Source organism: Felis catus, chromosome C2, assembly GCF_018350175.1.
Source record: "Felis catus isolate Fca126 chromosome C2, F.catus_Fca126_mat1.0, whole genome shotgun sequence".
In the NCBI taxonomy this organism is placed as follows: domain Eukaryota; kingdom Metazoa; phylum Chordata; class Mammalia; order Carnivora; family Felidae; genus Felis; species Felis catus.
In genome coordinates, this window is record NC_058376.1 from 95,769,464 (window position 1) to 95,911,479 (window position 142,016).

The window sequence follows — 142,016 nt, forward strand, 5'->3', positions numbered from 1 at the left end:
GTTTGCCTTGAAGCTTAGCGAGGTTGGCTTTGACTTGGGCTCTCCCGAAAGTAGGCCCTGAGACAAGGATTTGAGTGCATGTAGTTTATTGGGCAGTGATCTCAGCAAACATCAACTGGGGAATAAGAAAGTGAAATAATGAGGTGTTATGGGCTGAACTGTTTTCCCTCAAAATTTATGTTGAATTCCTAACACCCAGCACCTCAAAATGTGACTTTATTTGGGAATAGGATATTACATATATAATTAGTTAAGTTAGGATGAGGTCATACAGACCCCTGGATTATGGGACGGGCCCTAATCCAATATTAAAAGGGGAAATTTGAACACAAACACACAGAGAGGTAGAAAACCACATGAATATGAAGGCAGAGATCAGAGCAATACTTCTGTAACCCAAGAAACATCAAAGATTGCAAACAATTAGAAACTAGTTTAAAAGAATGTAACAGATTTTTTCTCTGTTTGGATGAAACTAAGATGCCCAGCACCTTGATCTGGATTTCCAGCCTCCAGAACTGTGAGACAATAAATTTCTGTTGTCGAATCTCCCCAGTTCTGTAAAACTTTGTTCTGGCAGTCCCAGCAAACTAATACAGAAGAAAAGGCACCAATAAATGATGTGCTATCAGGCAAGTTACCATTGTGCTCTAATGGGTCTTAGTCTCAAATGGACAACTTTGCAGGCAATGTGGAATGTGCACCTCCAAATTGTCCTGCCAGACTCAGCAATAAAAAGGCAACCCAATTTAAAAATGGACAAGGATAGATATCTCTCCAAAGAAGATATGCAAATGACCAGTGAGTATGAGAAAAGATGTTTAACATTGTCTTTGTTTGAGCTGCTAAAACACAATACCATAGACTGGGTGGCTTATGCAACATTTATTTTCACAGTTCTAGAGGCTGGAAGTCCAACATGGGTGCCAACATGATCAAGTTCTTGGAGAAGGCCCTCTTCCTGGCTTGCAGATGTCTTCTCCTTGTATCCTCCTGTGGAGGAGAGAAGGCTAGCTCTCTGCCTCTTCTCATGAGGACACTAATCCCATCATGAAACTCCATCCTCATGACCTAATTACCTCCCAACATCCTACCTTCAAATACAATCATATAGGGCTTCAACATATGAATTTTGGGGAACACAAACATCCAGTCTATAGCAGCATCATAAATAATTAGGGAATAATGGTTAATAATTAAAAAGATGGATAATAACAAGTGTTAATGAGGATATAGAGAAGTGGGAACCCTTATTCTTACTGGTGAGATTTTGGTGCAGCTGCTTCAGCAAACGGTTTTCCAGTTCCTCAAAAAGTTAAACATGGAGTTATGATATGACCCAGCAATTCCACTCCAAGGTATGTAGCCAAGAGAATTGAAAATATATGTCCGTCCACACAAAGACTTGTACAATGAATGCTCATAGCAGCATTATTCATAATAGCTCAAAGTGGAGACAGTGCAAATGAATCACTTGATGAATGGATAAACAAAATGTGGTATATCCATAAAATGGAATATTATTCAGCAATAAAAAAGAATGAAATACTGATACATACTACAACATGAATAGATCTTGAAAACGTGTTAAGTGAAAGAAGCCAGTCACAAAAAGCCACATATGATATGATTCCACTTACATGAAATTCCTAGAAAGACAAATCAATAGAGACAAAAAGTGTTTTAGTGATTGCCAGGGCCTGGAGGGATGGTGGAGTGGGGAGTGACTACTAAGGGGTATAAGGGTGTCTTTTCAGTGTGATGAAAATGTTCTGGAACTAGAACATTGAATAGTGATGGTTGCACAGCTGTGTGAATATATAAAAACCACTAAATTGCACACTTTAAAGTGTGAGTTTTATGGTATGTAAATTTTTCCTCAATTAGAGAGAGAGTGGATCTTTAACAAAACTATCCTGCCTGCGGGATGAGGGAACTGGAATACTTATCAACCAGTCCCCAACAGTCATTAGTTGAAGGCTGCTTCTGGGATGTATTAATTCTCTGGAACTTATGGCCAGATTTATATGTGGAGTCCAGGATTCAGAGAGAGGTTTGCAAATGTTAGGACTTGGAAATTGGGGATAGATATTTTCAGGAACTCTCCATTTCAAAAATATGGAAAATTCCTCACAGCCTCATGGACAAATGATACTTGCCTCCCAGGGTTATACAGTATTGACTCCTTACTGCTCTGTGCTCATACAAGTCAGAGTAGTCCCTCAACTTGGAAGCTGAAGCATTACATAACGAGGGTTTTCCATGAACTGCTTATGACTTGACTTGTTTTGAGATGATCCACAGTTATTTTAGCTGTAAACAATGGAAATTGACCATGGCCAGGATGGCTGTCATAAAAAAGATGGACAGTAACAAGTGTGAGGGAGGATGTGGTAAATTGGAACCCTCATTTATTGCTATGAGAACAAAATGAATTTAGAGGCAAAGTCCAAGTGGCTCACTCCCTTTATCTATCTATCTATCTATCTATCTATCTATCTATCTATCTATCTATCTATTTTTAAGTAGGCTCCATACCTAACGTGGGGCTTGAACTTACAACCCTGAGATCAAGAGTTGTGTGCTCTACTGACTGAGCCAGCAAGGTGCTCCCCAATACAATACAAATGGTAGTATTATTAAATGCAGCCACAATCTGCAATCGTATTTGTGTCTCCAACAACCAATTTCTGAAGCTGCCAGGCAATTATATTTGCCAGGCACAACTGGTCCACGGTGAGCAGGTAAATGATTTACACCCCAGAGACAATCTCCTCAAAGCTTTTGCCCTTCCTTTACTTGGTACAAACCTCCAGCTTGGGTTTTCTGGGTTCTGTTCTATCTGCCTCTCATTTCTAAAGCCTTTCCTTCATCCTTTTTCTCACCACATGGCCCTATGTGTCACCAAACCCTTTTTTTCATCATCTTTGTCAAGGGCCTTTAAATGCTAAGCTGATCTGGAACAGCAGCTCTCACATTTTTTTGGTCTCGGGATTCCTTAAATAATCTTAAAAATGATTGAGGATGCTAAAAAAGCTTCTGTTTCTGTAGATTATTCACTGCATTGAAAAATTTAAAAGCAGAAATTGAAAAAAAAATTTATTCATTGATTTTAAAACAACAGTGAAAGAGATTACATGTTAATTTAAATCCCATAAATATGTTTTTCAAAAAAACATTTGTGGGAAGAGCGGTACTATTTTTAACAAATCTCTTGAATGTCTGGCTTAATAGAAGAAAGTTAAATTCTCATATCTGCCTGTGCATTTCTCCTCTTGCCATATCACACCAGAAAACTCCATGGTACACTTTGAGAAAATGAGCATGGGAAGGCAGGAACATATTAGCATTATTATGAAAATAATTAGAACCTGCAGACCTCCTGGAAGGGACAAGCAGCAGTCCCCAGACTGTGTGTTGAGAACTGTTGCTAGTTTTGGTACTCTTCACTCTTTGCGTGGATCCGTACTTCCATTGGGCGCCATTTTCCTCCAGTGTGAATAACTTCCTTTTAACATTTCTTGCAATGTAGGCCTGTTGATAGTAAATTCTTTCAACTTGCATGTTTGAAAAAAGTCTTCATTTTGTTTTGGCTTTTGAAAGATATTCTCACTGGAGTGGTAGAATTCTAGATTGGCAATGTTTTATTTCAGTATTTTAATGGTGTTGCTCCACTGTCTTTTCACTTAAGCTATTTCTTTTTTTTTAATTGGGATGTAATTATAATTAACATATAACATTAAAACAGTTTGAGGTGTGGAGTATAATGATTCAATATTTGTATGTATTGTGAAAGAATCACCACAATATGTCTAGCTAACATCCATCACCATGCATAGTAACTTTTCCTTGTGATAACTTTTAAGATCTACTCGCTTAGCAACTTTACAATATATACAATATAGGTTTATTAACTATAGTCATCATACTGTACATTACATCCCTATGCTTATTTGTTTAATAACTGGAAGTTTGTACCTTTTGACCATCTTCACCTATTTCAACCACACTCCACCATCTGTCTCCTGAAAACCACCAAATCTATTCTCTGTGTCTGAGTTCAGGTTTTTATTTCATTTTTTTTAGATTCCACATGTGAGATCATATAGTATTTGTCTTTCTCTGTCTAACTTATTTCATTTATCATAATGCCCTCAAAGTTCACCCATGTTTTCACAAACAGCAGGGTTTCCTTATTTTTTTTATGGCTGAATAAGTTTCCATTGTATTTCTATATACCATATCTTCTTTATACATCCACCCATTGATGGACACTTAGATTGCTTCCACGTCATGGCTATTGTAAATAATTCTGCAACGAAAGTGGGGGTGCAGATAGCTTTTCAAGTGAGTATGTTTATTTCCTTCAGGTAAATACCCAGAAGTGGGATTGCTGGATCATATGGTAGTTGTATTTTTAATTTCTTGAGGAAATGCCATACTGTTTTCCATAGTGGTAGTACCAATTTATATTCCCACCAACAGTGAACAAGGTTCACATTTCTGCACATCCTAGCCAACACTTGTTATTACTTGTTGTTTTGACCTTCTGACAGGTAAGGACTGATATCTTATTGCAGTTTTGATTTGCATTTATGTGATGATAGGTGATATGGAGCATATTTTCATGTACCTTCTGGCCATCCATTTGTCTTCTCTGGAAAAATGTCTGTTCAGATCCTCTGCCCATTTTTTAATAAGATTGTTTTTTTGCTATTGAGTTGTATGAGCTTTTTACAGGTTTTGGATATTAACCCTTTATCAGACATATAATTTGCAAATATTTTCTCCCATTGAAGATGTTGCCTTTTCATCTTGTTGATAATTTCTCTTGCTGCACAGCAGCTTTTTAGTTTGACATAGTCCCTCTTATTTTTTATTTTTTTATCATTTATTTATTTTTGAGAAAGAGAGCAAGCACAAGGGGAGGAGGGGCAGAGAGAGAGGGTGACAGAGGATCTGAAGCAGGCTCTGCACTGACAGCAGACAGCCTGATGTGGGGCTCAAACTCACAAGCAGTGAGATCATGACTTGAGCCGAAGTAGGACGCTTAACCAACTGAGCCACCCACGTGCCCCTGTTTTTGCTTTTGTTGCCTTCACTTGTGTGGCTTCTGATGAGAAATCCGCTGTCACCTCTATTTTGTTTTTCTGTATATAACGTGTTTTTTCCATTTCTGCACTTAAGATTTTCCGTTTATCCCTGGTTTTGAGCACTTTGATTATGCTGTACCCTGGTATAGTTTGTTTGTTTTCCCTCATGTGTCTTGTGCTTGGGGTTTGTTGGGATTTTTTTTGACCTGTAGGTTTAAAGTTTTCATCAAATTTGAAAAAAATTTGGTCATTATTTCTTCTGGTGTTCTTTCAGTTGCCTTCTCACATATTTCAGGGATTCCAATTACTCACATATTCAGCTACTTAAAGTTGTCCCACAGCTCACTAATGCTTGGCTCATTTTTTATAACTTATTTAAAAATAATTATAGTCTTACAGGAAGTTGCAAAAGCATACATAGAGTCCCTTGTACTCTTCTCTCAGTTTCTCGCAATGGTACAGCTGTAGTGTAGGAGCAAATCAAGAAAAATAACATAGGTACACGTCTGTTAACTAGGCTATATAGCTCATTTGGGTTGCATCATTTTTAATATACATTTGTAATTGTGTGTATAGTTCTGTGCAATTTTATCATACATGTAAATTCATGTAATACCACCACAATCAAGATATGATTGTTTTATCACCACCAAAGGTCTCCCTTGTGCTACCCTTTTATATTCAACCACTATCCCTGTCTATCGGCAACCACTAGTCCATTCTCCATTTCTATAGTTTTGCATTTTGAGAATATTATATAAATGGAATCATAAAGTGTGTAACATTTTTAAATTTATGAGTGAAACCATCTGAACCTGGAAATTTCTTTATGGGAAGGTTCTTAAATACAAATTTAGTATGTGCATGTATGTATGCATTTATTTATTTTTAAAGTTTATTTATTTATTTTGAGACAGACAGAGAGAGAGAGAGAGAGAGAGAGAGAGAGAGAGAGCAGGGGAAGGACAGAAAGAGAGAGGGTGACAGAATCCCAAGCTAACAGCGCAGAACCTGATACGGGGCCTGATCTCATGAACTGTGAGATCATGACTTGAGCAGAGATCAAGAGCCTGAAGCTTAACCCAATGAGCCACTCAAGCACCCCACAAATTTAATTTTTCAAATGGGATATAAGAATATTCAGGTTATCTACTTCCTTTTGAGTGGGCTTTGATCATTTGTATTTTTCAAGGAATTTTATTTTATCTAATTTATCAAATCTACTGCCACAAAATTGTTCACAATATTCCTTTACGATCTCTTTAATGTCTGTAGGCATCTGATATTTGTCATTTCTGTCTTCTTTCTTTTTTTCTTGATGAGTTTTGCTAGAAGTGTACCCATTTTAAACACTCTTAAATAACCAGCTTTTGTTTCCTTGATTTCACTCTACTGTTTTCATTGATATTCCTTTTTTTGCTTTATAATTCCCTTCTACTTGCTTTGGGCTTTTTTTTTTTTTTTCTAGTTTTTTAAGGTAGAAGCTTAGATCCTTGATTTGATAATTATCTCTTTCTCTCTTTTTTTATGGATCAATTATTTAATTATATTCCTTGTAAGTGATTTAGAATACCAATATGTGAGGATAAACTCCATTTGTGAGAGAAAACACAGAGCAGAGGTAGCCCTGAAGTGAGGAACGGTTTGATTTTTGGCAGAATTTGCAAGTCCACAGCTTTCTAATCAAGCTTGCACTGCTCTGTAATCTCATATTTGTCTTTCTCTCTGTCAAAGACCTCACCCTCCTGATGAATGGCTTTACGCAGCTTCTTCTTTGTGAAGAAAGTATCAGTGAGATGTTTTGGGATTTTCACACTGCTGATATCAATTTTGGTGGAGGTGGCAATGACATATTTCTGGTGTGTTCTACACAGAGGAACTCGATTGAGGGCCAGAGGGCCAGTCACAAGTAGCAAGCCACTGGGCAGCTTGGGTGGCTCTGTCGGTTAAGCGTCCCACTTTGGCTCACATCATGATCTCACAGTTCATGAGTTCAAGCCCCACGTCAGGCTCTGTGCTAACAGCTCAGAGCCTGGAGCCTGCTTCAGATTCTGTGTTTTCCTCTCTCTCTGCCCCTCCCCTGCTTGCAGTCTCTCTCTCTCTCTCTCAAAAATAAATAAACATAAAACAAACAAAAACAAGCAGGAAGCCCCTGCTCAGTTGCTTCAGGAAAACTACCCTCTTGCCTCTCTGGCGCCCAGTGAAGCTGATCAAAATGGCCCCAGGAGTGAGGCTAGCTCGGAGTTTTCTCACATGCTGACTGAAAGGTTTTGTTTTTTGTTTTTTGTTTTTGTTTTTGTTTTTGTTTTTGTTTTTTTGCCATGGTTCAACAGCTTTTGAGGTGCATCTTCAATAGGATAATCCCTAGGCATTTTGCAAAGTTTAACCACTTGGATACCACTTGTCGCCCCCAACTGGTTTTGTGACAGTAGTAAGAAACTTCTTTTTCTTTTCAACCTTGGATTTGGTTGCTGAATACTTCCTCTTATATAGCCTTTCTGGAATACACAGCCATTCGAATATCTGCTAGTTCCCCTGTCTGACAGGGTTTTAGTCACAGTGGGGCTTCTCCTTCTTTGCGTTTTAGGCTTGAGATTACCCTTCTTAACCTCGTCACTAGCATCAGCTTCTTGTCTTCAGATTTCTTCTCCTTAGTGTCTGGCTTCTCAGCTTTTTCACCTGCCATCTTGCAAAATGGGAAAGAGAAAAACCTTCCTATTTTTCTAATGTAAACATTTAAGTGCTATAAATTTCTCCCTAAGCACTGCTTTGGTTATATGCCCAAAATTCTGATATGTTTTGTCTTTATTTAATTTTTTTTCAAAATATTTTCTAATCATCCCTTTGACCTCCTTTTAGACTCATGGGTTATTTAGAAGTATGCTGCTTAATTTCCAAACATTTGGATGTACCAAATCTTTTCCATTTTAGATTTTATTTTAGATTTCTAATTTAGATTTTAGATTTCTATTTTAATTCTGTTGTAGACAGAAAGGTTAGTATGATTTCAATTCTTTTAAAAAAATGTTTATGGCCTAGAATATGATCTAACTTGGTGAATGTTCCATTGGCACTTGAATTTGTATTCTGATTGGGCAGAGTGTTCTATAAGTGGAAATTAAGTCAAAGAGGCTAATAGTATAATTCTCTTCTATATGCTTTCTGATTTTTCTGTCTACTTGTCCTGAGACAATAGTGTTGAAGTCTTTAACTCTATCTGTAGGAGTCTATTTGTCCTATCAATTCTAACAATTTTTGCTTCATGTATTTTGAAGCTTTGTTCTTAGGTGCATACATATTTAGGATTGTTATATTTTCTTGATGAATAATTCCTTTATCATCATGTAATGACCCTGTTTATTATTGTCCACTTTATTTGATATTAATAAATCTACTGAAGCTTTCTTTTGATTTGCGTTTGTGTTCTATCTTTTTCCTTTTAAGTTATCTAAGCATTAATTTTTATCTAAGCTGATCTCCTCTGCCTTTTAGTTTTATTTAAACCATTTATATTTAGTGTTGGCCTTAAAGATACCATCTCTGTAGTTTCCTTCTGTTTGTCTGTTCTTAATTCATTTTCCCAACCTGGGTGAGGGGCCAGACCCATGACCCAAGCTCAGCCAGAAGGATGCTCCCACCAAGAACCTTGACTCTTGAAAGAGTGACACAAAGAGAGCAGTCAGATCATTCAAGCAGAAGTGTGGTGGCAGGATTCAATGGCACTGAAGACCTGAGTAGCCTGTTCTGGTGGTTGGGTTTCTAGGCTGCCAGATATTTCCCGGTTCCTTCCTATTTTCTAAGCATACTTTTCCAGTCTTCCCTTCAATCTTGGGAGCCATTCACATCCTTCCCCCAAAATCCCATTTCCGTGTCCTCTAGCCAGAGTTGGTTTAATTCATTGTCACCAAGAGCTCTGAGAGATACAGAGATCTCAGCAGCAATGATTTCAGAAGAATGTTGGGTACAGAAACCAGCTTGCAATGGGTTAAACTGAAGTGGAGAATAAGAATTCTTAAAAAGTCAAGGAGTGAAAGGAGGGATAAAGATATTTGAGAGAGAAGTAAAGTGTAAAGAAATTGGTTGTTGGAAAAGGCGGAGGTCTGAGCACATTTGTAGGCTGAAGGGTAGAAACCAGTGGAAGAAGCCACTGGAATAAATTTCTTCTTTACCTTGACATTTAAGTTTTCCTGCAGGGGTGCCTGGCTGGCTTAGTTAGTCAAGCATGAGACTCTTGATCTCAGGGGTTATAAGTTCAAGCCCTATGTTGGGTGTAGAGATTGCTTAATTAAAATTATTTTCCTGTAGTATGATTCCCATCTTGTTTTCTAGACTCACTTCCCAATATTCCTTATAATTAAGGCAATCAGGACACTTAATATTTTCTATAAATGCCCCATAGTCTGTCTTTGTTTTTTTTTTTTAAGATTCTTTAAAAAAAATTTTTTTTAATGTTTATTTATTTTTGAAAGACAGAGACAGAGCACGAGCAGGGGAGGGGCAGAGAGAGAGGGAGACACAAAATCCCAAGCAGGCTCCAGGCTCTGAGCTGTAAGCACAGAGCCTGATTTGGGGTTGGAAATCATGAGCCTGAGCCAAAGTCAGGTGCTTAACTGGCTCAGCCACCACGGCGCCCCTGTCTTTTTTTATTTGCTTACTTGGTTTGTTGGTTTGTTTTTACTCAGGATATAGCCTTGGCCTGGAATATTTACACAGATTATTATAGTCTGGATGGCTCAGTTGGTTGAGTGTCCAACTCTTGATTTCAGCTCAGGTCATGATCCCAGGGTTGTAGGATCAAGTGCCACCCCCCACCCCCACCAGTGTTGGGCTCCACACCGAGCATGGAGCCTGCTTAAAATTCTCTCTCTCTCTTTCTCTCTCTCTCTCTGCCCTTCTCCCCCAATCTTGCACTCTCTCTCCCTAAAATAAAAACAAACAAACAAACAAACAAACAAAAAACCCAAATACACAGATCATTCTACTGATCCTATTAGTCCTCAAAGGCTCAGACACCATCCTAAAGGCTTCTTCAGATCCCTTGAATGAGTGTGATTTCCTCTGACATTAAAATTCCCAAAGCACCTTGTATGTCTTTTATCATTTCTAATCAGATTATGCCCTTGAAAGATACGTTGTGTACTTGTCTTATTACTCCTTTTCAGTGTGAGCTTCATGGCTGGGATTGTTGTCCTGCTGTACTCATCTAGCACAAGGATTTGTACATAGCAGATGCTCAGCAAATACTAGTTGAATTCACAGTGGAAGGAACAGAAAAATTCTTAATAGGGATTGAATTACAACGGTTGGGAAGTTCTCAGGAATTTATTATTCTAGCCAGGAATCCACTCTCAGTGGATAATGGCAGCTCTGTTCATCCAAAGTTAAACTGGGAGGTGAGGAAATGGACTTGTACTTGGAGTCCCAGTCTGAGAGAAACCTCACACTCTGTAGTTCTCCTCCCATCCAGGATGTGATTAATCATCTGTGCAGAGAAAATGAAGGTACTGCTGCTATATACAATATAGATCTCACAATGTTGAAAAGTTCAACACACAAAACTACGTATGATAATTTTATATACACGAAGTTAAAAGGAGGCGAAACTAGGGGTGCCTGGGTGGCTCAGTAGGTTGAGTGTCCAACTTCAGCTCAGGTGATGATCTCGTGTTTTGTGCTGCTGTCAGTGTAGAGCCTGCTTCAGATCCTCTGTCCCCCCCCCCCTTCTCTGTCCCCCTCCTGTTTGCGCTCTCTTAAAAATAAAACATTAAAAAAAAAAAAAGGCAAAACTAACCACATGGTGTCACAAGTGAGCGTGCTGGGGAAGGGAGGAGTCAGGTTCTTGGTAGGCATTAGGAGTTGTGGGTGCTTCTAGGTGCTGGTGTTCTACTGCTTGGTCTGACTGATGTCACATGGTTATGTTCCCTTTGTGATGCTTCACTGAACCATGCACTTACGATGTGTATGGCTTTCTCTAGGTATGTTACACTTTATTGTAAAAGTTTGTTTTAGGGGTGCCTATGTGGCTCAGTCAGCTAAGCCTCTGACTGTCAATTTCGGCTCAGACCACGATCTCATGCGTTTGGTGAGTTCTAGCCCTGCATTGAGCCCTGTGCTGATAATGCAGAGGCTGCTTGGGATTCTCTCTCTCTCCTTTCTCTGCCCCTCTCTCACTTGTGTGCTTTCTTTCTCAATAAATAAATAAATAAATAAATAAATAAATAAATAAATAAATAAATAAATAATAAAGGTTTCTTTTAAAATATTTCTTGTGCCTGTATATACATTTCTTTTTTTTTAACTTTTTTTTTTTTAACGTTTATTTTTGAGACAGAGAGAGACAGAGCATGAACGGGGGAGGAGCAGAGAGAGAGGGAGACACAGAATCGGAAGCAGGCTCCAGGCTCTGGGCCATCAGCCCAGAGCCCGATGCGGGGCTTAAACTCACGAACCGTGAGATAGTGACCTGAGCTGAAGTCGGACGCTTAACCGACTGAGCCACCCAGGCGCCCCATATACATTTCTAAATTATCCAGTTAGACTGTTCTAGCAGCAGAACATTAAAAGGCAACAGGAAGTTGATCACATACAACAATTAAAGCAAACCACCTTCTCTAAATGCACACTTCTTGGTTGCCTTCATCTGCAGGGGGTTCTTAATGTTCCTCTGGGAGGTATGAAGTTTTAAAGCACAAATCTATTTGGGGAAAAAACTCCCATAATTGCATGTTGTATTAAGAAAAAAAAAGCATCCAACAAGAAGGAAATGGAATTGTTTTCAGCAGCCTAGAACAATGTCTTGGGTTGCTTCCTCTTTGTAACATGGCAGGTGAGGGTAGAGTAAACAAAATGAGCATCCTTGTGGATTTTATTTTAGGTAGGTTTAACTTTAGCATAATAAGTGCAAGATACTTAGAGAGAAATGGAATACTTACTTGATATTGTCCAAATGTTAAGTCTTGGTGCTGGAAGCCTCTACCACAAAGAGGCCCAAAGTATTTTGTTCCTTTTTTCCTACCCAGACAGTAGGGGTTATTTCTCACTTGGATTTGTAAAGTCTTGGAGGCCAATATTCTCCATTTGGGAAAGCATCTGTTGATGGTAAAAAAAAAAAAAAAAAAAAAAAAAAAAAGACAGGGAATGAGTGATGGCAGCTGTAAAATTCTTGCTGGCTGGATAAATGCTATCTCATTGGTCTTCTCTTTTTGCCTCCCCAAGCTCACCTTCCTGCTCTCTCTCTCAAAGTCCCACAGCATTTATGTTCTTGTCTCTTTGGCACATAGGGTTTGACTTTGTAGCTGCCTTATCCCCCTCCAGGCTGGAAACTTTCCAGTGGCAGAAATTGTAGCTCATTGGGTAGAAATGGATCTCCTGCACCATATCTGTTCTTGCATGGCAGAAGCTGGTTGCTTGCCCCTTCTTCAGACTGGGAGCTGAAGGTTCCTCATGTTGTATTTCCATTGTTTGGTACACAGTAGGGGTTCAAGAAGTGCTGGTTAAATGAAGAAAAGAAGGGATGGTGGATCAGTTCTCCCAATTTCTAGATTCTTCAGAAGCTCTGCCTCCCGAGTGCTGCAGAAAACTGTGATGGCTCCCTGAAGAAGGGGTCTACGTGGCATTCCTTCTTTCCCTACTGATCACCACACTCTTTTCAACCTATAGAGGGCAGAATAAAGAATGTGGGGTGGCAATGGGGCTGAAAATTTGAGCTTATTTCCCAGGGGTTGGTTCCCCTGCTATAGGGAAATTATCTGTTTATAATTGTGGCTTGGCATTGATAGAACCTTTAAAACAAACATTGCATGCTCACTTAGTAAGTCACTTTGGAAGCACTAGACATCTTCAGAGTCCTTGCACATACATTTTAAAGAAATAAAATCTGCAACCAGTCCTGTTGGAAGAGACAAAATTGTGGGTAGGTTGGAAGGCGAGGTAGAAGAAAGTGCATAGGAATTTGAGCGGTGGAGAACTCTGGTGTTAAAGTTCAGGGAGAGGGGCGCCTGGGTGGCTCAGTTGGTTAAGCATGTGACTACAGCTTAGGTCATGGTCTCACGGCTGGTGAGTTTGAGCCCTGTGTTCGGCTATTTGCTGTCAGTGCGGATCCTGCTTTGATCTTCTGTCCCCCCCCCCCATCTACCCCTCCCCTGCTCATTCTTTCTCTCTCTCAATAATAAATAAACATTAAAGTTCAGTGAGAGAAGAAGTTACTAAGAATAAAAGTTTCAACTTTGTAAACCTTGCAGCCTCTATGCAGCTAAGAACTAGGGACAGAGATGCAGCCTGCTTACTTTGTGTGCCAAAGCTCTTTACAGTTGTGAAGTCTGACAGATACTGATTAGATTCTAAAAATGCAAACTCCTTTCTACATACTCACTGCTTTCCCTCAGTTTTAGACAAATTTGCTTGTTAGTGATTTTACTTTTTCTTTGCAGTGGAAAATACCATCACTGTAAGAGGTGAAGGTGTCTATTTGAAGATATGGGAAAGTTAATCATGAACTCTTCTGATTCCCTCTTACGTCGATCATCAAACACACTGCAATGTGGAAATCTGTGTCTGTGACATGCATTTGGCATACACTTAATCTAAGGTTAACATATGTTCACATTTCAAAGTCTGGATCTGATGAACAGGAATACAATTTAAAATCATAAATTGATCAATGAGTTGTTTCTGGAAAAAAATGTTCTTTTTCCAGATCATTGATTTTTGATATTTGAAGTGCAAGGTGCATACGGTACAATCTCATTTGCTTAATACCTTTTCCCACCTCTGTGAACCTGCAGACACATGTCACATATGTAAAGGTTTAGAAGGATGTATATGAGTTTTAACAGTGATTGTCCATGGAGGGTAGGTTTGGGGGTTTTCTGTTTCCTTATTTTTGCTCTTAAGTATTTCCTGAGTTTTCTGTAATAAGAAAAAACTTAACAACATTTTTTTTATTTATTTTTGAGAGAGAGAGAGAGAGAGAGAGAGAGAGCGTGCACGCGTGCAAGCAGGACAGAGGCAGAGAGAGAGGGAGACACAGAATCTAAAGCAGGCTCCAGGCTCTGAACTGTCAGCACAGAGACTGACACAGGGCTCGAACTCATGAACCGTGAGATCATGACCTGAGCCAAAGTCAGACACTCAACTGACTGAGCCACTCAGGCACCCCAAGAAAAAAAATTGTTATTTTGAAACAAGAGGGGAGTTGTGGGTAGAACATACAAATCTGAGAATAGTTAGAAACATTCAAAGAAAATGATGGTCACTCCAATAACCACATCGTTCTTTTTCCCTCTGGACATGCCCCTCATCAGCCCATTTCCAGTGGTCAGGGTCATCCACCATGCAAATTTGATGGTGTCACCTCCCTGCTTTGAGTCAATTCCCTCTAAACGGATGTCAGTGTCTCTGTTCGTCCTTACCATCCTATGTAAGTCAGTCACCTTTCAATTCCAAGTGACAGAAACCTCAAAGTAGCTTAAGCAAAAATGAGGAATTTCTTTGTTCATGTAACCAGAGTCTGAGGTTGGCTTTAGGCAGCGCTAGACTAGGAGTTCAAAGATGGCATTCATGCTTTATCTTTCCTAGTCCTGCTTTTCTCATGTTAGTTTTGTTTCTAGACAGGTTCTGTCCATGTGGAGGCAATATGCCGTCGGTAACTCCAGGCCCCCATGGTCCTTCAAACTCGGATCCTGAGGAAGGGAGAGGATTGGGGTTGGCTTGGGTTGGGTCATGGGCTCTTTCTTAGGGCAACTCCAGAAGAGAATGAGGAGTACAACAGAGGGAAATGGGTGTTTCCCAAAGGAAAGGATTCTAGGCAAACCATGACACCTTTATCTCTTCCCTCTCCAGACTCATCTGTCTCTCTCTCTCTCCTTCTCTCTCTCTCTTGGTTCTTCAAGGACCTTTACTGGTGGTTCCTTCCAGAGGAAGGACATACACATACCCACGTGGCTGTGGTCACACGTTGCTCCCAGCTCTTCTACCTCAGTGGAATGAACTTCAGGCACAACCCTGACTGCCCGTGGTCAGCAGGAGGCGGGAGGCTCTAGCACGGTTACTTCTCCAGGGATGCAGAATTGAGCAGCTCTCCATCAGTTCAGCGTGAGACAGTAGCGTGCAGCACTCAGGCCCAGTGAGTCCAGGGCCTCCCATCAGTGTCCGAGACCCGCAGCAACCCCAGCTAGGCCTCCTACTTGTTGCCCGCCATCTTGCCACAAGTGACGTAGCACATAGGTATAATCATGGCGGCAGCACGGCAGCAGACTGGTCCCACAGACTGCCTGACCAACAGTCACCACACTACGATTCTCTAGACTCATCTCTTTTCTAGCTGCACCCGAAGTATTTTTGGTTCCAGGAAAATGCCAGACATACTTCCTTGTCTTTTATTTTATGCATCTCATTGCATTGGCTGCAAATAGCCTTCCTCAATTTTTTACCTACTGCCAACTCATCCTTCAAGCTTTTCCTGATCCTCACTATCTGGGCTGGGTACTCAACTATGTGATCCCATAAGCATGTAATTGATACTCTTGACATCATACTACAGTCTGCTGCAAGTTCTTGTTTGCATAAATACTGTCCTTCCCTCACTAAACTAGCTCCTTGTGTTCAATGATTGCTTAATGAATGGCCCACAAGTGTTTATTGAATGATTGAAAGATAACCTCAGTATGGATAAGATCATACCCTGCTTCCTCCATTTATAAAGTTCTTACAAAAAATCTTGAACTTTTGTTTAGGAGTTAAGGTATAATCTATTATTTTTTTTAGAAGATTTTTTTAAAGTAATCTCTACACCCAATGTGGAGCTCGAACCCACAGCCCAAGAGCAAGAGTTGTTTACTACCCCGGACTTCAAGCTGTATTACAAAGCTGTAATCATCAAGACAGTATGGTACTGGCATAAGAACAGACACACAGATCAATGGAACAGAACAGAGAACCCAGAGATGGACCCACAAACGTATGGCCAGCTAATCTTTGACAAAGCAGGAAAGAATATCCAATGGAATAAAGACAGACTCTTCAGCAAGTGGTGCTGGGAAAACTGGACAGCGACATACAGAAGAATGAACCTGGATCACTTTCTTACACCATACACAAAAATAAACTCAAAATGGATGAAAGACCTAAATGTAAGACAGGAAGCCCTCAAAATCCTTGAGGAGAAAGCAGGCAACAACCTCTTTGCTCTTGGCTGCAGCAACTTCTTACTCAACACGTCTCCAGAGGTAAGGGAAACAAAAGCAAAAATGAACTACTGGGACCTCATCAAAATAAAAAGCTTCTGCACAGCGAAGGAAACAATCAGCAAAACTAAAAGGCAACTGACAGAATGGGAGAAGGTATTTGCAAACAAAATATCAGATTAGTATCCAAAATCTATAAAGAATTTAGGGTTAGGGTTAATATTAGGGCTAGTATCCAAAATCTATAAAGAAGTTATCAAACCCAATACCCAAAAAACAAATAATCCAGTGAAGAAACGGGCAAAAGACAATAACAGACATTTTTCCAAAGAAGACATCCAGGTGGCCAACCAATACATGAAAAAATGCTCAATATCACTCATCATCAGGGAAATACAAATCAAAACCACACTGAGATAACACCTCACACCTGTCAGAATGGCTAGCATTAACAACTCAGGCAATAACAGATGTTGGTGAGGATGCGGAGAAAAAGGATCTCTTTTGCATTGTTGGTGGGAATGCAAACTGGTGCAGCCACTCTAGAAAACAGTATGGAAGTTCCTCAAAAAATTAAAAACAGAACTACCCTATGACCCAGCAATTGTAGTACTAGGTATTTATCCAAGGGATACAGGCACCCCAGTGTTTATAGCAGCACTATCAACAATAGCCGAAGTATGGAAAGAGCCCAAATGTCCATCGATGGATGAATGGAAAAAGAAGATGTGGTATATACACACACACACACACACACACACACACACACACACACACACACACACACAATGGAGTATTACTAGGCAATCAAAAAGAATGAAATCTTGCCATTCGCAACTATGTGAATGGAACTAGAGGGTATTATGCCAAGCGAAATTAGAGAAAGACAAATATCGTATGACTTCACTCAGACGAGGACTTTAAGATGCAAAACAGATGAACATAAGGGAAGGGAAGCAAAAATAATAAAAAACAGGGAGGGGGACAAAAACATAAGAGACTCTTAAATATGGAGAAGAAACAGGGTTACTGGAGGGGTTGTGGGAGGGGGGATGGGCTAAATGGGTAAGGGGCATAAAGGAATCTACTCCTGAAATCATTGCTGCACTATATGCTAACTAACTTGGATGTAAATTAGAAAAATAAGTTAAATAAAAAATTTTAAAAAAAGACAACAGAAAGAAAAAAAAGAGTTGTACACTACCAGCTGAGCCTGCCAGATGCCCCAAGATATAATGTATTATAAATAAAACCTCACACAACACATGTAATTTGCTATATATGTGTTAATGAAGTAGACATGTGAATAATATGAAAATAAAATATCAAATCATGCTAAATAAAGTATCATTGGCCTTTGAAAACCATGTTATAGTTCTATTTGAAATATTGCCACCAATATCTGGTTAGCTAGGTCAGGGTTTCTTAACCCAGAGTCTGCAGACCTCTAAGAGATTTGAGGGTAGAATTCAGATGATACGTGAACTTGGATGCGAATAAAAATTATTTCCTCTAAACTTTAAGCGGAATTTAGTATTTCTTTTTATTATAAATGCAACAATCCAGAGCTGTATCAGGCAGTAGCTGTGAGTTTGTCAACAACAGAAATCAGGTATTTTCATACCACAACTGTTGTAGAGATATCATACTGTTTATGCTACTTTGATATCACAGCAGTTGTTAAACTTCCTGCTAGATGTGGTTAAGTGAACACATATATTACTGTATTATACATTTACATTATTTTGATAACATGTACTTCAATATAATTTTTTTACTTTAAAAAATTATTTATTTTTTAATTTTTTTTTTTTTTTTTTTTTTTTTTTTAGAGAGAGTACATGTGAGCAGGGGAAAGGGTAGAGAGAGAGAGAATCCCAAGCAAGCTCCATGCTCAGCTTGGAGCCTGACAACACGACTCTGGGATCATGACCCAAGCTGAAATCAAGAGTCAGAAGCTCAACCAACTGAGCCACCCAGGTGTGCCTAATTGGTTTTCTTTGTAATCCCATGCATTTCATTTTCTGCGCTTAAAAACATTATTCTGAAAAAGAATCCATGGCACAAAAATGTTGAATTGATGGTGGCATTCATTTGAAATACGACCAAAGTGTGGTTATCTAATTCCAGAGAAACTTAGCCCTCCTGCCCTTTGTACCACCAGGCAAAGGATAGAGATTAGAGGCCTTTTGGACAATCCTAAAAACTATAAATCTAAGAAAGGATGTCCTTTCTCAGCCTGAAAATTTATTTGAATGGAAAAGCCATGTGAGTTATTTAAGTTTCAGAGGATCTCTGGGGTAGGTTGGAAAAGTGGAGTAAATGCATTTGGATCTACTCATAAACTCACAGCTAAACGCTGCAGACTTTGGCTTAAGACTTGTCCAAGAAGACAAATTCATTTCTTTGTGTAGTATCTGCATAGATATCTACTAGAATAGGATTTTAGTTACTAAAACTGTTAGGACATGTTCTGCAAGGTTGTGAGATCCTTTCTAATAACTGGCGACAAGGACCTCTCAGAGGTTGTAAACTCATTGGAATATTTGTCCTCTAGGAATTTCTCTTTGGTTGATTTGTCTTGGTTCCAATGGGAAGCAGATGGTCCTTAAATTAAGATACTTTGAGGAGATACTGCACAAAGGTTTGGGAGCAGGGAACCACAACAGGAAGCACAGTAACTTGAGCAACTCCAGATTAGTGGCAGCAGAGCTGATATTACCTCTTGGGCAGAAGGAAAAGCACAGGGAGTGGCAAATCCAAGGAAATTAGTGAAGGGAAGCTTGGAAAAGATGGTGACAGAGCCAAAAGAATAGGTATTCTGACCATCAGTCTATCTCTGACCAGGGCACTCCTCGGCCAAACCCACCCAGAGGCCAGGAGGCAAAGGAGCTCATTGCTGTGGTCCATTCATCAGCTTCATGGGGAAGAGGGTGGAGTAGAGATGGAGGGGATAGAGATATCTAGCACATAGGACAAATCCCTACCATAGCACATATCACAGTATTTGATGGTCTAAGGGGGAGGGCTGTAATATTTCACTAATCTGTAATTTTTTTTAAGTTTATTTTGAGACACACACAAAGAGAGGAGAGAGAGAGCGAGAGAGAGCAAGCAGGGGGAGAGAGAGAGAGAGAGAGAGAGAGAGAGAGAGAGAGAGAGAGAGAGAGAGAATCCCAAACAGGCTCCATGCTGTCAGCACAGAGCTTGAATTGGGGCTTGATCTCACAAACTGTGAGACCATCGAAATCAAGACTTGGATGGTTAACCACTGAGCCAGCCAGGTGCCTATGTTTGTAATTTTTAATTCATGGCTGTGCCTAATAAAATTCTGGCACACAGTAAGTACTCAATGTTACTGAATGATTAAACAGAGAATTGCCATGCCACTGAAACAGAGTAAAAGCAAACTATCGACTACCAATAATTAGGAACTATTTACTTTCAGACAGTGGACATTTAAAATGTTATGGAGGGGTGCCTGGCTGACTAAGTCAGTGGAGCAGAGTTGATCTCAGGGTTGTGAGTTGGAGCCCCATGCTGGGTGTAGAGATTACTTAAAAATATTTTCTAAAATGTTATGGAAATATGGGAGCATGATGATCTATTCTGTAGATCAGGCAGATGGATGTCATAGCTTTATAACATAGTAAGTACAATTGAGCATCCTCATTCATGGATCCCGTGTTTGCCTACTCTTTAAAACTTCCCTGGTGCTCTCGGGGTCACCTCTAGAGTGAATATTTTTACTTGCTCAATGCATATGTTCCTACTTGGGGTTGAGCAAGGTGTTTCACCTCCCATACTGTAGATGAATATCCTTTGCTCCAGTTAGTGCCATTTTTTTTTTTTTTTTGCATTTTTGTGCTTTCATTGGTGATTTCCGTTTAAAATGCCCCCCAGATGTAGTGCTGAAGTGCTAATTTTTCCTAATAGGTGCAAGAAGGCTGTGATATGCCTCATGCAGAAAATAACATGTTAGGTGAGCTTCGGTGAAGCATGAAGTTACAGGGCTGTTGACCATGACTTCAATGTTAGTAAATCAACAAAACACAAAGACACCTGAAACAAGCTTCTGTATTGACTAGCTGATAAAAATGTGACCAGAGGCTTGCAGAACAATAGGCCTATATTTTCCCTAGGAGCAATGGTTCAGTATTCTGTATTAGTTCTATATTAGTGGTGACTATAGAATCTAACTGCCATGAAGAACAACAATCAACTGTACTTGCAGCTTTCCAGTTCCTAATAAAGATTCAAAAAAGAAAATTCAAGTCACAAAAGACATTTTTCTATAGTTGGCAGCTAATTGGTACTTACAATGTAAAACCAAAAAGGGGAGAAACATTAAAACCCATCACCACTGCATAATTTCGATGTGATACATTAAAATTTATTAGTTTCCGAATAGTATTTGACTAATTCCAAATTATTTCAATTAGAGTTGTCTAGGCCATATAGTCGGAAAACTGAAGAAATTAGTGGGAGGGAAAAGGGAAAACAATCTAATACATTGACTTTAAGAAGAATTACATATGCTTTATTCTTATTATCTGGACTCAGCTGGTTAATTCAGTCCTTAGGCCAATTTATACCTACTCCACAATAAATCATACATTATCCAAAAGCTTCATGCTTCTACTTACAGTAGCATAGCAAACTTGGAAGTTCCTTGTAAAAAAGAAATCACCATTCCATTGACTAATGTGGACAATTCCTCCATGCTCTGGCATAAGAATATTTAATATTAGCCAACAAGACAGCCAGCGATGCTTTTGAGGCACAGAATAGTGGCAGCCTTTTGATTTTTAGTTGCTTTAGGTATACAACCTCGAATAGTAGAGACACTGACCTGAAATTTCTAACCCACTTTCTATCGTTAAGGATGTTATTTCCCCCAGGGACCACCAGGTATTTATAAAAATTTGTACTAACATTCTGTAAGAATCCACAAACATCAATAAGAAGCTGACTTTCTTGTCATGCTCCAAATGTCTTTAAGACTAGACATACTACATATATTATAAAGAGCTTTAGGATAAATATTGAGTGCCTGGATCTTAACACAGTAGTACAAGTTAGGTCATTTTTTATTTCTGAAAAACACTTTTGGTACCATTATCATACCCCAAAATAGGGATTAGTGTTACTGGTGATTAAGAAGCTCGAAGCTGTAATTATGCATATCCTTCCTGTGAAAATAAGCAGTAGCAGCATTCTGAAAATGTGAGGGGAAAACACCCAGGCACTTAAATCAATGAACATTTGCCGGGAGGAAACTTATTAAAATGACTGTAGCCTTGACAGAGTTGCATTAACATCAACAGCTGTATTTCTGTCCACTTACAAGGAATACTATAAAGAAGCAGTCAAGCCATGTTTAATAAAATGTGTCAGTATGCAGAAAATGCCTTTTTTCACAATTAGAAAAATTTAACATCTTTAGTCAAACACTAGATGGGAAACAGCCTAAAGAAAAAAAACCTACCCACAACACCTATTTGAACTACAAAGCAAAATGCTCTGTGACTGAAGGAAAATAATTTAATATTCATCATCATTTTAGAAGTGTCTAAATCCAAGGAATGATATTATGCTCATAGGTAAACACCAGATTTTTCTGAAAGATTTGTAACTAAGGTAATGCAAGGCATAAAATCAAACTGCAAAACTAGTTCAAAGCACTTAAGAGTCCAATGGTTCTCTTATGTTTTCTTTTATGTTCTTTATTTCAAATGGATTATTTTAGAACAGTAAATTATCTTTCATAGAGGTGCCTCCTGGTCTGGTAATACAGTACCTCCTTTCTGAATGTATCGATTTAAGATAAATCAAAATGAACATTAAGGCATACAAACAGCTACTTTAAGTCTGCTCTTATTTATTAAGGATCTTTTTAACTCATATTCAAATACATGGAATGTTGGCACAAAACTGAAGCTGCTGTAGAAAGAGCACAGATGTTCTGTGGGTTATTGAAACTTCCATTTCTCTAAAAACATACCCTTACATGGTCTTAATTTTACAAATTTAAGTGTTGAGAAAAATGTCTAAATAATAAGTAACAATTAAAATAAAATGTTTATTTGTAAATTATGTACAGAATACATTTTACTTTACGACAAGGAAATGGGAAGAGCCATCACCTTCCAACCAGTGCTGTTTGCTTTCTCTGTTGGAGATGACTATCTTTCTCTGAGTCAGATGTACAAATCAGTTTGGATTTCCTAAGTTGGAAAAGGAGAATTTGTAGCTAAACTAAAAGTGTTACTGCACCATTACTAGTTGGCTTGTTTCCACAAAATGCTTTTGAACCCTGCTAACTCAGAATCCCAGAAATTCCCTGGTATACTTTTATAATCAACCAAAGCTTAACTATCAAGAACAAGGAGTTTAAGCATTTCATTTTAAAGAAACTGTGAAATGGCTACATAACTATGCGTAATCTGAAATGTTGGTGTTTCTCTTTTATCCCTTTTGGTTATTTTGATTAATCTAACAGTAAAAAGCCATACAACTATCAAAAATGCCATTAATCTAAATATCATTGTGGAAAATGCATCTTTGATAACTATCAAAACAAGTAAGACCTACTTATTGTAAAATTATCAAATAGATACAACTTATAAATGGCTTTAGACTGTACCAATAATAGTATTCTATGAAATGAAGGACTGAATATAATTGCTTGGATGTCAAATACATTTCAGCAAATGGATTTAAAGAATGCTACAAATGTCATGTGTACATTAGGACGATCAGCCAACATAGAAAATCCAACCTCTTGCACTTTAGTCCCAAATTAGTCAGATTATGATTTTTCATGGGAAGATTTAGTTGTTTCTCCATCATTGTCTTCTTCTTCCTCCTCTTCACAATCCCCATCATCTGTTTGCTGCTCCAGTTCCTCTTTTGTGATCATTTCAAAATCATTCCCATTTCCACTACTGTGCTGGGATCGGTCATCTTCCCTCCTGTCACTGTCTGTGTCCGAATGCCGTTCTCCACCCGAGCCTTCTGTTCCAGGATTCCCTGGTCCTACTTTTCCCTCTTCATCTTCCTTTTTCTCACTGTCTGACTTTTCCTCACTGTCGGACTTCTGCTGCTTTTTGGTTTCAGCTTTCTCATCTTTCTTTAAGTCTGCTTTTGGTCCTTTATATTCATGTGTGTACAGAGGCCTGAAGGAGTCAATGAAGCCCACGTCAGCAGTCAGATTTGGCAAGAACCAAAAGTGGTGCCTTCCTCCAGTTATGAGCCAGATGATGAGAAACAGAATGCAACGAGCTATAGGAGAAAAATGGCTCTAATTGAATAATTCAAGCATTGACTCGGATAGCAAGGAATATTAATAAAACACTGAAGAAACATTCAGTTTATTATTTGCACATTACATGTACCTTATATACAAACAATGAAATCCTAACTAATCTAGCAGCAACCACAGTATTCCAGGCACAGAACATTCTGCTCCGATGCTGAGGGCACACCTGACTACATCGTATATCAACAAGCACAGCCATGAGTTAGATCTTTCAGTATGCATGAGACTCTGATGTAAGAAAAAGGGAACAGAGTAATAAGGGATGAAGGATATCTTAAGAAGCCTTTAAAAGGGAAAAAGCAAGGCTGCACCCTGACTTTCCTAGCAGGCACTTTTGCCTTTGTGAGGCAATTACTCTGTAGAAAAATATTAAAAATTATACTCTTTATGACCATAGTAGTAGACATATAAAATAATCCTGCATAGGTTGTTATATACATGTGCATATATTACTACTGCTGATTTTAAAAGAAATAAAAATACATTTCCAAAGGGCCCTAAATATATCATGGATCCAAGACATGTGCATACTCTGCCTAAATGGTGAGTCTTCTAAGTAAAATTACACACTTCTGAACAATAAAAGAACATTTTTCTAGCTACAATTTTGTTAATTAACTATGTCACTTCTGCTTATTTAAGGATGATTCCTCTCCTAATATTAGGAAACAAAGCAAAGATTGCTTAAACAAATAGCACTTGAGGTTACTCTCAAAACTCAAACTGAAAACTGTGGTTAGATAATGGAAGAATTTGAGAATTTTAAAGTTTAGAGCAATAAGTTATCACAAACACAAACCCTAGTATTTCATATAGTTTTCTCTTCATCTACCAGTTATACAGAGCTATGTGATTTTCCTGTTTTGTTTTGTTACATATCAGGTCTGCAAAAAGCTCAGCCATTTGTGCCTCCTCCATTATTCTGCTTTGAGTAAATAAAAGGAAATAGTTATAGCTGCCTTGACTTTTAGGAAGCAGTAATTTCTATTTTCACAATGAACATAAATATTCTGAAAGACTGTACACATTAATGTCTTTTGTGGTACAAACAGAAATGGCAAATATGTTTGCAATTATGATTTATTAATAAATTCCACTGATAAAAAGAAATGTCTTTTAAGGAGGCTGCACATTTTTTCTCCAAATAAAATTATGATACTATTATAGACTTTGTAGGGCTGTAAGACCAGTGGTCCATAATATGAAATTTTGGCTCAAATCCAACGAAAAGCAATATGGAAATGGCACAAATGAAACTTAAATTCTCCACATATATAAACTGGGCATAGCAGAATCCTAACAGGTTTTACAGTTCTTCCTCTATGGGGCATTAGATTACCAGGGGCAAAAGTGAAAGAATCATGGGAAAACCATTGTGATATGTACTGTCATACCATCCTTATACTAAACGGGACGCATTTAGAAAACCACCAAAGGTCTTACACATATTCAGAGTAGCACCAAATAGAATTTTGACTAATATATAATACTTCATAGGATAATATAAAATAAATATCCAGTTTATAACTCAGCTACAGATCAAAACTATTTGAAAGTATATTTGGAACTCTAGTGCCTAAGAGAAGTAACAAAATGTTGGGTTTGTTTTCTGCTTTAATTTACAAGATTATTTAAACTATAATGCATACTTAAATCCATAGGATATTTAAAATGAAAGATGATAGAAAACACTACTGAAAAAATGATATTTTAAAGAGCAAAAAGAGGGGCGCCTGGGTGGCGCAGTCGGTTAAGCGTCCGACTTCAGCCAGGTCACGATCTCGCGGTCCGTGAGTTCGAGCCCCGCGTCAGGCTCTGGGCTGATGGCTCAGAGCCTGGAGCCTGTTTCCGATTCTGTGTCTCCCTCTCTCTCTGCCCCTCCCCCGTTCATGCTCTGTCTCTCTCTGTCCCAAAAATAAATAAAAAACGTTGAAAAAAAAATTTAAATAAAAAAAATAAAGAGCAAAAAGAAAGAGCTTCTAAATTTTCAGGGATTTGAGAGCCAGAAGGTACTAATTTAAATTTATAGCTTCTCATTCTTTTCTTTTCTAATTTTTTAAAAACATTTATTTATTATTGAGAGACAGGACGTGAGCGGGGGAGGGGCAGAGAGAGGTGGGGGGGACACAGAATCTGAAGCAGGCTCCAGGCTCCGAGCTCTTAGCAAAGAGCCTGACGCGGGGCCCGAACCCACAAACCGCAAAATCATGACCTGAGCTGAAGTCTGACGCTTAACCAACTGAGCCACCCAGGTGCCCTAATATAGCTTCTCATTCTTGATGCAGGTAGTATACTACCACTAGTTAGCTGCTTCACAATCTTAGATATAATTTCTTGACCCACAAATGCACTGTGTTACATGCAGAACCATCAGAGTATTTTCTGAAGGTGACTAAGCTAGAAGAGGGAAAATATGAAAGGTGGGTGAAGAAAGCTTCACACAGTCAGAGATCACAGAGAAAAAAGAGAAGCCCATAAACATGATAAACTGAATGAAAATACTACATAAGCTACAGGGTGCAGTTAGTGGCACTAACTCAGGACACCCTGATGTCCAGGGTGAAGGGTCACGCAGAGGCAAATTCCTAGGACTATAGGAGTAATGCTTTATAACACAGCAATCTATTATGTATCACAGAACCTCAGAATAACATTTGCTCAGTTCAGATAATCTTGGTCAAAGTATGTCCTCTAACAACAGATATTAGGTCAATAATGTGATTTTTTAAATTTTGTATAGGAAGTACTCTCTTATGCCTTGGTGGAAAGGTGGATTTGTCAGTTAGGGAAAATAATCAGAACTTAGTACCATATACCAATATAAAATCTAGGTGGATCAAGGAATAATATACTGTATGTAAGTTTAAATATCACTACACAGCTTTAGATAAGCTGAGAAAAACTTCCACTTCTTTCTCAAAGTAAAAAAGTTAACTTAAATCTGCCTACCCTTTATGGAAATATCTTCAAAGACTAGGATTTTAAGTAAAATAATTTTTTTTTCCCCATGGTAAGTAATACACTCATTGTAAAAAATACAGACAAGTATAAAGAACAACATTAAAATTATTCACAACTACCACCACTCTTCATATTTAAGTGCATTTCCTTTCAGTCAGATCTTCCCTGGCACTGAGTGATTCCATTTCTTTTCTTTTTTTTTAAGTTTATCTATTTATTTTCAGAGAGGAGAGGAAGAATCCCAAGCAGGATCCATGCTGTCAGTATGGAGCCTGACGCAGGGCTTGATCTCCAGAACCGTGAGATCATGACCTGAGCCGAAATCAAGAGTTGGACACTTAACTGACCCATCCAGGAGCCCTGAGTATCTCCATTCCAAAACAAACAAACAAACAAACAAAACAAACAAAAAAAACTTCCTAATCAAACAGGCAAAAAACTGTTCCGTTATCTTAATTTTACTGTTTGACTACTAGTGATAAGAATTTTTCAGCTATTTGTTAATCATTTGTTTTTAATTTCCTCATTTGAAGTAGATTATTTTATATTGTTTTGTCTTTAGCTATAAAGACCCCATTCATCCAGGCATGTAAAAAAAACATTACTTATGTCTCCTTGTTTGATTTTTATAAACCATTTATAACACATTAATGCATCTAGAATTTATTTTGGTACACGGGTGCAAAATTTTTCCCCAAAATGGCATTTACTGAATTGAATATATATTTATTAAGCTTATACAATTTAAGTATTTAATACAAGTTTCATTTGCTTTAAGTCAAAATACAAAAATGTCTTACTAAAAGGATTATGTCTCATAAATCATCAACCATCGTAAAAATATTAGTTTCTGTGATAGCTAAACTTTAAGCCATATCTACATGCAGATGAAGACACATTACTTTCTTCACAACAGACCAAATCTAATCAGGTACATATTCTACCTCAAGCCTGAGTCAGTTTTGGGATATGACCCAAAAAGTAGGTCCATATACTCCTTGATTTGCCTACATTAGTGTTGCAATTAAGCTTTACTTGAAGCTCCAGATTATAGCCCAAATTGCTTGGTATGTTCCTTACTGAGGTCAAATTTACTAATGGTACTTACCAACAGCAAGAAGAAGAATGCTGGCTACAAAGCAGCCTGCCCCCACACTGAGGTAATAAACACCTACTCTCATTTCTGCTGGCCAAAGCGGGAAGAGGGTGGCTGCTATCACTGCAATTACTAGAACAAGAAATGACAAAGTTACATAGAGAACTTTTAGATTAAAACTTAAATGGCTTGGCTGCAATAACAGTCATCATATTCCTAGGGGGAAAAACTGAAATATAAACATATTAAGACATATGAAATTGCCATTTTTATAGACAGAAAATGGTAAATTTTATCAGCCGTTTCACATAGCTCAACCTAACATTTTAACTATTACTCTTGGAGGCTAGGATTTTTCTAGTATAAATTACATATAGTTAGAAAAAAAGTGTTGTTTAAAAATGTGACATTGTCAGCTCCTTAAATGATCAACTGCTGCTGCTTTCAAGCAATGTCTTATTGTCTGAATGTATCTGTCTACTAACTAGAGGAGCCGAAACAAACAACCTCCGAACAACACTGAACCAAAAAATGATTCCACTCTGAAGATTCTGAGTCTGGGGTGAAGCTTTGGCACCTACAGACTGGAAAGCTCAGCAGGTATTCTGATGGTTTTTCGGTAGTTAGGGAAACTGGATACAAGCATCTCCAGTTTTTTTTCTAAGTACAATGGGACCACATGGAATAATCAGAAGAAATCAGAAGTCTGGTTCTAGGTCTTCAGAAAGCAAGAAAGATCAGGATTCAAATTCTACCTCTATCATTTATAAGCTAAGTAACTCTAGGCAAGTTATTTAACCCCTTCAAGGCTAAGTTACCTTATTGCTGATTATCGATCACTGTATTTCTTTACCCGTGGACCACCTTTACCATTTTTCTACCAGGTTGTTAATCTCATTTTTGCTTTAATGTCTTGTAAATATTTTTCTCAGCTTGTCATTAATCTTCTGACCTTATTTCAAGTACGCCTCTTTTAAAAAACTATTTTATGTTAAATATTTTTCTCTATGGCTTTTGCATTTTAATTTTCCTTTCTAAATTTTAGAGATTGTACTTACCAAGAATTAATCCCATGACAAATGTTTTAAAGTGAACCGGGTCATATATCCACACAAATACCTAGAAGAATCAAGAAACCCCAGTGCTTAAGGTTACATTAGAAAGTTAAGCTTAATTCTGTATCGTCTATAACAGTCACTTCCAACTTCTTCACATATAAGAACTAAGTTTATAAGAAAACAAATTCCAAAGACCCTTCTTTCAGGAATAGTGTTTCTTTGGGTATTTATTCAGTTAGGAAAAAAAAAATGTTTTAAACTATAAATTCCTTAAGGCACTTAAATAAATTTCCATGTACTTGCATGCATTTAACAATTTGTTCGTGTGTGCAAACCATTGCTTATTTTCACCCAAAGAGCAGCAACTGTGTAACTTTTTGTTCCTAATGTAATGGTGCACACTGGTATAAGGAGAAGCAGTCTGGGCTAAGAGCACAGTTAAGATAGATTCAGCCAGGCCCTATTACAGATCCAGCAGCAATCAACTCTACCTTATTCCCTCTCACTGATGAAACACAAAGAATCATTAATGAAGATCCATGCTTAGTGAACATAAAGATTCCATGACTAACTGCAATAATTTCATTGCCTCCTCCCTTGTGGAGAGTCTGTAGCCCATAAGCTGAGAACCACTGCTTTAAAGCTTGATTTGCTTTACACAAGAGAAGTTTACTTCATTCAGATCAATCAGAACTCTGCTCCAATCACCATCTAAAATTCCTACTTTTATCTCTTAGTTTCTATAAATATCACTACTCTTCCATTTCCTGATTCTATTTTGACCAGAACTCTATTGTCTTTGATTTCATTCTATTTCTAACACTGGGGGTTCCATTTCTCTTTTTTAAAAAATTAATTTTTTTTTTTAATTTTAGAGAGAGAGAGAGAGCATACATGTGAGCAGGGGAGAGGGGCAGAGGAAGAAAGAGAATCACAAGCAGGCTCCACATAAAGCGAGGAGCTCGTTCTCATGACTGCAAGATCACATGACCCAAGCCACACAGAATCTGAAGCAGGCTCCAGGCTCTGAGCCGTCAGCACAGAGCCCAAGGTAGGGCTTGAACTTATGAACCACTAGATCATGACCTGAGCCGAAGTCGAATGCTTAGTTAACTGAGCCATCCAGGCGCCCACCATTCTTCTTTTTTAACTGCACATTTCCCCTAGAAATCAGACCCATAGACATCACACCTGCCAGTTAGCGTTCTAAAAATCCAGTTTTTAAAGACATTTCCCACTTTTAAAATTTGAAAGCATGTTGCCTTCTATAGAACAAAATATAGTATTTTCAGGAATGCAAGCACTCCTGCTTTTGCTCAGGCTGTGTCCTTCACCTAATAGACCTGTACATTCCTTCAGTGTACCTGGTAATCTGCCAATCATCCTTCAAAACTTAGTTCAAATGTTCAAGGTCTCCAGACCCTCCTTATCCTGTCTTAAATTTACTATTCTTTTTTTATTTAAAAAAAAAAAAAATTTTTTTTAACGTTTATTTATTTTTGAGACAGAGAGAGAGCATGAACGGGGGAGGGTCAGTGAGAGAGGGAGACACAGAATCCGAAACGGGCTCCAGGCTCTGAGCTGTCAGCACACAGCCCGACGTGGGGCTCGAACTCACGGACCGCGAGATCGTGACCTGAGCCAAAGTCGGACGCTTAACCGACTGAGCCACCCAGGCGCCCCTTAAATTTACTATTCTTAACTGATGTTCTCTTATCCTAACAGTCACCAACCTATGATACAGTAATATGTTTAAAAGCTTGTATCTTTGCTAGACTACAAGCACTTCCAAGAAGAGAATTTATCTTATTTATCATGCTTTTCCAAGCACCTATAATGTCCTTGCATATAGCTAATGTTTGATGTTTAACTGAAGGTGTTTGAACTTTCACATTAGGGCAGAACTGTGATCTTCTCTTCTAGTAGTTCTTAACCAAGGGTTCACATCAGAATTGTCCTGGGACACGTCAGACAAATTACACACATGTGCCACCCTTATATTCCACACTACAGATTCTCCTGCAAGTATGTCTAGAATGAGCCAAGAGCACATATTTTCTGAAAAGCTTTCCCAGAATTTCAAACTCATAGCTCCAGGAACCACTACTTTATATATACTACTTTTGTACTAGATACAACAAAAAGAAATATGCCTTGAAATTCACAAGAATTCAATGGCCAGTATATAACTAATGTTTTTGTATTGGTTAAATGACTAAATTAAGTAGTCTTCATGGAAGGCTACCATCACACAAATCTTCCATTACAAAAGAAATAAATACAATTTCCTTGAGTAAAGCACTAAGTAACATGGAAAATCTTAGGCCTCTAAAGTAGTGTATAGTCAGTGTATAGTCTGAATATAAAAGACAGAAAACTATTGGTGCCCTCCATTAACCATTCTACTCTTTTTTCTTTGATAGTAAGGAAATCCTGCATTTTAGCTAGGCAAATGACCACCAGTAGAAAAAACACATTTTTAACACTTTACTGCAGGTAGGCATGACCATGTGACGAGGTTCTGGCCATGGTAATCCAGGCAGAAATGCAACTGCTAGCCTCCTGGAAGATGTCCTTAAAGAGGAGGCATGTTCCTCATTCTCCTTTCTTCCTTTGGATGCAGATATAAGGCTAGCTGCCATTTTGGACCATAAGGTAACCTTTACTAATTGCCCCACACAGCTGCACCATAGAGCTGCCATAGCTGTACTACTACATTTCAGATTTAACTGATGAGAAACAAGCATCTATTCTGTTTTCAGCCACTGTTATTTCAGGTTTCCTATTACTCACAGACAGCTGAACCTAATTCTGGCTAATATTCTATACATTTTTTGTAACTCTAATTCAGAGAAATTATTGATTTTTTTTAAAAAGTAGTGTCTATGTGGTTAGATTTACCAAAATTACTTGTTTTCTTAGTAAAGTCATCACAGATAACTCTAAAGACTCCTATGGAAAACTGGATTTCTATTTATAAAGTAGATATGCTCACCTCATTTCCATCCAAAAAAACTTGATCATCATGTGGCTCAAGTTTGAATTTTTTCTTAGTTTCCTTCTTTTTAGGAGTTCCTGGAGTTTCTTCCTATTAAAACACAAGTTAAGCAGAACGAAAAAAGAAAAAAAACACAAAAAGCAAAAACAATAAGACATTCATTCATAGTCAAAAACAGTTTCACTATTTGAGACACAGAAATAAAAATTCTCAACCATGGTATTTGTAAGAACCCTAATATATTTATCTTAAATGGTTGCTGCACAGCATTTCAAAAATGCTCATATGCCAGTGATCATGTGCAAATAATAATTTTTATTTTTACTTAAATTTAGCTAAAATCACCTTTTTGGATTCTTCCTTTTCACCATCTTTTTTTTTTTCTTTTTCCTTTTTTGTCTTTTCATCCTTTAGATTTTCTTTCCTGCTCTTTTTATCTTCTTCTTTTCCACTTTCGGCTTTTCCTTTCTCTTTTTCTTTTTTTATGTCTTTATCATACTTCATTTTCATTACTTTTAGTGCCCGGTGAAAAAACTGCTTCTTTAAAAGCCTATGGGAAAAATGGCATGAAATTACACTCCTTATCAATTATATAGATATAGACTGAAAAGAAAAAACACTAACCCCTCTGCCCCCACCCCCCCAAAATGAGCAAATATACACCGGCAACTCATGAAAGAAATTACAACTAGTAAATCCATGGAAAAATAGTCAACCCACCTCTAATCAAAACATGTAGTGCCAATTTGATTACATAAGTTTTTCACCTAATTTTTATTTTTCAACCATATAATTTACATATAATAGATTACAAGTTTGGAATTATCCTTATGAAACTTTTCTCTGAATTAAGAGTAAATCAAGATGCTTCTTTATTTAATGTTAAATTTCAAATTCAAGAGCAGATAGAAGGGGAAAATAAATAAAACAGTTTAAGAAATGTTAGCAGATTAAAAATGTGCCCATGATTTGAATGATCTAAATCGTGTTTGCAGCAGTCTTCCTTGATGTTATTTTTTTCTCTCACGATTCAGCCTGCCACTATTATGAAATATCTTCAATTAAGTAATGAATAACTAAATATCCTAAGGTGATATTCCTGGACTCTGAAAACAACCACAGCAGTAACAAACTGAAAATTGTACAATATACTGGCAAAACACCAAGTATTCCTTGTTTCACTAATTTCTCTCAGTGCATTGTTCTTTACTCAGTAATTATTTTTTTTAAACATTCCTACCCGAGGGCTTTTGCTCTGTATGCCCTTCTTTGCCTGGAATGCTCTTCCCTCAAACAAGAATGTCCTTTTGGTTCACTCCCTCACTTCCTTCAAATGTTACCTTCTCAACTAGCTCTATCCTGTTTAAAATTATAAACCCATCCCCCATCCTCTCTCCTGTTTCCTGTTATCCTAGCCATTGCATTCATCTTCTAACTTAATACATAATTTGTCTGTTTGCTCCCTTTACTAGTATAAACTACTTAAGATATCTTTGCTTTATTCATTTCTTCATCTGATGAGCTTAGAAGACCCTAAATTAAGTCAATCTAAGTGGTAGTTCTTTTCTAGCCTCACAATCCTACTCAAGAAAATGAGTTGCCCTTACTTTTGTTACCTAAAAGCCATCCTTTCAAATCTTATGTTCCAGTTTCAGAGTTCCTGATTTGCTTCTCCATTCCTTCCTTGATAATGTACAACTACCAAACACAACATACAAACTAAGTCTCCAATCCACCATCTGTGCCTGTTGACTGCCCACCTTTCTACCTCCACTACCTCCACTAATGCCTGCTCCAGCACATCATACCCCTTCTTAACTAAGTGCTTTCTTCCTGTCCAGTGACCACTTATTTCTGGTCATTATGTTGTGCCCTCTGAGGCCTCTGTTTTGAACTGCCTGGCTGGCCTTTACTCTGCTGCCCAACTGGGGTCCACTCCATGAACATTTCCACAAAACTAATTTCTAGGTCTTCTCATTTGGCCTTCTACTTGTTCAGATCTACATAGCATAAAACTCTGCAACTGTCTGAAATGTCCCACAGACTGTACCATTAGTATCTGCCACCCACGTGCAGTTGATCCTTGAACAACACAGGTTTGAACTACGCAGGTCCATTTATACATGGATTATTTTTTAATAAATACAGTATGCCCTATAAGTGTATTTTCTCTTCCCTATGATTTCCTTAATAACATTTTCTTTTCTTTAGTTTACTTTATAATACAGCATATAACACATATACAACATACGTGTTAATCAACTGTTTATGTTCTCGGTAAGACTACCAGTCAATGAAAGCTGTTAGTAGTTAAGTTTGGAGGGGAGTTAAAAACATGGATTTTTGACTGTGTGGGGTTGACATCCCTTAACCCTCAGGTTGTTCAAGGGTCAAATGCAGACTATTAAACAATAAAACTGGTGTCGAACAAGTCATATTCAGGTACATGAGCTCAAATACCACCTCTACCACTTAACTATGTGGGTTTGGGTGCATTATTTAATTTTAGTAAAATTTCTATCTCACAATCACATGTAGATTGTTTATAGCATGGTGCCTGGAATATATGTACTCAAAGTAAGCAAACTTTGCTATAGCAAAACCTTGAATTTCATTTAATAGTTACAGAATATACATACACATACTTTGGTTTCATATTATTACATTATAGCATCAATCTATTCACTAGTAAGTAAACTTATTGACATATTCCTTGACAGGTCTTTAGAGAATGCCTACTTCAACTCACCCTATGACTGGAAAAGTGAGATGACATTTACTATTGTAACAAAACCAGTGCCTTCATTTATTTAACATATCATATAGTACAAATCACTCACACAAAGCTCTCTTACATTTCCACAGAACTACTTCCTTCTTCCAGTATGTTCTGCTCCCTTTGCCAGGATTGACTGTCCTTTCTCCCATTGTTTGCTGGGTAATCACCTATTTATGTTTCAAATTTTGATTAAACCTTTTCTCTGTGAAGCCACTCTTGACGTTTTCTCATCCCTGTCCTCCTTACAGAACACAATGCATTGTAATTAGTCATGAGTCTTCTCTAAAAGGCTAGAATATGTACTTTGGAGGTGGGGACCAAGTCACAGTCATCTTTGTATTCTTGGGGCCTGGAATACAACAGATATTTTATAACTGCTGAATACACAAATGGGATTGTTAAAAGCAGCTTATGCAAAGTCATTAAATTGTATTTTTTCCTCACCTCTTACTTTTTTTTTCAGGTTTAACAAACATTTATTGAAGCCAGACATGTTTAAGACTTTCACCCATGTAGCAATGGTAACGTTTTATTAAATGCCCACACCGTGCTAATTGCTATGGAGTTACACTAAAGCAGAAAATAGTCCTGTAACTGCCTTCAGATATGGCTGGCAGGAAATTTTAAAAACTGATTCATATGCAACAATTCTAAAATAGCTAAGGGGTATAATGTATGAACTAACTTTATAAATGCTATAGAACCTTTGATACAAAGATTAATGTGGGCTGGAGGACCTGTGGAATAGCACATGGCAGAGACAGAACTGAAGGGATATTTATATTGAGAGGCAGGCAGGATTGACAAAAAACCATTTGGGGAAAATGGCAGGTTATGATCAGTGAAAGACCAGAAAAGAATGAGTGTGGTATATGAATGAGAGTGAGAAAGACATTACTGGAGTAGTGGGTTGGAGATGCAAAGTCACATGCAGAGTTAGATTCATACTCAAAGCAGGCCATTATGAGGCACAGAGCACATTAGAAAAGGTTGCTCTGTGTATCATCCTACATCTTCCTGTTTTGTTTTTCTTCAGACTCCCTCAAGTCTACTGATCAACTTCATAAAATGAGACTAGACAAATATCTCTGTGGTTTTATTTGTAGTCAGGATGGAACCCACGAGGGCTGGCCATGGCTTATCAGAAGTGGCTCTGAAACATTTAGGTAGTTATGCTTCTCTATTTCCATGTAGAAAGGACACAAACAACCTGGCATGAATGGGAATAACATCTACAACGAAAAGTGAGTATATCTCTAGGTCTTTAAGGCTCTTCATATAACAAGGGATCAAGGCTCCTAAAAGGACAAGAGATGTGGATTAATACTTGCTGCTCTCTCTGGGCTCACAGATTGAATATTCAAATAGTATTGACAGATGAACCCTTCATCTTAATTTGCTTCATTAAATGCATCATCATTTTGTTGGAGGAGGTAGTATATCATGGTGGTTAGGAGCATGGACTATGGAGCCAGAGTGTTGGATTTAGAATTCTGGCTCTACTACTTTTGAGTAAATTACCTAGCTTCTCTGTTTTTTCATGTATAGTATCTTAATTTTCACACCATATGTAAAACAAAAATCTATTTTTGAGGCAGGCAGAGAAATTTGCACTTTAGAGCTCTACAGAAATGGCTGTAAAGAAAAATACCAGGTACATCACTGTTAGCTTATTCCTGCCCCAACAGTGAAATTTTCATTGTTTCTAAAGGGTCCAACAGTGACTCTACTTTTTGGCAACTAAGAATTTTAAGAAATATTTGATAGTTCTTTAACATCACAGTTTTATTTTTTGTTATTTCGTTTTGTTTTAGAGAGAGAGAGAGAGAGAGAGAGTCAGTGAGCTGAGGAAAGGAGCAGAGGTAGAGAGGTTGATACTCAGTGTGGAGCCCAATGTGGGGCTCAATCCCATGACCCTGGGATCATGACCTGAGCTGAAATCAAGAATCGGATACGTGGGGCGCCTGGGTGGCGCAGTCGGTTAAGCATCCGACTTCAGCCAGGTCACGATCTTGCGGTCCGTGAGTTCGAGCCCCGCATCAGGCTCTGGGCTGATGGCTCGGAGCCTGGAGCCTGTTTCCGATTCTGTGTCTCCCTCTCTCTCTGCCCCTCCCCCGTTCATGCTCTGTCTCTCTCTGTCCCAAAAATTAAAAAAACAAACAAACAAAAAAAAACAAACGTTGAAAAAAAAAAAAAAGAATCGGATACTCAACCGACTGAGCCACGCAGGCACCCCTAACTTCAGTTTTAAAACCAGGTTGGGAAACAGTGGTTTTTAGAGGGGTGTCATGTGACTGATACTTTAAATGCCATTAAACAACATATTAGCAAATACTATGTGTATCTCCCTACCAAACATAAAATAATCTAAAATGTAAGATTCCTACCAATTGTAAACTTCAGTGATAAAAACAAAATTTGGTTTATTAACATCTTAATAAATATGCCTAATTATTTTAGTAAGTAAGCCAAGAGAAAAAACTGAAAGAAAAATCAATATATTTATTTTCAGAGGAAAGTGGTTTTTGTATACCACTCACCATCAGAAGTTTTTCCCAAAGGAGAAGTACCTATTATGAAAAACATGGATATGTTACTGAACTATCTATGCTTCACCATGGAATCAAGAAAAGGCAGATGCTGTCGTTGCCTTGATTTTACAAGGAATACGTTAGCAATCAGCAACAAAATAAGGAAGGGTACCTGACTGACTAACCCCATACAGGCACAAAAACAAACCACCCAGATATAGCAGGTCTATTAGGAATCCCTGCCAAAGTTTTGGGAAAGACTCCCTAGCCATTTGCGTAGAAAAGAAAGACTTTTTTTGATTACTTTTAACACCGGTATAGGATTTGTATTGCTGACCTTTCAGCTCGGTCAGCCTGGCAAATGTATAATTGTAATATAATACAAATTAAAATTATGAAAATATCATAGTCTAATACCAAATAAATGCATTTCCAAAGGTACTGAAAAAAATCCAGGTTGCATGAAAAAGCTCTGTTTGAGCTACGTTCTAGTATCACCACATTTAATGATAAAAATGGGGAAGGAGCTTTAGGACTATGGCAAGTATTTTGAAATCACTACTTATGTTATCCATCACTAAGAAATAAACACTACCTGTTGCAGTAGTCAACCACAGACTCCCTTGTTGTAAATAAAGCTTCCTCTCCTTTCTTGGCCTTTGCCCACTTTGAATCCAAAAGGCAATCCACTGCTTTTGAAGCTAAAGAAAAAATTTATCATTTTAAATTATGTATACATGGGAATTTATGTCTAAGTAATAATTTATAACATATTCTGGCATCAGAAAATAAAACCAAATTCAAAGGAAATTAATTCGGACATGATCATGATAGATAAACAATTCCTCAAAACTTAAATTTGTGAAACACAGCAATAAGGGTCTTTTTAAAGTAATGTTGGGAAATAACTGACATTCAAAAATATGAACTAAGACCAGATATATTATGTGGAAATGTTCTAGACAAAAACATTTAAAATCAATATAAGTATCATTCTTATCACATAATCACAATTAAATGTAGAATAAACAAACCAAAAATCTTCCCCTGACAGTAATAGAAATTCTGTTATCAAGTTTACCGTGACCCACTGAGAAATAAGCTCTGTGAACAATCTACTGCTATCACAAGAAGAAACTAAATATAGTAGGTCTGATGAGACTAGCATTTATTTTACTTTCATATTATTTTTTTTCAACCACTATTTATAAGCTACAGGGCCATATTATAGATGACATTAGCTTATAATGAGGTCCTTTGGATTATGTGAAGAACCAAAGCTCCTACATTGGTTCCATCAAACTTGTTTCCCATTGAATTCTATTCCAGAGTTTTACAAAAAGATTATCTTCAAGTACTTTTACTATCGGAACAAACTGTAGTATTATCAGTGAAAATAAATCCCATTAAAAAAAATTGCAACTAGTGTTATTACAAAGCACTTTCTTTTGTCTTTTTACTATTGACATTTGCAATCAAAAAAGGCAAGAACAGGATAATCAACTGCCATATGTCCATCACCCAGCTGCATCTTTGTATAATACTTGGAAAGCACTTTTAAAATGTCTACATATCTCAAATTTTGGTATCTTCATAAAATATGTACACTAATAGAATTTTACTGATATAATCCTACCAATAAAATAATCAACTCGGTGCCCCATCATATTGGTGGACTTTGTTGGACAGTTGAATCGAAGATACTTGGCTACAGCCTTCTCTTCTTTAGATGGTTCACCAACTTCCTGCAAAATAAGAATATTTAGTGTAATCATTTACTTCACAAATTCATGTGTTGGATTTACATATGTGTTCTACAAATCTTTTAAAGTGGAGTATAAGCCTTTCTTTCAAGTCTTCTCTGGAGGAGACCTGATAATATACACAAAAGACAGAATAGAGATTTAAAAAATTACATGTTTTTCAAATACTTGTTAATAGGGCCAAAACCTGCCTCTTCACCTCAGCTAAGGCATTTCTTTTGAGTTGTTTTTCCAGTATGGTAACTACTTTGTACTAGCTCACCTCACTCTTGCCCGGTCTTTTTTTATAAGCCACAAAGCAGTAATTTAAAAGATTAAGAGGTTGCCAGTAGTGAGTGCCCAAATGTCAAAGTAAGTAGAAACAGGTGCCATAAGTAAATGTTAAATTTAACAAAGCTACGTACCCTGAACAATGGACAACAAACTACAGGAGGAATTCCCAAATTAACCAGAGAAATCTGTCCCAGTGTGAGAGCCATAAGAATACTATTTCAGATACTAAAGAGGTGTATTCTCTTCCCTTTCAATTACTCCTGTGTACGTATTCTCCCCACCTATATACTGAAGAAAATGAAGGCAATCTACATTTGTATACATCTGATACACTTTTAGAAGTTGTTGTAGTGCTATAAGGTACAAAAACAAAAGTACTGTCTTTAATTACATATGTAAGCATGATACAGAGAGCACTCAAGCAATATTCTCAGCAATGTATAATCTAAATGTGAGTAATTTCGGGAAGGTCTGTTTCTTAAATGAAGTGCCAAATATTCGTAAAGAACTATCTGCCAAGAATCTAGATGCTGAAAACAATTAATGCTAAAGACAGTTATGTTTTAGATAAGACATTCTAATAACACAAAATAGAAAAAATAATCCAAGTTATCAGTCTTTATGTCAGTTTTCCCACAAATTTCAGTTAAGTCTGAATTCAGTTATGTTTGATGAAAACGAGGAACAATGAACAAACCAAAGTACCAGCTTCAATTTTATCCTGAAAAGGAGTAACTTGTTGGATGAAGTGAAAGCCTGTACTTTGGTTGTTAAATCACCTGGCAGCTACTTCTCATATTTCTTACTCTGCATTTTCCAAATCCTCTTCTCCCAGTTGCCCAATTAACAGTGTATGATTCTTATACTTTACTAGTACCCCATCTGTGGGTTATGTGTGGCAATAAAAATTAAAAGTTCAAACTATTCAATCCAAATGAAGACTACAGTAAAAACCAAATATTTGCATGAATAAAAAACCTTCAGTTTTATATAGAAAAATATGTATCATACAAAAGTAGAATCTTGAAAACATTGCATTTCAAAATTACCACTATTAACAAAAATTAATTCACAAAAGTTAACACTCCCAGTTCACTAAAACCACAAGGTTCATAATGATTTGAACCACAAAGTATACTTTCTGACACACTAAAAGGTGAAAAAATCTACATTTCAATTTGTGTGTGTGTTTAATATTTATTTTGAGATCGTGCACAAGCAGGGAAAGGTCAGAGAGAGAGGGAGAGAGATAATTCCAAGCAGGTTTGGTGTTATCAATGCAAAGCCCTACACTGGGCTCCATCTCATGAACTGTGAGATCATGACTTGAGCTAAAATCAAGAGTTGGACGCTTAACCAACTAAGCCACCCCGGCACCCCTATATTTCAATTTTTGAAATCACACTAACATATATTAACATGTTAGTATCATATGTTAAATGATAGTATTAAATTCTGGTTGAATAATACAATGCATTTCTAAGAGGCTCATCTATTAGTAAATAATATCCTATATATTTGTGTATTCCAAAAAGTAATATTACAAATAGTTGAAAATAATGAACTACTACTAATTGGCTTATGGAAACCAATTCTATTTTATTATCACACCCACCTATGCTCAATTTTTTTCTCATTTGATACATCTGTTGTCAATGTAAAGTTTTATGTAATTAACTGATAAGTTATTACTGTATATGCTTGATTAAAAATAACCATGGGAAATAAAGTCTAGATAAACATAAATTGTTCAAATACATACTTACTGAGTGTATGCCCTAGAATACCTTTAGGCGCTTCAGTTAATACCAAAATTTGTAAAGCATGATACCTATCTTTTGTTATAATTATACAAAATAGCAATTGTTATTTTCCGAAATCATATCATACATATTTCTCAAGCACATCGACTTTAGGCGTTACAAGTCTATACTCATACTAGCACCCAATCAAACCATTTACTAAACACAGGTATAAATGTACTCATCTACTGATTGTTGACAGAGGCATCACATGTAAAATCTGATATGAGGATACACAAGAAATGGAAAAGTCTATTTATCCTATTATTATACAGTAGGGAATCTGATACTACATGAATCCATAACACTTTTAAACCTCACTTTAACAACTAACTTCAAAGTTCACCAAACTCTTCTAACAACATCAAGACAGACTCAAGTAATCTACTTTTATTCCTTTTCCCTCCTTGGTAAATTAAAGATACTACTAAGCAACAATGAACAGAAGAGACCCAGAAAATATGGACTTGGATAATCTTTCCCAAGTAGATACAGTTACTTGTCCAGTTACTTTTTTATTAAAAAGTATCAATAACTTCCCTTGAAGTAATTCCCTAGAAATGTAGTGAATTCTATCAAGATATTGGTGTAACACAACTGATAACCTTCCTTGCTCCTTCTTCAAGTTCAAATCTTAATAGGTTTCCAATGTGTTTTGTGAAATATTATGAAATGTTCATTATACCACATATAAGTTATCATATTGTAGAATGCCTTTAAGAGAAAAGTATAGAATTTGTTCCATCTGCTGGGGCTTTGAAGCCAGATAGAAAGATTCTGGCTTTGAAGCCTGAAGAAGCCAGAAAGAAGACTACCAAGAGAACATGACCATGGGAAGCTGGTTAGAGAGATCCTGCCATGGAGTCTTCACTCTCACTGCTGCCCTGCTAAAGCCTAAAGAGTATAAAACAGTCTTATTCTCTTCCTGTTTACGCATTAGACTATAATACTTCCCCTCTTTGTCCTCTTTTGATGTGAACAAATCTTCAGAATATTTTCATAACTTTTCTAGAAACCTTCTAACAAAAAGGTGAAGGCCTTTTGGGAATAGTATCAACCATAATAAAGAGAAGCCAGGGGTGCCTGGGTGGCTCAGTCAGTTAAGTGTCCGATTCTTGGTTTCGGCTCAGGTCATGATCTCACGGTTTGTGAGACTGAGCTCCCCACTGACAGCATGGAGCCTGCTTGGGAGTCTCTCTCTCTCCCTCTCTCTCTCTCAAAATAAATAAAAAAAAAACATGTAAAAAGTCTTAAGAGAGAGAGAGAGAGAGAGAGAGAGAGAGAGAGAGAGAGAGAGAAGCCAGCTCATCAACACTTAAATGAAGAGAACTTTATAGCTCAATGAATGAGCTCAAATGTCTTAGAAAGCAAAGAGCCAATAAGGTTTTTGAGGCTAGACTGCCATCTTTGCACCCAAATACCAAGATGCTGGCTGCTGCAACTCACAACCCAAAATTATATAAGTTGGTTAGAACACTCTTTAAATTACTTAAATACTATTTTTACTTTAGAATAGATCAACATGCAAATACTGTAATGAAATAGGGGTTATCATTTTTAGCTATATTTTATTTTAGCCAGTAGTTACAAGAATTTTTTTGAGAAAAAACATTAGGTCAAGAGTCAGTAAGCCAGTCTTTGGGGTGCCTGGGTGGCTCAGTCAGTTAAGCATCTAACTCTTGGTTTCAGCTCAGGTCATGATCACATAGTTTTGTGGGTTTGAGCCCTGTGTTGGGCTCTGCACTAACAGCGTGGAGCCTGCTTAGGATTCTCTCTCTCCCGCCCCCCTCTCTTTGCCCCTCCCCTGCTCGTGCTGTCCCTCTCTCAAAAATAAATAAACTTAAAAAACAAAAAAAAAAAAAAGCCAGTCTTCTATCTTACAGAATTTAAAAAAAAAAATTTTTTTTAACGTTTATTTAGAGACAGAGAGAGACACAGCATGAAAGGGGGAGGGGCAGAGAGAGAGGGAAACAGAATCGGAAGCAGGCTCGAGCCATCAGCCCAGAGCCCGACGCGGGGCTCGAACTCGCAGACCGCTAGATCGTGACCTGAGCTGAAGTCGGACGCTTAACTGACTGAGCCAACCAGGCGCCCCTGTTGCAGAATTTTTTTAATTGCTACATTCATTAGAAATAAGTTTGGTTGGTCTGTCAAGTGAAGTAAGGAAAAAAGAAAAAGGTTAGTTAACAAATTATAAATTCGTATCTTCATGCAAGCAGTGTAAAATATTTGTGAAATGCAAATAGATTAACAGAGTAAAACCTGAAAGCTGGAGGGGGACTTAGGTAAATTATTTGCTTAAAGTCACACAGCATGTTACTAATAAAGCTTCACAAGAGTCTCTGTATCTTGACTATGACAGTGCCCTTCTGTGTTTGACTCCTATTGCAAGCCCTCCAGTAAGCCTCTGGGTGAGTTTTCGGACTCAGGACTGGCTTCATGGGTTCTGTCTTATTTTCTTCAGAAGGTCTCAGAGAGTCAGATTATATAGTCACAAACTTTCTCTTTCCTTCCCTTTTCTGAAATTAAGCATACAGACCCATGACATGTCAGGGTTTTACTGCTAGGAAGACAGATGGGTACAATAAAATTAACTGAGGTACAGATTACCAAAGTTCTAAGAATTAGTAAGCCATTTAAATGTCCCCACACTCAACCGAATACACATCAACAGAATACTAAATGGGAGGTTTCTCTCTTTAGCAGGGACAAGTCATGTTAAATCTTTATGTTATATTATTTAATATAAGGACTTCAGGGTTAAAGTATTTCCGAATTTTTTTTTTTTTTTAAACCACTGGGGAGGTATAAAGAACACTCAACTGGGAACTAGAAGACTTGGTCTAAATCTGGTTTTACTACCTTGATGACTGACTCTGGGTCAAGTCACATAACCTCACTGAACCTTAGTTTATCCATAAAATGATGGTGATATATTAGATCAGTAAGTTTTATACTAGTAATACTTTTAGATGTAGGTCCTAAAAATAGTTTAAGGACGATGAGTATGGGATAATGGTAGGGGGTACCAGGTTATAGGGCTTTACCATCTTGCTTTTCCCATAAGAACGGCATTTGTGCAAAAGGATTCCAAACAGATTCTACTATCTGAAAATCCTTCTCAACTCTAAACTTTCATGATACCAGGATTCCAAACCAGTAAGCACTTTGCTAACCAATATGCACATACTGTATATTTTTTAAAACTTGCATAATTCATTTCTTAAATCTTAAAATTATTTATTTTCAAATGGTTCATTAATTTGGATTGAGATCACTCTCATTTGAGAATCTCAATCATTAAAATCTCCTAACATTAATAAACATGTAGCTCACTTCCAGTTTTCAGTGATCAGTCAAGTGAATCCAAGAAGAAAGTGTGACAAAATAGTCCCCTTCTTTCCAACTTTGATGGGATATCAGAATCTGAAATTATGTAACACTAGAAAAAGCAAATGAATTAGCTACTTTTCCAAACTCTGATATTATACCAATCATTTCCTCCAATGTAAAATTACAATTCAAGGTCACCTGAATTTATTAAACATAAGAATCTTTTCTAAATATGAAACATCAAGTAACAAACAGGAAACTCAGTTGATATTACAGACTTTTTTGCCCAAAACTCTTATAAAAGAATCTTTTCTGTGACTTAAACTCTGAACTTTGACATTACACTTGATCTTTTTGTCCAAAGTGAAGCCAATATTACAGTTTCTGATGGGGGGGGGGGAACCCAAGGACATTGTAAGATATTGTACACTTGTATTAGTTTGTTAACACTGCACAGCAGTACTCCAAATAGCACTCCCAAGATCTCTACAACATGCTAGTACAGCTACGTGTAAACCTCCAGGATGGGAATAATAAATGTTAATATGCTTTTATTTAGGAATATGCCAAACTGATGTTTAACAATCGGATCCTCACATATGTATCTAATCCCCAAATTCACAGCAGTGGATAAATAGCTATACTTTACGGAATTCACAAGGTGATGGTTTATTCACTGAATGGACAGCTGTTAATCTTTCTTCAGGACGTCAGAGTGCTTCACAGAAACCAAAACAGCCAACCCAAACCTTTCATCCTTTTGCAGAAGGGGAAAGGAAGGAGTTACAGGCCAAACACTCCTAATAACGTCTATAATCTTCAATAGCAAATCACTGACTCACCTATTTCTGCAACAACCCTACCACCTCTCCTTTTTTCGAGGTACATATCCTTTCTTACAATTTGTAAGTCGAGGTGAAAAGTTAAGTAACTTGCCCAAAGTTACACAACCAGTAACCAGTGAAACGAGGGTGCAAACAGAACACTCTGGCTCCAGCTTTAGGTCCCTGACACAACCACCACCACACAGCTTCTCCATCTACCTTACTCTTTTTTTTTTTTTTTAATTTTTTTTCAACATTTATTTATTTTTGGGACAGAGAGAGAGACAGAGCATGAACGGGGGAGGGGCAGAGAGAGAGAGGGAGACACAGAATCGGAAACAGGCTCCAGGCTCTGAGCCGTCAGCCCAGAGCCCGACGCGGGGCTCGAACTCACGGACCGCGAGATCGTGACCTGGCTGAAGTCGGGCGCTTAACCGACTGCGCTACCCAGGCGCCCCTACCTTACTCTTTAAGACAGGACCGAGACGGGGAAAAAAAGCCGCCGTTCAAAAGTGAGTAAGGTTCACCTTCACAACGTTAAAGCTGAAACCGGGCAAATATGTGTGTTAAAGGGCATAAAATGCACTCTGTGTGTGAGTTCACGTACGGTGAGTACACATGTGACTGGCAACTTCAATACAAACTCTAATGCAAGTACGACAACACCAAATCCTGCCACTGGGAACAGGGTCATTAGAAACTTCTTCCATAATCCCCTTAAACCCTGCTTTGATGACCTGTTGGAACCCGGGGGAACTTGTCTCTTTCTGATTCTCTTCTGCGCTCTGCTCGGAAGACTTTCTTACTTCTGCCCAATCCCACAATTCCAAATTTACTGGCCGCTGGCATCTTTTTTCCCCCCTAGCGCTTCCTGGTCTTCAGGAGAATTTTAACGTGCATGGCTCAAATCACCTCTGGTGTAGTCCAATTAAGTGATACATTTTCTTTTTTTTAATGGAGGAACGAAACATTACACAGAAAAAAGTCCTTCTAGGCAATGAAATACCAAGACACAGAAAGTCAACGATGAGTGTCACAATGTGTGATTGGCATCGTAACAACTCACAACATTTTATCCATTTATGACGCCGTCGGAAGGTTTTCAGGCAGATAAGCTTGGGAGGCAACGACTAACAGAAATCGTCCTGAGTCTAAGACGTTCCGTGTGTTTAATCCTCTCGGCAAAAAGCTAGAACAACAGGGGGAAAACGGCAGGGAAGATGGGCACAGATGACAGGCATGTGGAATGGGGGAGGCATGTTATGTAGGTTATGGGGCCGGCACACTGGCATGTGAGAGGTTTCTGGGCGCGACCAGGTCGTCGCAGTACCAACGACGCTGTGTTTATTTACACCGTGTCGCCTGGAAGAAAGCCGGAAAGCTTCAACTGGCCTGTTCCTAACACTGAGAAAGGAGGATATACGCAACTGAACATCTGGATTGCCAGACCGTCGCCCGGGCCCCCGGGGCAGCTGACCAAACCGAGGTTACTCCCTCACCTACGTTCCTCCCATTTGCGCACAAAGAACCGAACGCTTTAGGTCAGCCCTCCGCCTCCTCCTACCCTAATTGCCATGGCCTTAATTTCGGGATAACTAAGGCGAGAGGATGAGGTAGAAAAAAGGGAGGGGAGGAGCCCGGGGAGGTCGGTGTCTGAGCTCGCGAGGAGGCCTGGGCCGGAGCAGTCACAGGAATCCTAGGCAGGCGGACGCGCCTCCGCCGCCGATTCCGAGCGCGGCGCCTCTTACCTTCCGCCGCTGCCCCACCACCTCCGCCTCGGTCTTTGCCGTCGCCAACACCGCCCCCCCTCAGGCCCCTCACAACGACGCAGCCCGCGCCCCGAGGCCTCGCGGAGGAGCCCCCACCCCGTCTTGCCCTCGGTTTCGCTCGCCTTTCCGGGGGCTTCCCTCGCTTCTTCTGCTCCCGAGCGCCCTGAAGCCCCCCTACCCCGGGGCCCGCCTTTACTACCTGGATCCGCTTCTTGTGTCGCCTGCGTTCCGCCATGTTGGCCGCTCCGCCCGGTTCCCTCTGACGTGGAGCGAGGAGGGGCGGAGGGGCGGGGGGTGGAAACCTCGCGAGAGCGGGCCGTGGGCCCGTTATGTAATGTGGCGGCTGGCGGCTAGCGTCCGGCGCCGGGCGCCCTGGGAGGGAGAGGGCCCGGGAGAGGCTGGGACCCGGGCCGGCCGGGCTTTGTTGACGCCTTCTCGCCCCTCCTCACTCCGCTCCTTTTGTTGCGGGAGCTGGAAATCTCTGGGACCAGAAGGAAATGGAGAAGTGGTTCAGAGAACAGAAGGGCTGGAAAGAGTCCTTGGTTCTCAATCCTGACTGAGCATCTGAATCACCTGGGAACTACTAAAATACAGATTCCCGGGCCCCACCCCACTCAGGGTCAGTACGTTTGGGGTGGAGTCTTTCACAGAGAGATAGTATCACTAAGATCCACGGAATTCAGACGTCTCTGTGGCTATTCCTGTGTTTTCAACGAGTCCTGACCCACCCACTCCCCATGTGTAAATTCTTCTAACCCCATTTAAAAGATGGGAAAACAAAGAACTGCGGGGCAGAGATATGAACTGATTTATCTACGTCTCCACAGTTGGTAGACCGCAGAATTGAGACCTAACCTAATTTTCCTTTACCATATGAAGTGCGAGGTAGTACCGCTCACCTAAAACAAAGTTTGGATCCTCCACTCCATTTTCTACGTTGCTTCTCAAAACTGACCTTTAGAATCCAAGAGTTGGAACCTAGGGAAGTACAAGCAGCTAGTAAGATAAATGGGAGAGAGAACCTAAGAAGTTGGGAGTGAATTACTCTTAAAACTATTATTATTCTAGGGATTCTTAGTCATGCTAACAATTTCAAAATATACTATCTGTCTCCTGGATTTCTCCACTGAATGTCCCAATTAAAAATCCCCACTTCATGTGGCACGTGGCTGGCCCAGTCTGTAGAGCACGGGACTCTTGATCTTGGGGTTGTGAGTTCAAGCCCCACCTTGGGTGTGGAGCTTACTGAAGGAAAATAAACATTAAGAATAAAAATAAAAAGCACCACTCTCCCCACAAAACCTGCCCCCTTTGCTGTATTTTAAAATTCTGATAACTTCATCACTGGTCACTCCGTTACTCATATTAGAAACTTTGGAGGCATCCCAACCATGCTTCTCTGTCCATCAGTCACCACTCCAATTGATTCTACAACTGAAATGTTTGGAATTCTTCCTCACCATACCTACTGCCATTGCTTTTGATCGGGTCTTTAGCATTACCTACGTGAACTATTGTTGCAAGAGCCTCCTAATCATTCTCCCCAACTCTACCTTCTCTACACCCCAGGCCATCTTCTACTCCCCAACCCCATGGCTCCCCAATTGTGTACAGCATTCGTGATGGCTAATGTTCACACAAGCCAAATGTCAGATGTCTTTTATTTAATATTTATATAAAAACAGCTCAAACGTTCTTTCCAGCATTCTATTTATATATTTGATGGTTGATGGAGGTAGCAGGGAGTTTATCCTAGCCACTTGCTCCGATTTCCCTTTGAATTTAAAGGCTCACTCTTGTCATTGGACTGTTCTTTCTTTCCCCAATGGGAAGCATTGCCCCTCCTGCTGCCTTTTCCCCAAGCAAAACTTTTCTTTGCCCCTGAGCTCTGTTACTTCTTCTCCCTAGGGCTCTTTCTGAAAGAAAAATGGAGGTCTTCACTCTTTACTGGATTCCTTTGGGCTTATAGACTCATTACCATGTTTTACTAAACAAAGGGTTCTCCACTGTGGATTGCCTCTCTGGAGGACTGTTAAATAGGTGGGGATTTGAAAAATTCAATTTCTTGGGTTCTACCATCCCAGTGATTGGAAGGAAATAGTATATAGAAATATATTCCAGGGGCTCTGGGTGACTCAGGCCGTTAAGCTACTGACTCTTGATTTCAGTTCAGGTTGTGATCTTGCCATTCTCAAGATCGAGCCCCCGAGTCGGGCTCTGCTTGAGATTCTCTCTTTCCCTTTCTTTTTGCCCCTCCCCTGCTCTCGGTCTCTCTTTCTCACTCAAAGTAAATAAACTTAAAAAAAAAAGAAAAATATATTTGCATTGATCAGACTTAAGTAAACTAGAAACTGGTACATTCATATTTTGTTTTAAATAACACTGTCTTTGGGTCCATTGTATATGTTAAACATATATATGTGTGACTAAATCAAAAAGAAAGAAATTATAGGGAAGTATAGCAAATGAAAGCCAGGCCTTTTTTGGACATGGTTTTTATAAGAGCATTTAAAAATACGTAGCTAGGGTGCCTGGGTGGCTCAGTCAGTTGAGTGTCTGACTCTTGATTTCTGCTCAGGACATTATCTCACAGTTGTGAGATCAAGCCCCAAGTCTGGCTCTGCACTGAGCATGGAGCCTGCTTGGGATTCCCTGTCTGTCCCTCCCTCCCTCCCTCCCTCCCTCTCTCTCAAAATAAATAAACTTTAAAAAATAAAAATAAAAAATAAAAAAACACGTAGTTAATGACTTAAAGTTGTTATCACAAAGAAAAATAAATTTAATATAAATATATTTAATATAAAATAAAAGCCCCATTTTATTTGAAAGTTGATTAATATTTTAAAATTAGTTGATTCTTTAGACTTCTAGTATAAATAAGAAATGGCATGAACAAGATATTGAGTATGTATCATTGGAAAACAAGCATTTTTTGTTTTGAAAAAGTACTATATATTTAACATGATAATATTTTTAAAAATATTATTTTTATGATTAATATTAAAAATCACTTTGTCTTTTTAACTGAAATAGTAATTATTTTGTCTTATCAAACACAAATCTTAGCAGCATCATTCTCATTCAGATACCAGGATACTCTCATTCAGACACTGGATTTCCTTATTTTCACTTTATCAGTCAGAGTTCAGTGCATAAAAGAGAAACTATTCTAGGTATTTTAATAAGAAAGGACTTCCAGGGCCCCTGTGTGGCTCAGTTGGTTAAGCGTCCAACTCTTGATCTTGGCTTAGGGCACGATCTCATGGTTTGTGGGATGGAGCTCCGTGTCAGGTTCTGCATTGATGGTCCGGAGCCTGCTTGAAATTCTCTTTCTACCCCTCTCCCACTCACACTGTCTCAAAATAAATAAACATTTAAAAAAAAGAAGAAAGGAACTTAATTAGGGGAATTTGATGTTTCCCAAATCCTTGAAAGGCTTGGGACTCTCTGAATGACTGCTAGAACCCTGCAGCATAGATCAGTTAGGGAGATTTCTATATTTGGGGGGGTGGGGTCAGGAATCCACTATTAGAAATATTGAGTCCAAGAAATTACTAGGATAACTGTTCTGTTAGGAAGCCAGCATCAGAGGTTGTTGCCAGCACTGCTACAGCTGCCTCTTAATTCCCACAATCAAGACTGGACACTGCAGTGAAGCTATAGAAAGACCCTGTAACTCCATGCCCTTGTCTGCTAGCAGAGAAAAGGCCAACAGCAGCAGGAAGAGGGCATCATTACTTGTGTCCTGATATCCTGCCACTGCATCGAAATAGAACCAGAACTCTAATTGTAAGGGAATCGGGAGATGAAGATTTTAGCTTTCCATCTTCTGCTGGGTGCTACCTGACCATATCCAACAACTGTCTTCTTCCTTAGAATCACCTAGCTCATGCCTACCTTTCCTCCTTCATCTTTGACACTGTGGGACATCTTTGACACAAAGTTCATCTTTGACACGGGGTTGTCGAGCACAATGGCCAAGAAAGAATTCTTGAGACATTTTCTGGAGCAACTTAGTAAGGTTATTTAAGCAACATGAGGACAGGACTCTTGGGCAGAAAGAGCTGTACTTTTGCTGTATGAAGCTGGTGGTTATATGCTTAGTGCTCAAGGTAGAGGGGATGCATAGGGAGTATTAGATCATGTTTCCTTTGAATTTCTATCCATAAATTTCTACTCATAAATCTACTTTAGTAAGATTTCTGTGGTCCTTATCATTCGGCTCAATATTAACTATTGGCAAGATATACAGGCAGTCATGAGACCCTTTCAGAATGTAGCAACCAATGCGTGTTTGATCCTTATCGAAACTATGTAGGCTATTAGGTCAGCCTTCTAGGCTAAAGGCAAACATTCTTCTGTTTCTATACCTCATCCATACCACAGTTCTCCTCCTATTCCCTCATCCCTCCACGTGCACTTTCACACTTACATGTCTACTATTTTTTCCCCTTTCCACTTGCCATATCCTTCAAGGGTCAGGTAACAGGTTACCTCCACAGAGAAACCTGTCCTGAATTCTCTCTTCAGCAGACTCGGTTGTTTCTTTCGCTGCCTCTTATAACATTTTATGCACTCACTGTTAGTATATAAGTTCACATTATAATTTGTTGTGTCCTTTCTACCAGACCGTGAGCCATTCAGACTCAATGTCTAGTCCAGTGCCTACTTCATGTAATGTCTAAATAGGGTGTCTATATAATCGGATAAGGGACCCAAATGTAGAGCGACCATTGAGTGGAAGCCAGTGGCATGGGTAGTGGAAGAATTCACCTGACGCAGAACAAAGAAGATAGAAGATTACTGAATACACCACAAGGGAGCAGTGGAAAGGGCAGCAGAGAGGCTGTCTGCAACAAGGCAATGGGTGGGGGCTGTTTCTAAAGGGGGAAGAGGAGGAAGTATGACAACATATGGAATTCTCCCTTTTTTGGTAACTGTGCCTGACTGTAAGCCGCCCATTGGCCAGTTAGGGCCTATGGGTATTTTGAGGTGGAGCACCTGATTGGCCTGTCTGTATTCAGCCAGGTGGTCACCTGTGGCCCTTTCTACATTCCATTGCTCAAGCCTGTTTGCCTACAAGCAGCCTCTACATTCCACCACCCCCCCCACCCCCGACAGATCGACAATGACAAATCTTTGGCATTTGGGCGGAAGTCTCATCTTCAGTAGCTTCTTCCTACTGAATGAGGAGCCTATAGACGACATGATCTAAACTTGTTGCTTCATCAGGGATTCTGTGAAGTTATGGAGGGGACCCTCTGATGGTATGGGCTGGACTCCCTGTTGAACCATCATTCATATATGGAATTGTTGGATTCTAGAAGAGACAAATTTAACAAAGAGATTAAAGACAGGGGGACCAATAATTAAGAACATGACTATTGAGGGCCAGGGGTCTTAAGAAGGGAAGGAGTCAGGATAGCCATGAACAGGTTCCTTTTCAGGAAAACCATCCTTGTGTTGCATCCCAGAAGAAGGAAGCTAAAAGAAGGTTACAATGAGAAAGACAAAGCTTAGCCCCAAAAGGGGTTGTGGTTGTATTGTAAGAGCAGAACAGCAAGGGGAAACAGTTCCAGGTAAGTTATGATTTCTGACTGAGTAAATCTGGAGGGGTCATCCTGAAGGGAAAAGTTGAGAATGAAGTCTTGGAATTGGGAAGGAGAAATCGTGAATTTCAGAAGGAAAGAATTGAGAAAGTTTTTCTAAGATAATGTCATAGAATGATTAAATGCAAGAGAGTGGGGATTGGCAAGGGGCCGGATTCATGGGTGTCTAGGTCTCCGGGTGTGTATCATCTGAGTCTTGTTTGAGTAACAGGCATAGATCTCCAACTGGCTCACAACTGTACTTGGCAGAGGGCTCCACATCTGGGGCTGGAATGCTCTTGATTCTGGAAAGATGAATCCACAGGGAGAAGCCATGAAGTTTCACCACTGTTGGGAGTGGTCAAGAGAACCTGATAGGGCCTGATCCCATCAGGTTTGAGTGGCTTTTTGTCCTGTGAAAGAGTCTTAAGGTATACCCAATCCCTGGATGTAAGTTTTGGATGTATGTTACCTAAGAAAGAGGGGTCAGGTTTTGGACTGCACTGGTTTGGTGGTCAGTTTGTCCTAGGGATATAACATATGGTGTAATTAGAATAACAAAAATTAAAAGAAGCCCAACTAAGACAGCTGACAAATCTTCCTCTAGTCCAGGAGTTTAACCAATCATTAAAGTAAAAAGAGGGATCATTTAAAGCACCAATTTGAGTATTCATGTTAGTTAGAAACCCAGAAATATTTTCGTGGTAATCTGGACTATATACAGAACCCTCTGTTTTAATGAAGCTTAGGTTCCTCTTTGAGCTGCAGTCAGGATATCAAGGGCCATTCAGTTTTGGAGGGCTACCTTTTGGATTTGTGAGTGACAGCCTATTGAGCTTAGTTAAAGGTGGCTGCTGTATGCTTGGCTAAAGCCTCTACTTGCAATTTTATATCACTAGAGGCAGTTCCTGGGACAAATATGCCTAACGGATAAAACCATCAAGAAGCCCTCTTTGTTTGATGTCTAGCCTTAACAATATCCTAATTACGAGGAATCACTGACAAGTGGGAAAAAGACTTGTCTGGGGATATGGGTATCCCCAAGTGCATCATCCAATCCAATCTTAAGGAAAGTGGGGCCATTTGTTGTTTCCTTGAGTCCATAGTTAACCCCACGGAGTGGGGAATGCTCTGGATTTTAAGGAACTATTTTGTCATCCCAGACACAGAATTGGTCAAGGTGATAGTTGAGTTATACAGTTGACAGGGAATCCATTCCATTTTCCAGATGTTCAAATAATCGTATGTCCATGGGATCCTCTTATTATCCCCATAGAATAACAAGCATGAAGACTGTCTATACATAAGCTATGGTGGTGATTTCTCTGAAGTTTACCTCAAGTTGTCTAGCTTAGGCAGACAATAAACATTTCAGGACAATCAGAACTAGAATTTAACATCTGCAAAGGTGTGTTACTGAAAACTAATTTTTTCTTTAAAATCCCCCTTATTTACAGAGATAGCCAAATCAAGACTTATTTGTTTGAAAAACAAGTCCAATTTTAACAAGCTTGGCCAATTTTTTTCATACTCAGCAAGAATAGTGATTGATCATACAGATTTCTAAAATCTGTTTTGCTGGAACTTTTCATAAGGAATCTAGATTGAATTTTAGTAGTCTCCCTAGGCTACAAGCCCACCCAAATACTTGTCAGACATGCCTGCAATACCTGTAGATTTGGGTGAATTTCTCTTCTTGAGGTTTCCAAATATCCTGAGATCCCTGCACCTGCCAGGAAGTGACATTCTTTACTCACCTGGTAAGGCTGCTGGGAACCCTGTAAGCAAAGTATCAGGCCAACATTTCCAAGGGGCTTTATGGCTCCATGTTTCATAAAGTCAACCTTAGTTCCTTAGAGCTGTTTGGTCATATCAGAGTCTATGAATGTCACTCTCAAATATGACATTCCAGTCAAAGCCTTGGTAAAATAACCACTGTTTCCAATGGTACCCTGTTGCAAGGAGAAGAGATTCTTATTGAACTTCTGCAAATAACTATGATCGTCAAGGAAGAGAGAATACTCAGAGTTTCTGAATTCAGAGGTTTCAGGTCAAGAGAAAAGTTAAATGCTTCAACTGGTTCAGAAATGAATACTTTATCACATTTCTGTAAGTCACAGATATCCTAAGAGAAAGTTTCCTTAATCTGGAAGAGCAAACATTAGAGAGCCAGCAATGTTTTAAATAAGAGTCACAAAAACTGTAATCCTTATTCAGTTTGAACGCAGCTTCAGTTTTACTTTCCAAAATTCTTACTCATTTTAATGCTTTAATAATCAGAATATTGAGTGATGACCTTATACCAGAACATAACCTGCCAAATAAACAAGCCTAATTAGTCAAAGAGACTTTGTTTACAATTTAAATCTCAGGGAAGTTTGTTTAAAAAAATCTCAGAAAGTTTTAAAGCACAAGATTAAGTAGGATTATAGCTAATCAAAGACCTGATAAAGACAAAACATAGAAACTGGTTTTTCTGGGCAGATTAAAAAAGACAAAAAACAAAAAAAACAAAACTTTGTTTACATTTGCTTATCAAGAACAGACCAACAATCCAAAAACACTTTTATTAATAGAAAGCAGCATTTCAGCCTTATACCAGTGTACTTTTAAAATCCATTCATTTCTCAAAGCACCTGCATGGCTCAATCAGTTAAGCAGCTGACTTCGGCTCAGGTCATGATCTCATGGTTCTTGTGTTCAAGCCCCACATCGAGCTCTGTGCTGACAGCTCAGAGCCTGGAGCCTGTTTGGATTCTGTGTCCCCCTCTCTCTTTGCCCTAGCCCCTCTTGCACTCTGTCTCCCTCTCTCAAAAATTAATAAACAGTAATAAATAAATAAATAGAATCCATTCTTTTCCATCTTAGTCTATTCTGACCATGCATAAAATTCCTTTTCAAAGACTTCCCTTCATAAACCTTCTACAGTTTTCCTTTACATTCAGATTTGTGTCACACGCCATTTCTCTGCAAACAATCAGTCTCATTTTAGGACAAAATTACTTTCTTTTACCGTCAACAAAAATGTGTTCCCGTCCCTTATATCTTTCTTACACATCTCCTACTTTCCTACATAGAGTTATTTCCCTTATTTCCATGAGTCTAATTATTTAGCAGAATTTTAACTCTCAGAAATCTTAGTCTCCAGTGAAAACTAGTAACCAATTGTGAACTATTATATCAGAATTCTGTGGGTGGCAAATTTATGAATTAATTAAACACAAAGCATGTTTCCCAACAGACTCAAATATCCTTGTTTTTTTTGCAATAAGATGTCAAAAGCAGATAAACCTTACGTTTAATAATCAATGCTTCAGCATTTCAACCTCTTTGGAAAAGACCTAGATAATCCAATGAATTCATCCAATTTATCATTCAAGCAAATTTTAAAGTTTCAGGTTACCAAACACTTTTAAATCTGTCTTAACAATTGCTGATGAAAACTTTGAGACATCTTTTGCTAACAAATTGCAACAGAGATCACGAGCTTATTTAACCTTCAGCAAACTTTGGTAGAATAAAAGTTTCAATTAGCTTAAATAGCGAATTATGGGGGCGCCTGGGTGGCTCAGTCGGTTAAGCGGCCGACTTCAGCTCAGGTCACGATCTCACGGTCCGTGAGTTCGAGCCCCGCGTCGGGCTCTGTGCTGACAGCTCAGAGCCTGGAGCCTGTTTCAGATTCTGTGTCTCCCTCTCTCTGCCCCTCCCCCATTCATGCTCTGTCTCAAAAATAAATAAACGTTAAAAAAAATTTTTTTAATAAAAATAAAATAAAATAAATAAATAGCGAATTATGTTTACTTGGGTCTACTTAAAAGTCAACCAATTTGTTCCCCATTGCCAATTTTTACCTAGGACACCTATGAAGAAATCCGAAGTGGGTGGTGTAAGTCCAAGGGGGTGCTCTTTGCTTGTAGACAGCAAGGGGAGGAAAGGAGTCAATGGTGCGGGAGGCACCAAAGGTGGTGTAAGAGCCAGATTTGCAGGCCACACCCAAGGTGGTGCAGAAACAGGAGGAGGGGTGGGGAGAGGCAGAGGTGAGGTGCTGCCTGAGGGCTGAGAAAAAGGACTCCCAGTTCTAAAGCACGTAAGCTTGGACAGAAGAGCAGAAGCCATGTTTCTTGTTTGTTTGTTTGTTTGTTTGTTTGTTTTTTCTCATCCACAAGTGGAAATGGGTAGTCCATGCTGGGCCAGAGAAGATAGATTACCTCCCCAAAACAAAAGCGGCAGCTCTTTGGGAATATTCCTTCAAGTCCCCTTCCTGAGGTAGACTAACCACAGTTGACTCCAGATATCATAGCCATTAACATGGGAAATGAATGAGGGGGAAGCTGCCAGATATAGCAAGAGTAACCTAGGTCTCTTAGGAGGAGGAACAGCGAGAGAGTCAGTAGCCAATGTGTCAGGAGGTGTTTTGTTAGCAGCCAAACACATTCTGCAAGAGGCTCCTAGGTCGAGGTCCTGATTCAGGGCCATGAAACCAAGCAAGACACATTTGAGACTTCTGACCATTTGGAGGAGTTCTAGCAAAGGAGGTCAAGCTGGAAAATAGTATCTAAGAAAGAGCTCATGGCAGGGTCATACCTCTTGACCTGGGAGTTTGTAGTGAGGCCTGGAAACATCCTTAGGCCTTGGGGTCAAGTTTGATCTAGCTTTCCTTTTTCTTTTTCTTTTTTTTTAACTTAATTAATTTTTAAAATTTACATCCAAGTTAGTTAGCATATAGTGTAACAATGATTTCAGGAGTAGACTCCTTAATGTCCCTTAGCCATTTAGCCCATCCGCCTTCCCACAACCCCTCCAGCAACCCTCTGTTTGTTCTCCATATTTAAGAGTCTCTTATGTTTTGTCCCCCTCCCTGTTTTTATATTCTTTTTGCTTCCCTTCCCTTATGTTCATCTGTTTTGTATCTTAAAGTCCTCCTATGAATGAAGTCCTATGATATTTGTCTTTCTCTGACTAATTTCACTTAGCATAATACCCTCTAGTTCCATCCATGTAGTTGCGAATGGCAAGATTTCATTCTTTTTGATTGACGAGTAATACTCCATTGTATATATATACCACAAGTTTGATCTAGCTTTTAAGAACATAACCCAAAGGTGAATGGAAAGGAAGAGAGGGGGTTTGTCCCACAGTGGGAAAGACCGGCTGCCGATTTCCAAAGGGGCATCCCTCCAAAGGGAAAGGAGCTCCGACTCGTGGTCATGATTTCAGCCAGGGTGTCCTACTGACCTGAAAAAGGACCAGACCTAATACAAAGTGACCGACTCTTCTGGTGGTGTCCCACCACAGGGAGGAGTTGCGGCTAATATGGGACGACTGACTCTTTTTGTGGTGGCTGCACATACAAGGTGACTGACTCCTTTGGGGCATCCCACCAAGTTGGGTGGTCCCACCAAGAAAAGGGTCCCTGCAAATTGCCTGGCACCTCTTGTTGGGGTGTCCCCTAGCAACAGGGAGAGCCGGCCACTGGTTAGGCCAGACCGTCAGGCAAAGGAGTAGGACACCACCACTCAGAGGGGTAGGAACACATTCGTCTGGAGATGAAGATGGCAGCTGGCTCCACAGGAACAAAGGGAAAGGCTGCTAAGAGTTAGCCAGCGTCAGGAAAGGGCCCAACCAAGTCTGCAAGCTCTGTGGATTCATCCTGGGCGGGCTGCCAGTTGTGCTGGACTTTGGGAGCAGACCTCAGGGGTCAGAGTGAGAAAGCAGAGGAAAAGGGCCCTTGGCCCTCTCAGGCGCAGAAGGTCCAACCTGCTCGCCCTCAGACCTTTAGACCCCACCCAGGAGCCGCCCCGGCTGGAGGACTTAAAAGTTGTCTGGGAAGTACTAGGGTTAGGGCACCGGAGGGCCAAAAAGAGAAAAGAGAGGGAGGGAAGGATCCCTGCAAAGGGCAAAAGGGGAAATCCCTCACCCTTTTTAGGCAAGGGTGGTCAGGCTGGTTCCCCTTTGGGGCTTTGGATCGTCACCGAGGAAGTAACCTTGGCAGGAAGTCGTCAGTTCTCCAACGAGAGAAAGTCCAGAGAAATTCCTGGAGAGTCTGGGGAGAGTCCCAGACTGGCAAAGGCTCTTTCCTTGTCCTTGGGCAGTGTTCCCCCAAATCGGGGGGAAGGGGGGCAGGGGGGGTGCTGGGGGAGCATAACGTCGTTAAGCCTCAGACCTTGATTTCAGCTCTAGTCCTGACCTCAGGGTTCCTGAGATGTAGCTGCACAGCGAGCTACAGAGAGGGATTCTCTCTCCTGTCTCTGCCCCCCACTCCTCCCGCCAACTTGTGCGCCTGCGCACTCGCACTGTCTCAAGATAAATAAACATTAAAAAAAAAGTACTAAATTCCTTTCCTAAGCTATACTTTGTAAAGAAACGGATTTTCGGGGGTGGGGAGGTGGGGGGGTAGGGGGGGTGGAGAACTTTCCTCTTCCATCCACCTTCTACCCAGGAATTGCTGATCCGAAGGTCAGTGTAGTTAGTACTCTTATTGTCATAATAAAACAATGGCCAGCAGAGATCTATTCATATTGTTACAAGGACAGACCTGAATTACCTAAGAATTTTCACATACAATTGCCATTCTGACATTCAAGTTTTGGTAAGAAAATAAATGCTGAAAGCTTAAAGTGTGCTTTTAAGAAATGCCTGAATAATTCTACACATGACTAATCAAAGGAGAAATTTGCTTGTCTAGTCTTAAATTCCAGACTGAAGTTACTTCTTTCAGTTAACATGTATACTTTTATTATGTCCACAAACCAATAGTGTAATAAATGACTTTTGTTCAGTCATGGTTTTTAAAATTTATTTTTAACTTTTTTCCAACTATCCATCTTGAAAAACTTTCAGACTTACGAAAAAGTTGCAAAAAAGAATGTGAAGAATTATCACCTACTCTTTATCCACCTTACAGATGTTAGCGTTTTATATAACCACAGTACCATTTTCAAAGCAGGAAACTAATTTGACAGAATATTACCTAGTAATCTGTAGTCCTTATTCAAATTTTGTCATGTCCTACTAATGTTTTTTGTTTTTCCTGCTCAGGATCCAATCCTGCATTGCATTTAGCTTTCACGATTCATTAGTCTTTAATCTTTAAAAACAAAAATCCTCAATTTTTCTTTGTCTTTCATGACTTTGACTCTTTGGAGGGCACTGGCCAGTTAGAATGTTGCTCAATTTGGGTTTGTCTGATATTTCCTCTTGATTATGTTCAGATGACACATTTTGGGCAAGAGTATCACAGAAGTGACATTGTGCCTGTCAATGCATCCTATCGGCAGGAACATGTTTGATGTGTCCCATCACTGGTGATGCTAATTTTGATCACTTAAGATAGCACCTGGCAGATTGCATTGCTGGAAAGTTACTGTCTTCCCTTTGAAATTAATAAGCATCTAATGAGGTGACAGTCTGAAACTATGTAAACATTTTGCTTTTCATGATACTTTGGCCCACTCATTTTAGGGTCCATTAACCCTAAAATAGTTATTACAATTGTGTTTGCCAAATGGTAATTTTCTGTTTCCATCATTCCTTCTACACTTATTAGTTGGGATACTACTGTAGGGAACAGTTTATTTATTTATTTATTTAGTCCTCAGTTTGGCTCGACTCTCTGGAAACCATCACTTAGGAATGGCTTGGGAATGGGAGACAACACAGTGATCTTTGGGTACTATGCTCTCTGTTCCACTCCACAAGAACTACTCCCTTTTGTGCTATTTGTGCAGTTGTATTGTTGGGGGAGAGGGTCTGGAAAAGAGCTCATGTGGTTTTGTGGAAGGACCTAGGGAACATCTCTCATTGTGAATCTGTTTGTATCCACTTCTCTATATCCGGGCTGAACATCTTTGCGAGACAAAGACTTTGAGCTCTGTGATGGCATATCACCGGAGGAGTGATGTGGGGCATGAGAGCAATAGGAGTACCTTATAAGAGAAGAAAGAGCCTGGTGGGGAAGTCAGACCCAGAAACAGAACTTCAAAGGGGGTGGGGACTGTACTACTTACCTAAGCACAGACCTCTGCCAAGGTGTGACCCTTGGCAATGGTTGTTCAGTGTATTAATTAAAATAACTGTGAAACTAAATGCACTAATGCTTTGGATTCAAGCAACCTTGCCGTGGGACCCTGTACTGCGTCTCCTGAGCACCACCCAGAGGGAGCAATCTCCTCCTCACCTTCTAAGATCAACATTTGGACCTCTGACCTCAAGGACAACATTTCACTTCCAACTCCACCAGACCAGCTGCAGGACTCTAGCTCAGTGACCCTAGATGTAGTTCCAGGCATTATTGAGTTTTGAATCCACCAGGACGCAAGGCACAGCTCTGGGCACAGGAGCAGTTTAGTTCTGTGTGTCACTGCTATGGAACCATCAGCCCCTGAAGTTGGAAACCTAGCCGAACTTGCCAGAATGGCAAATAATGGGCATTACCGACTCATGTAATTACCGACTCCTGGACACATGTAAGATCCTGAGGATTCTAGCAAATTTCCAGAAATAAGGACACTGTTGGGGCGCCTGGGTGGCGCAGTCGGTTAAGCGTCCGACCTCAGCCAGGTCACGATCTCGCGGTCCGGGAGTTCGAGCCCCGCGTCGGGCTCTGGGCTGATGGCTCAGAGCCTGGAGCCTGTTTCTGATTCTGTGTCTCCCTCTCTCTCTGCCCCTCCCCCGTTCATGCTCTGTCTCTCTCTGTCCCAAAAATAAAATAAACGTTGAAAAAAAAAAAAAAGAAATAAGGACACTGTTAGAGGTTGGGCCTCTTACAGATAGTTGAGCAAGTGGGACTGAGGTACCATTAAGATTTAGATACTAATATCAGTAGGGTTTCGTTTGTACCTGTTGTCTTAAGGTAATGAGACAACAGGATCTAGAGTTGAAACAATAGTTTTCCCTAGCCTACTTAGTCTTCAGAACACACACATTAGCTATTTCCAACCCATGAAACAAGCAGATCATCATGAAACATCCTCCTGTTGCAAATGAATAATACTAATTGTGTCATCCTTATTTAGTTCTTTTTCTTCTATGTGACTTTAATTGTGCTAATCCAGGATTCAGGTGATGAGCTTTAAAAAAATTTATAAGAAGTAACCCAGAGGCAATTATGGCTACTATGCAGCTGAGTGCCCACCTACCAGCAAAATGTAACATGGGGTAATGCATAGACAGTCCTGACTGAAAACTTTTGTCTCTCAGTAAGCTTGGAAAATTGAAGAGACAAAGTAAAGAATCCAAGGAACAAGTTACAAAGGCACGTGTGATTTTCCATTTTGTGAGCACATTTGGTGTCTTCTCTTGCTTTTCTAGATCCCCTTTCTACCCTTTAGTGGATTGCTTTGTGATCAGGAGGCCCATCAGTGGTCTCCCTCCCCCTCAGCCTTCCTGCTTACATTCAGCCAATGGAGAGTGCTGGCAGGAGATTGGAGGGTGGGAAGAGAGGGTCAGGTTGCTTAGTCTGCTGGTTCACTTCCCTGCTGGGAGGCAGTGGTCTGTTTGTGCCCTTGGCTGAAGATCACAGCTCTTGCTAGGTGAGCCTCTCCATTCAGATGTCTCAGTTGGGGTTCTGGAAACAGTTTCCTTCCCTTGGCCCTTGAGGTTTAGACTTAAGATAGGCTCCAGATGCTACCAGATTGAGAAGACACAGGCAAAGAACTCTGGAAAAAAGAGCCTCAGGAGTGAGGGAATGCTGGATGCCAGTGGGTGGGCGGGCTTGATAATGGAAACATGGGGGGCGGGGGCGGGGGTGAGGGTGGGGGTGGTGGGGGGGTTGTGTCAGTCTCTCCTTTTGTCTTCAGATGGTAGAGTATGAACAGATAACTCCCACAGGCATTTTTGCTACTTCCTACAGGATGAGCCTTACTAATTAAAATTATACTGATATTTTTCACCTGTAACACTAGCAAAGATCAAAAGTTTTGATGAAACTGATGGCAAGAGTGTGGGGCAGGCAGTAGGCACTCACCCCATTGCTGGCAACAGTGTAATATTTTGTCACATGAAAAAAAAAAGCACCAAAGGTAGTATGTTAATGCTTTCATAAAACGGGGGGCGGGGAGGGGGAGCGGGTAAAAGAATATATGTACATTTTTTCTTGTTATAGTAGAGTGATTAATAGCTGGAAGACAGGATTGGAGCCGAGGTATAACACTGTATCCCTTCTTGAGCCATGTGACCATAGGCAGTATTTCTTTTTAACTTTAGAATCCAAAGTTTAGAAACAAAAGAAGTAAGAGCAGCCGCAGCCGCAGCAGCGACTCTAGCTGAACAGAGGACTGCTTTCCTAGCTGCAGTGGAAACAGCCCTGGCTCCACAGGAACAGTAGAGCCCAGGTGTTAAGCCCACATCCCATGTGGCGGCCACAGCAGCGATAGCTGGATGGGCAAAGCCTGGCCTTGACCCCAGGAATCAAAGACAACACTTCCGACCAGGCCTGGCACTGTGGTGGGGCGAGCGGAGGGGCAAACTGTCCCAAGTTAGAGGAAATGAGTAAGAATTGGGTACATTTCAGTCATGTTGGGAACGGACAAATCTGTTCTGACTGATCATTTGGAAAAAGCAGACACTGGAGGTGGTGAGTTCCAAAGCCCTGGTGCACGTGAGTGGACGGACTTCCGGGGCAGGGCTTGCCCAGCATGGTCCTTCGCAGTCCCCCACTACACTTCACCTGCCCTCCACCTAGGCAGGTGAAGAGGCGCGGGCATGAAGGAGACCCCTACATAGCTCAGGTCTTGTTAGAAACCTCTCATTTCTTAAATGCATCCCAGGAATTAGTGTGGGGTTTTAAAATGACTCCAAGCTTGACTGGCAAGAAACAGTAGGTGGTGATGGTCCTCACTCTCTTCACCCAGACGCTTGAATTACCAATCACTTTCCTGTCTCAACCTGTTTTGATGTTAGGCTTTCTTTGATTCAGTTGTTAGGTTCCTTTACCAAGCAGAATCATCACTCACCGATGGGTGAAGAGCGGTTCTCTGCTTGTGTCCTTCAGAGTAGGGAGGAGTGGGGAGGCAGGTATTTTATGACACAACAAAGTGTAAAGCCATGAAACAAGAGAGGGAGGCTCAGACAAAATCGCAACATTCATCTGAGAATCTGACTAAAAATGAATAAAATCCACACATGGATGTTTTTATTATTCTGTTTTTCTTTGCTGGTTTTCATGCTTTCAGTTTTCCCAACTTAGCCATGAAAATGCTTTCTTTGTTTTGTTTTGAGTAAACTCTACCCCCAACGTGGGGCTTCCACTCGCAACCCCAAGATCGAGAATTATATGCTACTGGGGCGTCTGGGTGGTTCAGTCAGTTAAGCATCTGACTTCAGCTCAGGTCATGATTTCACGGTTTGTGAGTTTGAGCCCCGTGTCGGGCTCTGTGCTGACAGCTCAGAGCCTGGAGTCTCCTTTGGATTCTGTGTCTCCCACTCTCTCTGCTCCTCCCTACTCGTGCTTTGTCTCTCTCTCAAAAATAATAAACAAACAAACAAACAAAAGAATTATATGCTACTGGCTGAACCAGCCAGGCACCCCAGCCATGGAAAGTGTCTATAGGCTGATTTCCTACAGATTTTCAGTTTTTAGAAAATAAGCAAACAAAACCAGATTTTGTCAACTAGATTTTGTCATACTGGTACCTCAAAGGCCAGTTCCTGGCTCCTTTCTTCACTAAAAACTAAAAAAATTTACACATATGTGTGTGTATATTTGGGTAGAATATGATAAATCATATGATTTACCATATATGATTATATAATATGATAAATCATATGATTTATCATATATGATTATATGATATGATAAATCATAAGATTTTAACTGCTAGGGATGCTATAGGTTGATGCCTTCATTTCACAGACTAAAAGGTGGAGGCTTAAAGAAGTAAAATGAGAAATACAATATTGTATGAGAAAGAAATATTGTATGAGAAATACAGTAACCTAGTTGGAATTCAAACTTAGATCTTCTAACTCCAAATTAAGGGCTTCTTCATTTGTGAAGTGCTCCTTTTAAGGAGGGGTTTTCTGAGGAAGTTAGTAAATACTGTGGTTTCTTGATGGTTTCAGATAAATGCCAATACCTAGTATTCCTTTGGCAAGCACATGGGAACAGATGTGGTGCAGCAATTGTTATATTATTTCTAGCAGCATAAGGCAAAAAGAAAAAGGGGGGGGGGGAGCCGATTTGGATGTTCAATTATTCATCCTTTTACTGAATACCTACTCAGGCAGGACTGTGCTCGGTTCTGTGAGACATGAATGATGAATAAAATTAATGATGTATAGATAACTCAAAAGAATATTCACAATAAGATCCCAGAGAGAGAGAGAGAGGGAGAGGAGTGACCAAACTTTGAATATACACCAAAATTCAACCAAGAAGTGGGGGAATGAAAGGATATTCCCTCCCACCTCTTTTTGGGGGTGGGAAGGGGGTGTTAATTTTAAATTTCTGTATTCTGCATAACAAACGTGCATTACTTACGGAATAAGAAAAAGAAGTTATTTTCAATTTAAAAAATTGACTAAGAGGGACACCTGGGTGGTTCAGTCGGTTAAGCGGCTGACTTCAGCTCAAGTCATGATCTCACACTCTGTGAGTTCGAGCCCCGCGTCGGGCTCTATGCTGACAGCTCAGAGCCTGGAGCCTGCTTCAGATTCTGTGTCTCCCTCTCTCTCTGCCCCTCCCCTGCTCATGCTCTGTCTTTCTCTGTCTGTCAAAAATAAAACATTAAAATAAATAAATTAAAATTGAAATTAAAATTAAAAAAAAGTGACTGAGATATGCCATGTGAGTTCTTCAGAGAGCCAACTGAGCTGTGCTCTGGTGTTCTTGAGCCTCAGGCTGAAGTGTCCTTAGTGGTCTCGAGTCTCCAGCAAAGCTGTGGCTTCCAGGAAGCCCTGGCCGGAGGAGAGCATGAACAGGGAGGGCATTGTTTCTATATTCGCACGGCCCTATCTTACTCCATCTGCCACCTCTTGGACATCAAGTGCCTTGCACTAATTCTCATGGTCACATTACTTGCTATACCTGTCCATGCTAAAGAAGGGCCAAATGGCTGTCATTGGCATAGCATGGACCAACAGGCACACACTCATTGATTACCCACAGAAAAGATAAATGAGAGTCAAAAACATTTTAAAAATCTTTTTCTAACTTCGAAAGTGTAAATGATGATTTTTCAAATTTTTAAAAAAAATTTTTGTGAGGTCAGCTGTGTTAAATCTCAAGTAAGTATTTCAGCTGAATGAGGGCAACTCTGTCCATTGCATAGGGGAAAACAAAGTTCTTGAAACAATGGGAAACTTGTAAGCATACTTTGTTATCTTGTTCTTGAACTTTAACATTATAGTATTCTTAGAAACATTGTGGGCACAGTGAGAGTTTTGTCATTTCAAAAAATGAAACTTGGTGTATGTTTTGCTGTCCTTGTTTAAAATCATTTACTGGTAGTGCTCCTGGCCCTCCTCAGTCTCTCCATTATCCGAATTCAGCAGGAGGAGCTAACATTTGGAAAGCATTTGGGAACAGAGAGGTATAGCAATTGTGTCACAGAGCATCTGAATTGACATACCATCTCAAAACAAGATAATTGAAACAAGCTACTATTTTTAAATAGTTTTAAATAGTTTCATGTTCATGAAAAGTGTTTGAATCTTCACAAGAATTCTTGCATTGTATTGTTATTCTTAATCCTAAATTTTTATTCTATTTTATTAAGTTTATTTATTTTGAGAGAGAGCATGGGCTAGGGGCAGAGAGAGAGAGAGAGAGAGAGAGACCCAAGTAGGCTCTGCACTGTTGGCATGGAGCCCGACTTGGGGCTCTATCTCACAAACCGTGAGATCATGACCTTAGTCAAAATCAAGAGTTGGACACTTAACCGACTGAGCCACCCAGGTGCCCCTCTTTATCCTAAATTTTAAAACAAAGCCTTGATTTATGAATTACATATTTCAAAGATAGTAATCATAAGCAGTAACCTAATCAGACCATTCATTCTGGAAAATTCTCCATAAGGGAAAGAGTGCTTAGGATCTGTTTTGTGGATGTCATTTGCTGAATGTGCTTGTGAGTATAAGCAAAGGCTGGTGAATAATTACTTTTTATGCCTCTGGCATGGAAGCAGCCATTAGGCCAAAAATAAAGAGTTTTTTCCATGTGCTCCCAGGACTAAAAAGACAACAGCTTCTTATAGTTTTGTCCTTTGGGGTGGCTGATATCTCTCTTAGTTAAACCTGTACAATCAGATATTGGCTGATTCATTCTGAATCCTGTGCTATGAATCTTTATGTGTTTGCTCACTTAGATGAGTGGTTTTAGTGGCAAACCATTGGTATTAATATAAAGCAATAAGGACCAATTTAAAGGATTTGAAACCTGTTGGATTACCATAGTAGTTCCAATCCCATGAAACAACGAACCATCTGGTCGTCATCTAATTCATAAAAAACCCAAAACAACAAAACCTCACATGGACAAAATTACTTTTGGATATTTTGAATGAAGTTATTTCCATTTATTCTAGTGTCTGGGGACCTAAATGTGTATCTGAAAAGAAAATGTTGCTATAGTAGAAATCTGTAACTGGAGTCTTAAAAATATCAGGGGAACTGTTTTCAACTATTATTTACCAAATGTTCCACTGCTTTTTGTAAGCACTTGTAATTTCCATCATGTAGGCGAAGGAAAACTACAGCAAATTATCAAGGCAAAGCACAGCACTGAATTTGACAGAACTCCAGCAAATATTGTGTTTTCTTTATAGAATTGATTGTATTAGTCATGAGATGTCAAAAAACAGGTTGACAGGTAAGCCTATTATCTGCCTGGACCATACAGACAGCACTGAAATATCCAGTTTCTGCAGGACATTTTGCAGTGTTCGGAGAGCAGTTGAATGACATTTCTAGTTTGTGATTCAAGGCAGCTGGTGGCACAGCCTATCTTAGAAAAGAAACAGGCTTCCGATGTACAACAGACACAGAAACTTTGCCTTATGGATTCTGCACCATGTGTCCAGTTAAGTTCATCAAAGAGCTCTACAACAGTATGGAATAAAGACTTAGAAGTGCTTAATGCAGAATTTGAGGACCCAGATAAGTAGAGAGAAGAAGCAGAATAGATTGCGGACACCAAAGGAAGACTATTTCATGCTATGTGATAAATATAGCTCCTAGATTCTGTATCTTAGTGTGTGTGTGAAGAGGCCTGTCCCCTAGGAGAAAGAGGAGATTCTGATTCTGTCTCTCTGGAGTCATTTCCCCAGGACCTTGGGGCTATGAGTGGGAGACTGCTTGATGTGACCACTGTAGGAGAATTGAACAATTTGGAAGAAAGAATGGATATCCTCCTGTTACAGGAAGTGCTCAGGAAGTGAGGTAGGCTGAATTTAGAATGGATGGGGTGGTGGTCTAAGGAATTTAGAGCCAAGAAGCAGAACAAAGGATGCTATTACCCTGGTCCCTAGGACTGGGAAGGTCATCCCTCCAGGGTGGGACGGGTGAGACTTCTGAGGATTGAAAAATTCTCACAGTGGGCAGAACTCTTGGGGGTGAGTTTACTTATCTGGGAAAGGCAGAGACCAAACCCAGAGCCCTAATTTAGGAGACCCTGAAGTGATTTCAGTAGGAGGAAGTGGCTGGAAAGGGGGAGGGGACTTAAGCAGACGATGGATGACCATCTGCCAGGTGCTGTCCTGCCAGTGTCCTGGCATCTTCCTTGGCAGTGTGACTAGAAAGAGTGCAATCCATCACAGTCTGTGATGTCCCTTCTTCTCCACCCAGAATACAGTAAAACATTTCCTCTTTCTATGAGCCAAGGTTCTGGTCGGGAATGGACTGTATGTGTGAGTCAGTGTCGTTTTTCCCTTTGGTGTTTGGAATTAGCTTAGAAGATGGGTGCCTTGTATGGTGGGAAACGTAACTACCCTAACTCTGTTCTGCCATGGGTGGTGAGTTGCTGGACAGTAGACTCGGGTTGTATCTTCTCCCTTGATTCTTCCTCTTGTTGTTCTCCTTCTTCTGATTTCACAGCTCTCGCTCTCTCTCTCCGGTAGAGCTTTTGGTCAGGCTACAGATGCGCTTTGGGACATTTGCTCTGATGAGAGGTTTCCTCGGTAGTTTTTACTTTAAACAGAATACATTATACATTTTCCTATGCTTGAAGGCCTCTCCCCCTTGACGCAAATGCTTGGGCCCCTCGTAGCCCACATCCTCCAGTGCCACACATCAGTGGCACAGGCTGGGTTTTGACAGTGATCTTCAGGTACCCAGTGAAGAACCATCTTTGCAAGAATGGTGGGATGGCAGGACCCATGATGAGTATGAAGACTGATGTCTCCAGTGCAGGAGCATCACAGTGATCCCCCAAAGGGAAATATACTCTTTAGTTTTGTGCTTCCCAAGGCATGCTCTTACGAAGGGTATGGTTAGGAAGATGTATAGTTAAGAAGCAGGGTTTCTAAGTTTTTGTAACAGCTGGTTGATCATCTGGATAAACTCTGTAACTCTCTGATCCTTTTTAATGTGAAATTTGCTGTTTTCTATATAGGAATGCAACTGCGGAAGTAAAAAGTGCAGAAACCTTGCTACTCCCTGCCACCCACCCCATCCCCCAAAGACCCAGAAGGGGAGCTGAAATTGCTGAATATTTTTTTAGGCATCAAAGAGCTGAAAAATGTTGAGAGGGGACTGACAGCAAATGGGCTGATGAATGTATTATGGGCTGAATGTCCCCTTGCCAAATTCATATGTTGAAATCCTAACCCCCATTGTGATGCTATTAGGAGGAGGGCCCTTTGGGAAGTGATTAGGTCATGAAGATGGTGCCCTCGTGAATGGGATTAGTGTCCTTCTAAGAAGAGACACAAGAGTTTGCTGTCTCTGGTTTCCACCACGTGAGCACACAGTGACAGGTCGGCAGGCTTCACCCTGGAAGAAGGCTGTCACTAGAAGCCGACCATGCTGGCGCCTGGATTTTGGACTTCTAGCCTCGGACCTGTGAGAAATAAATTTCTTTTGTTTATAAGCCACTCAGTCTGTGTCATTTTATTATAGTGGCCCAAACTGACTAAGACAAGAGGTGATAAAAAATTTTTATAGCAACAAGGTGTTTGAAACTCTTGCTTTTATGTTTTATTTGATGAGAAGGACTTCTTAGCAGGATGAAAGGAAGTAAGCATTGAATTCAATGTAATAATCAGTCAATAAACTTTATGTCACTCTAGCCAGCAAAATAAAATTACCTAGTAGGGAATGAGCCAAAGGGGTAGTGGTGAAATATACTAGAAATGCATTTTGTTTTTTAAATGTGCACAGCCTAAAAGCATTCCGATTTTTTCAAAATGACACCCAGTCATGTTAGGCAAACTATTACATTTCTGGGGAGATTACTTCTCATGGCCGCACAATGACATCTTGTGACTATTAGCAGATATATCAAAGACCTCAGACCTTGTATTTTTGGCTTCTGTGAAGAGACATTCATTTTCCCCAGGGCAGGATGGACAAGTACAATAAATTGCCTACAACTCTCTATAAAACAGACCTTTCAAATAGCTGTAATAAAATTACAATATAAATATTTACCATCATGAGTAACTGCATTTGCTTGAAGTTATTATCTTAGTATTAATTGATAGAATAAAAAATTCCACAGATTTTATTTATTTTTTATTTTTATTAAAATTTTTAAACACTTTATTTATTTTTGAGAGACAGAGAATGAGAGGGGAAACTCAGAATCTGAAGCAGGCTCAAGGCTCCAAGCTGTCAGTACAGAGCCCGATGCAGGGCTTAAGTCCACAAACTATGAGATTATGACCTGAGCCAAAGTCAGCGCTCAGCCAACTAAGCCACCCAGGTGCTCCATAAATATTCCACAGATTTTAAATAGCAAATATGCATTTTTAAATATACTATCAGAAAATATTAGAACACACACATAATGTATATAATAACTCTTAATAAGATTAAAAAAACTTTTATTATGGAAAATTTTCAAACATATATAAAAGAAGAATGAACAGCTTAGTGAGCCTCATGTACTCATAACCCAGCTTCAATAAGTATCCACTCATGGTCAAAGTTGTTTCACCTATACTCCCACTGACTAATACCCTCTCTTCTCAATGGATTTTTTGAAGCAAATCCATGGCATGATATTGTTGGAAGAGACACTTTTTTCTGGGTCTCCTTTGTTCCTACAGATCTTTCTGGGTGGGCCAAGATTGCAAGATCCTGACTGTTCTTTCATCAGGGCCAATTTTCAGGGTTAATTATGTACTGGTAACCTTAAGAAATGACATAACATCTCTTCCCCACTCCCCTCCAACATTCCACCCCCAGCCCAAAGAGCAGGCTTGCTTACTGCTTGCTATAAAATTAGTGGGTTTCCCAAGCTCAGTGCTCTTCAGCTGTGATGCAAGACACTGCATGTACAGGCGATCTCTAGGCCCATCTTTATTACCCTTGAGGCACTTGAGAGCAAGGAAAACCAACACAAATATGCTAATGTTTGGGCTTCTTGTTGTGTCATGAGCAATAAAGTCCCTTGTCTCTGACTCAAGAGTCTTGAGTGTTCTGCCAGACTCCATTTAATTTAAAAAATGTGTGATTTAAATCGTTTTTAAGTGTACAATTAAGTGGCATTAATTACACTCACAACGTTGTGCGACCATCATAACTACCTGTTTCCAGAATGTTTACATCTATGTGATTTGAATCTTTAGTAACTTTTAATCTATTGATTTTCCTTTTTCTTCTCTTTGGTTTTCTTTGCAATTTGTTTGTTGAAGAACATCAGGTCATTTCTACTATACAGTTACTAAAACAGTTTCTACCATGCAGTTTCCCACAGTTTGGATTTTGTTATGGACTTCCGTAAGGAGGCATGTATTGTCTGGTTGTTTCTCTATTCGTAAGGGTACCAGCCATTCATGGTCATCAGCTAGATCTTTATTTTTTAGGGGTGCCAAATGACGATATGCAAACTCTATTTTTGCTTTCTAAGAGCTGTAATAAATACTTCCATTATAGAAACAGTTGCATAGCACTCCATTGTGTGGATGTTTATTCAGTCTGTCTACACAGAATATTTCGTAAGTTGAAGATCCTAATTAGCCAACACAGTTTCATTGTGATTGGTTTTCAAACATAGGAGAGACTTCTTTTTGTCGCTGTCCTTTCTTCTATTCTCACAAAGGGTACAGAGTATGCTCAAGACTAAAGTAGTATTTGCTGAAAAGGTAAACACTATATCTATATGATAATGTGGGTGAAATGTTCATTCCCCAATACCATTTCTGTCTCTAAAGCGGGTTTGTTGTTAAAAAGTACCCCGGAGTTATTCATCTGGAAAGAAAGTAACCTTAGTGTGCACAACCAACTCCAGCCTCCTTCCCTGCCTCTCCCCCTTCCACCGGAAGAGTGCAGGGCGCTGAGGACCCTCCTTCACCTACATCCTCTGCTTTTTTATGCATGGATCTAAGATTAAGCACAGTGCTTTTTTTGGTGATAGTATATGCCAGGAAGGCATGTCAGAACACTTTCCTTAGTGAGACTTTGAGACACATGTGTTCAAGTGAATCAGTTCCCAACTCGATTGACTCATTTAGCAGGGATAAGAAATTTAAAACTGTCATACGGATTGAACCACATGATCCTTTCCCCACTAAAAATATTAGTTAAACTTTCCTTTTTATCCCCCACCATAACATCTGTTAACTCACATTTGGTATCTTGTGAAACTTCTCTATGCTGAGAATTGTAACAGTTGAAAGGGCATGTGACAAAACTTCGTAAAATTTTGAAATTTTCCCAGATTATTCCTCTTTTTTCTCCTTCTCTCCCTCCTCAGTCTCTCTCTGTCTCTCTTTCTCTCTCCATAGAAAGTAAATTAGCAAATCCACAAGGATATTTGAAAGTACAATATAATTTTATGTTGGCAAAAACCCCTTGCTGCTTTCAGATTAAAAGTGAAAGAGAGCAAAGCTTGATGATGCTAGCCTGGCTTGTAGGGAAATAACTTCAAAAACCCACCTTTAAACCAAAAAGTGAATGTGGGTACCAGCCTATACATGTTGTACAATGCACTTTATTGGTTTGTTTTAGTTATCTATTGTTGTGAAATAAATTACTCCAAAACTTTGTGGCTGAAAACAACACATTTATTATTTTGCAGTTTCTGTGGGTCAGGAATCCAGGAGCGACTCAGTGGAGACCTCTGGTTCAGGCCCTCCATCAAGCTGTAGGCAGAAGCTGCATGTGTAGTTATCTCAATGCTTCATTGAGGAGAAGCCACGTTCAAGTTCCTTAATGTGGCTTTTGACAAGCCTCAGAAGATTTGTTTCCACGTTCCATCACTCAGGCTCTCCGCAGGGCTGCCTGGACTCATCGAAGCTGGTTCCCTCAAGAGCAGGGATTCCAAAGAGAGAGAAAGAGCATCCCAGACGGAAGAACCAAAGATGTGACATCCATCATGATTTTCATATTATGTTCACCAGAAAAGAGTCAGTAAGTCCATCCCACCTAAGAGGGGAGGGCGTTACATGAGGGCACAGGGACCGGGAAGCAGGGATCATTGGGGGCGACCTTCGAGGCTGTCTGCTACAGTTTCTTCATTTTAAATGTAAATTTTAAAAATAGAAAATGCATTCTCATCGTTGGACATTTAAAATGTACAGGAGGGTATGTGCTAAGTTTCCCTCATGCCCCTGTTGCCAGTCCCTTCCTTGAGCAAACTCCTAGCCGTTTCTTGTGTATCTTTTCAGAGGCTTTCTGTTAAGCGTAAAGTTGAGAGGGACTCCACGGGGACAAGCGGAAAGTCACCTTCATCTTCTCCCCTCCCTCCAGCCAATTCAAACCTGCTTTGCAGAGATAACTCTATCCCCACCCCTTGTGGGAAATCTGAGGTGGGTACTGTTACTTTTCATCTCCGTCTCAGATAATTAGGAGTTATTTTGAGTCATGACAATTTCAGGTCAGCAAGAAAATGCTGAATAACAGTCTCTCTGAACTGAAAGGTTAAACCTTCTGTTCTTCCCTGGCTTGGTCCTTCTTCAGCCTGGAAGCCTGAAGTGAGAAAAAGTGGAGGCCTTGTGGTCAGCCTCTCTTTCTCATTTTTGTACTTTGCCACTTTTTCTTCTACATCTTTCAACTCCACGGGATTGCCTTGGTCTCTTTCTGGGTTGGGGGATGGGAGATGAATGAAGGGAGATAAGGAACTCTTTTTTTTTTTTCACTATTGGTTCTTTTGGCTTCTTCGGAGATTTCCTCATGGAATCATCCAACTGTAGCTTTTCTGGTGTTTGCAAGTGCTCTCCTTCATTCAGCATTTGCTTCCAAGGATACACCTGCAGCCACTTTGGGCTGAAGTCACTTTAGGAAGGCTCTCGGGCAAGGCCTCCTTAAGGGCTCCAGGAGGGCTGGCTTTCTCTTCTTCCCAGCTTCCATCTCATCTTGGGAAACCCTCACATGCCCTTCAGAATGTCCTGGACTCTTTGGAAAACTGATAAAGACTGTTCTTGCTCCTTGAGGGTTTTAATTTCTCATGCTATCTTGTTCGCTTCATTTAGGAATTGTTATATCCTGGGAACAAGGAACATCCAACGTATCACCCCAGGAATTAAAATCCAAAAGAGGGGATGTATCTGCTGGTTGATCAAATGGTTGTTTTGTATGGGTAGGAAGTAGAAGACTTTTCTTATACAACATACTTTCCACTTGCTGAGATACCTTTGGAGACAAAATGATTATAACAATTAAGTCTATAGATTCTTTCAATAACCCAGCATCCTCTGCTTAGGCACAGATGGCAGGAAGGATAGGTAATTTCAGGCATGGGGCATCTAGATAGTTGTGAGGGACACCGTTCTAGGATGTGGGGGCTTTTTCTTTCTCTCAGAAACATCCAGCGTTTATTACTGTAAAACTCGATATCACCGTGGTAGTAACTTTGTAATTCCTGGCTCTGGGTCTGCCGTGGTTCATCTGTGACACAATCATTTCACTCTGAGTTGACTCCACCTCACCCTTTCCTAAGGGTCCCTCAACAGATCCCACAGACACCCCACTCCACCTTTACCAATGCCCAACTGGCACTTCTCTAAGCTGAGGCTGCAATTCTTTAGGGAGATTCAGCACACAGGTGGCTTCAAGTTGCCTTAGTGTTGAGACATAAACATTGCCGCTTTGGGCCTCGGTGCCCCAGCATTAACCACTGGACTCTTACACAAACCTCATCCTCCATGGGACCCAGGGGATTTCTACGTCGTTCACATTGTCACAGCTCAAACCCAGCTTCTTCCATTCTAATAATACTGGGTTCTCAGGTTCCAGTAATGTCCTGTATGCCTTGTATGCCCTGTTCAGGTCCACCTTCTAAGTTTCTGGTCATCCGGGTGGGTTTTCTTCTTCTCAGCAGGGCTTACTATAATGGAATTTTGCCCCTGCTTCCCATTTTGGAGATTGAGATCTTCCCCCACACCTTCTGTGGGAGCTCTGTCCTGTTGTGCAGGCAGATGGAGCCTGGACTTTAGAGCTCACTTGGGCTCCATGGAGTTACTTATACACATTAGGTGTGAGCACAGGAAATGACTACAGCCTTGTGAAAATGATTTGGGGCTAATAGCGATGGCAAGTGAGGACAAGATGAAGACTGACTTGGAGAACGTAACACTGTATGCCAACTATATTCAAAAAGAAAAAAGAAAGGCTTAGAGCTGGCCACGTTGTTAAGGCAGAAAAAAATAAGTGCCAGAGTGATCAATTAAAGCCAAAGTAAATCAGATTTGAGAAAAAAAGCCATGCAGTGTCATTAGAATGCCAAGAGGGATAGTATCCTCACTAAAGAAAAATAAATTGTTGGGGCGCCTGGGTGGCTCAGTCAGTTAAGCATCCAACTTCGGCTCAGGTCCGTGAGTTTGAGTCCTGTGTCGGGCTCTGTGCTGACAGCTTGGAGCCTGGAACCTGCATCAGGTTCTCTGTCTCCCTCTCTGTCTGCCCCTCCTCTGCTCGTGCTCTCTCTCTGTCTCTCAAAAATAAATAAACAAAAAAAAAATTGAAAGAAAAATAAATTATTTAAAAGTGAATACCATATTGTACCAATGTTAATTTCTTAGTTTTGACAAATGTGCCACATTATGTAAGATGTTAGCCTTAAGAAAAGCTGGATGAACTCTATTATCTTTGCAACTTTTCTATACCTAAAATCATTCCAAAATAAGAAGTTGAAAAAAAAAAAAAAAGAATACCAATGGAAACATTAAGGTATTTACACTAGAAATAAAGAACTTCTTTACCCTAAACTTTTTTGGCAGAGAAAAATGGTTTTCGAAGGACATTTTGAAGTCTCATTGCTCTTTGCGTAAATATGTATTGTAAAGTGGTTCAGTTCTGTATAAATTCTGGGAAGAATCAGTTGATGATTCTTGGTTTCATTTTCAGGAAACTCACTCTTTCAACAAATAACTTTTGACCTATTATGAGTCTTGTATACTCTAAAGATACATTAGTCAACAAAACAGACAAAGACCTATGCTCTCATGGAGCTTACATTCTAGTGGGTTTGGGGGGGGGGATCAACAATAAACATGAATATAATAAATGCATTGCATTGTATGATTGAAGATGATAGGTGCTGTTGGGGAAGAAAAGAAGAGAAGAAAAGGAACAGCAGTAGTGTGCATGGATCCTGAGCTGGGTACAATCGTAAATAGGGCGATCAGAGCAAGCTTCATTAAGAAGATATAGCAGAGCAAAGATGAAGGAGGTGAGGGAACAAAGCATGAGGATATCAGGGGAAGAGCATCCCAGGCAGAGGGAATGGCCCTTAGGTGGAGCTTGCCGACAAGTTTCAGCAGCATCCAGAGGCAAGTGGTCAAAAGCAGCAACTGGGGGGTGTGGGGCAGAGGGGAGGTAAGTAGAAGATGAGGTCAGGAAGGTAAGGATAGTGGTGGGTGGAGAGGAGCACAAATGATATAAACTTTGGGCGGTTACTCTGGAGGAAATGGGGAGCTATTGCAGACTTTTGAGCCAAAGGATGACACGGTCTGTCCTATGTATTAGAAGGATCATCCTGAACTGTTTTGTGCATAGGCGCTGGGAGGGCAAAGGCAGAGCAGGTCAAACAGAAGGCTAAAGCAGTAATCTAATGAGAGACACTGGTGCTTTAGTCCTGAAGGAAGCAGTGGAGATGGTGAGAAGTCATGAACTGGAGTTGGCTCGGTCCAGTCTCAAGAGCCAATCGTTACATTTTCTGGAAGTTTGCAAAGCAGTTGCTAAATGTGGCGTTGTTAAAAATTAAATTATATAAATTTACAATTAAATACATTATATTGAAAACTCGAGTCATCAATACTCAAAACTCATCACTCCTTAATTGTTTTTACCTAATGATTTTACTATTAATTATTATTATTCTGCTCCTGAGGTCAGTTATGTGTATCCATATGGTGAACATGCTCTAAAATGGGGCACTGCTGCGCCTCTCTCCCCGATTCTGAATTCGGAGACATGACATTAGGAGTTTGTCAGCCATCGTAGGCGTATTTACATTACAGAAATTAACAGATGCTACAAGTCAGCGTTCATTTTGTTTTTTAAAGGGAACTAGTTGTTAAACATTCACCAGCACACCACTGCTTTGTGCCTTCCCAACCATAGCTAGGAATGAGTACCACTACCCCACCCAAATCTTTCAGGTTTCCTCATTTCTGTCAGGTCCCCACCCACAGAGGGGCAAAGCTTAATAAAGAGGTTAAGTGGGTATTGTGCATATTACAACAGGAGAAAAGTAACATATTTCTCTTAAGCCTCATACCATTAATACATATTTGGTTATGAGAACTCACCATACCTGCGACTGAATCTTGAGTGCCGGCCCTAGCTTTAATCCCAGAGTGCTGCGAAGATGCTCCTCGGTGAGTAATGGCAAGGTTTCTCCATCAATGGCGTGATCTTTAAATACCTTTATCAAAAACAAAAGGTGTTAACTTTGCATGTCTTTGGAAAAAATTCCTGTGTAGGGCAGCTGGGTGGTTCAGTCAGCGGAGCATCCGACTCTTGATTTCAGTTCAGGTCATGATCTCACAGTGGTGGGATGGAGCCCCGTGTCAGGCTCCATGCTGAGTGTGGAACCTGCCTAAGGCTCTCTCTCTACCTTTGCTCCTCTCCCTACCCCCCTTTTGTCTCTCTTAAATAAAATAAGTAAATAAATAAAAATAAACAATTTTGTTAAGTAATCTCTATACCTAATGTGGGGCTCAAACTCATGACGTTGAGATCAAGACTTGCATGCTCTCCCCACTGAGCCAGGTGGTGCCCCCCCAATTCTTTCTTTCTTTCTTTCTTTCTTTCTTTCTTTCTTTCTTTCTTTCTTTCTTTCTTTCTTTCTTTCCTTCTTTCCTTCTTTCCTTCTTTCCTTATTTATTTATTTAGAGAGACAGAGAGAAAATGCAAGAGGGGGAGGGACAGATAGATTGAATCCCAAGCATGATCTGCACTGATAGTGTGCAGCCCTTTTCAGAGCTCGAACTCACTATGTGAGGTCATGACCTGAGCCAAGATCAAGAGTCAGTCACTTGGGGCACCAGGGTGGCTCAGTCGGTTAAGCATCCGACTCTTGATTTCAGCTCAGGTCGTGATCTCACGGCTCGTGGGTTTGAGCCGCTCATCTGGCTCTGTGCTGACAGTGCAGAGCCTGCTTGGAATTCTCTCTCTCTCTCTCCCTCTCTCTGCCTCTTCCCCACTTACACACACATTCTCTCTCTCTTTCAAATAAAAAGAGTCAGTCACTTAACCGACTGAGGCACCCCCCAAATTCTTGTTCATATATAGGTATTTTAGTTTTGAAGGAACCATTAAGACTGCTTGAGGATGACACAAAATGTCATAACGTTTCTTATTTTCAGTTACTCTCTCTTCTGTGCTCCAGTAGCACGTCTGTGCTCTTTAATGACTCTTGGAGTACATTGTAATTCTGTCTCTGGAACTCAGTTCCAACCTGGAATAGTTATGACTTGAGGGCAGGCCCATGTCTTGTTTACCAGTGCCCCTATAATGCTGTGGCTGGGATATGGTAGATGTGCAATAAATGTTGCTGGGCAAACCAATGAATGGACAAATAGGCTGAGTAAAGTGTGGTGGGTGGAAACCATGGCAGACAAATTTTACCTCTCACGCTGACAGGTGCAGTGTCTCGGTCCACTGCCCTGCGTGCATGGCAAGGGGAGGAGAGGGAAATGCAGGCAAATGCTGTGGCGCTCGGCCTTTCCGGGGCCCTATCTGTTCTGCCTGTGTAGTGCCGTGCCTTCTTTTCTTCTGGAAACTAGGAAGGCCACTGGTGGACAAAGATTCCAGGAAGATAAAGAGATGAATCAAAAATCTGGGCAGATTTGGTAGTGTTGTAATTTCATGATCTCCATCTTCCATCTGCCCGGCAATCCTCTATTTACTGATAAGTTTTCTCTTTTTTCTATTTTCAAGCTTTCTTCACGCTCTTCAAACTTAAGATCTTACAGAATCCTCCCTCATTTTCAGCAGATTGTATAACTTCCTAATTGAAAGAAAAGAAAAAAGAAAAGAAAAGAAAAAAAAGAAAAGGAAAAGAAAGAAAAGGAAAAGAGAGAAGGGAAGGGAAAGAAAGAAAAGGAAAGGAAAGAAACCAATAGACAAGAACTTCCTCTAATTCTGCCCAGCAACCTAAAAACTTATATTTTCTCCCTTGATCCTGATATGGTGGAAGAGGGTCTCTCAGTGTTTGAAGACAATCTCTTCATGTGTACTGTGTGTCCTCACCCCTCCCACCTCAGGCTTCACTCAGTAGATAAACCCCTCTCTCAGTGTTAGTCTCCCCTCTTGAGCTGGCTCCTTCCCATTGGCATTTACCCAAGTCTCCATCATTAAGCAAACAATAATAAGGCAACTACACAAACGCTTCCTCACTCTGTCTCTAGATACGGCCCCATACCTCTCATCCCCTTCACAGGCCAGTTTCTCAAGAGTTTTGATCTTCCCTGCCTCAATGTTCTTACTGTCCAGTCATTCCTCAGTCTCAAGGACTCTGACTTCTACCCTCACTAGGCCACTAAACCTACTTGTCTCTGGGTCCCCGGTGACTCTGCTGTTACCAAGTGCATGGATGTTCCTGGTGTTCCTGGCTGTATTTGACATTGTTGACTACTTTTTCATTAAAAAAAAAAAAAAAAAAAAAAAGCTCTTTCCTGGCCTTTGCAAGGCACTCCCTCCTGGGTACTCTCTGCCTTTCTTTCTCAGTCACTTGTGTGGCTATCATTTCTTTATCCACGTTTATGGGTTAGGGTTCCTTAGGCTTCTGCCTCCGGTGCTCTTTGGTCTTCCTGATTCGTCTCAGTCTCTCTCTTGGCTTCAGTGAATATCTCTTTCTGCCGAAGGCTCCCTAATGTATACCTTAAACTCACAAGCTGAATCACGCCAGTTCTGCCTTTTCCATAGTGTTCTTGTCTACCCGCCCCACTGGTGCTACCCTGGATCTAGAGCTTCCCCACTAGTCTTGCTGCCCTCAATCTACTTTCATAAGAGCAACCTGAGTGACCTTTCTGAAATATAAAGCTAAGTATGCCACTCATGCTTAAAACCTCCACTGCCTCCAGGATAAAGCCACAGTCCCTCCCTGGGTCTCCACAGCTCTTTGTGACCCGACCCCCTCCCCTCATCCAGCCTCTTATCTTGCCATTGTCCCCTCTCTCACTTGGTCCTGGCCTTCTCTGCCACTGGAAGCTATCTCGAAATCCCAACTGTGCTAAATTCTTTCTGGTTCCTGGTCTTCACTTGGAAATTTCTCCTTTGCCTCTCTTCCACCTCACCTCCCCCCTCAGCTAGTAATCTCACTTACAGATGCCTCTCCCTTCAGGAAGTCACAAGGCCCTCCCGTGTGTGCCCACCATGCTCTGTACCTGCTCTCTCGTAGCATCTCCACATTGATGTGGAACTCCTTACTAGTGTCCCTCTTCTGGACTTTAAGCTCAGTGGCAAGGGGAACCATATTTGTCTTGTGTCCACTATATTGGAGGGCATGCCTCAGGACTGACTGAAAAGTCAAGTCTTTTGGGGAAGCTTCTGTACTAGGAAATTCTTGTTCTAATAGATTTTAGTTATTTATAAACTGTGTTTGCTAAGTAATTATTTTGTTTCCTACTTTAATTAAGAAAATTATGGGGCGCCTGGGTGGCGCAGTCGGTTAAGCGTCCGACTTCAGCCAGGTCACGATCTCGCGGTCAGTGAGTTCGAGCCCCGCGTCGGGCTCTGGGCTGATGGCTCAGAGCCCGGAGCCTGTTTCCAATTCTGTGTCTCCCTCTCTCTCTGCCCCTCCCCCGTTCATGCTCTGTCTCTCTCTGTCCCAAAAATAAATAAACGTTGAAAAAAAAAAAAAAAAAGAAAGAAAATTATAGAATGCCTAACATGAACTAACTTATCTTAGGCTAAAGTGAAAAAGTTGACACTTTGGTTAGGCTTGTAGCCTTATCTTGGGGAAACGTATGATTTCTCTTAACGTTTTTTGAAGTATTAGGAATAAATTAAGGATTCCTTTTACCATCTTTGACAATACCTAGGGGCCCAGGTACCCTTGACTATAAGCCATATGGCCCAATATCTTCAGCATAAAGTAATTGTGGTGGAAAGAGCTAGATTTGTAGTCTCATACACATTTTTCAAGCACTCACTCTCTTAGACACTGTGATGCTCAGTTTTGCAGCTGAGGCTGCAACATAGAGTTAATATCTTCTTCATGGAATTGGTATACATTAAATTTAAAAGATAATCTAAACGACGTGCCTGATACAGTGCCTCGCATATAGTCCATGTTCAGCAAAAAGTAGGCATTATTATAATAATGAGACAACCAGTGTAGAAAAGGTTAAGTGAGTTGCCAAGAAGCTGAGCTTGCCAAGTAGAGAACTTAGAAAATAAAAGGTTTCTCATTCTGATCCAGGATTTTCGCTATGTAATCCTGCTGCCATTCAGAGAAAGGGGTACTGGTGGAAACAGTTAAATGTATTAATGGTGGGAAGGTTTGGCCCATTTCTCTTTCCTTTGTAGGGATTCCATTGAGCAATGAAGGGATGCATTTTCTTTTCTTTTCTTTTTTAATTTTCTTAATGTTTACTTATTTTTGAGAGAGAGAGAGAGAGACAGAGTGTGAGTGGGGGAGGGGCAGAGAAAGAGGAAGACACAGAATCTGAAGCAGGCTGTAGGCTCTGAGTTGTAAGCATAGAGCCTGATGCTGGGCTCGAACTCACGAACTGTGAGATCATGACCTGAGCTGAAATCAGCAGATGCTCAACCAACTGAGCCACCCAGCTGCCCCAGGATACTTTTTCAAACAGAGACAGGTTGGCAGCTGGGACTGACTTGCATGAGGACCCAAGCCTCAGCCCTGACGGATGAACCTGGGCCTGAGGCAAAGTTGCAGAATATGCCAGTGTCACTCACATGTCCCTCCTACTTCATTGTCAAGACAGCAGTTTAAGCCAGGAGCACCATATAAATGTACACATAATTTTAGTAATTTCAGTTCTTTTAGGGAGAGAATATTTTATCTGCTGAGTTCCTTGAATGAGACATTTACTTAGAACAAACAAGATGTGTCACAGGCTCTCCTGGATGTCCCTGAACAATTGAGCTACCAACCCTCTCTCTCTCTATCTATTTAAAAGAATTCATTTGCATAGGAGCTTTGAGGTTTAGTTGTGGTTATTTTTTTCTGGCTTTATTTTTATACCTACAGGAGGCAGTTGGTAGGAGGTTGCTGAGTGGCCACCTAAGGCAGAGATGAGAAAGAAGACGGCAGGGTGGGTGTGGGAGACATGGTGGGTGTGACCCTGACTAGTCCCAGGCTGTGACATACTAGACAAGGGTTCCAGTGACAGCTGTGCCCGAGCTGTGCTGCTTCTGAGCTTGTTGCGCTCAATTGCATCCAAGGGGACTCTCTCCATTTCTGTAGGGAATACTGTCCCTAACACGGCAGGGGCACGCCCAGCAGGGCAATGTTCTTGCTGTTGATTTCACCAGCAGTCACCAGCTGAGAGGGAATAGACTCGTGAAGAAACAAGAGCAGAACTTGACCCTAACCACATTTGAGAAACACCTAGAAATAACTGTTCCATTTCTTGGGGTGGGGAAAGGAGCGCTGACATCCTGTTGGTGAGAGATAATGAGTCAGAAAAGTGTGGGGTATTCGTGCTTATGTGACTTCTACGTACCCACAAGAAGACATTTGGGATGATAAAGTATGAAATGCATGTAGCATCATTTATTACAAGAGCGGGTCTCATACGCGGCACTTCCATGCCTGTGGATCACTGGCTGATGAAGAATAATGAGGGGCCAAACAGATTCGGCCCACCCAGAAGCCAGCAATCACATGTTCATTGCTTACTGCTGATTTCAACTGTTGCTTATTTCGGACTGTTATCAAAATTTGGTAACTTTGCTGTACTGGCAGTTGGTGCAGCCCTTGATAAGTGGAATAGATAAATTTAAAAAGAGATTGCCCCATGGTCAATGACTAATAAGAAAATAATAAGGTTAGACTCATTGAATGGGAGAAAATAGGACAAATTTTTTTTACAAAGTATGCAAAAAGACAAAGTGGGTAACTGAAAGAATACAACTTGCCTGATAAGGAACCCGTTATCTTGAGGAGCCTCTGATAGCATGGTGAAATTAACGCTCGTCAAGAACTTATAAGGTGCCAGGCCTTCTTTACTGCTTACCACAATCCTTTGAGGATAAATTATATAATTATCCCCATTTTACAGATGAAAAACAGCACTAAGAAGACAGGCGGCTTGTCCTAGGTCACATGTCCAGATAACGGAAAGCCAGGGTTTGAACTTGTACTTTCTAGTTTCATAAGCCATGCTCTTAACTGCTCCTCTATCTAATTTTCCGTAAGTCCCATAAACAGAACAAAAAAAAAAAAAAAGAAAAAGTAGAAGAATTAATGGCATTAAATTGAAGAAAAAAAAATGATCATAAAACCAAGATCTGAAAAAAGTCATTTCTAACATCAGTTAATTATGTTAAATTATAATGTCCTTTCCTTGCCTTTTTTCCCTTTAATATATAAACCAAAGATAATGACACCAGATTTAGTAAGCAAATTGCAGCTTAAAATTGTGTTATTAAATCACTTGAAAAAATAAACTTTATATATGAAAATGTAGCATTGATATAAACTTCAAAAACCGGCCAACCCATTATTTTTGTCACCAGTTTTCCCATATGAGGAGAGCTAGTCTTCTTTCCAACTGTCCTAATGGTTCATTATGATTCAAAAAAATAGTATTTTATCTACCAGACTGAATTATACGTGTGTATTCCCTTTTGCATATTGCCCTGGCATAAATAGAGAATTTTAAAGTAGTTAATTTCTTACTTTTCAGATCTGTAGGCTTGTTATTCTTTTTAGAATAAAGAATATATTTCTATTACCTATTATAAGTAGCCTAAAACTTCTGGTACAGAAGTATGTGCCCCCAATGTTTGCTATATGGAAGAATAGGGAAAGTACTCATCATTTCTCAATATTTTTGGATGTTTAGCCTCCGAATCTCCTAATTTTGGGTAAATTCCTATCTCCCAGGAATCTTGATGGAACAGAAACTAATGCCAGACATTGGCTTTCCCAGCCTCCCCTGCAGATGGGCTGTGGGGTCATGACCCAAGATTCAGCAATCAGAGGCTCCTGTCCCCGGTCAGTCGATGACATACAAGGGGTAGATTAGAAGCAAACTCAGAGAAGCAAACTTCTCTGGGAGAAAAATGCAAGTTTGGCAGAACCCGTGTGGAAGGAAACATATTTCAAAATGTCTTATTTTTATGAAAGTACTTAAATGTTCAGTCACCTGAGCATAATCTGAGCAACCTGGAAGGCCCCTAATGAAGTTGTGCACGTCATTCACGGTCCATTTCTGAATATCTTCATCCAAAGACAGATTTTCCCCAATTGTAACCAATGGGTGCGCTCCTTTAAAAGTGGAAAGGAAATTATTTTGTGGTATACAATTTCCAGGAAAAGGGGAAACTAAGCGCATGGTTTTATGTATAGTTACATTAATTTCCTTATATTCTATTACCACAGAGGGTCCCTTTATATCTATGTGCAAGCTCCTTAAACAATACTGAGAGATATTTTCTGAAAAATTTAGCAATCTCCTTTCTTTCCTTCTTCTAAAGGATCTTTAACGACAGCATTATCGTAAATAAACAAAGAAGTTCCATACTGCTTCATTTTCTCTCAGGTTCTAATAGACATGCCCTGTGGATTTCATTCTCCAGATGAACACTGTCATGTTCTATGATATTCTATGAATTATCATGCTCTCTAGGTGACATGAGAATGTAGCCACATATTCATTGAAATGGCAAATTTTTTTTTTAATTTTTTTTTCAACGTTTATTTATTTTTGGGACAGAGAGAGACAGAGCATGAACGGGGGAGGGGCAGAGAGAGAGGGAGACACAGAATCGGAAACAGGCTCCAGGCTTTGAGCCATCAGCCCAGAGCCTGACGCGGGGCTCGAACTCACGGACTGCGAGATCGTGACCTGGTTGAAGTCGGACGCTTAACCGACTGCGCCACCCAGGCGCCCCTCGAAATGGCAAATTAACGCTTTGTAAGGGTAAGTCACCAACACAATTGGCTTGGTGACTAGATTACAACCACCTTCCCCAAATACCTGTGTTTTAAAATGTTTTTACCAAAAGAAGTTCTAGAAACTATTCATTGTTTGTTTGGGAGGGTAGTATGTTAATGTTTTTAGGTAATAAGTTATCGTAACAGGAATGGGCACTGAAAATTAATGCTTTTGTTTAACTGTCTATTGTTTTCTGCACTTAAATACAGGGGAGATGGAATTCATACTTTTAAGGAAGAAGTCCCTCTATTTTGTATTGAAGAAATTAGTAGCAAATTAAATTAAAAATTTAATTTAAAATTCTGGTAGGTTTCCCCATCCTTCCTCATTCTTGCCTTCCTAGCTTTGGCTGGAAATTCTCTATACAGCAATATATAAATAGAGACAAGTTTCACTAATATGGCTTATTGGAACAAACATAATAAAGGGACTTCAAGAAGACATAGTCCTAAATAGGATTAAGAAAAAGAAGAATAAAAGGAAACACGAGGTACATTATGTAATAACTTAAGGGTGTGGTGACCTGTGGCTCATTAGAATCTGCCATTGGCCCCTGACACCCACCTGGCAGAGATGGTCGAGGAATTGGGGGACAAACCCCATTCTTTTCACCACAGGCTGCAAAGCCTTGCTCTGAAGTCTTCTCCTTTGCACCATCCCAGGCCTTTGCTTCTAGGGGAGCACCATGAGCTCCCCAAGGTTTTTTATGGGTGGGCTCGAGCTCCCCACAGGTGTTGCCAAGAGCTGGCTTTTCATTGGTTTCCCTTGACTTCTGACTGTTGAGAGCTTCGGTTTCTGGTTCTTTTGCAAATTCATCCTCGTCGTAGGGAATCACATGAGTCTGGCCTAAGATTTTTTCTTCTCCTTGACTTTTAGAGCTCTCAGTATCGCTGTCTAGAACTTTCTGATTCCCAGCACCTCTCCTGAGACGACGACATTTCTGACCCCAGCTCTCTAGAAAATGTGGACCAGCTGCCACTAGCGTGGGGGTTCCCTGAAGGTTTCTCAGGGTGCTTCTGTGAAAATTCAGGTCACTGGCAGGGAGCATGCTCCTGCCATGGTAGTTGGCTGGGCCAGGAGGGATGCTGGAGCTATAGAGGAATGGTATCCCTGGTCCTGCTAGTCCCTTGGGATTCACTTTTTCTATTCTCCTTTGCTGGTAAAATGCATGCATTTCCATTTCCATCCTAAAAACAAAACAATATATTTTATACACCCCCAAAAAACTGCTAGAAATATAATCTTAATGGTTCTCTGTGTTCCTTGAGATGGAACCTCTGCTTTTCCCAGGTCTTCCCACTACTTATCAGAAGTGTGTTGGGTGGAAACACGAATTCCCTTGAAAATCACCGGGAAGGAGAGTTTGGAATGAGACCTGAGGATGAAAGGTTTGGCCGAATCTCACAATGGAAGTCCAAGGCCTGTCTTTAAAGCATTAGCTCTAATAGATCTGGCAAATTTCGCAGGAATGGGAATAACATAGCACAGGGTAGTTTCTTGCCAGAAATTAATCCTCGAAGAAATCAAAGTTCTGGAAAGAGTTTTCTAAACCCCAAAGTATAATCTTAGTGGGACTCAAGGAAGTCAACGCAAGTCTCAACTGTCACAAATCAATGCAATTGGCAGGAGTTGTGGGGGAGGATTTGTTGGGGGTTTTGCTTAATTTATTTTGATTATTGGTTATCACCTGGACTCATTAGGGTTCAGTGATGGAAAACTGAGTCTGAGGCCTTCTTGTACCCCGGGGCCATGCCCTAGTCATTATTGCTGTCTTTTCTTTCTCCTAGTTGCTACAGCTGAAGTCCACTTTTGGGGCCACTGATATGGGGCTGCCTGGGCTTTGCTTGTAGAGTCCGAAGTGGGGTTGGCAAGCTTAGCTCCTATATTTGGGCAGAACTGAAGTCTTTTAAAACAGAAGTGCAAATATGAATTTCAGGGGACTCACAACTAGGCATTTTAATTATGAGACATTATTAAACTCTTAGGATCTACAGATATAGATTCACGATGTAATTTCTAATCTTACTTTTATCTGCAACTAACTTAAATATATGTTTGTATATATTTCTTTCTGTAATATTCCTGAAGTGCTTTTTGTATGTAATCAGGTATCTATTTGTCTATCTATCTATCTATCTAATATGTATATAATTAGAGTTTGTATATGTATACAACACAAAATACAAATATAATGAAAGCATATAAAAAGTATCTCTATATCTATCTATTATCTATCTATCTATCTATCCATCTAAAACCAATGAACAAGTGAATAGAAAATAAATAAAAACAACACCATTATGTTACCTGGCAGTATGCTGCCTTTGAATCATTTCATTCCTTCTTGCCATTGCCTTTATGGATTCAGGTGGTAAAATGCCCCAACCTTAAAAAAGAAAACCACCATCCCACCCCACAGACAAATTAACAATGTCCATTTAAAGATAACAAAAATAAAATACAATGATTTAAAAGAACATCCACCCACCAGTAGAGCACAGTGTTGGAAACAATATCAGATAATTGCTGTTCAGCATCTTAGAGTTACTTTGGTGATGGAATGATAAAACACTAGATAATTTTATTTTTCTTTAAGTATGGGTCTCATGATTGGTGACATTTTCCTGCCATACTTGAAAAGGAAAAAAAAAATGAAATGAACTGTGGATCTCTTTGTTTCTAGCTTTTAAAGCAAAAACGGATCATTTTTCTTTTCTTTTGCTGCAAGAGAAATCAGTTGACCTTAAAAAAAAAAAAAGTAACTAAGTGCTTCTCGTGCACCAAAACCCCTGGAAATAAATGCAATGATTTCATGGATAAGATATAAAGCTCTCTATGTGGACTTTTTGGTGTGTCTGAGGAAGATACTTTTTGCAAAATGCCTTCAATGAAGTTGGTAGAAATTACATTCTTTGTGTCAATCTTCTGAAGTGTCTTGAAATAACAGCAGCATTACGGAATTCAAGGCTCTATTCTTGCCCGGTAACTTTATGCTCTATTGATTTTTTTTTCTTTCTCTGTACTCCTAATGCACTTAGAGTCTATACCGATGCTTTTTAAACCATCTATGGTAAAGCAGTATTTTTTTTTCTTTTAAAATTTCCGCCCATCATGGGCCAAAACATTTTTAAAAATATAATAAAACAGCCTGGATGGCTCAGTTGGTTGAGCGACCAACTTCGGCTCAGGTCATGATCTCACGGTTTGTGAGTTCCAGCCCCACCCTGGGCTCTGTGCTGACAGCTGGGAGCCTGGAGCCTGCTTCAGATTCTGGGTTTCCCTCTCTCTCTGCCCCTCCCCCACTCATGCTCTGTCTCTCTCTGTCTCAGAAATAAACATAAAATTTTTTTTTAAAAATACAATAAAACAAACTTTCATAAAATTGAAATGAAAACAAGGACAAATACAAGTGTAATGTAAAAAATGATCAGATTAATAGACATAGAATTACCCTGTCAAATTGCTGCAAAAGTTTATCTATTTATGCATTTATTTGCACAACCTCTTCATAGACCAGCACAGGTCCACAGAGAATTCTTCAACAATAATAGACATACAAATTGTACTTGTTTTATATAGTTTAACTGTGAAAATCTGTTCTCCCTAACACAGGGGTCAGTATCATGAGAGAATTTCTTCTTGCACATGCTTTGTACTAAGTTAGAAGAGCTCATTAACTCCTATTAATAACCCATCTTAAAATAAATAATGCTATATCTTTTTTAAGGGAGATTATTTGTCATTTGTAAAATTCAGAGATTGGATGAGGTGACCTCTAAAATCCTCCTAATGCTAACGCTTTATATTTTTTATAATTCAGTGGCTTCAAAATATTCTTCTCTAGAGAGCCAGCATGGGTGAAACTATCAACCCATGAGGTACTGACTGCAAAAGAATGCTGAGAAATTCCTCACGAGAAGTCCAGTTTAGAGGGCACAATTTTAATTACCTGGATATTAGGACCCTCTGAAATCTGGAATCCCCAAACCTATTCCAAGTTTCTTTCTCTTTCCTAAATAGATGACATCAAACTTAGTGCTAGTCCAGCTATAATAACCTACTTTCTTCCTGATACCCAATTTTTTGAAATAGATTTGTGTCTTGGTTTCTATTTTGCTAACTTAGTAGCTCAGTTTCTATAGAACTGAGGCCCTAGTTTTCCGTTGCTTACTCTCCTACACATCAGCCTTGAGGCAGGAGACCTGACCTCTGTGCCTGAGACAGGTGGTGAATTTGCTTGCTTGTATCCAAACATTGGCAGCTTCCAGATTCTTTATCACTAAGATGGGCTCTGAGTCAGCAATGCAACTATTTCACTGGTCTATTTAATGTGTTGCCTATAACCATGGGCTATAGATTTACTGGGTTCTTGATGCCAGATGGGGTTTTCATCCAGGATTAGCCTTTGGGACAACCTTTTTGGTCCTTGGAACACTCTAGTGGGTGTGTCCAGTTTCAGTCAGGCCCTGGCTTCTACGCCCTATCCCCTTGCACTGGATCCATGAACAACATGCTCAGATCCAGGCAGACTGGTGTCTTCACTGGCCCTGGCACCAATCATATTTTTTCTTGTGCCAGGCTTTTCACTCCTACTTGTTCTTATCTATTGAGAGTTGTTGGAATTGGAGAGCAGGGACAAACAGAAACTCATGAATACAGTTTTGGGGGATAAGATACATCAGTTTGCTCTTCTATATGATGAGGAATTTCTTTCTTCTTAATCTCTCTTGAGCCCCCACCAGTCATGTTTTCATTGATAGCCCTCTACTGAAACTGCTCTTATCAAGATCACCAATGAGCTCCACTCAGCTAAATCTAACCATATATTCTTAGTTTTCGTCTACTTCATCTATGAGAGGCATACTTGACCCAGATGCTCACTCTCTCCTTAAAACTTCGTCCCTTGCCTTCAAGACCACCAGGCTCTCCTGGGTCTCCTCCCATCACACTGTTTTCTCCTGTTTCTCCCTTGTTTGATCCTTCTCATCTTTTGGATCTTGTTGGTATGTCCTAGATATCATCTGTTTAACCTCTATCAACACTCACTCTAAAGATGATCTCATTTAGTCTCATCTATGCTGATGACTTCCAAAATTATATCTCCAAACTGTCTCCAGAAGTCCTCTCTTCACTTTAGCTGCCTTCCTGACATCTCCCACTGATTATCTGTTAGGTACCTCAAACGTAACAGGAGCAAAACAGAGCCCATAACATCTCTCCCACCCCAAGAACTCTGTTCCTCTCACACTATTCCTCAACAGTGAACAGGAACTCTACCTCTCCTATTGTTTAGACCAAAATTTTTGCTATCCTCCTTAAGACCTCTCTCTCACACAGCTTATATCTAAACTGTGAGAAAATCTGTTATTTCTACCTTCAAAATAATTACAGAATCCAACTACATGTTACTATGCAACTGTCACCACCCAGAGCCAACCCATCATAATCTTTTGGCTCTTCTGATAGCCCAGTAACTCCCATCAGTTTATCTTCAGAGCTTTGATCCTATCAAGTTTGTCTCAAATACAGGAGCCAGAGCGATCCTGGTAAAATGTAAGTCAGACCATGTCGCTCCTTTGTGCAAACTCCTCAAAAGCTTCCCCTCCTACTCAGGATAAAAGGCAAGCCCCCACTTTGACCTATCAGGCCAGAGATAAACAGCCCCAAGCCCCCTTAACTCTCAGATCTCATCTCCTCATGACCCCTTTAGTTCCTCACGTGTAAGATAAGACAGATAGAGATATTGCAACTTTTCATGTTATTCCTCAGTAAATTGGTGGTTGGAGGCGTTAAGCAACTTACACGTGGTCACTTAGTGGTGGAACCATGATTGAAACCTAGGTAGCAAGTGCAGAACTTACAAGCACACCTGCCACACAGCTTTGCCAAACTTAGCAATAAATGCGATGGCATGATGGCAGAACTTAATGCAGCCATCCAGGTCACATTGGTGCCACAGACCGTCTATTGCTCATACCTGAGTAGACATGATTGGATAGCACGTTCGGCATATTTGCATTTGGTAGAACAGAGGATCCAAATTGGGAAGGAACACAAAACTGTCTTGGGTCAGCAGGAGCTACAGTGGAAGACAATAAATCTCTAGGAAAAAAAGATATAAAATAGATAAAATGAGGATGGAACAGTACAAATTTTCCATTGCATAGGCAGTGAGATTTTCTAATTGCCAGATGAGATTCTATCATCTCTTCCAAAAATAAGATGCAAAAATCCTGCAGCCCCTTGGTTTCAGTAGAACTGTGGTGAGAAACATCTACTAAGGAAGGATTGACCCAGCTGACAGCACAACAGAAACATCAAGAAAAAAAAAAAAGTTTTAGAAATGTCGGAAAAAAATCTAATCAAATTAATACTGCTCTCTGATTTCCCATGACCAACATACTATTCTGACCACATTCTTTTCTCATGTCATGGACACACTTTGCCTTGGGTTTTGCCATCTGGGATCAGTGTTTGACTATGTGGTGGGCAGTTTGTTTATTTTGCCAAACTTCAGTGGTCTTGAGAAGTCAAAATTTATTGTTCACACTCCACAACAACAATAAATAATGGACATTACTTTCCTCTCAGAATGTCAAAATATTCTAAAGAGGGGAGAATAAGAAACTGCCAGGTGTACAACCTAAGTACTGATAATGTCACTTTTATTGAAAGAAAAAAATTGTTCTATCATGAGAAAACCAGGGTACTCAACTGTTATGGAGTGAGTTGTGCTCCTCCCAAATTCATAGGTTGAAGTCCAAACTCCCACTGTGACTATATTTGTAGATAGGGCCTTTCATGGGGTACGTAAGGATCAGGGCCATAACAGCAAAGCCTTGATCCGATAGGACAGGTGTCCTTAGAAGAAGAAGAGGAAGAGGAAGCAGGAGTGCATGCACAGAGAAAAATGCCAGGTGAGGGCACAGCAAGAAGGTGACCATCTGCAAGCCAAGGACAGAGGCCTCATCACAAATCAACTCTGCCGACACCGTGATCTATGGCTTTTCAGACTCCAGAACTAGGAGAAATAAAATTCTGTCGCTGAATCCATGCAGTCTGTGGTATTTTGTTAGGGCAGTCCTTGCAGATTACATCAATGTTTATACCTGTATGATGCCTGTCCCATAGTAAGTGTTTGTTAGCTATGTGTGGAGTGTGTCAAGCAGGCCCCAGATGGGAGGTGATGGGAAGTGTGTTGAAAGTGTGGCCAGCAGAGCATCTTGATATGCATTTGTGTGCCACAGTTCATGGAAGTGACACTAGACAAGAAAACAAAACTGGAGTCACCATCATTTGAAACGTTAATGGTCATCCATTTTCTCCTTCGAACAGAATAGTATATTGGAAAGAAATACCGATCCACCGTTGGAGGTTCAAATGATGAAGGAACCAGTGGCATCCTCTGCTGCCCTGGTGCCATCAGTAAAGGATTCATGGCCATCGTTGGATTTATCATCAATATCTCTCGCCACTGATGGAGTTCTAAAAAGAATCAGATAAATATATAAACAAAAAACTACACTTTTAGTGAACTATTTGAATTTTTCTTGAACTCAACAAACACCTTTTGTATTTCCCCAACATCTGGGGAGACCAGCTATACCAAACTTTCACTTACACAAAACCCCCTTCACTGTGAGCTCCCAGACCCAACTGCAGAACTCAGTGATTTTCAGCTTGTCCTTGGAATTCGTTGATGAGTTCACAGGAAATACCACACCATATTACAAGCAATAATAAAATTAAACCAGCCTTGCAAGATTCCAGAAATACCAACCTCCTTTCTTACAACTTACTTTGATTTTTATATTTCCAAGGGTACGAATGTGTCTATTTCCCATATGTTCAATCTTTAGAAAAATCTTCCTTTTTAATTGTTAAGATTAAAATAGAAAAGGGGAAAATCATAGTGGCTAAAAATACATCTAGTTAAAGTAGATATAGACTAGGACTGTGTTTAATTAGAACAAGTGAGCAAGTTGTATCCAAATATACATAAACACAGGATGCATAACTTTATCTGAAGAACCTAATGACCAGAAATAGGGACCGTTGTTAAAAGGATAACATTTTGGTTTACATCTTCCTGTTAATTATTCATGTCCTTTGAGTAATTTTAAATATTAAACAAATACTAGTCAAGCAGGTCATTGTCGCTTTTCCTTCATCCTCCATTGTCACTTCAAAAAATTCAAGATACCTACAAGTATGGTTTTTAAAATATTTTATTTTATTTATTTTGAGAGAGAGAACAAGAGTGTGCGTGCATGCATGCATTAGTGGGGGAGTGGTGGAGAGAGAGAGAGAGAGAGAGAGAGAGAGAGAGAGAGAGAATCCCTGAAGTGGGGGCTTCATTCTACAAACTGTGAGATCATTACCTGAGCCAAAATCAAGAGTCAGATGCTTAACTGCCTGAACCACCCAGGCACCCAGATACCTACAACTGTGTTTTTTAAAAAAGGAAACTAGGAGAGACCCCTGGGTGGCTCAGTCAGTTAAGTGTCTGACTTTAGTTCAGGTCATGATCTTATGGTTGGTGAGTTCAAGCCCCACATCAGGCTCCACATTGACAGTGCAGAGCCTGCTTGGGATTCTCTCTCTCTTCCTCTCTCTCTACCCCTCCTCTACTTGTGCACACTTTCTCTCAAAATAAAGAAATAAACTTGAAAAATTAGGAAATCGGGAAGAAAATGTTCTGCTTTTCAAAGTAGTGATCTTCATTTTTTCCTTTCTTGTATGTATATTTGATTTGATTGTTAAAACAGTTAATACACTCATATAGACCAAAAACTAAAAATATAATGGTATTTAAATAAACAATCCCTTTTTTAGCTTCTTTTTAAGACTGAAACCTAATGATCATAGTCCGTAGTTCACCTAACATTGGCTTTTGCCATTCATATATTTAAAACATTTCTTTATGTTGATTTCTTTTCACTGGGTTTCTGTGAGGTCAGTATAGTTTCCTCTCTGATAGTGACCTCAGAGAGTCTAGTGACTAGTCAGGATTAAAATAAAAATATTTGCCAGGTACCTGCCAGCCACGGTGAGAATGCCAACAAAGAACAAAGGTTGGGTATATGTCAGACATGGGCTTGCAATTCTGTCAAGAACACTGTCATGCCTTGAAATCTCAGGTCCTCCATGTGCAATCTGGTGCACAGCCCCCTTCCTCCCCTTAGTCCATTACACAACAGAACAATGTGGGACACAACTGGGTGTTATTGAACTTTCATTTGTGTCATAAAATGACTGTCTTTGGCAGAAGTTTGAACTTACCCACGAATGAGATAGAATCTTTAAAATTATAAAATATAATGTTTATCTTGCATTTTATGTGATGCTGGAGACGAATCAGGAGGAAGGAGGAGGAAAAAGAAGGAAGAAAGGGAGAGGTGCAGAATCCCTCCAGAGCAAGGATTGCCTAGATGTTGGACCACCCCTCTTCCTCACACACGTCACCTGAGGGAAATGCCATAAAAATTAGTCACCAAAAACAGATGAGGCTGTCTAATTCTGGCATTCCCCCTAAGAAGGCCTGCAGACAAGGACTTGAATGCAGGTAGTGGTCCCAAGGAGCTCACAAGGGGGAGTGGGGAAGTGAAATCAGGAAGGGAAAAGCTGATAAAGGGAGAGTTAATGTGTGGATTACTACTCTGGGCAACTGGGGATCAACGCTGCTAAGACATCTTGTGGAACACACCTCAGGATTTGTCCCAATGAAAGACAAAGAGACGGGTAAACAGCCCCTGGATTATGCCTGATCTAGATGCAAGGAACTCCTGCGGTGTGGGAGGGAGCCTTCAGACCAAGAAGCTGAGAGGGGCAGGTGCTTGAGATGGGGAAGGACTTCCCCATGGTTGAAGATGAACTTGGAAGGGGGCCACGGGGAGCTCCCATATATCTCCCTCTGCCCACTGGCAGCAACAGTGTGTGGGGCTGTTGAGGCAAGGTGATTACCTTCTAATGTCATTCCAGTAGAGAGCTGGCACAAATGCCTTTCTTCCGGAGAGAGCTGGCACAAATGCCTTTCTTCCGGAGTACCAGGTTCACCAGACAGAGGAATACATTTACGAGGTTCTGTAGGGTCCATTGTCTGCAACAACAAAGGAGGATTGTTTTTTTTACTGTTAGTCACGCATTTAGTGAAGTAAGCAGGGAACTCAAGGCTATCAGGTTAACAGAGATGAAGAAATGGAGCATCAAAGACAAGTCTGATCTAATTTATATCTGCTTAAAACTCTTCTTGGTAACATAACTGTTCTGGATCCTGTGGTTCTTGGGTGCGGTTTTTTTTTTTTCTTTTTGTAATGCCAAGGAGATTGAATGTGATCTATAAAATTTTGTTACACATCTGGTATAGTAGTTTATTATTTTTTAATCAATCCTCCAAGTTTGCACCTAAAATGTAAGCTTACTTCCGAGGTCTAGAGAAGTATCTCTATGTATGCCATGAAGGTCCCCAGGAAGGATGAGTCAGTGACATCTGCCACATCTCAGTGTTACGGTTTTGGGCTCCACTTGGCTTCCCTAGTTTCCTTTCATCCTTATCTTGTAAGCGAGTGCTTTTTAACTTACCACCATCATATCTATTGGTGCCCAAATTTTCTTCTAAAAGTCTAATCGCCTGGTGCTATACCCTGGATTTTTATGCCTCCTCCCATTCATATGTTGAATACCCAATATGACGGTATTAGGAGGTAAATATTTGGGGAAGTGGTTACATCACGAGGGGGTCTACCCCCTCACGAATGGGATTAGTGTCCTTAGAAAAGAGACACTAGAGAGGGGTGCCTAGTTTCGGCTCAGGTCATGAACTCATGGTTCGTGGGTTTGAGCCCCATGTTGGGCTCTGTGCTGACGGTGCGGAGCCCACGTGGGATTCTCTGTCTCTCTCCCTCTCTCTCTGCCCCTCCCCTTCTCTCTTTCTCAAAATACATAAAGTTTAGAAAGAAAAAAAAAGAAAAAAAGACAGACAGAAAGAAAAGAGTTACCAGCGAGCTCCCTCACCCCTTCTGACATGTGAGGGCACAGCAAGAAAGTGGTCATTTGTGAACCAGGAAGCAGGTCCTCACTGGACCGTATCTGGTTCGCAGACTGCATCTGCCGAATCTGCTGGCGCCTTCACCTTGGACTCTCTGCCTCCAGAATTGCAAGAAATAGATTTCTGCATTTATAGGCCACCCAGACTACAGTATTCTGTTATAGCAACCTGAATGGACCAAGATCCCCTTTTCGTGTTCTGTTGTTATATTTTGAATGTGCCAAATTTTTATGCAGTCTATTTTTTAATAGACTTTATTTTTAGAGCAGTTTTAGGTTCACAGCAAAACTGAGTAGATAGTACAAAGAGCTCCCATATATCTCCCTCTGCCCCACACGCATAGCCTTCCTCACTATCGATGTCTGGCACCAGAGCGGTACATTTGTGAATGTGGCACATCAGTAAACCTATACCTGCACGTCACTATCATCCAAAGTGCACAGTTTACCTGTGTGCCTACTTTTAGCGTGGTACCTTCTATGGGTTTTGAGAAACGTAGAATGCCATGCATCTACCGCTACAGTCACACAGAACGGTTTCCCGGCTCTAAATCAAATTATATTTCAAAGCAAATACTATCAGGAGACTTCCAAGGAAACGTTCTGGGGTTGGCCAGATCGTTCCCTTCATCAGCAAGGTAGATGCTTGGGCTCCAAATCTAAGTGTCTATAATCTCACCATTTGGGGACTCATAGGATCAACCCATGAGTCTTTAAATATCAACTTTCACATTTTCAGGGTATCCTCTTATTTTAGAAACATCTAGACAAATGAAGTGAACCAAGGTCACTTTGGCACGGCAGATGAAATGCTCTTGAGTCAAAATGCAGACGGGGATATCCATTTTAAACGCAGTGAGTCTGGTAATCCCAAGTCCGGAGTGTAACGGTGCTTAGGTTTGCATTCAGTGTGGATTTCTCTGACCCAGAGCTCTAATCCTGGATGCCCAGCACTTTAGGAGGATGAGGATTCCTTAATCTCTATCTTCAGACTCTTACCCTCAACAAACCCCTCCAGGCAGCACACAGACGATTTAGGTAGTGCTAATTCTGTCTCAACTGATTAGGGCAGTAGTAGTAAGACATGAAGTTCATGAACTAAAGCCCTTGCCAAATCAGCAGATTTCACTGAATGCTTGCCTGGTGCATAGTAGCCAGGTGTCAGTTTGATTCCATTTCAGTCTCTCATTGGCTATACTGTGACCATTTATTAAAGTCGGTACAATCTGAGTTTGGCCAAGCCTGAATTTGAGCAATTACATATGGAATATTCGTTGTGTTGCATGTATGATGCATGACCTCCGGGATTGTACTCATTGAAATAAATTAGTTTTTAAATAACTTCTGTATTTGTAAGTTTTTACAAATACAGTTTTTACATTCTAAGAGTAGATCAGTAGAATTAAATGTTTCTACAATCTTGAGAAAAAAAATATAAATTCTTAAATGAAAACTAGTGGGAGATATTTACAGAGATCTTTTATTTAAGGTATAAAACAATCCTTAGTAGCTTCACACATTCGCTATTCTAGGTGTCCTATATTAATCTGGGTTCTGAAAAGCATGTTAGTGCTAAAGCATAATTCACACTTCCTTAAGTACATTTTCAGTTTAGAAAAATAATAAATAGGAAATTTTTTTTTAAAAAAATAGGAAGGCTGGGGTGCCTGACCATTAAAAAAAAATAGTTAAGTGGCCACCTCCGGCTTAGGTCGTGATCTCCCAGTTGGTGAGTTTGAGCCCCACATCCGGCTGTCTGCTCTCAGCACAGGGCCTGCTCTGGATTCTCTGTGCCCTTCTCTCTCGCTACCCCTCCCCCACTTGCATTCTTTCTCTCTCTCTCTCTCTCTCTCTCTCAAAAATAAATAAAAGCATTAAAAAAAGTAGGAAGACCAATAAATTGTCCAAAAGTATTTCATTATCAATACCCTTAGCAGAAAAATTCACGGTGAGAAGAGAGATCATGCTAATTTCACAGTCATAGTTAGAAGTGTGAAAAGTTTATTTTTATATCCAATAATAAAAAGCTTAGAAAATAATTACATAAAACAGTGTGTGAAATGTAAATAATTGTACTGATATTCCAAATACATAGTTTCCTGAGATTACAAGGTGATTCTAAAATTATCCAAGCCCTATTTCAAGTGGAAGAAATAGTTACACTTAAAGCATCTTTATCCCAAATGTGCATCATGGCCATTTATAACAGAAAGAAAGACAAAAGACATTGCTCCTTAAAATCTGAGTGGCTGCTTATGTGGGTCCTGAGAAACTTAACAGAAACCCATGGGGGAGGGGAAGAAAAAAAAAAAGAGGTTAGAGTGGGAGAGAGCCAAAGCATAAGAGACTCTTAAAAACTGAGAACAAACTGAGGGTTGATGGGGGGTGGGAGGGAGGGAGGGTGGGTGATGGGTATTGAGGAGGGCACCTTTTGGGATGAGCACTGGGTGTTGTATAGAAACCAATTTGACAATAAATTTCATATATTGAAAAAAAAAATCTGAGTGGCTGATGTCTCCATCAGCCCCACCCCACCTCTTCCTCAAGGATTTCATCCTCATGGGTGGTCAGGCACTGACTTTTTGCTCTTGCGGGTTCCCAGTCTGGTCGACAGCCCACCTCCTGTAGCTGTTCCTTCCTCTCTGCTCTACATTGACTCCGAATGCCATCCATTTCCCTCAGTATCCACAAAAAAGCACTCACACAAGGCAAACGTGTTGTGTAGCCAACTTGACTGAGAATTGGCCAATCAGATTGGGGGGGAGGGGGCAGTGTCAAAAACAATTTCAAATTGAACATTAAAGTTCTCCATTGTGAAACATCCCCTTGGGGGAATTTTGACATTTCAAGCCCAGGCTTCTTGTTCTTTTCCTTGACCTTCTCTCAGTTGGTCCCCCAATAATTGCAAAACATTCCTCCCACCTAGTTTTGCAGAGGGCCTCTGCACCCTCTTCCTGACTCTGCTCTGAGCCTCTCCTCAAGAGGACTTTGACTCTGGGTCTCTGCATATTCCCGCCCCTCCCCAGCCTTGTCGAGGATAGGGAAGGAACTCAGAGGCTTCTTTTCTACTGGCTTGAGTTGTGTCACTAACAGCCCACTTTGGAGGTCAGCTAGACTTAATTTTTGTTTTAAATAACAATAAGCATACACAAGCACAATATAAATGAAATGAGGTATCACTGTAGTAGTAAGCATCACTGTCCACAAAGGCAGTTAGTACCGAAGCACTTGGCAGTGGCCCTGAAATATATTTCACTTTTCCTAAAGGCATATACTTTATTAAAGCAGTGTTCTAAATGCATTGCGTCACAATGCGAACCCTGGAAAGTGTTGGTGAAGGCATATGGTGTGTGCATGCTTCCCTCACCTCTCACTTCTTTTCATTCTGGAAGCTCGTTGTCATTAGAGCCACCTATGCTTCCTTGAGATGTAAAATTCTAGACACATTTGCAAATACTGTAATGAAAAAGACTAAACCTTTTCATCATTAAGCAAGTAGAGATTATGTAATATCTTCACTACTTGAATTCAACATAACTTATGCACTGCTATAATTTGAATAAATTACGTTCACTTTCTCCAAAAGATCGTGAAGCAAACCCATTGTATATAAATTTGTACGTAGGTCAAAGTGACATCTAGTAGTACCCGTATAACTGAACTGAATTTTAGATATGTTAGTGAGATTGTTAGAAAGAATGAGTTAAGAAATAGTTAACAGAGGGTTTTTTTCATGATTATCATTGACTGCTCCTCAATGTTTTTTTCTCAGAGTTTCTACTCTGACATTTCATAGCCCGCACATCGTAATTCTTTTTGGAATATAGTTATCTGCAGTAACAAAAGGCCATTAGAAGAATAACGCATAGTAAATGTATAGCAGCAACACACAGAGGCAGGTACTTAATCTATTTGAAGATGAGAAAACACTTGATAAATTTATATACAACTTTGAGCTGACTTTATTTTAAATAAATTTCCTTCTACTTTTACTTAAAATAAAATTAAGGTGTGACAGATAGTATTTATTTATTTGACATGAGCAGTGTATCATTAGTAACTCTTCAGTAGTTTCAGCCAAATAAGAATTTATTAGCTAACATGTTGTTAGCAATAAGGGAGCCAACCAAATTTGTAGATAAATCTAAGCCTTTCTTTATAAAAATTCATTTTTCCAAAGTCTAATGTGTTTTATTTTTATAATGTACCCAGCGATTTTGGCAGGAATGCTGTTGATGGTATTTATTCAAGACGATTTCCTTACTTCTCCATTGTGCACTCGATCCATGTAGACACGCATTCCTTTTAAGATAAAAGTGTCCATTTATTTTATATGTGCAAACATTTTATTAAAAGTAACTAGTCTGAGTTTGGACTCATTAAGTAAGGGTAGATATATATACTTACATCCTCTCTGAAGTCTTCCTGGTTTTGACATTGTTTGTGGAAGAACCATCCAAAGATTTTCTTTCAATTGTGGAAGCTCCTCTGGCTGCAGATTTAAAAGCACGTCTGACGACTGTTTCAGAAACCGTCTTAATTAATTCACCTTGCCTTAAATACGAATTCAACTAAGTTGATTAGTCCTGTTTCATGGCAGAAACGTTGCCCTCTGATATCCTCTACAGATAGGCGAAAAGACGCTAAGCCCTAGGAAAGTGCACTGCAGTGTATATAAACCTGTCTCAGAGTTTAGCCTTTAGTTTAATCCTTCCTTAGCCTCTAAGATGCTTTGTGGGCATTCACTTAATGCCGCTCTTCAAGTTGACACAAAAGGAAAATACTAGGAGAATGATAAGCTTTCTTTGATGGGAATATGACCTATTTCATATTTCCAACAGGTTTTGAGTGGGAAGATTCCTTTGAAAGTAGGGGAAAAAAACTAAGTTATTTTTCACAGAGCTGCAAAATTAAACAAAAGATGGCAGTCTGTTTAAGGAAGAAGCTTCTAGAATTGACAGGGGGAAAGCCCTTCATGGTCTGTGTGAGAACTGCGAATTATATAAAAGAGAAAACATGGAATTCTGAAGATGTGATGTTTTATTTACTAGTGAAGCATTTGTAGCCTTGAAAAAGAACCTCAATCATTTGTATTCCTAGTAATTTGCTAATGGAAAGTACAAAATAAGAACTCAATACAAAAAAACTAAAGTTGTGTTACAAGTAATTCTTTAGGCTTCTCGTTTGAAGATAACTTTCTTCTTTGTCGACACACATTTTTATTGTTAGCTATTGAGGTCATTAAAAAAATACCATATGGGATGTACTGATTTCACTCTGGGGTTATTTTTCATGAAACAGTGGTTGGCAGCAGGGATTTAATGGCTAACAGGCCCAGTCAAGTCCCAGGCCCGCTGTGTGTGACCTCTACAACCTGGCCAAGTTATTGAACTTCTCTGAGCCTCGGTTACCTCTTCTCAGGGTCTCATAGAGTTTTTCTGAGACATGAAGGCAACGTGTAGACAAAGTATTTGGATAGTTTCCACCAATTGCTAATTATTGTGTTAGATAATTACATCATATGGAGTCCTCTGTTGAAAAGCTATGGGCAAAATTTTTCTCAGCCTGCAGCGCTAGGAATAATTGGACTTTTCCCTGAGAAATCCAGTCAAAACAAAATCTCAGGAATCACATAACTAGTGAATTTCTTTGCACTGGCTAGTAGGAAGCTCAGGGCCAAATTTGTGGCCTGCCTTTAGGCATGCATTTTAAAACTACAAATATTCTATGGTTTCATCTCAGTTTTCCTAATGCTATTTTCCTTTTGCCTTGATTTCTTTACTAAACTGTCTGTCTCTCTGTATTGTATGTGTATATTGAAGTCTCTGCCAATAAGTAATAAATGCATATAGATTTTCATCACTCTGATAGGCCTCAAATTAGAAGAGCCTGGGTCTGAAAGGCTTGCCGAAATATCGCTAAACACTGCTTTGCTACAAGCAACATCCTAAAGGAGAATTCAGTTCCTGGCCAGCCCATAAACATCCATCTGACAGGGTAACAGCAGTATGTGTTCCAATATAGAGCTACCGTTTATAGTCCTGTTCTCTGGAAATATGATCAGAGTCCCAGGAGGGTTCACGAATGACCCGGTTTCCCCTGGATGCATGCCTGTACCGCACTAGCAGCTGTTACTCCATTTACTCCTAACACCAGCTCCTGCTATGTTAAGGAAGGAAGAAAGATGAGGAGGTCTGACAGGTGGAATGTGGAGAGGAGGAGAAACAGTGGCTTCTGGAGAGTCGGGGGCCTGATGGGAAGGGGGAGAGAACAGGTAGCAACTTCTGGTATCGTCAGCCACACCAGGAGCAGGTTCTCTGAAAGCAAAGGAGAGGGAAAAGGAGTACTGGCAGGGCCCCAGCTATTTGAGGAACGGCTGGAAGAAGTTCCACAGGCAGAGAGGAACAGGTGAGGGTAAGACCAGCAATGTTCTTGGAAGTTATTTGTGAAGCGTTCACAAGTATTGTAAATTTGCATGCCCAGGGTGAAGAAAAGCCTCGTTGTTTCCTTGCAGTTGGTCTAGTCTCTTTCAAAAGTCCTGTTCTCTCAATAAGAGGTGAGACACTGTGTTTAGTCCAATCTGGTAAATTCAAAGCTACCCAACAATGTAAAGAGACAGTGTTTCTTGGGGGAATTTAGTCCCTTCCAAGACTAAATTGTCTCCTTTGGATCTTTTCTCCATCTCCCTTTCTTCCTTGAGATGGCGCATGAACTGGGTGTGGGCAGTGTCCTAGTGGGGGAAGGGATCCCACAGAGTGTCAATGGACCAGGTCCTGCCCTCTGCCTCTCCAGCTGGCTTCCCATGCAGACATCCTAGGGCTCGCCAGGAGGCCCTACCTGCTGACTCAGCATCTGACACAGCAGAGCCTCTGAGGTTTGGCAGTTCATCCTCTGGCTTAGGTGGTCCTCCCTGTAAGCCCTTGCTTGACCACAGAGTTATCTTTGCCCTGGGATTGGTGACCCACTCCAGCAAGCTTCCCAGAGTCTCTGCTACTTCTATATCAACTGAGGGGAGGCAGGCACTTCTAGGTCCTGCCTTGCACACCACTCAGGGTGACTCAGGAAAGCTAACTCAGGTCCCTGGAATCAAAGTGTAGGCGACCTTCTTCCTTACTTGTTGGGACTTCCCTCAGGTGCAACTGTGCTTGGGGTCCCCAGTGCTCCCTCTTGATATGCTAACCAATGGGGATGATCTGGAATTAGGCTATCCATTCTCTCTCCACAAACTCTAGTTTTAAGGACAAACGTCTCAACAAAGCAGGGGGAAAAAGGCAATGTGGAACTCAAAACCAGTCTCCCCAGGCTCTGATGAAGGGAGGTCTCCCCCTCCACAAACCTCATGGCTCTGCCTCTAAGCTACCTTAAGAAGTGGCTGCTGCCTTTATATCATCACATCTTTGTATTATCGCCATCTATTTTTTTTTAAATGATGTTAGCTTTCAAACTTTGTTGATTACTAAAGTTCTTACTGACTGACCATCAGTGACTTCTCTCTAAATGCGGAAAGGATACACTGAAATATAAAGATTGCTTTAGAACTATTTTATATCATTTGTTTTGATACTGATGCACTTCTGATCCACCATGCACTTGAAATTGTTTTCTTCTATAGCGATGACAGCTCTTTTTCTGGAAGATAAGGAAGGTATATGTAATAGTATATGTGAGCACAGAAGTGGAATGTATAGAATTTATTCTAAAGACATATTTTCCATGCAAACCAAAGACTTCCAGAGAAAGAATAGGAAATATTCTCTCTTCATCTGTCCTTCCCTTTCCTTGCCCAGAATGTAGATGGTGATTATTGCATGGTCTAAGGAAACTGTGAAAAATTGAGATCTCTAGCTTGATGAGATTGTGATTCATTAATTGAAACTACGGTCGCACTGGGACGCATGGGTAGCTCAGTCGGTTGATCATCCAACTCTTGATCTCCACTTAGGTCATGGTCTCACGGTCCACGAGTTCTAGCCCTGTGTTGGGCTCAGTGCTGTCAGCATGGAGCCTGCTTGGGATTTTGTTTCTCCCTCTGTAACTGCCCTTCCCCTGCTCATGTGTTCTGTCTCTCTTTCTCTCTCTCTCTCACACAAAATAAATAAACTTAAAAAAATATGGTAGCATTAAATAAATTCTTCTGAAATTGTTACGTGCTATTTTTTTAATGCTCCATAATCTAGTTGCTTAAAAATTAACTGAAGACTGTATTTGGGATAAGCCTTGTATGAATAAAAGTATTTGCTTATGCAAATAACTGAGCTAGAAATAGAAAACATACTTTACACCAATTTGCATATATTGAGGACTATGAAATATATTACTATTATAATGGCAATTCCATTCTTGCTTATGTATTTTTATAAGTGGACAACAATTTGGAAACGGTAAGGTAAGATAATCAACAGAGGTTTTCATTTCTTCAGATACTAGTTTTAATTCCATTTTCCTTCATTTTATCAATTTTTAAATTTCCTTAATATCCCCTTCAAAAAATAATCACTAAGATTTAGAAGGCCATGAATGCTGAAAATAAAAATATTATTAAAAAACTTTCTGCATGTCAGTGTGCTTTAAAAAAAAGGTCATTTGATCTTCAATAATGCTTTTTTCATGCCATAAAAAGCCAAGCATCAGGAGAACTGTATGCCAAAGACGTGGTTCTTGCTTCTAGCATATGTATGCCCCTCCCCTCTTTTTGTTAAAGACTTGTTTCTCCTACATGATTCCCTGCTCCTCCCTCTTCACCATAGATAGAGCATAAAAACTAAGTACAGAAAATAATTGGCAAGGCATAGAAAATAAGAGTAGACTAGCAAACAGAAAGAGGTGACATTTTATCTTCAAACAGGAAAATTAATTTGGAAGGGTCATTAAAACAATTGCACTTGTAAACTGGTTATTGCTAACAATTTGTTTTTCTTTGGCACCACGATTATAGGATTGAAAACTCCTCCAGGGAATTTGGATCTAGACTACTTGGCCATGTCACAAAACTTCTGGAATTGAACACATTGTTGGTACATGGGTATTAGTTATAATGGAATTTGATCTCAAAAAAATTGTTTGCATTTCTCTAAATAATAAAAATATTTCCCACAAAAGATGATCATGGAAAATGGCACTACAGTTGCCATGCTCTCATGGCTTTATAAAATACTGAGCTCTTTTGCTGAGTGTCACTATGATTCATGAGTAACACATTTTTACTGCCATTAGAACACTTGCAAAATTAAGCTAGAATTACCTCAGTTGACTGCTATTAGCCAAAGCTCCAGGATTCAGTGCCAAGAATAAATCCTTGTAATGATAGACTTCAACAGTTGTACAAAGCAGGCTTTTAAAGATTGGTTTCTGGAAACTAAATATTATTTGCTGGGACAAAGAGCCTATCGTTCATAGTTATTTAGCCCTGACTAGTTAAATGGACATATTTCTTTTTAACAATGTAAAAATGTTTACAGAAGTAGCATAATAACACCAGTGATGTATTTTTTTTTCTTTACTTAATGTCTTCTTTTTGGTAAAGCATCTCTGTAGTTTTATAAATATTATCCTATTCATACCTAAAACACCTAGTTTTTGAGAAAGCAATAATAGCATTTGATCCAATCCTCAAAAGGTACAATAATGCAAAAACTGCATCTCACATGCATTGGAGAAATCAGAAGTGGCCCCAGGCTCCCTCACTCCTCCAGCTTGGTGCTCTGACTCCTGGAATGAGCCACGTCCTATTGCAAAGAAATCTTGGATGTCCATATTTTGTATCTAAAGAATGAATCACTCTTATATGAGTGCCACATGGCATGACGTATCTTTTTTTTTTATTGTGGTAAAATACATATAATGTAAAGTTTATCATCTTAACCATTTTTTAATTTAAAAATTGTTTAATGTTTTTATTTATTTTGAGAGAGAGAGTGTGTGTGTATGAGCAGGGGAGGGGCAGAGACAGGGAGAGAATCCCAAGCAGGATCTGCCCATCAGCGCAGAGCCCAAAGGGGAGCTCGAACCAACAAACCACAAAATCATAACCTCAGCTGAGGAGCCACCCAGCCGCCCCTCATCTTAACCATTTTAAAACATTATTTTTTAAGGTTTTATTCATTTTTTAGAGACAGAGACAGAGCATGAGTGGGGGAAGGGGAGAGAGAGAGGGAGACACAGAATCCAAAGCAGGCTCCAGGTTCTGAGCTGTCAGCACAGAGCCCGATCGATGTAGGGCTCGAACCCACAAACTGTGAGATCGTGACCTGAGCTAAAGCTGGACACTCAACCAACTGAGCCACCCAGGCGCCCCTCATCTTAACCATTTTTAAGCATACAATTCAGTAGCAAGTTCATTCACATTGTAGTGCAACCAGTTGCCAGAACTCTTTTCATCTTGCAAAACTGAAGCTCTGTACCCGTTAAATAACTGCCCCTTCTCCCCATTTCCTGGCAACCTCCTTTCTACTTCTGTGTCCACGATTTTGACTATTCTGGGTACCACATATAAGTGGAATCAGTACGGTATTTGTTCTTTTGTGACAGGCTTATTTCACTTAGCATAATGTCGTCAAGTTTAATTTCCTCCCTTTTTAAGGCTGAATTAAATCCCATTGTATGTTTATACCATCTTTTAAAAACTCATTTGGGGGCACCTGGGTGGCTCAGGGCATGATCTTACCAATCATGAGTTCGAGCCCCACCTCAGGCCAGGTGCTGTCAGCCTGTTGGCGCAGAGCCTGCTTTGAATCCTCTCTGCCCCTCCCTTGCTTATGCTCTCTCTCCAAAAAATAAATAAAATATTGAAAAAAAATTCATTTGTCGGGGCACCTGGATGGCTCAGTCGGTTAAGCGTCTGACTTCGGCTTAGGTCATGATCTCACGGCTGGGGGGTTCGAGCCCCGCATCGGTCTCTGTGCTAATAGCTCAGAGCCTGGAACCTGCTGATTCTGTCTCCCTCTCTCTCTGCCCCTCCCCTGCTCACGCTGTCTCTCTCTGTCTCTCAAAAATAAATAAATGTAAAAAAAAATATTAGGGGCACCTGGGTGGCTCAGTCAGTTAAGCGTCCGACTTCGGCTCAGGTCATGATCTTGCGGTTTATGGGTTCGAGACTCACATCAGGCTTGTGCTCAGAGCCTGGAGCCTGCCTGGAGCCTGCTTTGGATTCTGTATGTCTCTCTCTCTCCGCCCCTCACCCGCTCGCACTCTGTCTCTCAAAAATAAATAAACGTTAACAAATTCATTTGTCTATTTGGGTTGCTTCTACCCCTTGGCTATCATGAATAATGCTACCATGAAAATGGGTGTGCAAATATCTCTTCAAGACTATGCAATACTTGTTATTTCTGTTTTGTGTGTGAAGAGGTGTGTGTGTGTTTTACAATAGTGATCCTACTGGGTATGAAGTGGTATCTGATTGTAGTTTGCATTTCTCTTGCGATTAGTGATGTTGAACGATTTTTCATGTGTTTGATGGCCATTTGTTTGTTTTCTCTGGAGAAATGTCTGTTCGAGTCCCTCGCCCATATTTAAAAAAAAAAAATTTTTGTTTTAACGTTTATTTATTTTTGAAACAGAGAGAGACACAGCATGAACGGGGGAGGGGCAGAGAGAGAGGGAAACACAGAATCAGAAGCAGGATCCAGGCTCTGAGCCATCAGCCCAGAGCCCGACGCGGGGCTCGAACTCGCGGACCGCGAGATCGTGACCTGGCTGAAGTCGGACGCTTCACCGACTGAGCCACCCAGGCGCCCCTCTCGCCCATATTTTTAAATGTTTATTTTTGAGAGAGAGGGAGACAGCACGCCAGCAGGGGAGGGGCAGAGAGAGAGGATCGGAAACAGGCTCTGCACTGGGCTCCGTGCTGGACTCGGCTGACAGCAGACAGCCTGATGCACGACTGGAGCTCACGAACTGTGAAATCATGACCTGAGCCGAAATCAGACACTTACCTGACTGAGGCACCCAGGTGCCCCTCCCTTCCCCAGTTTCAATCAAGTTGCTTGCGTTTTTTTTTTGTTGTTGCTGTTAGGTTGGAAGAGTTCTTTCTATATTCTGGATATTAGCCCCCTGTAAGATATATGACTCTCTCCTATTACTGCATAGTATCACTTAGATGTAGAATTGAAAAAGAAAAAAAGATCAAACTCACAGAAACAGAAAATAGAAAAGTTGCCAGGGGCTGGAAGACGAGAGAAATAGGGAGAGTTTGGTCAAAGTTTGGTACAAGCTTTCAGTTAAGATGAATAAGATCTGAGTATCTAATGTAAAACATGGTAACTATAGTTAATAACACTGTATTGTATAGTTGGCATTTGCTGAGTGAGTAGAACTCCAATATTCTCACCACCACCTCCAGAAAAGGTAAATATGCGAAATGATGGATATATTAAGTAACTCGATGGGGAGAATACCTGCACAACAGGTGTGCATGTCAAATCATCACATTGTACCCTTAAAGATCTTATAATTTTGTCAATTCTGCCTCTATAAAAAGTGTGTAAATATTAGAAGGCTAATTCCTCAATTTTTCGTGCTATTCTCGAAGTAATGGCTTAGAGGCAGGACATCTGGATTATTAACCTTTTTCTCTACCACCTTCTTAAGTCCGCAATCAACAAAACAATGTATGTCTCTGATTCATAACATTTTGATTTCTGTGGCATCTGTACTCCCACCTGACAGATCTCAAGCCACCACCATCTCTCAAGAGACACACAGCAGGACGTGGTTGTATGTTGTTTCCATCATTCTGGTCAATAGATGTCAACAACCTCAGAAACATAGAAAATTGTAAAACATGGTAAACTGATTAAGAAGTGATATGGGGCGCCTGGGTGGCGCAGTCGGTTAAGCGTCCGACTTCAGCCAGGTCACGATCTCGCGGTCCAGGAGTTCGAGCCCCGCGTCGGGCTCTGGGCTGATGGCTCGGAGCCTGGAGCCTGCTTCCGATTCTGTGTCTCCCTCTCTCTCTGCCCCTCCCCCGTTCATGCTCTGTCTCTCTCTCTGTCCCAAAAATAAATAAATAAACGTTGAAAAAAAAAATTAAAAAAAAAAAAAGAAGTGATAGGCTTTGTATTACGTTTATTTTTAAGATAACGGAATCAATCGTGAGTCTACATATTTCAGTTTTCAACAGTGGCTATGTTTAACAACCAGCTTGCAAAATTCCTAAAACTCTTTTAATCAGCTTTTGTGAAGTGTTTTCAGCTGGCCCAGCACAACACTGCTTAGACCACTTCTGCCCTGAAATGTCCACCTTCCTTCCACCCCCCAACATTTTGCTTGGGTTCCCCAAATAGTGTATCACTTTGGCCTTTCCTTGACACCTTTTAGATAAGAGTCCGCTGATTGCTGCTCAAAGTCCTTCTACATCTGGCCCCCGCACACCTTATCACAATGTTTCCACACCTCGTGAAGGAGAGAACCTAGTTGTGCTTCCAGGCGACCTCACTGTCCGGCTCTTCACCCACACCTTGCTCATTCTTGACTCTCGGTCCTGCTTCCCCTCCACTTCTCTGAAAAGCCTTCGTCCCTTCTCACCCAAGTCCAACCCTTCAGGGACCAGCTCCAATTCCACAGACTGTACAGAACCTTCCCTGGGTGCCCCAGTAATTTCTCTTACTGCTTTATTGCACTGACGGCTTCTACCATAAGCTACATCCTTCGTGAAGTATTATTTCGCACTGACATTATTTTGTTGGCACATGCCGTTCTTCATTTTCCAACTAGAATGTATTAGCAATGTCTGACATTTCCAGTTAGAATGTCAGGGAAAGACTCGGGTTTCATACCGCTTGAGTACCCTCCCCGCATGTATTCATACATTCAAAACTATTTATTGAGCACCCACTGTGTATCAAGGGCTGTGCCAGACATTAGGGATAAATTTGTAAGTCTTTGTAAAGGAACAAGACATAAGTCTATCTTTGCCAACCTCAATGAAAAAGCACACATGAGGGGCGCTTGGGTAGCTCAGCTGGTTAGGCGCCTGTCTTCAGTTCAGGTCATGATCTTGCAGTCCATGAGTTCAAGTCCCACATCGGGTTCTGTACTGACAGCTCAGAGCCTGGAGCCTGCTTCGGATTCTGTGTCTTCCTCTCTCCCTGCACCTCCCCTGCTCACTATCTCTCTCTCTCTCTCAAAAACAAGTAAACATTAAAAATTTTTTTTTAAAAAGTACACACTAGACATTAAAAATAATTAAATTAAGTTTTGCAATAAAGTATATAAACAGAACCATGAAATTTTAGAGCTAGCAGGGATCTTAGACCAGGCATTCTCACTGGGGACAATGATACCTCCACAGAGACTTTGTGGAGCCACGTTGAAAGTTTTTGGTCTTTCAGTTGTTTTGAGAATATTATGGGATTTATGGGTGCTTCTGGGGATAGCGGACATCCGGCAATGTGTGGACAGTTCCATTCAACAAAGAACTGTTATTACCTCACACATAATTTTTAAGTGTTTCACTGGGAATTCATGAAGATAAATTATAATTAGCAAACCTTAGAACTAGAACTCCACTTCACATGAAACATAAAGCTTTCTCTTGTGTGGTTTTTGAAATACACTGAATTTTCCAGGTATTCAACTAAGTTGAGAAAAAAATGTTCTCTTCTGCACCAAATTTTATTGAAAGTTGTTCATCATCACAGAAAGAAAAAAGAAAAACACATCATGAACAGCAATGCCATTTATGCTGTTCAAGTCACCAAATCAATACTTCATATCATTCTGTAGTCCTAGTCATTATATACCAATCTATATAAAATCTCATAATATACCAATATGTACAGTACTGATCAGTCCTAATTTAGTCCTGATTTCATAATGTCGAGTTTGTTTTTTTTTTTAAAGATTCTATTTTAAGGAATATCTACGTTCAACGTGAGGCTCAAACTCACAACTGAGAGTCACATGCTCTACCCATGGGCCAGCCAGTTGCCCCCAAAATGTCAGGTATTTTTAAAAGTCAAAAATATTCCATTGGATACTAATAACAACATATTATTATATTAAATACAATTTAAATATATTAATGTATAATCCATTAAAATATTAAATAAAGTAATATAAACACAAAAATTAAACATTTCCAATATAAGCAGATACAAGCAGCTGACTTTTCATGTCTTACAGGGTAGTTCCGTGCTATTTATTTGCATATTAAACATTTTTTAATTTAAAAATTAAATTATTAATTTTACGACTTAAAAAAATTTTTTAGTGTTTATTTTTGAGAGAGAGAGAGACTGTGAGCTGGGGAGGGGCAGAGAGAGAGAGGGGGAGACATAGAATCTGAGGCAGGCTCCAAGCTTTGAGCTGTCAGCACAGAGCTGGACACACGGCTGGAACCCACAGACCTCAAGATTATGACCTGAGCCGAAGTCGGAAGCTTAACCAAATGAGTCACCCAGGTGCCCCCCTACAGTGTAATTTTAAAGATGCTCATACGGATGGTATCTGGAAAAGCTAATAATGACAAAAGGAAATAATGTTTCTGGGGTTGGGTGTAGTTCTAAGAACTAGAGTTCAAACCCCAGGGGAATCAAGCTAAATCATGGAGGTTTTATTCTTTAAAAAAAATATTTATTTATTTTGAGTGAGAGAGTACAGGCTGGGGAGGGGCAGAAAGAGAGAGGAAGAGAGAATCCTAAGCAGGCTCCCCGCTGTCAGCACAGAGCCCCACGGAAGTCATCTCATGTGACCCTGGGATCGTGAGCTGAAACCAAGAGTCACTCGGCTGACTGAGCCACCAGGCACCCCCAGATTGGAGGTCTAAAAACCCATCGCCTAAAGCAAAGGCCTAAAGAACCTTGTGGTTTTGAGTCAAGGTCTGTAGAAAAGAAAGACGAAATGCCTGAAAATGTACTGGAAGCGCCGAGGAAAAACAGCCCCGGACTTGCTCTTCGGCAGAGGCATCGCACGCAGCCTCCTCCCATGCATCCCCGCTCTCCCACCAACTCACACACTTAAACACGTCAGTCCCCATTTCACCCAAGTACTGTTGCGTTTTCGTTTATTTGGTAGTGTCCCTCTCTTAGATCTCCGGTCAAAAGTGCTGCAGAAATTCACACAAAAAACTGATAATCAGATATCTCCAATTTTTAACTAAACAAAATCACCCTTGGCGTAACAGGGACTGAGGCTGACCAGATGCAAGCGCGCGCGAAGGCCCATACTTAATGCTGCAAACCTAGGTTATTCTGATTGGATGCAAGAAACACGTTGTTAAGCCAAAAACAAGCTGCGGCTGGTTTCCTCCTCTTAGCCCCCCGCTGGAGGACAACTGAGGCAATCAGTGGACCTGCCTGAGAAGCCGGGAGAGAAGTCAGCTGTAGATATGAGCAACTGCGAGTGCATCAGGTAATTTTGTGATGACTTATGCTTTAGGTACGACAGAAAAAAAAATAATAACTTTTCCCTTTTGTTCCTAAAGATTAGTCATCTTTTCCCGGTGCTAGTTTTTCTTTTGTTCATCTACTGTTACCCTTCCAATGACGCAATAAGATGAACCAGAGAGAGTTCTTATCTTTTCCATCTATTGGTGCAAAAACGGTGTTGCTGCCTCTACCCTTGTCTGAAACCATGGCAACAGCTTTTCCACCTGGGCACCTGCAGCTGGAGTTTCCCTCTCCTCACTCGGGACAAGGCTGCCTGTGTTGCTGCCTTCCTTCAGAGAGCACTCCTTCAGGTCCATGACCTTCCAGACCTGCCTTTTGGGACAGTTCTCTATTTTGCACACGTTTCATTTTCTTTGGTGAGATTGATGAGCTAGCCACATTCTGAATTGTCAAAGGAATAGAGAGAGGGAGATGATGAAATGTAACTTTGGAAGATGAACCTCCACCTTACAAAATGCCAAAGAAGTTGGGTGGTTCTGCACTGGCCCTTGGGAGAAATGTGCCAGCATGTTTTTCACAGGGTGACGCCGACCTCATGGTGCCGATTAATTTAGAGAGGAAATTCTTTATCCATAAATGCAGGTGGCTCAGGCTATGATGAGGTTTTTCTTGGGGGTGATTGTGGGGTTTGTGGGGTCCAGAGCCAACAATCAGGAAAGAATTCTTGAAGACCTCTTTGGTGCAAAAAAAAAAAAAACCGTGGTTTTATTGAGGCACAGGGACAGGACCTGTGGGCAGAAAGAGCTGCCCCGGGGCCATGAGGAGAGACTGGTTATATACTCTGGGGTTGGGGCAGGTAAAGTCCAGGGGAAGTTTCCAGTGAGATTTTTCTATGCTAAAGAAGACTCACAGGATACTGGAGGCCTAGCTGTTGTCTAGCTGAGGTTGTTTTTCCCTCTACAAAGCATTAGCATTAAGACAGTAGGGACTTCCTGGAGGAACATTTTACTCTGCTAGCCTCAAGTATTTGTCAATGGGCTGCAGGTTATAAGGAAATTTAGTTCGATCTGCCATTTCCTTCTGCCTTTGTTTCCCACATCACTGTGGAGGGGTGATGGAGACTTAGGTCCTGCGGGACTACAACTCTTATCAGTAACCATTTGTTTTCCCCCTTTCCTTTTTCTTGGGGGGGGGGGGCAGCCAGGAGTGCCTGAGGAGTATCACACATATCCCACCTGAGAGTGGGGGTGGCTGGGGGTGTTTGCGACTGTCAGCTTGCTTTATGCTCCCTCATCAGCTGTAAGGAGTCATCTCTGTTCTTTCAGCAGAATAAGCAAACATTTATTGAGTCCTTACTCTGTATCAAGTCCTATGCCTTGTACTTCTCACACATTGTCTCATGTTTTCATCACAACAAACCTGTGAGGAAGGTACTATTGTGACTTTCATTTTGTAAAGGAGAATGCTGAGGCACAGATACAGGTAGGTTCCCACTGCCAGAGACAACTGGGATTTGAACCCGCATTTGTCTGGCTCCACAGGCTTCTCACCCTCACACACGGCCTGAGGTTGGAAGTGAGTGGACTGGAGCTGAAAGCCTTCCCTCCCATTCCCCATCCGCAGGTCTGTGTCAAGGAACTCTCTGGGCCTTTTCTTGGTTCTTCTGCTCCTGGACCTGTCTCTCCAAGCTATTCATTTTTTTTTTCTTGCAATTGAGGGCTCAGCATACAATGATTACTATTGTCTGTGCCCTGGAGTATAACTGTCCACTCTCAGAAAACACAAGGGAAGTATATGTTTCTTAAAGTTCCATGCTAATGATGCTTGGCACTCTTTAAGGGAACATGAGTCCACAGCTGTCATCTTTCTAGCTCTAATTTTGGAAGCACTGTAGTTAAGAATGTAGCCAATCTCATTGGAAGTCTATATATCTAAAAGGATAAGGCTTTCCTTTGCTTGCTTGCTCTGGGCAGAGACTACAAACAGCAAGAATGATAGTTATACGAAGATGTAATCATATAGTGAGAGCTAGATGGACACTGGTTTGTACATTGGCCATGGGAAACCTGGTGTATCATGGCAGGTTACTGGAACTCCTGTTGCATGAGAACCCTTCAGGGTCTTGGAAAAATGGGGCAGTGAATTTTGAGAAGATATAAACTCCTGAAACATTAAGATGAGGAATCTCAAAGATGTGAAGAAGGCTGCCCTCAATTTAGGGGGACATGGCTACCCTGAAAACCAGAGCATGTACCATGTCTTGAATGAGGGAATGAAAATTGGATCCTAGAGGAGAGCTCAAAGTCAACAGGAGAGAAATAGTCTATTTGCCCACATTTCTCTAGACCTGGGAAATATATCCCAAGTTCCTCCAAAAGGAGCAGGCTATCTTTCAAAGAGAGCTCAAAGAATAGAATAGCCAGCATAAGGCCAGGCGACAGGAAGTTAAGCCAAAAAAGTAGTTTGCTGGTAGGGAAGAAACTCTTCTTCAGCTTTAAGGATCATTACAGTCAAAGAAGAGGGAGTGGGGAACCATATTCCAATGATAGGGAAGTAACAACCACAAACCCAAGCCACCAAGAGCCAGAACAGGCAATATTAACCACAGCCATAGTGAGAAAGCTTCAGGAGTAAGACTGAGAAGACCGTGGAGCCAATAGGAAAAGGGGAGCTGAGGTCTGGTAGCCTGGTGACTTCCTTGGAAAACTCAGTCCAAGATAGTGCAGTTGTCCTCAAGGATAGGGAGGCCTAGGAAGATATGGGCCTCCTAGTGTTATGGGTTGAATTGTGTCACTCCAAAGTATATGTTGAGTTCTAACCCCCAGGACCTCGTAACATGACCTGACATGGAGATTGGGTCTTTACAGAAGTAATCAAGTTAAAGTGAGGTCATTAGAATGAGCTCTAATCTAATGACTGGTGTCTTTATAAGATGGGAATTTTGGACACAGACACACAGGGAGAATGGCATGTGAACCTGAAGGCAGACACCAGAATGATGCTTCTACAAGCCAACATATTATAAGGACTGTCAGCAGGGGTGCCTGGGTGGTTCAGTCGGTTGAGTGTCCAACTCTTGTTTTCAGTTCAGGTCATGAAACCAGAGTCGTGGGATTGAGCCCTATGTTGGACTCCAGGCTGAGCATGAAGCCTGCTTAAGATTCTCTTTCTCTCTCCCACCTCCCCCTCTCCCTCTCTCTGTCAAAAAAAAAAAAAAAAAAAAAAAAAAAAATTGGGAGCAAACCATCTCAAGCTAGCGGAAAGGCATGGAACTAACTTTTTCTCACAGTCCTCAGAAGGAAACAGCCCTGCCAACACCTTGATCTTGGACTTCAGCCTCCAGCACTATGAGACTAAAAGTTTTTGTTGTTTAAGCCACCCAGCTGTGAAACTTTGTTAGAGCATCCCTAGACAACTAACATTCCCAGTGAAGCCCTCAGAGCAAGGTACTGGAATATTTTAGTTACAATATCGGGGAACCACAGGGATGGCAGGTTCCCCTCTCACAATAAAGTTATGCCCTTTAAATTGTGTTCTCTATCCAGGCCATGTTCTGATGAATGACCAGAATGACCTCTCTTGTGGTGTAAGTGTAAATCCTTTAAAACACCGTATGCACGAATATTCGTTTGAAGAACACTTATAGGCAACTACTATATGCCCAGCAACCCTTGCAGATTTTAAAACATGACAAATGAAATTAGGTTAAACACTCATCTCCTTTTAAAAGTATTTTTTAATAGATATCTCTTATGTTTATTTATTTTTGAGAGAAAGAGAAAGAGTGTGCAGGGGAGGGGCAGAGAGAGAGGGAGACAGAATCCAACAATGAATCATGAAGCCTTTACCTGATTGAGTCATCCAGGTGCCCCTCCTTTAAAAAATATTTAAATGAACAGATTTATTGAAACCCATCTCCAACACTGCTACCCTGGCCACTTCTCCAGAAGTAAGGTGGGATGGAAAGGAGAACTGACTTAGCACATCTGGGCATGCAACAAGGTGTCATTTATTTCAACAACACTTTATGGTCCCTGTATGGAATAGGTACGGAAACTGGTCTGGATCACCCAGCGGAAGAACCAAGTGGCACTTGGAGATCTTGGAAGGCAGGAGGTTTATTTTACACTGGCGTGCTCAGAGGATATCATTCTCCAGAGGTCTGAGTCTCGAGCATAAGCAGAGGAGACAATTTATAGTCTGTTCGCACAGCAAGCGGGGTGGGAAGAAAAACCAGGAAGGGGAGTCTTCGGGCAGGGACTGGAATTCCCCTATCAGTCCTGTCGGCCATCTTATAACAGATTTTTCCCTATCAGAATGTTTACTTGAACACACTAAATGCTACAGGATTTCCCTTTGTAGAGTAGAAATGCTGTATGGAACAATCATTGAGATAATCATGGCCTCTTTTGCTTGGCTTTTCCTTAGACGGGAGATCAGAACAGAGATTCTTAGTTTCATTTAAATTAATTTTGTTGGATTCCACTAGAGCATTTGAAATTCTTGTTTCTGAGGAACATTTTCTCTGTTGTGTAGTCTAGGAATACAGAGGAGGATGTTGGTTGGATATAACCTTAAAAAAAAAAACTCATTATGGATAATTTCAAACATACACTAGAGGAGATAGACAAGAACAGTAAACCTGAACGTGCCAATTATGTAGCTACAATTACAAACTCCTGCCTGCTCTTGTTTCATTTGGCCTTCCGCCTCTCTTTCCCCATACTGGATTGTATTGAAACCAATGCCAGCTATAATTTCATTTTATCCACAAATATTTCAGTATATATCTCTAAGAAAGACAGACCCTTAAAAAATTATCATGAGACCATGACCCTACCTAGAACATCAGCAATTCTAAACATCATGTATCGTCCAGTTAAGGTAAAAGTTTCCTTGATTGTCTCCTAGTATTTTAAAAAGTTGGTTTGTTTGAGAATCCAAAAAACATTCCTGTGTTGCATTTGGTTCTCTTCTCCCTTCTTTTTCCCTGAAATGTATTTAAGAAAACAGGTTGTCTTTTCTGTTTTGATTATTGTATTCTCCTTGTGTTGTTAACATGTTCCCCAGTCCTTCACGTTTCCTAAATATTAGATTTAGATGCTTGATCTGATTTAGGTTTGCTATTTTGGCAAGACAATTTTGTTTAAAGGTGGTTCTGGATTTTCCATCAGGAGGTACAACCTGTTCAGTTCTCTCCTCTGATGTTAGTGGCTATTGAGAGCCATAACCTAGATTTTATTTCATTTGAGATTTGCCAAATGATGGTATTCTAATTCTATTATTCCTTGAATGTGAGGGTACAGCTCACACAGGAAAGACAAGTTCAATGCTTGATTCATTTTAGAATAATTGGTTTACGAATATCCTTCAGTGGTGACCAATGAGTTTATTATTTTCTCCTCCTCCTCCGCCTCCCTCCCTCTTTTTCGTCCTCCTCATTATTATTTTAAATTTAAATCCGAGTTAGTTAACATATAGTGTAATAATGATTTCAGGAATAGAATTTAGAGATTCATGGGGTGCCTGGGTGGCTCAGGCAGATAAGCGTCTGACTTCACCCCAGGTCATGATTTCATAGTTTGTGGGTTTGAGCCCTGCACTGGGCTCTGTGCTGACAGCTCAGAGCCTGGAGCCTGCTTCAGATTCTGTGTCTCCCTCTCTTTCTGCCCCTCCCCTGCTACTGCTTTCTCTCTGTCACTCAAAAATAAATATTAAAAAAAAAGAATTTAGTGATTCATCACTTCCATATAATGCCCAGTGCTCATCCCAACAAGTGTCTTCTTTAATGTCCCTTGCCCCTTTAGCCCATATCCCCACCCACAACCCCTCCAACAACCCTCAGTTTGTTCTCTGTATTTAAGAGTCTATTATGGTTTGTCTCCCTCTCTGTTTTTTTGGGGTTTTTTTTAATGTTTTTATTTTTGAGAGAGAGACAGGCAGAGAGTAGAGGAGGGAAATACGGAATCCGAAGCAGGCTCCGGGCTCTGAGCTCTCAGCACAGAGTTCGATGCGGGGCTTGAACTCATGAGCTGTGAGATCATGACCTGAGCTGAAGTCGGACACTTAACCGACTGAGCCACCCAGGTTCCCCATCCCTCTCTGTTTTTATATTATTTTTGCATCTCTTCCCTTATGTTCATTTGTTTTATTTCTTAAATTCCACATATGAGTGAAATCATATGATATTTGTTTTTTTCTGACTTATTTCACTTAGCATAATACACTCTAGCTCCATCCACATTGTAAATGGCAAGATTTCATTCTTTTTGATTGCCGAGTAATATTGCATTTTATATATATATATGTATATATCATATATATACACATATATATGTATATATACGTATATATACACATATATATGTATGTATATATATACATATATATGTATATATACACACATATATATGTATGTATATATATACGTATATATGTGTGTATATATACGTATATATACACGTATATATACACACATATATATGTATGGGTGTATATATACACACATATATATGTATGTGTGTATATATATATATATATACATATATGTATATATGTATATATGTATATATACATACGTATATATACACATATATATGTATGTATATATATACATATATATGTATATATACACACATATATATGTATGTATATATATACATATATATGTGTGTATATATACGTATATATACACGTATATATACACACATATATATGTATGGGTGTATATATACACACATATATATGTATGTGTGTATATATATATATATATATATACATATATGTATATATGTATATATGTATATATATACATACGTATATGTACACATATATATGTATGTATATATATACATATATATGTATATATACACACATATATATGTATGTATATATATACATATATATGTGTGTATATATACGTATATATACACGTATATATACACACATATATATGTATGGGTGTATATATACACACATATATATGTATGTGTGTATATATATATATATATATATATATATACATATATGTATATATGTATATATGTATATATCACATCTTCTTTATCCATTCATCAGTCGTGGACATTTGGGCTCTTTCCATACTCTGGCTGTTGTCAATAGTGCGCTATAAACATTGGAGTGAATGTGCTCCCTTTGAATCAGCATTTTGGTATCCTTTGGATAAATACCTAGTATTACAATTGCTGCATTATAGAGAGGTTCTATTGTTAATTCTTTGAGGAATCTGCATACTGTTTTCCAGAGTGGCTGCACCAGTCTGCATTCCCACCAGGAGTGCAAAAGGGTTCCTCTTTCTCCTCATTCTGACCGACATCTGTTGTTTCCTCAGTTGTTAATTTTAGCCATTCTGACCAGTGTGAGGTGGTATCTCATTGTGGTTTTGATTTGTATATCCCAGATGATGAGTAATGTAGAGCATTTTTTCATGTGTCTGTTAGGCATCTGGGTGTCTTCTTTGGAAAACTGTCTATTCATGTCTTTTGCCCATTTCTTCACTGGATTATTTGTTTTTTGGGTGTAGAGTTAGATAAGTTATTTATAGATTTTGGATACTAACCCTTTACCTGATAGAGTTTGCTTTAAAAATACCAATATGGGGGCACCTGGGTGGCTCAGTCGGTGAAGCCTCCAACTCTTGATCTCAGCTCAGGGTTGTGAGTTCAAGCCCCACTTCGGGCTCTGCACTGGGTGTGGAACCTACTTAAAAGAAAAAAAATATTATTATGATATCATGGCTTTTTAATTTGTTTAATATGTTTTAATCCATTGTGGCATTAATACTCAAATTGTGCCATCATTGGCTATTTGGAACTGTCTCAAATTGGTTCTTGAATCTTGGACATAACCTTTTTATCTGCTTTTGAGAAAAGAGTAGAGAGACCCTTACAGAACTTTCACTCCTAGATTAGTGGTGTCTGGACTTTTTTGATTGTGAATTCCCATTACAAAATCTTTGAGCATGAGTCCTCTCTATGTGCTTATTTATAAACTATACACATGTACTATGATTTAATATATTATGTACATAACAAAATACCTCCAAATAGAAATTCTGGATGATAAGAAAAAGCTGAAATGGACAACGTTTTAAAAATAACAGTCACCTAGAAGGTCACTAGACCTAGGTCTCCTAGCCAACACAGCAGGGGAGTTGGGGGTGGAAGAAACTTGGCAATGGCAGACAGCTCCATCTCTGCCTGCCAAGAAGTCAGGAATCCTAGAAGAGACCAGGCTGCTGGCCTCCAGCACTGGCCCTGGAGAGCTCAGCCCAGTTTCCTGCCAACAGCTTGGCCATGAGCAGGGATGAGATGCCGAAAGTGTCCTGGAACCTCACCAGGCTCTTTCATGGTCCAGCAATCTGGTGAGCAGGCCTGGTTGGGTAAATGCTCAGGAGAGAGGCATACAGGCTGGTTTCACAGTTATGGAAGCAGAATCATGTCTGTATTCTCTCCAGGAAGGAAAAAATCTGAAGTTACAAAAGTTTGACTTCCTTTAAAAATGGAAGCAGCTCTGGGGCACCTGGATGGCTCAGTTAAGTGTCTGAGTCTTGGATTTGGCTCAGGTCATGATCTCATGGTTCATGAGTTCGAGCTCCGTGTCGGGCTCTGTGCTGACAGCTCAGAGACTGGGATTCTCTCTCTGCCCCTCCCTGCCTCTCTCTCTCTCTCTTTCTCTCAAAATAAATAAATAGACTTTTAAAAAAATTAAAAATGGAACCAGCTTTGGGGCCTGGGTGGCTCAGTCGGTTAGGCATCGCACTTCAGCTCAGGTCATGATCTCATGGTTCATGGGCTCAAGCCCTGTGTAGGGCTCTGTGCTGACAGCGCAGAGCTTGGAGCCTGCTTCGGATTCTGCATCTCCCTTTCTCTCTGCCCCTCCCTGGCTCTGTCTCCCAAAAATAAATAAACATTTCAAAAAAAAATAATTAAAAAAAATGGAACCACCTTTAATTAAAAAGAATTGGTAAAGCAAATTACTTTAAAGTACCTTTCCCTTGGCTTTCTATGCTGATGAAACCAAAGGATAAATATTTAGGACTTAGGCTCCACAGAAGTGACTTGTTTAAGTAACCTGGTTGAGATAAACTCTCAAGGAAAGATTTTGCTCCATCATAAGTAGCAGATTCCCTCAGCTGTGTTTTCATGATACTCAGTTTGAATTGTGAGGCCCCGTTACTGCCAAATGGCTTTGATATCCACCTAAATGGCAAACCTTTGTGTTTGTCAATAACTCTGAAATGTGGTTAGAACATTATGGAACATCAGAAAGTAAGGCAGGTGTTGGAAGTAATGGTGGTTTATGCAAGGAAACTGCCCTTATCTCCTTGAAGTATATGAACATAAAATCATTTCCAAAGTTTCCAACAACAAGAAAAAGGCCATGTTTTGTTCTCCAAAACCATAAAGCAAAACAAAACAAAAAAACGGCATTTGGCTTTTGAAGTGATGACCACTGTTCACTGACTTTCTTTTGTAAGAAGTTTCAAAGCAACTTTAAATAAAATAAAATTTTCTCTTCTGCCAATTTCTAAACTTAAACATAGACTTTTACTCATAATTTGCAATTGTAGCGAAGAAGGTTAAGAGGAGGAGGACCTCAGAGAATGAGATGATCTTTAGGAGGAAGTAGAAACTTCTAAATGTTTCTTAAGTCATTCCTGTGAGTTAAGGATTGCTGATCCTAGAAGAATATAAATATGCCTGGAAGCGGTACATCTTGTTGCTGACATTTTGTGTGTATGAGTCATGTGTTTTCTACCGATCGGCGGGACCCAGCCAGAGACACTGCAACTTGTGAATGACAGTCTTTTCCAATAATGGGAAATTCTTTAACCTACTGCCTTATTTTCTGTATGAGCACTTAAGCCCCGTTTTTGTAATCCCAATAACTCATCTTGAAAAAAAAAATATGTCCAATTTTAAGATCTATATAAGAGATCTATCCTAAAAGTTCAGTTCACAAAATTAGAAAAAAAAAAAAAAAAAAAAAAAAAAGGCCCAACCTGAAACCTTTACTTTATCACAGCCACCTTCACCTAGGGCAGGGCTGGTTAACTCTTCAATCATGTGGTATTGGTATCTCACTGCTTCCTTTATAAAGTGCCTTGGGATTCTTAATGACTTTGCTACAAATGCTCAGCATCACCAATTTCTCCAAAAAAGGAGACAAATAGATTACATCATCATGGAGAAATCTTCCATTCCTTTTGATTTCCCAACTAGATTAAGTTCTTAGGAGGGAGGGAGGACAGGTGTTGAAAAGACAACAGTGCTCCTTCTATTATGTAAACAAGTAAAAAACTTTTCCAAACTATAAAATACTTGTAGGGAGTCAAGCAAACGATTTCTATTTCTCATGGTGACCACTTCTTTTTTTTTTTTTTCAAATACCATATATGAAACTTCAGAAAAGAGGTTTTTGGGAGATTCTCTTTTGCTGATCAGCAAATGCCAGCCCTTCCCCTTTGCTGACCCAGTCCCGCATATTTTCATCACAAAAGACAATTTGCTACAAGAAGTTGGCTCAGTGCCAGGATTTCAGTTCCTCGGGAACAGGCTTACCAGTTAATAAGCAAGTTTTTGTTGAGGATTTGCTAACGTCCAGTACTGTGGTAAGTCCTACTGGGAACTCCAAGATTTACAAGTAGGAAGATACTACTACATTCAAAGAGTTGATAATCTATTGGAAAGAGGACACGTACAAAATGAGGCAGCTACCAAAGTTCAGTTGTTGGGGAATGTGGATCAGGAATTGAGGGTCTGAGAGGCATTTTGGAAAGAAGTTGGATTTGTGGGGGGGTTTTATTATATTTTATTTTATATTTTGAATAAATAATATATTCTCAAGATTCAAAATTCCAGAAATCTTCTTTCTCCCCTGCCCTTCAACTGCAACCTCCCTCCTCAAGGCAACCAATGTTGGAGACTTTTGCATTTTTTCCAGATATTTCATTCATATGTAAATATGATAAATAAATATGACTTCCTCTCCCTTTAGAGTTACAAATAGTAGCTACTCTGTGCCTTTGAAACATAGAGTGGTAGTATGGTAGAGTTATTATTATTTTTTAATGTTTATTTTGAGGAAGACAGAGACCAAGCGTGAGTGGGGGAGGGGCAGAGAGAGAGGGAGACACAGAATCCGAAGCAGGCTCCAGGCTCTGAGCTGTCAGCACAGAGCCCGATGCAGGCCCGTACTCAGAAACTGCAAGATCCTGACCTGAGCCGGTCAGCTGCTTAACCGAATGAGCCACCCAGGCGCCCCTTGTAATATGGTAGAGTTATTAAAAGCTGAGACTCTGAAGCCTGTGTTCCATTCTTGGCCCTGTCAGTTTTTACCAGTGTGACCATGGGCAGAAGTCACTGAGGCTGTTTCCTGATCTCTAAAAGGGAGGAAAATATGAGTACCTGCCTCTCACGTTTGTTGTGAGAATTAAATGAGCCAATGGATATTAAATGCTTAGAACACCTAGAATGTAGAAAGCACTGTAATATATGTTAGCTATTACTACTTTCACTTAATGTATCTTTTTTTTTTTTAAACAAAGTTTATTGGCTTATTTTGAGAGAGAGACTGAGAGAGAGAGAGAAGGACAGAGAGAGAGTGAGAGGGAGAATCCCAAGCAGGCTCTGTGCTGTCAGCATAGAGCCCAGTGCAGGGCTCAAACCCACAAACTGTGAGATTGTGACCTGAGCCGAAACCAAGAGTCAGCCGCTTAACTGAGCCACCCACTTAGTATATCTTAGAATCTGTTCCATATCAGCACAAATAGAGGAATATGTCTGTTTATTTATTTATAAATGCTTAATATTTCATTGAAGGACATGCTATATTGTGCTTGGCCTCGTGTGATGAATGATATTTAGGAAATTAGGAAACCAGTGTTATAGGTTTTTAGGAGGTAAAGCAAAAGCAGCAGGCTATCACTACACATCTTTATTTGGCTAAAGTTTAAAAGACTAACCATACCGAGTGCTGGTAAGGATGTGGACAATCAGAACTGTCACATACTGCTGATGGGAAAATAAAATAGTGTGATCATGTTGGAAAACAGTTTGGCAGATTGACAACTTCTGATAAAGCTAAACACACATCTGCCATATGATTCAGCCATTGCACTGCTAAGTATTCTCCCAAGAGGAATAAAACATATTCACACAACGACTCATACCCAAATGTACCTAGCAGCTTTACTTGTGATAGACAAAACCTGTAACAGCCCAGTGTCCATCAACAAGTGAATGGATGAACAAGTTTACGTAAATCTACACAATGGAATAGTACTCAGCAATAAAAATGAGCAAACTAATGATAAATGCAACATGGATAAATCTCAGAGTAATGTTGTGAGAGTAAATACTATATGGTTTCATTTATACTCCAGAAAATGCAAACTAACGCAAACTAAAGTAAACAGAAAGATTAGTGTTTGAGGACAGAACTAGGAGAATGGCGGGGCGCCTGGGTGGCGCAGTCGGTTAAGCGTCTGACTTCAGCCAGGTCACGATCTCACGGTCCGTGAGTTCGAGCCCCGCGTCGGGCTCTGGGCTGATGGCTCAGAGCCTGGAGCCTGTTTCCGATTCTGTGTCTCCCTCTCTCTCTGCCCCTCCCCCGTTCATGCTCTGTCTCTCTCTGTCCCAAAAAAATAAATAAACGTTGAAAAAAAAAAAAAAAACTAGGAGAATGGGGAGTGAATTAGAAAAGTGCACAAAGAAAATTTGGGGGGAATGATGCATATGCTTGTTAACTTGTGATAATTTCACAGGTATATACATGTGTCAAAACTCATCAAATTATGCACTTTAAATATGTGCAGTTTATTATGATAAAATATACCTCAACAGAATTGGGGAAGGAAAAAATATATATTCAAAACGAAAGGATTAAAGCACCCCTAAGAAGCTAATAGAAAAACTAAAATTTTTTGATGGAATTATACTTGAGTATGCATGCAAATATAGCATAATACCAAAATAATATAAAAATCATTTGGAGGTGCCTGGGTAGATCAGTCAGTTAAGCATCCAACTCTGACTCAGGTCATGATCTCCCGGTTCGTGAGTTTCAGCCCCTCATGGGGCTCTGTGCTGACAGCTCAGCCTGGAGCCTGCTTTGGATTCCGTGCCTCCCTCTCTGCCCTTACCCTGTTCATGCTGTCTCTCTCTCTCTCAAAAATAAACAAACATTAAAAACTATTAAAAATCATTTGCATTTGCTGAGCATGGAGCCTTCTTGGGATTCTTTCTCTCTCTCCACTTTCTCTTAGGACAGAGGGTCCCTGTCGTGGCTCGTGCAGTCTCCTCTAAATTAAAATTGATTAATTAAAAAAATCATTTGCATTTCTTATTTTGTGCTTTTCCTTCCTCACTCCCATAGCCTAACTAGGTATGTTTGTAGGGGAGGAAAAATCATTCCTTCTACCTTCTATGTTCTTAGCTGGGGCCCCTGTAACAAAGACAGATTAATAATAATAATTAAAAAAAAGCCCAAGTCTGCTAGCATGTGTGTCTCGTATATGCATGGAAGAAACTCAGAAAAAGAGAAACTAAAAAAGGTGGCTTAGAACTCCTGCTTGTGCAGCATCTTCAACGGAGAACAATAAATGTGTGAAGAAATGACAGGACAAAGGAAAGCTGTGTTAGCCTTCCAAGGGCGACAAACTGAGGGAAGGAAGCTGGTGGAACTGGGTTTGTTGGCAGATTCCTCTGGTGCTGGCTCTGGGCTGATGAGAGTCTAGTCATCGCCAGTAAAGGGAGACTTGAGATCCTGCCCTGAGGCAGAAAAGGAGGAAGGTAGAGCGTTTTCCTGTGTTTGCTGCTGCTTAATTGCCCCAGCTCAACTTAAGAGCTCACAGAGGCATATTCTAGGCTGACATATTCTGGTTTCCTCCATCTTCATTACTAAGCTGAGGGATGTTTTTCTTCAATTGCTTTGATGAGCTGTTTAATATTTACTTATTGAGGGGCACCTGGGTGGCTCAGTCAGTTAAGCGTCCAACTTAAGCTCAGGTCATGATCTCACTGTTAGTGAGTTTCAGCCCCACATTAGGCTCTGCGCTAACAGCTTAGAGCCTGGAGCCTGCTTCGGATTCTGTGTCTCATTCTCTCTCTGCCCCTCCCCTGCTTGTGCTCTGTCTCTCTCTGTCTTTCAAAAATAAATAAGTGTTAAAGAACTTTTTTTTTTAAATGTATTGAGTGCCTCAAAAAACTTTTGCTTAAATGGGTATGTATATCAATATTTACTGTATTAGAAATTCAGTAAAGAGTTTTAAAAAATATTTATCAATTCATTTAAAACATAATGAACCCTTTACATGTCAGTGTAAGTAAGATATTTTTATGAACCATATTTTTTCAAAAAAAAATCAGTGTGAAGAATGACACTGTTTTCAATTTTTGCCAACCTCTGTAGTGTCTGGCTTAAAAGAAGCCAGCTGGATTCTCCTATTGGCTTCTTGTTCCATCTGTCGTGACACCACATGTCATGTAGTCTCTGGCAAACTCCACTGCACAGTCATGTGAGTCTGAGAGGGAAGCAGGCAAATAATCTCTCAGCCTTATTATGAAAATTGCTTTCACTTCAAGGACCTCGGTGGAAGAGGTTTTCTTGGCCCCAAATCTCTTCCCTGCGAGAAACTTTGAACCCATGTCTTACAGGACCACATGTAAGTCATAGCACACAGATTAAAATCTATCCTGCCTTAGGAGAGTACCTTTGAAAAAGAGTCAACAACTGTCCCAGCTTTACAAAATATTTACCAGAGAAAGCAGCTGGAGCCTCAGAAATGTAAGGCTGGAAAAAAATGGATATGGGGCCAGAGATTATAAGGAGTGTGTGTGTGTGTGTGTGTGTGTGTGTGTGTGTGTGTATACACACATACATACATACACAGTTAATATTTGCCCCCCCAGCCTTAAAAAATGTATCTAATACTGTATTTAAAAAATCTTTATTATGGTGAGACTACTCTGAAAATTGACCCACTAAATAAAACACCCGGGAGTTTAGTAAGCAAGGGAACAGTCCCCTGACCACATATTTCTTGAATGGCAACAGAGTTTCCACTGTTTTCCTAGACAACAACAGTTAGTCATTAAGGGTTCTTTTAGGGCACAACATGGTCTCCTGGTCATGCCCAAACCAGTGGATTAATTTAAAGTAATTATGTAGCAGAAACCCAGTATTGTGTTTAAATGATACTGCTCCTGGCCAAAGAATGTAGGAATTGGTTGTGAGGGCACCTCCAGGAAAGGTCTAACTTCATCTAATGTATATACTACATAAAGCCTGTTTGAGGAAAAACAGCAAAAAAAAAAAAAAAAAAAAAAAAAAAAAAAAAAAAAGTAGGTTTTGGTTGTGCAATTTGTTCTTAATTGCATACTGTCTTAGTAAGGGGAAAAGGATAAAATATATTAAAAAAACCAGAGCAAAATCCTCCTGGCAAAATCCCTCCTTTCCCACTCTCCAGGAGTTCTCTCAGATTGTTTGTGTCTCCATTCAATCGTGTGTAATTTTTACCCTGTCGATGTAGTGCAGAAGATATGTGATTGACAGTAGAGAATGTTCGTCCTGGGGGGCCTTACTGGAACTGGTGGTACAGTACTTTGCAGCCAGAGAATTGGGTGGGGGCGGGCACAGAGGGTAAAGGAGCTTGCTTTTCAAATCTAGGACAAAGTAACAATATGCATTGCCCGGCATCAAATCAATAAACATGTGCAAAAGAAGCTACAAAAATATAAATTGTTTCATCAACAAATGTTTATTGAAGCCCCACTATGTGCTCTCCTAAGCTGTTATGGAAGTGTGCTGAGCTGGACAATGTTCAGCATGGATTTCAAGGTATGAGGTGCCCTCCAACTCTGGAGTTTCACACTCTAGTTGAAGAGATAAGCACACAGGTAATATTAGATCAGATCAGACGTGTGGCAGAGCATTCGAAAGGCTGAGAGATCCCTTCTGATATAGACTGAATGTTTGCATTTACCCAAAACTCATATGTTGAAACCTAATCTCCAATGTGATGGTATTTGGAGGTGGGGCCTTTGGCAGGTGATTAGGTCATGAGGGTGGAGCCCTCATGAATGGGCTTAGTGTCCTTTGAAAAATGACCCCATAAAGCTCCCTAGCCCTATCTGCTATGTGAGGGCACAGTGAAAAAATGGCTTTCTGGGAACCAGGAAGCACGTTCTCATCTGCCTGCCAGCACCTTGATCTTGGACTTCTCAGCCTCCAGAGCCATGAGAAACAAATTTCTGTTTATAAGCCACCCAGTCTATGGTATTATGTTAGAGTGGCCCAAACATACTGAGACAACTTTTGTCTGGAATTGCCCCAGAAAGCTTTGTGGATATGGTGTGATGTGAGTACTTAAGGTCTGGAAGAATATGGTCCATATGATATCATTAACACCAGTGTTGTTATTCACGACTTCCTGGCCTGACACTAGGTTTATGGTTATATCAAATGCTTGAAGTACCTGGTATATAATCTTCTTTATGCTTTTCCCACCAAGATTTAAAGAAAGAGAAAGCCAGAAAATTTCCATTGTGAGAATTTTCTTTTAAAACATTTTATTAATGTTTATTTTTGATACAGAAAAAGACAGAGCATGAGCAGGGAAAGAGCAGAGAGACTGAGGAAGACGGAGAATCAAAGCTGGCTCCAGGCTCTGAGCTGTCAGCACAGAGCCCAACGCGGGGCTCAAATTCACGAACCAAGAGATCATGACCTGAGCTGCTTAACCGACTGAGCCAATCAGACACCCCTCCATTGTGAAGTGTTTCAATGAATTAAGTGTAAATGCCCCCAAACATAAGGATTTTATTTCCCTTAAAATAAACAAAGATCCCAGACCAAGGGGAAGATATGTGGCCCCAATGCAGCTTGCTGTTTGCCATTGGAGGCATGTTTGGGCAGAGAGTGAATTTAGGGGGATCATTTGACCAGGGTCTTGGCATGATTTTCTCTTTGCCATATGTTGAGCCAAGGACATTTTTTGTTATTGGGTCAATTGATGGTTGTTCCTATTTGTTTGATTAAAAAACGTTCTCAGGAAAGACACTGGACATTATTTAGATGTTTCCCAGAAAAGTGTAATGGAATCAATTCTGTTTTTGGTATTGCATAGTGAAGAATCTAGCCTTTACTCCAAAAAGAGGTCCAGCCTTTGTCCTCAGCCTCCTGATAGGAGTGTCTTTGTTTGCTTGGGGTCCTGAGCAAGAGAGTCACAGTGTGATACAGGTTGGGGAATTTGAGCCGTGTGATATAAGTTGAACTCCCGAGGGGCTCAAACTTGAGATCACCCACTGGATGGGGCCCTAATAAAGACTCTGGACACCAGTGCTTGGGTAAACTTCCTTGGTTGGCAATACTCACTGTGTATTGTTTCACATCAATGCCAAGGAAGTGACAGTGTCATGAGTCCAGGGGGAGAGGACAAAAGCTCAGCAGTTTCTACTTTCTTGATTTCTACCCTAGGTACTTCTTCCCTTGCCTGATTTCAGTCTGTATCCTTTCACTGTGTTACAGCATAACCATAGCATAAGACCTTTCAATGAATTCTGTGAGTTCTTCTAGCAAATTATCAAACCTAGGGGTAGTTTTAGGTAACCCTGAACTTGTAACTAGTGTCAGAAGTGAGGGTAGTCTCTTGTGCAGATGGTTCTAGCATCTCATTTGGCTAAACTCTTACAAGTATAAAAGCGCATTAGTATGTCCTGCAAAACTCCCTACTACTTCAGCTTTAGATAGACTGCCTGAAGCCTATCCATCCTGGCCTATCCTCATAAAGTACAGGCTAGGATATTTCTCCCAATATTTTGGTCAGGAGAAACCACATTAAAATGAAGATTAAGGGCGGTTTGGGAAAAGAGGACACATACACACATAGAGATGTCCATTGGGCTTTTGGCTTTCAGCTCAGAGGAGGAGGTGAAGGTTCAGCTGTCTCCAGCTGTCCTGATTCTGGGTTCCTCCAACAGCAGCCACCCCCACTGTGCCACCTAAGGTCAACCTCAGTGAGATCAAAGTCATGTATCTGAGGTGCATCTGTGGGGAAGCTGGTGCCTTGTCTGCCCTGGCCCCCAAGACCGGCCCCCTGGGTCTGTCTCCTAAAAAGTTTGGTGATGACATCATCAAGGCAACCAGTGATTGGAAGGGCCTGAGGATTACAGACCCTTCTGGCCATTCGGGACCCACAGGCCCAGATTGAAGTGGTATCTTCTGCCTCTGCCCTGATTATCAAAGCCCTCAAGGAACCACCAAGAGACAGAAAGAAGTAGAAAAACATTAAGCACAGTGGAAATATCACTTTTGATGAGACTGTCAACATTGCCCAACATATGCAGCACTGATCTTTAACCAGAGATCTCTCTGGAACCAGGGAAGAGATCCTCGGGACGTCCCAATCCATTGCCTGCACTTTTGATGGCCACCACCCTCAACATCACAGATAATATCAACAGTGGTGGAGGGGAATGCCCCACTAGTTAAGAACTACAAAGGAAAATATTTCAGTAAAGGATCATATGACAACAACAGCAACAAGAAAGATATTCGTTGAAGTATATCGTAAGACTGAATAGAGAACTGATTGTATAAATTATGATATTCCTTAAATGGATACTATTTTAAAAATTAGATATATATGTACTAATGTGAAAAGATTTCCAAAATAGCTTATTAAATTATAAGAGCAAGGTGCAATTTTCCTTTCTTTCTTTTTTTTTTTTTTAAATCTCAATAATTAACCCTGAAGCAAAGGGGCAAATACTTTAATGAAGAAGTATGTAAACAAGTTTAAAGAGTTTGCTTTGGGGGTGACGTGTCCTTCCTTGGGCATGAGGATTTACTTATTTTGGGACCTGGAAGATGAAAGGGAGGAAGAGCCAGTCCAGATAAAGAGGGCAATGGTGGTTGACTTCCTCTGGGGACCCCCTGAGGAAAGGTGTAAAACACCTTCAGAATTGTCAGTCCCAGAGACAGAAGAGGGAAGCATATATGGGCTGCATGCCCACTCCAAGTTCCCTCTTGGCTGAAGTTGGAAACTCCAGGGGTGCTAACTCTCTGGCATTTCCAGTCTTGCACCCATAGAAGAACGTCTGGGCAGCTTCCTCCAGCATCTTTTTTTTTTTTTTTTAGTTTTTTTTTAATGTTTATTTATTCTTGAGAGAGAGAGAGAGAGAGAGAGAGAGAGAGAGAGAGAGAGAGAGAGAGACAGAGCGTGAGTGAAAAAGAGGCAGAGAGAGAGGGAGACACAGAATCTGAAGCAGGCTCCGGGCTCTGAGCTGTCAGCACAGAGCCTGACACAAGGCTCGAACCCACAAACCGTGAGATCATGACCTGAGCCGAAGCTGGACGCTTAACCGACTGAGCCACCCAGGCGCCCCCTCTAGCATCTTTAAAGATGGCAGCAGAGGGGCTCCAGAGCAGAGAACCGCCCTTGGGTCCAGCCAAGGCAGTGATGTCAGGTTAGGCCTGCACATGCCTGTTTGTCACAGCAATGACCAGGGCAGCTGTGGGCTATGAGGAGGTCAGACACAACACAAAGATGTTTGATGTGGCTTGGCATTCGGATATTCATCCCAGTGCTGGACTTCCTAGAAGACATAGTATTTCTGGATTCTGGAGTGCAGTTATGACCTGAGGAAGACCTGATGTCAAGACTGAGATGACTGGACTGGTTGGAGGCCACCACTGGGCTAAGTCTTTGCTTTCAGCCTCGCTGCTTTGGCAGTGTTCTCTCTGCATCCAGTGATGGTAAATGCTCTCCCCCCATTGCTGTTGCTGATGGTGCTCCTTTCTCTCCTCTCTCAGGCTCTCCCTAGGGAAGCCCAGGCCTAGCAAGAAGACCCATACTCCACTTGCTGAGACCTACACCCACCCCCACTGCAGCCCAGCTCACCTTCCACATCCCCCAGAGACATTGACTACACAACCATTTATGTGGAACATTGTTGCCTCTGAAATTCTTTGTATTGCCCCACCAGTGAGTTTGTGTTTAAACATACATGCTGTAAGTTAAGGTAATATTTGGGGGCGGGGGTGTTACATCTTGTTTCCTCAGCTGGAGTTAGTTCCTTGAAGACAAGAGCCATAAATTATATTTTTTTGTACCTCTCAATACCCAGTAAAGGAATTATGGGTAACAGATGTTCAATAAATGTGTGGTTGATTGTTGCTGCAGGCCCCCTTCTGCAAAGCCCCAAGAACAGCTAATTTTGAAGCAAATGAATGAAAGCACCAATACAGCCATGGTTCATGTGTAACAAAGGGACTATATCTGCTTGTCCTCATTAAGGCAATGAATAGATGATGAACCAGCTTGGGTAAGCAAATTCTGCTAGTGACCTAAAGTTCATTTTCACAGGGGCATTTCTGGTAAAGCCCTGAGCTTAGGACTGCCAAGATGGGAATGCACATCAGCCAGTAGAGAACATAACAATAAAAGTGAAATGGGAAAGATGTGCCTCAGAACAAAGAATGCAGTGTGCTTGCCTTAGGAAGTAAAACTCAAGCCACTACTTATAGACTGATCAGTTTTTCTCTCTATCCCAACCTTAACGTTCAGGTTAGCCTTTTGGACAGGGAGATGCAACAGGTGCAGTTCTCCACCCATTCCTGATCACCCTTTTCACCCTTTTGAATACACATGGCCTTGTGACTTGCTTTGGCCAATGAAACGTTCATGGAAGGGATGCATGTCACACCCAGGCAGAAGCATTAGGAACCCGTGGCCAATTCTGCAAGCTATCTTCCTTTGCTGCAAACACTCTGGGAGCGGGGGTTTGGGTAGAGATTCAACGAAATTGAACCAGGAAGATGGAGTCCATTCACTCAAGCTAAACATATTGAGTACCAACCATGTGCAAAGAAGGCACCGTTAGACACTGGGAATATACTAGCACACAAGGCAAAGCCCCTGCTCTCACAGACGTTCCTGTCTGCAGGGCAGACATCTATTTTTAACTTCCATAAATGAGTATTTAATTCTGGCTGTGACTCATTACGAAGGGAGGTGGAGCATGTCAAGAGAGCACATAACATGAACATCCTAGGTCTGAGATTTGATGGAGGGACTGATTTAAGAACAAGTAGGAGTTACCAGTTAAAGAATGATCCAGTCTGGGGTCCTGAGCAGAGAAGGGCATAGTGAACCTGAAAAAGAAAAGGCCAGCATGGCTGGACAAGAGAAAGTGGGGGAATGGTCCACCATGCTTGTAAACACAGAGAAACCACACTAGATGGGTCCTTGTGACCTTTGTTAATGATTTCAATAACTTATTCTAAATTTACTTGGGTATCCTTAAAACAAACACTGGCCATACATCACTCTTATAAAATCCTTTTCTCTACCCCAGCAGCCCTTTAGAGTGGCACGGAGTTCTTCCTTGCTGGGAGAGCCTGAAGCAAGTTGAGAGATTGAACATGTACCCCTGTCATGAGGTCATGAGTGGTGTCTCCCACTCCTTCAGAAGTTACCATCACCTTCTGCCATCCCAGGTACCCGGCAGGGCTGCTCTGCAGAGACCAGGATCAGCTCTGGCTATATTGGTAGGAAGGCATTTGTTACAGGTATTAAGTTGCTTATGGAATCATGGAGAAAGGGATTCTCTACTGTGTTTCTAGGAAGAACCTAAAGCCACCCCACATAACTGGGCCACCAAGAATGCTGCTGCCCTGTCACAGTGTGGGTGCACCGCACCTGTTGAAACTGGAACCCGCTGCCACAGCTGCTGGCTTGAAACCATACGCATCAGGAAATCGGGTGTTGCATGACCTGCCCCTCTCCCCAAGCACCTCACTTGCAAATTCAAGACTTGCACAAATGCGAGGGATCAGCAGGACCTAGATCACAACCAGAACCTAGCTCTAGAGGAGGCTGGGAAGTGACACTGTAAGTTGTAGTTTCTGCAGTGTGGAAAAGCTGCTGGAAGAGGGTCGAAGGAGATTTTGAGCGCGTAACTCATGGCGCTCGTCACACCACAGCTCAGAGGAACTGACGCCAAGTGACAGCCCTGCTCTTGAAAACCTTTCAGCTCTCACTTTAGCGATTGAAAACCCTATACTTATCTAGTGCCGCATTCCTGGTCTTGCTCTTGTTTTTTCTCCACCAAGAATAAAACCACTGTATTTCTCCACTTCTTCTGCATTTTGTTAAAGCATGTGCCCTTCTGTTTATCTGTTCCTTGTGTTAAGAACATTAGAAGCTGTAGGAAGATAAGTTCATCACAAGTGAGCTTGTCAGAACTCAGCTCTGTGTAATGTGCGTACAGGGCTCACGATACGAATGTTTGTCCCAGTAAGTTCTTCTATAAGGCAATTGCTGCAGACTGTTTTGAGAAAGTTGTAAAGGGAGCATAAGGAACGCAGTTGGGATGAGCTACAGTGAGCATCTAGCTTAAGGGCCAGAGGAGGGTAGATGTTTCAAACCTCTGTTGGCCTCCATTATTTTCTGTGACTATTTGGACAGTACTTTTAGAGCTTTCTAATTCTCTTTGCACTTTTTTTTTTTCAACGTTTATTTATTTTGGGGACAGAGAAAGACAGAGCATGAACGGGGGAGGGGCAGAGAGAGAGGGAGACACAGAATCGGAAACAGGCTCCAGGCTCTGAGCCATCAGTCCAGAGCCTGACGCGGGGCTCGAACTCACGGACCGCGAGATCGTGACCTGGCTGAAGTCGGACCCTTAACCGACTGCGCCACCCAGGCGCCACTCTTTGCACTTTCTTTACCTTAGGCTGCTTTCTTGATCAGATGTTTAGAGAGACCTTGGATTCTCTGGCTTTTGTGTGAGCTTCGATGTTTTCCTGGTGCTGGGCACACGGGAACTGCCAGACTGTTGTCCAAAGTGATTGTGCCATTTTATATTCCCACCAGCAGCATATGAGGGTTCTGAATTCTCCACATCATTGCTCTTATCTGGCTTTTTGATTCTAACATCTTACTGGACATGAAGTGGTATCTGATCGTAGTTTAAATTTGTGTTTCCCTGGTGACTGATGATGTTGAGTGTCTTTTCATGTACTTACTGGTCATTTGGCTGTTTGCCTTGGAAAAGTGTATATTCAGATTATTTTCCCTTTTTAAATGACTCATTAGCTTACTGTTTTTATTATTGAGTTGTAACAGTTCTTTATATGTTCTAGATACAAGTTTCTTATCAGATAAATGATTTATAAATATTTCTGCCATTGTGGGTTTTTTTTTTTTCACTTTCCAGATAATGTCCCTCAAGGCTCAAAACTTTTAAATTTTGATAAAGTCCAATTGATCTACTTTTTCCCCTTTGTTGCTTTTGTTACTTGTGTTTTTGGTATTATATCTAAGACTTGGCACAAAGATTTACTCCTATGTTTCCTTCTGAGAGTTTTATAGTTTTTTCCTTACATTTTTTTTTAAATATTTTTTTAAGTAATCTCTACACTTGGTGTGGGGCTCAAACTCATAACCCTGAGATCAAGAATTGCATGCTGTGGGGCGCCTGGGTGGCTCAGTCGGTTAAGCGTCCAACTTCAGCTCAGGTCATGATCTCACGACCGTGAGTTCGAGCCCTGCGTCGGGCTCTGTGCTGACAGTGCAGAGCCTGGAGCCTGTTTCAGATTCTGTGTCTCCCTCTCTCTCTCTGACCCTCCCCCATTCATGCTCTGTCTCTCTCTGTCTCAAAAATAAATAAATGTTTAAAAAAAAGATTAAAGGAAAAAAAAAAAAAAGAATTGCATGCTGTACTGACTGAGCCAGCCAGTACATTTTACATTTTAGGTCTTTGGTTTATTGAAGTTAATTTTTATAATAGTATGAGATAAGGATCCAATCTCATTCTTTTGCATGTGGATATGGTTGTCCCAGCACTATTTGTTTAAAGAACTTCTCTTTCTCCATTTAATGGTCTCAGCACCTTGTTGAAAATTAACTGACAATAATTAGATGGGCCTATTTCTGGACTCTCAATTCTATTCCATTCACTTACATGTCTGTTCTTATGCCAGTACCACAATGTCTTCATTATTGTTACTTTCTAGTAAGTTCTGAATAGGGGAAGTATGAGTCCTCCAACTTTGTTCTTCTTTTTCAAGACTGTTTTGGCTATTTGGGGTCCTTTGAGTTTCCATATGAATTTTGGCATCAGCCTATAAATTTCTACAAAGTCAGCTGGGATTCTGACGGTGATTGCATTTCATCTGTGGGTCAATTTGGAGGATACTACCATCTTAACATAGTAGGTCCTTTGGTCCATGGAAATGTAACACCTTTCCATTTATTTAGATTTTTTAATTTTTTAATTTTAATTTTAATTTTAATTTTAATTAATTTTTTATTCTTTATTTTTGACAAAGAGACAGCGAGACAGAGTGCAAGTGGGGAGGAACAGAGAGAGGGAGGCACAGAATCTGAAGCGGGATCCAGGCTCTGAGCTATCAGCATGGAGCCCAAGGTGGGGCTTGAACTCACGAATTGCGAGATCATGGCCTGAACCAAAGTCTGACGCTTAACTGACTGAACCACCCAGGTGCCCCTATTTAGATTTTTTTAATTGCTTCCAACAATGTTTTATAATTTTCAGAATATAAGTTTTATGCTTCTTTTGTTAAATTTGTTCCCAGGTATTTTATTCTTTTAATACTATTATAAATGGAATTTTTCTCTTAATTTCATTTTTGGATTGTTCATTACTAAGTGTATAGAAATTCAACTGATTTTTGTATATTGATCCTAAAACTTTGACAAACTGTTTAATACTAATAGTTTCTAATACTAATAGTTTCTAATTATTGCTGCAGGTTTTTTTTTAATGTTTCAAGTTTTTATTTAAATTCTGGGTAGTTAACATGGGGCACCTGGGTGGCGCAGTCAGTTAAGCGTCCGACTTCAGCCAGGTCACGATCTCGCGGTCGGTGAGTTCGAGCCCTGCGTCAGGCTCTGGGCTGATGGCTCGGAGCCTGGAGCCTGTTTCCGATTCTGTGTCTCCCTCTCTCTCTGCCCCTCCCCCGTTCATGCTCTGTCTCTCTCTGTCCCAAAAAAAAAAAAAAAAAAAAAAAAAACGAAAAAAAAAATTCTGGGTAGTTAACATATAGTGTAGTATTGGTTTCAGGAGTAGAATTCAGTGCTTCATCACTTACATATAACACCAAGTGCTCCTCACAAGTGCCCTCCTTAATGCCCATCACGCATGTAGCTCATCCCCATACTTACTCCCCCCATCCCCCGCCAACAACCCTCAGTTTGTTTTCTATAGTTAAGAGTTGCTGCAGTTTAAAATTTACTTTCTATTTTACTTATTACTAATTCATGCACGGATTCTGGAGGAGCTTCAAAACTCCCTCCAATATGGCCAGATAAATAAAAAGTCATTCCTGCCCCAGTCTTTTTTTTTTTTTTAACTGAAATATTCCTCTTAAAATCCTTTGTTTTTGACCACTAATGGACTAGTTGAGCCTAAACCTGGTGCCTGTCATTCTGGGATTTCCCTTTATAAATATCTTGGGATCTTTTTCCTTTCTGAATCCCATGTTTTTCTTTATCTTCACTAACTGCCTCATTTTCATGGAGCACAAAATCCATTGGCTTCCTGAGAAAGTATATATGAAAGGGAAATTTTTTTGAGACTTAACTTGTTCGAAAAGCTCTATTCCTTACCTTCCACAAGACAGTTTACTTGGGAATGTAGAATTCTACATTGAAAATAACTTCCCAGAGTTTTGAAGACACTATTCTATAGTCTTCTAGCTTTTAAAGTTAATGCTAGAAAGTCCAGTGCCAATTTCAGTCCTGATCTTCTTTATGGACCTAAGTTTTTCCTCTATACCAGCTTTTAGGATCTTCTATTTGTCATTGTTTAGAAATTTCATGAATAAGTGCTTTGATACTGGTGTTTTCTTCCTCATTCTTTTGATGACTATTTGGGAGGCCATTTCAATGTAGAAACTCCTACTTTCCAGTTCTGGGAAATCTTCCTATATAATTCCTCCCCCCCCCCCCTTTTTTCCCCCTGTCTTTCTGGAGAGAATAAGCTATTACTGATAGTTTTAATTGTAGCTATTTATTTTTAGTTTTTTCTAGAATATAGGAACCATACTCTGTTATACTACAGTTGCTATTTCTTTTTTTCTTTTCAAATTTTTTTAGCACTTAGTTGTTTTTGAGAGAGAAGCAGAGCATGAGCAGGGGACAGGCAGAGAGAGGGAGACGCAGAATCCAAAACAGGCTCCGGGCTCTGAGCTGTCAGCACAGAGCCTGACGTGGGGCTTGACCCACGAACTGTGAGATCATGACCTGAGCTGAAGTCGGACCCTTAACCAACTGAGCCACCCAGGAGCCCCTATAGTTGCTATTTCTTTTTAATATGTTTAATAATTTAATATTCAGAATGTCAGAGCACACAACCATTAAATATTTGGTCTCCCTTGAACATATCAGTTATTCTTAGAACCACAGGTAAATATATATTCAGTGATCAACATCAATTAGTCCTTATGCTGGTGTTACTTCAAGTACTTTTGTTGTCTAAAGATCATTCTCTAAGATTCCCCAGGAAGAGTTCATGGCAACAGTATTTCCTTAGTCCTTAAGTGTTCATAACAGTATGCCTGAAGTTCAGCTTGGTTAATTATAGAATCTTGGCTCATTTTCTTCCTTGAGTATTTTAAGTATGTATTCCACTATCTGGGAAAAATAATAAACTATTGTTGAAAAGTCTGCTGACAGTCTGATTACTTTCTCTTACATTTGTAAGACTTGGTCTTTTTGCCTTTTCTTTCTTTCTTTCTTTCTTTCTTTCTTTCTTTCTTTCTTTCTTTCTTTCTTTCTTTCTTTCCTTTCTCTTTTCTTTTCTCTTTTCTTTTCTTTTCTTTTCTTTTCTTTTCTTTTCTTTTCTTTTCTTTCTTTCTTTCCTTCTAAAGCTCATTTGTTTTACTTGAGTATCTCTTGGTGTTATCTATTCCAGGCAGATTTTCCTAGGTATGCTGTGTGCCATTTAAATATGCTAGATCAAGTCTTTAGTTCAGAAATAGTTTTGTGAATTAAAGGTTTTAGTATTTTCTTTGGATTTCTTCTTCAGGGAATGCCCTTATACAGATGTTGGTTTGTCTTTGCCTATCATCTATTTATATCTCTCACCTTCTAAATTTTTTTATATTGTAGGACAATTTTTAAATGTCTGAAAATTCTTTTATGCTCCCTCTTTCAAAGGGTAGAACCTAATTTCCCTTACATTGAGTGTGGGCTGGACTTAGTGACTAACTTCCAATGCATAGAATATGATGGAATCGGTGGTGAGTAACTAGGTCCTCATTGGCATCACAGCTTTCTCCTTGCTGTCACTCATGAATCATGTACACCACAGGGTATACCTTAGGAGAGCAGAGTGGGCCAGGATTGCTTTCCTAGCTCAAAGGCCTTTCTACTGTTATAAAGAGTTAATCAATATTGCTTTGTGCTTGGGGCACCTGGGTGGCTCAGTCCTTTGAGCGACTCTTGATTTTTGCTCCAGTCATGATCCCAGGGTCGTGGGATCTAGCCCCACATAGACCCCCGCATCAGGCTCCACACTGAACATGAAGCCTGCTTAAGATTCTCTCTTTTGCTTGGGTGCCTGAGTGGTTCAGTCAGTTGAGCTACTGACTGGCTCAGGTCATGATCTCACATTTCATGGGTTCAAGCCCCGTTTTGGGCTCTGTGCTGACAGCTCAGAGCCTGGATCCTGCTTTGGATTCTGTATCTCCCTCTCTCTCTGCCCCTCATCCACTCATGCTCTGTCTCTCTCTCTCTCTCAAAAATAAATAAACATTAAAAAAATAAAAATTTTTTTTAATTAAAAAAAAAAATTCTCTCTCTTGCTTGCTCTGCTCCTCTCCACAACTTGTGTGTACACTCTCTCTCTAAAATAAAAAAAATAAAAAATATTAAAAAAATATATTGCCTTGTGCTTTTTGAAAGTACCTGCCTCCTCCCCCACTTTACCTGGATCTTCTCTTGCCTTTCTCCACAGTGTCTCTGTGCTGCTCCATTTAGCATCTACCCCCATAGATTCTCCTCTGAGAGGGACTTTGTCCTGCAAAGGAGATTCCGTTGGTTACTGCTGAGACTTCATAGGGCCTAGACTGTCCCATACAACCTAACCTTTCCTTTGCCTTCACTCTTAGCACCCCTTTCAGGTTCTGTCACTGCTCTAAAAATAAGCTAAATTAGCTTTCTATGCTGACTGAGGACATTTAGATTTTGGAGTAAGTACCTTTGGCAGTTTTTTTTTTGTTTTTTTTTTAATGAGTTTACTGGTGCTCAGTGCCACCAGAAGACCCTTTGCCTGTTTTCTACTGCCTCCTCCCACTTGCTGATACCATGTGGGTCTTATTGCTGCTCTCCTTGTACTTGGGAATTTGCAGGATACCTTATTACTTTTATAGTAGGTCATTGTACATTTGTGGTGGCGGTAGCTATTGCTGGAGAATTAGGTAGATTAAAAAATATACCGAGGCGCCTGGGTGGCTCAGTCTGTTAAGTGTATGGCTTTGGCTCAGGTCAAGATCTCATGGTTCATGGGTTTGAGCCCTGCATCTGGCTCTGTGGTAACAGCTCAGAGCCTGGAGCCTGCTTCAGATTCTGTGTCTCCTTCTCTCTCTGCACCCCCCATGCTGTCTCTCTCTCTCTCTCTCTCTCTTCCTCTCAAAAATAAATAAACATTTAAAAATTTTTAAAAACATAGGGGCTTTTTCGGATAGTAGAAATAATATGTACTCATTGAAAACAGTTAGGAAAACACAGATGAAAGAGTACCTGGGTGACTCCGTTGGTTAAGTGTCTGACTTTGGCTCAGGTCATGATCTCTCAGTTCATGAGTTTGAGCCCCACATCAGGCTGTGCACTAACAGCGTGGAGCCTGCTTGGGGTTCTCTCTCTCCCTCTCTTTGCCCCTCCCCTGCTCATTCTCTCCCTCTCTCTCTCAAAAATAAACATTAAATTAAAAAAAATACACCATTTTACTCTTGCACAGAAAGTATCACAGTTTTAATTTTTAGAAGTCTGGATTTTCTCTTTCCTACATCTTCTGGTTCTTGGTTTATGGACCCTACATCAACTCTTAATTCTGTAAGTATAATAGTGATTTTTAAAATAACCTTTTAGGGGCACCTGGGTGGCTCAGTCGGTTAAGTGTCTGACTTTGGCGCAGGTCATGATCTCACAGTTCGTGAGTTCGAGCCCCATGTCGGGCTCTGTGCTGACAGCTCAGAGCCTGGAGCCTGCTTCAGCTTCTGTGCCTCCTTCTCTCTCTGCCCCTCCCCTGCTCATGCTCTGTCTCTCTCTGTCTCAAAAATAAATAAACATTAAAAAAATAAAATAAATAAAATAAGCTTTTATTCTCCCTGCATTGTTCTTATTTTCTTTAAGTTCCCTTTTTGTTATTGTTTCTGAATCTCATTTTCCTGTCAGTCTTCCCTCCACTATCTTGAGATCTTTGGCCTTCCAAACATATATAGAATTAAGCATTCTATCAGGAGCTCTGTGTATATATGTAGGACTTCTCAATCAGTGAGCTTCTTCATTATTGCTTGGCAGAGACTCATGTAGTTGAAGGACCCTCA

The 142,016-nt window shown here is 40.3% G+C and overlaps 2 protein-coding genes, 1 long non-coding RNA gene and 2 pseudogenes across 6 annotated transcripts; 1 reads left to right on the top strand and 4 right to left on the bottom strand.

The window, feature by feature from the left end:
* Positions 1-6,101: 6,101 nt before the first annotated feature.
* On the bottom strand, positions 6,102-9,542 carry LOC101087774 (annotated as a pseudogene).
* An 857-nt stretch (positions 9,543-10,399) lies between these two features.
* On the bottom strand, positions 10,400-13,195 carry LOC109491718. Of its 2 annotated transcripts, XR_002145185.3 has the most exons (3): positions 12,314-13,195; positions 12,026-12,182; positions 10,400-10,575 (listed from the first exon to the last, which is right to left on the bottom strand). It is a non-coding gene; the product is annotated as an uncharacterized LOC109491718 (long non-coding RNA). The 2 variants fall into 2 exon arrangements; XR_006584675.1 differs by lacking the exon at positions 10,400-10,575 and having other exon boundaries at positions 11,941-12,182.
* Positions 13,196-22,137: 8,942 nt separating this feature from the next.
* Positions 22,138-47,135, bottom strand: SEC62 (SEC62 homolog, preprotein translocation factor). The gene is made up of 8 exons (XM_003991924.6): positions 46,984-47,135; positions 38,657-38,765; positions 37,616-37,721; positions 32,056-32,260; positions 31,708-31,800; positions 28,713-28,773; positions 27,667-27,786; positions 22,138-23,560 (listed from the first exon to the last, which is right to left on the bottom strand). The coding sequence occupies exons 1-8, from the start codon at positions 47,017-47,019 to the stop codon at positions 23,088-23,090; spliced, it is 1,203 nt and encodes a 400-aa protein (XP_003991973.3). The 5' UTR covers positions 47,020-47,135; the 3' UTR covers positions 22,138-23,087.
* A 25,377-nt stretch (positions 47,136-72,512) lies between these two features.
* SAMD7 (sterile alpha motif domain containing 7) lies at positions 72,513-100,743 on the bottom strand. 3 transcript variants are annotated; one of them, XM_045037288.1, is made up of 10 exons: positions 100,498-100,743; positions 95,076-95,143; positions 95,008-95,045; positions 92,403-92,529; positions 91,022-91,146; positions 87,352-87,430; positions 85,609-86,231; positions 84,253-84,374; positions 77,223-77,333; positions 72,513-74,101 (listed from the first exon to the last, which is right to left on the bottom strand). In XM_045037288.1, the coding sequence occupies exons 2-10, from the start codon at positions 95,138-95,140 to the stop codon at positions 73,934-73,936; spliced, it is 1,458 nt and encodes a 485-aa protein (XP_044893223.1). In that variant the 5' UTR covers positions 95,141-95,143; positions 100,498-100,743; the 3' UTR covers positions 72,513-73,933. The 3 variants fall into 3 exon arrangements, with proteins under 3 accessions (XP_044893223.1, XP_019666010.2, XP_003991974.4); XM_019810451.2 differs by having other exon boundaries at positions 95,008-95,143; XM_003991925.4 differs by lacking the exons at positions 95,076-95,143; positions 100,498-100,743 and adding an exon at positions 94,327-94,509 and having other exon boundaries at positions 95,008-95,024.
* Positions 100,744-112,301: 11,558 nt separating this feature from the next.
* Positions 112,302-131,133, top strand: LOC123380033 (annotated as a pseudogene).
* Positions 131,134-142,016: the final 10,883 nt, after the last annotated feature.

Bases quoted from the DNA above. Each gene is read 5' to 3' on its own strand.
- SEC62 (XM_003991924.6), bottom strand. From the start codon at position 47,019: ATGGCGGAACGCAGGCGACACAAGAAGCGGATCCAG. The intron at 37,722-38,656 runs GTAGGATTATAT...TTTTTTCTTTAG, and splicing joins CCGAGTTGATTATTTTATTG to CTTCAAAAGCAGTGGATTGC. The intron at 27,787-28,712 runs GTAAGTACAATC...TTCTTGTTCTAG, and splicing joins TGTCATGGGATTAATTCTTG to TAATTGCAGTGATAGCAGCC.
- SAMD7 (XM_019810451.2), bottom strand. From the start codon at position 95,140: ATGGACCCTACAGAACCTCGTAAATGTATTCCTCTGTCTGGTGAACCT. The intron at 92,530-95,007 runs GTAATCACCTTG...GATTCTTTTTAG, and splicing joins TACTGGAATGACATTAGAAG to AACTCCATCAGTGGCGAGAG. The intron at 91,147-92,402 runs GTATTTCTTTCC...TTTTTTTCCTAG, and splicing joins GAACCTCCAACGGTGGATCG to AGATTTATTGTCTTCCACTG.